At 38.8% G+C, this 144,179-nt stretch overlaps 1 protein-coding gene across 5 annotated transcripts; it reads right to left on the bottom strand.

Annotated features, from left to right (window-relative positions):
• Nucleotides 1–23,609: 23,609 nt before the first annotated feature.
• On the bottom strand, nucleotides 23,610–74,570 carry LOC101010373 (immunoglobulin superfamily member 1). 5 transcript variants are annotated; one of them, XM_009198250.4, is made up of 21 exons: nucleotides 74,471–74,570; nucleotides 39,381–39,442; nucleotides 36,762–36,898; nucleotides 36,594–36,620; nucleotides 35,925–36,206; nucleotides 35,337–35,624; nucleotides 33,134–33,418; nucleotides 32,598–32,891; nucleotides 31,812–32,090; nucleotides 31,364–31,484; nucleotides 29,414–29,484; nucleotides 29,287–29,319; nucleotides 28,605–28,895; nucleotides 28,000–28,278; nucleotides 27,048–27,335; nucleotides 26,069–26,356; nucleotides 25,586–25,873; nucleotides 25,107–25,394; nucleotides 24,707–24,985; nucleotides 24,191–24,314; nucleotides 23,610–24,039 (listed from the first exon to the last, which is right to left on the bottom strand). In XM_009198250.4, the coding sequence occupies exons 1-21, from the start codon at nucleotides 74,489–74,491 to the stop codon at nucleotides 23,904–23,906; spliced, it is 4,161 nt and encodes a 1,386-aa protein (XP_009196514.1). In that variant the 5' UTR covers nucleotides 74,492–74,570; the 3' UTR covers nucleotides 23,610–23,903. The 5 variants fall into 5 exon arrangements, with proteins under 5 accessions (XP_009196514.1, XP_009196518.1, XP_017809865.1 ...); XM_009198254.4 differs by lacking the exon at nucleotides 39,381–39,442 and having other exon boundaries at nucleotides 74,471–74,547; XM_017954376.2 differs by lacking the exon at nucleotides 74,471–74,570 and having other exon boundaries at nucleotides 25,107–25,145.
• Between the last annotated feature and the right edge of the window lie 69,609 nt (nucleotides 74,571–144,179).

Here is a 144,179-nt window from a genome sequence, read left to right as displayed (position 1 = left end):
TCAACTCGTCATTTACATCAGGTATAACTCCCAATGCAATCCCTCCCCCCTCCCCCCTCCCCATGATAGGCCCTGGTGTGTGATGTTCCCCTTCCCGAGTCCAAGTGATCTCATTGTTCAGTTCCCACCTATGAGTGAGAACATCCGGTGTTTGGTTTTCTGTTCTTGTGATAGTTTGCTAAGAATGATGGTTTCCAGCTGCATCCATGTCCCTACAAAGGACACAAACTCATCCTTTTTTATGGCTGCATAGTATTCCATGGTGTATATGTAAAGACTTGGAATCAACCCAAATGTCCATCAGTGACAGACTGGATTAAGAAAATGTGGCACATATACAACATTTCAGTTTTATTCCACACTGTCAAACTGCTCTCTAAACTACTAGTGCCAATTTACACACCTGCTGGCAGTTTCATGACAACTTGATCAACACTTGATATGGTCAGACATTTTCATTTGCCAGTCTTATGGATGAAGAAAGTTATCTCTGGTTACTTGGAAGGTTAAACGTTTTTTCCTATGTTTCTTACCCATTTGCATTTCCTGTTTGCTGGTCATTTGCTCATTCATATCCCTTGTCCATTCATTAGAATGGATTGTTTATGTTTTTGGTATTGATATGAAGGATTATACTTTTTATATTCATGTAAATGCATATGTCGATAACTATAAAATCATATATAAATTATAATAATGTTACAGAATACAATTTCATTTAACTTTGCTTGTGGTGAATACCAAGCAGAACTTAAAAATTCTCAATTCTGTCAAATTTATCTATTTTTTATGATTTCTGCATTTTGAGTCTTGCTTAAAAAGTCTTTTTCCTCTCTGAAATTATTTCTGCTATATTTTTTCTAATAACTTATAGTTTTGCTTTTTTATAGAACTCCTTAATCCATTGAGAATTTATTTTTGTTTATGTTGTGAGGTAGGGATCTCTATCTCCATCTGACTCTATGTGTCTTTACGTGTGTGTATATACATATATATGTTTATATATACATGTATATTTACATATAATACATATTTATTCACACATATTCTTACCAATCATGAAATGTCCTAACATTTACTGAAGAGTTCATCGTCTCCCCACTAATTAGAGACACTTCTTTATTAATCATATAATGAATTTCCTTTTATTTACATGGATCTGGTTTAGGATTCTATGTTCTGTTTCACTGACCTCTTTGGCTATTCCTGTGTCAATACTATATTGTCTGAATAAACTGTAAGTTTCTAACATATTTTGATATCTGATAGAATAAATCATTTTTTGGTTTCCTTTTCCAAAATTTTCTTGACTATTTTCATACAATTTCTTTTCTTGGTGAGTTTTAGAATCAGCTTCAAATTCTGTAAACATTCCTACCTAGGTTTTGATTGTAATTGAATTTAATATAAAGAATAATTTGGATAGAAATGACATTTCTATAACGGTGATTCATCCCATCCAGGAACATTATAAGTCTCTTGATTTATTAAGTTCTTCTTTTAAGACCTTCAGTAAAGTTTAGGATTTCCTTAGATAGGTCTTGAATATGCCTTCTTAGGTTTATTCAGGCTTGAATGTATTTTATTACATTTCTTCCTAAGTATTTCATTACATTTTTCCTATTGCAATTTTTTTCCTGTTACGTTTTCAGATCTGTTGCTTCATTTATTTTATTTTTTCAAGAAATATTACTTGGGTGCCCACAATATGCCAGACATTGTGTTTGGTCCTGGGGATTAAAATGCAACAAAACAGACTTTTAAAAATTTCTAGTGAGTTTTTTTTGTTTTTTTTTTGTTTTTGGCCTTTTCAAGGTAAACAGTTATATTGTCTCTTTCTTCCCAATATTTGTATTTCTTACTTTTTGTCTCACTGAATTGGCTTGAACCTCCAGTATAATGCTGAATAAAAACAAAGATAGTGGGAATCCTTTTTCATTTCTGTAGTTTAGGGGAATTTTTCTGTTCCATCATTAAATATGATTTTTTTGCTGTAGGTTTATGGTAGATATCATTCACAAATTAAGAATATGTTATTCTTTTCCAACTTTACCTAACATTAAGAAGATGCTGTTAATTAGGTCTATGTAAAACACTCATGTATATTCCTGAAGATTCAGCTGAATCTAAAGTTTCATGGAATCACTCTAGCCAATGAATTTCCAATCATTCAGCGATTGTGATTATATTAACACTTACGCAAACTGTTTTTAAGAAGTGATTTTTTAGCATGATTCTACTCATTCATGATTATTTGCATTTGTTAATCAGAGATTCAAAAGTTCTAAGAATGAAAACATGCTTGAATTGTATATATGAACTCTGAGGGACCACAGAATAAGTGTTAAAACTTTAGTGGCGAGATCAAATAAACTAAAATATAGAAACTAAACTTCAAATCAGTAAATAAGCAAAACATTGGAGAAATAACAGAGTGAAAATCCTTAAGATTAATTAATGGGAAGTATCAGATTCAAATTTGTCAGTGAGGTGTAATCAACAACGAAGAGCATAACTTGGGAAAAATGTGTTACAACTGTAAGCTCAGTCTGCTGACTGAAAACAGCAATGTTTTTTCAATACTAAAATAAGATCTGCTAGAATGGCATATGTTATGTTGAGAATAGCTACTTTCATGAAATAATTTGAGGCATCTATTTAGGTGATTATATAATTTCTATATTTTAGTATGTTAATGTAGTGAATTACATTAATAAATCCTCTCATATTAGGTCATATTTATTTCATGGAAAAAGCCTCATTGGTCATGGCTCATGATGTATTTTTTAATACACTGCTGGGTTCGAATTGCTAATATTCTATTTAGCATTCTGAGTCTATCTTCCTAAGTGAGACTGGTCCCATAGTTTTCTTTTTTCTGCTGTTTACCCAAATTTTTGGCATCACAATTGTGCTAGACTTGCAAAATGAGTTGAAAATATTTCATTGTTTTTCTGTGCTTCAGAATACTTCTGAGAGCATAAGAGTGATTTGTTCCTTGAGGATTTGATAGAATTTGTCTATTTCAATTTTTGGGCCCTTGTTTTAAGGGTAAATCTATGACTACTTTTCTGATTATTGGTCAGTTCAGATGTTCTACCGCTTCTTGGGTAAATTTTAGCAATTTGTGTTCTCCTATAAAGTAATTCATTAAGTATTGATTTTTAAAATTTTCTTGTTATAAAATTATACATAATTACATTTAATGGAATATTAAATATCTTCCACATATGTAGTTATTTTAACTACTGTTTTAAACATTGTTGGCTTATATCTTCTATCTGTTTTCCTTGATCAGACATCCCCAAAAGTTTAGCTATTTTAGTAGTCTTTTCAAATCAATTGTTTCAGGTTTTATCCATCAGCACTACCCATTTTTGTTTGTTTTGTTTTGTATTTGTCAAAATTTGTTTAATTCATGCTTTTATATTTGTGTTCACTTTTACTTTCTCTGAGTTAACCTTGTTGTTTTTCTAACATCTTGAGCTTTCTCATAAATTTATTTAGGCTATGTTTTCTTTGAGTGCCATTTTGGCCATGCTCCATAGGTTTTGCTATACAGTGCTATCACTCTTGCTCATTTCTAAATAGTTTGCTATGTTAACCTTAATGTTTTTCTTTGACCTGGAACCATTGAGAAGGAATTGTTTAATAATTATGTAGAAATTCTTTATAATTTTTTTGGTTAACCATTATTGTTAATTTCTAGTTGTGTTAATACGTGTTCAATGTATGCAGCCTTAATGTTTTATGCTTCTCTGAATTTGTTGAGATTTCCTTTGTAATTTTATACCTACTTATGTATAGTCAAATTCTGTGCGTGTCCCATATGAGTTTATAGACTAAATATTCTCTGCTTGTTGGATGCATTCACTTACATAGCTATTCTATGAAACTCATGAATTTTGTTCTCCAAATTCTCTTCATCTTTATTCTTGTTTCTACTTGACCTGTTGTCAGTTTTCTGAGAGAGAGGTGTGGAAAATTTTTCATTAATGTTGTGGGTTGCCATTTCTTCTTGTTTTTTAAATTCATATTTATTTTCTTTATTTCAAAACTGTGTTCTTATGAATAGTCTAATGACTGGTATATCTTCTTAATGGAGTGTACCAATTTGAAATATCCCTCTTGTGCCTTTAAATTTTTGTCTTTGCTTTATTTTGCCCCACATTAATATCGCTACATCTACTTTATTTTTGTTGGCATTGTCATCTGTTTTTTCTCAGTTCATTTATTTTCAAGTTTCACGTGTCATTTTGTTTAAAGTGTGTCTCTTTTAAACAGGATGTTGTTATTTATTCAATCTGAGATTATCTTTTAGTAAGGGGATTCAACCCATTCTGGTTTAATATGATTGTTGATACTTATGATTATCCCTGCCATCTTATTTTACCTTTTCTATTATTGTGATTCTTGTTGGTTTTCTCTTTTCAGTAATTCACGAGATTGGTGGTGTTTCTGTATTTTATTTTTTGTTCTCTAGTAATATTTTGGAAGGTTTACGTTATATTTCATATTCCAGTGGCAATGCTTAATTTCTTCAAATTTACTCACAGATAAATTCTCCATACATTTCTAGAATTTATGATTATTTATATACTTATCTGAAAAACATAACAACCACAGCAATATTTTACCTTCCTTTTTTCTTTTCTCTTAAACCTCACAAGTTTTCATGTTGAGATCATCTAGGATTTGGTCCATATTGTTACTATTTTTTACAATAATAATTATTTAGATTTAGTTATGGTTTTTTACTGGTTTCATTGTTTACCATTGCTTCTTTTACTCCACACAATCCCCTCGGATTCAGTTTTTATTTTGCTACAGTATATCCTCTAATAATTCACTCAAAGATGAATAATGGTTGGTGAAATATTTGTTCTTGCATGTCTGAAAAATATTTTCCTTTTGCAACAACCTTCAGCCCTCCAACTTAAATTTTAGTCTTTCTTAGTATGATATTCTCGCTTCCAAATTATTTTTTCTCATAAATTTGAAGCTAATCCATTACTATTTCCTAATATGAGTATTGCTAATGAGCAATCTGATACTAGCCTGGTTCTCTTTCCTGTGCAGGTAGCCTGCTCATTGCTTTGGAAACTTTCACAAATTTTGTTTTCTTTATCCTTAGAGTTCTCAAATTTCGCCATGGTGTGTCTTAGGTACAGATATCTTTGTATTAAAATATCTTTTTCAGTGACTGGTATGTGATTTTTATTTGAAGAGTTTGTCTTTCTTCAACTTTGAGAAATGGTTTACTATTATCAGTGTTTTAGATCAATTTCCCTTTCAATTTTTCTTTGTTCTTCTTTAATTCCTAGTTACTCTGCTTCCTTGGGTATTAGTCCTGATTCGTGAGTTTGGTGACTCCATTTTATGGTGCTAGTTTTCCCCAAATGTTTGTGAATTTTATGTTAGTGCTTACCATGGGTTTTGAGAACCTCTCTTTGCTTCTAGATGACATTTCTGTTTCTCACAGCCTGAACACTCATCAAGATTTTGAGAAAGGACAGGCCATGCTGCTGAGTGGAGTGTATAAGTAGTTCATCTTCTGGGTATGAAGGCTTCCTGTTTCTCCTAGGTGTGGCCAACCACTTGGTCTTGCTTCTGCAACCTGCCTTGCTTTTCCAGCCCAAGCATCCAAAATATTTTTTCTAGTCTGAGAAACCATCTATGCTGCCCAGTACCTGACACAGTTAGGCAGAGGAGAATGAATAAAACCACTCAGCTGCTCAAAATGGGGTACCTTAACAAATAATGATTTTCCTGTGACTTCCATATACCACCATTTTCTCCTGTCTCTGGGCTGGGAGATCATATGGAGTCATAGCCACCTTATTCAGTCATCCTCTACTGCGAATGTTTTAGGCTGTGCTTTCCTCCATTAATTTTATTCCCTTTACCTTTTGACTCAAAAGGATTCCTCAAAATGTATGACAGGCAAATATATTTCCTATTTTTAATTTCTGTTGTGAATATATTAATTTTGAATATATATTTTCTGTCATTTATAGAGATTAGGGGCTGGAGAGGAAAGCAGCCATGTGAGCCTAGTCTACCTTTAGTCACTTTCTACAGGGATAGGTCTGCTATAGTCATGCTTGCTTTCTCCTTAATTAGGGAAAAACCTGCAATACACGCCAGACATGGTAGCTCACGCCTGTAATCCCAGCACTTTAGGAGGCCAAGGTGGGTTGATCACGAGGTCAGGAGTTCGAGACCAGCCTGACCAACATGGTGAAACCCCGTCTATACTAAAAATACAAAAAAAAAAAAAAAAGTTACCTGGGTGTGGTGGCGCATGCTTGTAATCCCAGCTACTCAGGAGGCTGAGGCAGAAGAATCGCTTGAACCCACGAGGCAGAGGTTGCAGTGAGCCGAGATCATGCCACTGCACTCCAGCCTGGGTGACGGAGCTAGATTCTGTCTCAAAACAAACAAACACACACCCACACAAACGAAAAAACCCACCTCCAATACAGAAACAACTTTATGGGAAGTACTTCATACAAACTATGAAACTGTGAGCAAAGTCTAACATCCCATAAGATGATGGTTTGTGAGGAATGCCCTGGGCTCAAAGGGAGTGATTCTAATAGGCCACAAAAAAAATGAACTACAATTACTTTTAAAGTTTGCTAATGTTAAACCATGTATCCACATACAGTGAAGAATGTACTAAATTCTTCAACAACATTGTAGGCTGATTGTTTTCATAGAACATTGACTTAAGGTACCTAAGTTTCAAGCTGGGCATGGTGGCACATGCCTGTAGTCCCAGCTACTCGGGTACCTGAAGAGGGAAGATCACTTGAGGCCAGGAGTTTGAGGTTACAGGGCATTGTGATCATGCTTGTGAATAGTCACTGAACTCCAGCTTGGGTGATATACCGAGACCCCATCTCCATTAAAAATAAATAAATGTACACACAAGTAAATAAATAAATAAATAAATAGGCCTACGTTTAAAGTTTCTGCTTGAAAGAATAAAGAAAAGGTAGTTTTAAAATGGAAAGTCATAAAAATCCAAATCTTAAAAATTCATGAATTTAGATCATGTTGGAAGTAGTACTGGTCAGATAGTTTGGTGGAGATGGAGAAAGAGAGTGTTTTGCAATGTCAGAGTGGCTTCATTAAACACAAAGGGAGAAGTGATTTGCAGCTGAAAATTTCAGATTCACTATAAAATTAACATATGTGCCCGATGGGTTCTCATCTAATAAAACTGAGAGAGAGTGCTTTGTATCCTAAAGGCAAAACGACTTAATAAAATTAATCTATCGTGCTCCTAGTGCTTAGGTACTGCAAGGCTTCAATGATGCATTTTTCATTAAGTGACTGGGTAAATATAATTCTCTGTGTTAGAAAGTCTGAATCCTTATTCTAATTTATTGAAATTAGAAATAAAGAACTTACTTAGTGACTCATCAGTGTTGGGAAGACAAAGGAGAGGGCACCGTTTTATGGTGGCCCCTGTGACTAGAAGAGGGGCAGTATGAATTTTTATTGGGCTTGAACCAACAGGACTCTTCCAGGACTCATTTATTCTTCCCAGACACCTTTGTCTCAATTTTAGGGGCTAGACAAACTCCATACTACCCTCCTTTAAATATTCTAATGTGCATTGAACTCTCTGCCTTTATGTAAGGGGCAGACTGAGTCAGGAAAAAGGAGCTCGAGTCTGACCTTTGTATTTCTGTCATGTTTTACAGAGTAATCCCAGCAAGGGAAAGAACTGACTCGGGGCAGGGTCAGCCTAGCTAGTGTTATCTTTGTGTGTGTTGGAAGGACGAGAGAGGGTTAATGAGAAGGCATCTGCTTGGGTTGATGTGAAAAGAACCCTGGGACAAAGATCTCGCATCCCAAAAGTTGTACCTCACCTGCCTGCCCCTTCCACCACAGGTTTCCAACATTAGTTAGTCATTCAGTCCCTTGGAAAAATAGAAGTATCCTTTTAACATGCAAGTGCTCTCAGGAGGTATAAATTGTTCGTGTCTCACAAGTCCTCTCAAGCACTGGAGTCAAATAAGACTTATGCCCCCAATTGTCACTTATCTTAGGTAAATTCTTAACCTGTCTTAGCCTCAGCTAAGCCATCTGCCAAATGGAGATGATAATCTCTACCTCAAAGGTTGTTTTGTTAAATGAAAAGCAAATGTGAAAGTACCCAAGAAAGTGCCTGACATGCATCAGATGTGTCCTTACCTTCTGTCACTTGATCTGTATCAGTCAACTGAGGAGGTAGGTGACAAAATGGAGTGTAGAAGTGGCTCCCAAAGAATCTAGAGGAGTAGGCCCAGGCAGGAGAAGCAAAATACAGAAAGGCCAACTCTGACTCAGAATTATTTCCAGGATTGGGATTTCTGTGGGTCAAAGTGCTGAAATAACATGCAGTAACAGTTCAAGCCTGCTGTTAAGTAGCACTAGCACGATGGCTCAAAAGAGGACTTTGTGACTCAGCCTTGGTTCTCAACATAGTGGAGAAGAACTCTGGTTATCAATTATATGACACTGGGCAAGTTACTAATTTGGCTGAGCCTCAATTACCTCCTCTGTAAAATTAAGAGTATAATAGTGCTTTCCTTAGAGTTATTGTTAGGCTTAAATGTGTTACTATGCATACAGTGGCTGGCACAAAGTAAGTGCTCAGTAAATGTAACTTGTCATTAGTATCACCAGTAACTCCACTATTATTATTATTTTATCTTCCATAGTTAATAAATTATTTGTAAGTTCCAGAGCTCTTAGTCCTCGGACCAGATTTCAGATGAATTTGGGAGAAAACTAAAGATTTTTTTCTAGTGTTACCCTACTTCTTATTTCAGTCTTTTTAGGACTGGTGGCAGCCCCTCACCCTCAAGGGTTCAGTGTCTTATTTCCCTTTCTATTATTTGTCTTTTCATAAACTCTACCCTCAGAGTTTCTGGAGGGAAGACTCCAACACGAATTCTTGCTAATATATGAATGGGTGTTAACTCAAATCCTGCACCTTCCATTGAATTTACACTTTTAATAAAGGCAGTCTCTTAATTTCAGAGACCGTTAGTTATTTTATTCCCTTCAACTCCAGGGATAGATTAGCAATAAACAAATGGTTTATGTACAGATTTTATAGTCAATTTTTCATACAAACTAGTAAATGAAAAACAGCTTGTGATGGGAGAAGCTCAGACGAACTTGACCAGGGCATGTGAGGAATGACTTGGGCCCAGAGAGAGAGATTCTAATAAGCCAGGAAAATGACTTTCTTAACCCCCATTGTTCATTGACGTCAAGTCCAAAACGCACAAGCCTGGGCGCTGAGCAGGCTTGCAAGTTTACTTGTCAAACCAATTTAAGACCCTTAACATTTGGGTTTCTTTTTAGCCAGGCAAAATAGGGGAGAGGGAATTTTACAATATATATTTTAAAACGTCAAATCAGAAGGATGCTGAGATTCATCTTGGCATTTTTATTTTACCATTTGCTTCCCCAAAGTACTTTTAATCAGGTGAATGTTAAGTGTGGGGTCAGTAGAGGACGAGAAGGCATGTTGGGCACCAGAATCAACTATTAGATTTTTTTTTTTAAAGGAAAACATAATATCCAAATGCTCTTTCAAGCTACAATTCTCGGAGATACTCCAAAGAAATTAGCCCTTAATTGGCTCATGTGATCTTCTCTAAGTAGTTATCTACAAATATATCCAATAGGTCCAGAAAGTTTAGACTGCTGAGGCTGAGAAGAGGTGAGTGGGATGATGTATTTTGTGATTAAGCAGCTTGGTATATTAAAGTGTCATCGTTAGAGAATGAGTTGTAAGTGCTCTTCTCCATGTGCCCCTCTCACTCCTTGTTCCTCAGTGATCCCTCTTGTGCCCCTGGATGGTCTTTACTTCTTTCTGGCCTTCCTCTCAAAACTTGTTTTTATAGACGTGTTTGTGTGTGTGTGTGTGTGTTTGTGTGTGTGTGTCTGTGTGTGTGTGTACGCACTTGCATTTGCATTGAATCAGACAACAAAAATTCCCACTGTGATGTGAACGAATAAAAAACCCCAGTTCAACAAGATATTTGCATTTTAATAAAGAATATGAAATCTTAAAGATAGAATTTCAGGCAGTAGTAATTACGGAGTAGGGGGCTTCTTGGCCAGATGGAGCTTTATTATGTTTCTTTTTACCATGTGCCTGCAATATTTAATTAGGCTCTATTCACATCTATCTAGCCTTTTTAATCATCTGGCTTGCATAAGAGGTTATAGGTAGCAGGCAGTAGCTGATGTGAAGAGGTCCCACTGGGTTAGCAGTAGACTTAGCAAAATGTGGCACATACAGGCTATTAATTTTTTTTTAAGTAGGCTTTGTTCACCAACAGAGGAAGTTGAAACAGTACCTGGCATTCATTCCACATTCTGGCATTCTATAATAGCAAGTGCTATCATGTATCAGGTATAGTGTTAAATGTTGAGCTCCAATCATTAATAAGATAACGGTTATTTTCTTGGAAGAACTCAGAGTCCAGTGGGAAAGACAAGTAAACATTAAAAAACACAAAGTGATTGGACAACTGGCTAGCTACCTGAATAAAATATCTGGGTCCCAAGTTACTATTCACCGAAATAAATTCTAGATTGATCAACAGTTTCAATATTAAAAGACAGAAAAACTACAAGGTACTAAATGAAAACATGATGATTGCTTTTATAATCTTGCAATAAAAGAAACATTTCTAAGTAAGCATGTTAAAAAAACTGAATATATATATATATATATATGAAAAATTTGATACAGTTGAATACATAAATACTATCATTTCTGTATGGCAGTAATAAATAATTAAGCAAGTCAAAAGGCAAATGACAAACTAAGAAAAAAATTTGTATTACAAAAATGACAGCCGACTACTTTTAAAAATATACCTGAAGCATTTACAGTTCATGAAGGGAAAAGACTCTAGAGATCGGATAAGGAATCTTAACAGAAAAAGAAATATAAATACCCAATGGATATAAAAATTCTGCTCAAACTTGCTTATAATTGTTTAAAGACAAATCAAAACAATGGGTTATAATTTTCCCCTATCACATTTAAAATATGATGAAGTTTTATAGAACAATGTTTCTGAGGCTGTAGGGATGCAGTAACTCTCATGCACAGTCGAAGTAAAACTTGGAGCTATATATTTGGAGGGCAATTTGACATATTTATCAAAGTTGTAAAAGGCCATAATCTTTAACCCAACAATTCTAGTTTTAAGAATTTATCCCTAGGGCACATTTACATAAACAAGCAAATATACATTTGTAAAAAGGATGTTCATTATAACATTGTTTCTAATAGCAAACCAAAGCAAAACAAAACAAGCACAGCAGTATCAAACCAAAACAACAATAGAAAAAAAAGACAGTCTCCTCAATAGGTAAGTGAATCACGGTACATCCATCCTTTGAATAGTATGTAACAGATTAAATATGTGTGTGTGTGTGTGTGTGTGTGTGTGTGTATTCTCTGATATGGGAAGTGCTCCTAGATACATTAAATGAAAAACCAAGGTGCAGAATAGTATGATCTGATCTGTGTGACAACAAAGCATATGCAGATATTCTTGCATATGCATTAAACAATTCTGGAAAAATACACAAGAAACTGTTAACAGAGAGCTTACCTCTGGAGATTAAGACTGTGGTGGGAGGCTTTGATACGGACATATTCTACTTTTCATTTCATAATCTAGTGTACTGTTTGCATATTTTAACCATGTGCATTTATTACTATTACCGTTCTTCGTTATCACTAAATAAATATTATTTTATATGCAAGTGAAATATAATGCACACCAACTCCAATTATAACATATGTATAAATATATAGACAGAAAGCTAGACTACTACACAGGCTACTCTAACAGCATAGGAGATGGTCACCTAAGCCGAATTATGTCACCATCATGGTTGCGGGCAGGGGGAGGCTTACTAGAAGAAGGTGATATCTGCACTGCATTGTGATTGATGACTAAGAATTAGGTGAAGAAGAGAGTTGTAGGGGTTACTCCAAGAAAATACACGTTATTCTATATTCTATATGTTATTGTAGAGAACAGTAACATAAAGAAATTATTGGTTGGGAGCTGCAGTATGGTAGGGAATGTTAGGTTGGAGAGTGGGAGCAGTTGAAGTTGGAGATAGAAACAGAGACTAGAGATTTTGAAGGGCTTTGCCTGCCATGCTAACTACATTAGACTAAAGTCTCAGGGACTAGTTTTCTTGAAAATGATGGACTAAAAGATTCACACTGTGGTGTAAATAAATAAAAACAGGTATTTGCATTTTAATAAAGCACAGAATGTTCCACAGGTCCAATTTCAAGCATTGGTAATTAAGGAAGAAGTATCTCCCTCATGTCTCTCAGTTCACACATTTATGAGAGGATGACACACCTGGTTGTCTGGGTACCAGACTGTTCTACTCAGTAGGGAACTTGCCACCCTTCTGGAGGTCGGGGAGGATTCTATTTTCCAGAAGCCCCCTAGTCCATCACTGGTAATAAGAAGCTAGGGATAGAGGGTGGCTCCCATGGCAACCAGTGCCCACAGCCTTGTAAACACTTATAGCTGAGAGGGACTGGGAGGCAAACAGGTGTTCTAACCAGCTAGGTCTGCTGGTTTCTTTCTATTGCTACCACATGGTCCAGGGGAAGGTGCATAGATTCTGGAGTAAGGCAAATCTGGGTTTCATACTGGCTTTGTTACTCACTAGCTCTGTAACTCTGGGCAAGTTACTTAATCTTTCAGAATTGCAAGTCTCTTGTAGAGTTGTGTGAAATAATGTATTTTAAGCACTTAGCACAGTGCCTGATGTGTAGGGAGAAATTGATGAGTGTTAGCTTTTGTAATCATGACTATTCCCACTTCCACATGAACCCACTAACGATTGTTACAGTCTTTGTCATATTTATTAAATTATCATTATCCATTCTTGCCCATGAGTCTTCCAAGAACTTTTGTCCTCTTTCTCCAGCAGTCCACCAAATATTACTATTATTATTATTATTCCTTCTTCCCTATAACCCTGTTGATGATTATTGTTCCTGTTGTCATTATTATTATGAAGGTCGCTGATGTTATTATTTACCCTTCCCTGCGAGCCTCCTGACTCCACCTTATGACTCCTGACTCCACCTCGTGACTTCTCCAGGCCCCACCACTGGAGGGAGCAGCAGAGCTAAAGCGCTGTCCTGCCTTCCAGAGCCGCCTGGCTGGCTTTTTAGCATGTGGAGAAGAGGGCCAACAAGGCAGAAATGAATGGATTTCCAAGCTCTGCTTCCCCTCCTACCTTTCCTTCTGTGCTCGCCAAGGTCCCAGTGTCTCCTACAGTTTGGGGTTTGTGTTCTCTCATCTTTTCTTCCTTGTTGGAGTGATTGAAATAAATAAGCTCAACCAATAGGTGGTAGCAAGTCAGCTTGAGTTTCACCAGAAAGTGTAGGAGGACCTAGATATTAAGAGAAGGTGAAAGAATTCTTCAGATGTGGATGGAGTCTATGAGCTGCAGACCCAGAATTTCTGAGAAGATATGAATGCGAGATAATGAAAGTTACTTCTTTTTCCTGAGCTCTTACACTGTGCTAAGCACATAACATCCCTATTGCACTCATAAGAGTTTGACACTCATTATTCTCCTCCTGCAGATGAGAATGCCGAGGCAGGAGAAATTAAGAGATTTGTCTAAGGTCACAGGCTTGTCTGCCTCCTGGGCTAGGGACTTTAATCTCTACCTTAAGCTGCAGTTTAAAGAGAAAGAAAAAGAAAACAAACTTGAAGTTGAGCAAGCCTGGGGCAGAGACAGCTCAAGGTTATTTCTCTTCATGTTTCAATGATAACTTCAGATTGTGATTTTTAGAATTTTTCTCTTGTATTTTCCTTTTAAATGTGTTATGGCTTTGTAGCCTTTAACTTTTGTTTGCATTTAGTATCCTTTGAACTTCATTATCTGTTTTCTCTATGATTTCTAAGAGAAAAATCTGTAGAAAAAAATAATTATAGCTACCATTTATGGATTACCTTTTGCATGCTAGGCAATTTACAGACATCATAGTGAATCCTCTAACAACTCTCAGGATTGGGTCTATTATTATTCACTTCAACTTTACAAAAAGAGAGGCTGAGACTCAGCAAGTTTTCATGGCTTGTCCAAGGACATGCAGTTGATAAGTGGCTAAGTGGAAGATTCAAACCCTGGGCTCTTTCACTCCAAAGCTCATGTTCTTCCCAACACTATAAAACTGACTGCTTGTGTACCATGCTACCTCAAAAGGGTTTATGGCTTGCTTTTGGTCAGACAAGGAAGAAAGAAAAGAATCACTGTGTGTTAGCCTTGGGAGGAGGATGAGTGGGAGCTGTTTAACAGAGAGCACAGAACAATGCCCAGGGCCTATGGAAGAAAGAGGAAAATGGTGAGATGTTGGCAGAGTAAGAAGAATCCCCAGAAATTTGTGTCAACAAACCCCTCACCCCGAAGCTGTTGCCTTCAGTAGTGTGACCCTTGAACCACTGGATGGCATCTGGAACTAAGATGTGATACCAGATGGGTTATTTCCCCTCTCTCTCTGACACAACTAGGCAGACAGAAGGTTTAGAATAAAATGTTGGAACAATTTTGCGAGGTTTGAAGGACGTAAGGAGTAGGGACAAGCTCATTTCTGAAGAAGGGGAAGGTAAATGAAATCTCATGTTTTCTTTGTCTTCAGGAGGTCTCCAGGAGGGGATGAGTCACTGGAAACTCTTTTGACAGGGCCTTTAATGAAAAGCACTCAGGAACTTCTAATGCTCCCTACCAGGTCTTCCCTTATTAAGTCTCCTAATGTGTGACCAGTGTGTAAAGCAAAGGGATTTGCCCCAAGTTGACTCTCTGATGTTGTAAAATGGTCAGTAGTGTAATAATGGTGACCCTATTAGCAGACCTCAAAGTGGCCCTTTTCCATGTTGTCCCAAAGGATTGTCAGGCCTGGCGCCAGCAAGAATTGCTGCTGGGGGAGGAATCTCGCCTAGAACTTTTTTGAGACCTGCCACCATCCAGTCTGCTCTTTGTTCCTCTTTGAGCCTGGCCTCATTTGGCTGTTCTCCCTCTGGTATGCCCCTAGCTAGAGTGCCAGCCAAGCTGTTGCCCTTCACACACCCCACCCGCAGACCGATATGCTTGCTCCCTTTGCTTGGCTGCCAGGGAGAGGATTTATATCAAGATTGCTCAACTAGGAAATGCCGAGTTCCATACAATTCCAATGCTTGCTTTCTGTTACATTTTTGTTATTTCATAGTCTTGACCTTTAACCTTTATGTCGGGAAATTCTCATGGATGAGTCTACCTTTGAATGATTTGTCTTTCGGTCTCAGGTTTAATATTCTGTGTCTCGAATTATTTTAGATGCCTGGGCTAGCCTGCCTCTGCTCTCATTGACCCGCTATCAATAAACACAGGGTTTGCTTAACAGTAAGGCATATTCTGTTTTATGTGTGTACTCACTCTGATCAAAATAGAGATGTTTATAAATGGAGTTCTCTATGGAGGTCTAAGCCAAACCACAACCTGGGCATTTCTACAGTACTTTGTAAATTGTTGTGCAAGTGGTAGTGTTAGATAAAATAACACACTGGGGGAAAAGTGAGTTTTTATTGCTATAAAACTACTTTAACCTAACTTTCCTCCCACACATGTCACCCTTCTGGCCCCTCAATTATGGTAGTAGGCAGCAGTAGGAGAGCAAAAGTAACCCTAATATCACCAACATTGAAATACAGTCTCTTAAGGCGATACTCTGAGTCAACAACATTTTAACAAAAAAGATTGTCTTTACGTATAGGCCTGTAGTAGGCAGGTGGGAACCTACACTTAAGCAGTTGTATGAGACAGGATATAATTTCTGAGGTCTAGCTTTAAAAGAGTGTGCTCAATCTTGGTTGTGCATGGGAATAACCTGAGGACTTTAGGAATACTAATTCCTGGGTCCCAACCCCAGAGACTTTGATTTAGGTAATCCGGTGGGGTGGGACACAATCTGGTCATAGGGATTTTAAAGAGCTCTTTTGGTGATTATAGTATGTAGCCAAGGTCTAGAACCATTAATCTAGAGCCTTGTTGCACAAAGTATGATATGTGTGCCAATAGAATGAACATTACCTAGGAGCTTGTGAGAAATGCAGATGATCAGGCCCTGCCCCAGACCTACTGAATCACAATGTACATTTTAACAGAGTGCCCTGGTGCTTCATATGCACATTAAAGTTTGAGAGGCACTGCTCTAGAAGTGTCAGCTCTTGAAAAGCACACCCTGGAAAGAACACTAGCGTAGTCAACCAACATGCCCGCTGGCATTCTGAGTTTTCTAAAATACGACAAATAAACCCTAAGACATCAATTGCAGAGGGAGTATCTACATCAGTCTAAGAAAGATGAACTCTCCCACCACAGAAAAATGAGAGGAAAAGGTAGACAACTTAGCATGTAGCACTGTTTCTTTCTGGTCTATCTTGTAAGCTTGGATTCTTCTGCTGGTAGTCTTCACAGACTCATGGATAAGGAGAGAGGTGCCAAAAGACTAAATAAAACAATGATTTCCCCCACAAAGCAAGGAGAATCTACAAATGGTAGCCTAGTGAGTTTGACGTCGGTCCCCAGCAAACTTCTAGAATAGATTATTAAGAAGATGATTTCTGAGCCCTTAGAAAGAGACTTACTAATCACTAGAAACCAGCGTGGGTTCATTAAGAACAAGTCATGTCAGACTAAGCTCATTTCCTTTTGGATAGGCTTACAAGAGGAAGCTGCAAAAATTGTTTACCTGGGCTTCAGCAAGGATCTTAACAAACACTTCTGTGATGTCCTTTCAGACAAGGTAGAGAAATGAGGACTAGCTGAGAGTATGGATAGTTGAATGTTTAACTCGTTAAATGATCATATACAAAATGTATGGATTTAATGAATTATTGTTAACCCAGAAAGACACTTGGATCAGGTTAAGATGTTGACCAAATTTAGGACTAAGACCAAGCTTAGAGGGATATTTGTATACATTGTATAACAGAAAATAACAATGTTCATTGTTGTATCATCAGGCCTTACATTGGCATAATACTTTTCTAATTACAGAGCACTTTCACATATATTGTTTCATTTGATCTTCCCCACAACCCTGCAAAATTAGAATAGTGATTATGTCCATTTTACAGATAGGAAAACCGAAGTTGAAAGATTCAGTAATTTGTCAAGTGGACAAATACCTATAAAGATACCACATGTTCTCACTCATATGTTGGTGCTAAAAAAAAAAAAATTGAAGTCATGCGGAGATAGACAGTAGAATGGTGGTTACCAGAGGCTGGGAGGGTAGTTGGGGGTTGGGGGGATAAAGTGGAGCTGGCTAATGAATACAGAAATACAGTTAGATAGAAGGAGTAAGATCTAGTGGTTGGTAGCACAATAGGGTGACTATAATTAACAATAATTTACTGTATATTTTAAAACAACTAAAAAGGTGAAATTGGAATGTTCCTAACACAAAGAAACAGTAAGTGCTTAAGGTGATGGATATCCCAATTACTTGGATTTGATGAGTACACATGGTACGCCTGTATCAAAACATCATATGTACCCCATAAATATACACAACTGTTATGTACCCATAATTAAAAATAAAAATGCAAAAAGTTTTTTAAAATGAACATTTAAAAAACTGTGTATTTGAGGCAAATATAAAGTTTTATGTGTCAGCTTCAAAGCTAGCTGCATGAACTCAGAGTGAAGGCAAGGTTTAGCAGTAATTCTATATAGGGCATGGCAGTTTTAGTTAACTTCAAACTTAGTACTAGCCCACAGTGTTAAGTGGTTGCTCAATATGCTATTGAGTTCTCAGGGGTATATTAATGAAAGTACAGTGTCCATCACATTGGAGGTGATAGTTTCTTTGCTTCCAGAGTTAATCAGAACATCTCTAAGATACTGTTTTACTCTGATTGTTGCATTTCCAAAAAAAAAAAAAAAGATGTTTTATCTGGAAAAATGAAGATTTAAGGAAGAATTTTGTGAAGGCAGCTCTCGGGACACTAAAAAGTTTCCTGACCACTATAGTTACCTGATAATTGAAGGACAACCATTCTTTACAGTTAGTAATGCCCCTATCCCACCCCCTGCCTCTAGAAGAGTTCAAGCAGAGGCTGATCAGCCTCTTGTTTGGTATATTGTAGAAAGTTTGTGCATTGTATCATCTCTGATGGCTCTTCCAATTCTAACATTTTCCAAGTCTAGAATTCCTTCACTGTGTCTGGATAAATATGGTCAACTCCAACTTTGGGGCATCAGTTGATGAATTCCCCAAGACTGGGGTCAAAAAGGAGCAATGGCTTGAGTAATAATTCTGCAAATTAAGGAATCATTTGCTAGTTTTGACAGGTTTCTTGCCAAGTGCCACTTTTTACAGGATTTGTCTCAAGCTCAGAATTAATTTTGGCCTCTGGTGTACATTCTGCTAGCCTGTGATTCCATGTAGATCATTCTTGGACCTTTTGCATATGGTACCAAAGATGGCCTTCTGAAATAACCAGGGATTTCACCACAAAAACCATCCTTCATAGGCCAATAACTCATGATTGGCTCGAATTTCTCCACAAATTCTTACCACACCCAGTTGAAAACATGACTCTAGCCAGGATCCTGTAGAGTTAATTTACCACATAATATGATCGTTTTGGCTTAGGTTCCATTGTTTGGGGTGGGGAGGGGCTTGAGGGAATATCTTTCTTCTCCAGACCTGTTGCCACTAGTCATGTGGTTTCCTTTTCAGGGATTTCCCCAGAATGGGGAGCGTCTCATCACACTGGCTCCCTCCTCAGCTTTGGAATCACTTCATCTCTCTCAGGGAGGGAAGTTGAAAGAATTTGGTCTACAGCAGACCAGAGTGGTGTGGACTTCTGGGAGCGAAGGGGAGAGATCGAGACTAAATTTGGGAATGTATGAGTCTTCCTTCTCAATGATCCTACAGGCCAGCTTCCATGCATAAGTGGGGCCTGGACTAGATTTCCACAGGAGGGCTACAGGTTTTGTTGGACAATGATGATGAGTTAGGCCAAGGCACCTCCTTCCCTTGAGAGTTGCAAGGTCAGGATCTCAGAGAAACCTGAGACAGCATAATTTAGTGATTATAAACACAATCTTTGAAGCCAGACTGTCTTGGTCCAAATCTTGTCCCTAACACTTCCTAGCTGTGTGACCTAGGCAGTTTACTTAACTTCTATGTGCCTCCATTTCCTCTTTTGTAAGGAATGTGAATGGTGATAGCATCTATCTCATAGATTTGTTGTGAGTATTAAGATGCATAATAAATGTAAAGCACTAGAACAAGGTCTAACAAACATAAGTGTATGTGAGAGTTTGTTCAATAAAATACATAAAAGAGTAGGCTGAGAAGGTGGTCAATTTAGTAAAAATATTTATTGAATATCTACTGAGCCTCTGTTTTTTCATGTGTAATATGGGGATAATAACAGCAAGGAATCTTACACAGGGCTGCTGTTAAGAGAAAATGAGATAGTGCCTATAGATCTGACACATAGAGAGGAGCTCACTAGATGGTAACACATGACTTCTGTAAGCTGGGATCCATAAGATTAAACCCAACAAAAATAAATGTCAAGTCTACATTTTAGTTAAAAACCCAATTTCAAAATAACACATCACTTGCACAAGTAAAGGACAAGAAAGGATTGAATTGGCAAGAGCTTGTGTGAAAAAGAGCTGTGGATTTTAGTTGACCACAAGTTTCCTGTGAGCCAACAGTGTGATCTGGCTGTCCAAGGGCTGATGTAATTTTATATGACATTAATAGAAATGGTGAGTTGAGAATTCCGGCCAGTGATGGTTCCCTGTTCTCTTTACTCTGTGCTGGTCAGATTGCGGCAGATGTACAGGACTTTATCCTACTTACAATATTCTTGGATGGACAATGACAAGCTCATTGACAAACTGTCCAGAAGTAGTGACCTGGGTTGGGGGGAATTGGCAAACTCTTTCCTGAGGATGAGATGAAAATAATCTGGGGAGGGAAACACTAAGGCAATATTTGAAACAGTTCTTTCTTCTAGCGAAAATGTTTACAGAACGCACCCCACATCCAATCTGTCAGCAAATTCTGTTGGTTCTTTCCTCAAATTGTATCAATATTCTGACCATTTCTCATTGCCTCTTCTGCTACCATCCTGACCTAAGCCAGCCTGTCTTGCCAGAATTACTACAATAGTCTCCCAGCAGATCTCTCTGCTGTCACTCTGGCCCCCTCTGTCTGCTCTCCAAACAGAAGGCTGAAGGGCCCTATTTAAATATATCTCCAGTGGCTTCCTATTTCATTCAGAGCATAAATCAAAGTCCTCATAAAAGCCTACAAGGACTTTCTGGGCCTGGTTCCTATTACCTCTGTGACTTCAACTCTTACTCTCTTCCTTGCTTACTATGCTCCAGTCACACTCCTTTACTCACATTCCTCAAACCAGCCAGGCATTCTCCTGTCTCAGGGCTTCTGCATCTGCTGTTCCCTCTGATCAAAACCCACTTTGCCTAGATATTTGCACATCTTGCTCCTTCACGTCCTTCAAATTGTAATTCAAGCATTACCTTCTCAATGAGGTCTTCTCGACCACCCTTTATAAATTGTCACAATCTCCCCCACAAAACACATCTCTGTATCTCCTTTCTCTGCTTCATTTTTCATTACAGCACTTATCATCATCTAATATTCCATATACTTTATACTTTATTACTGACTATATTAATGGTTTGTTTTCCACACTAGAAGGGCAGGGATTGTTGTTTGTCTTTGTCACTATTGTATCCAATGCCCACAGCAGTGTTTGGCATACAGACAGCAGCCAATAAATATTTGTAGAATAAACAGATATATAAAATATGTCAAAGAGGTGCTCTGTTTAAGTCTGATAGGGGTGGTAGGCATGAACTCTGCCCTCTGTGGAACCTGAATAATTGAGAGTTAACTACATGAACACATTTGCACACGAATGCTGGCCAAACTCTAGAAGCACCACTGAGTGAGCACTACAGGACATGGCGGAGACAACTCCCATTTTCCAGACTTTGGAGGATTATTATGTATAAGGAGTAGATTTCATTGGGGTTGCAACTTGAATCAGAACTAGAGCCAGTGAGTATGAAGGGAATACATACAGGTAGATACGGGATCAATAGAATGATTTGAGATTCTCAGGTTGTCTGATGAAGTGGTGAACTCTCTAGCTTTGGAAGTGTGCAAGAAGAAGCTATATATCTCTCTGTTAGTCTTGCTATAAAAAAAGATTCTGAACTGGCTGGAGGATTGATTGGTTCATACCACCTTGACAATCTTTGTAGCTCTGAGATGCTGCAGCCAAAAGTCAAAAGTATGTGAGCCCAAGGATGAGGGGTAATATATGTTTGGTTTTTTTACAATTTGAGAGAGGTCTTTGGCCTTTCTTCCTGGAATCCCAGAGACGAATTTTCCTTGCAAAAGTTCATTCCATCCTAATTGCGATTCCATTTCCCAGAAATTACCTGATGCTGGGCTGATGATTAGTGGCCAGCCAGGGGTAAAGGGACTGATTCCCATGGCAACCAGGTTGAAAAAACATACCATGTGGAGAATTGTCAGCAACGAGCTACGTTTGCATTATAAATAGATATTTAATTCATTGAGATAGTTTGTGACGACTTCTGCATTATAAATAGGTACTTAATTCATATAGATAGCTCTGACAGCAAGTAGGAAAGTTAAACCCCAAGGCCACTCTTTGTCTTTAAGTATTTCAGAGTTAATTGACAACTATTTTTTTCCTTCTAGAACACGTAGAACTTGGCTGTGCGAAAGAACAGTATATGTGAGTGTTTTTAGAAAGCCAACTAACAGTCCAGGGTCACAATATTTCTCCCTATTCGTTTCTCACTGAAAAATTTTTCACAATTTTCCCTGAGTGCAAGAGTTTCTCTCTTTGAATCCCTTTGACACAGGAGACCCCAGGTTCAATGTCTCGATTTCACAAGAGTCATTTCCTGTCGTGTTTGTCTCACCGTCGCACTGCTTTTCTAACTCAGAGGCATCTCAAAATTTCAGTCCTTGGCCCTCTGCTCTTATCTTCCCTTTTCTCTTTCCCTTGGTGAAAGCTAAAGCAATCAAGTTATCACTTGCTACCTTACACAGCTGTACTAGCCTTGACAATGTACACTTTGGAACACCCAAATGTTGGAAAACAGAATCAGATCTGATCAAAGGACTTTTATCCTAAAACTGAGGACCAACTCTTTCCAGTGTTCAAAATGTACTGCTTGATTGAGGGTTAGAGATGGAGAGTATGAGGGCAAAAAGTGGTGTTCAGCAGCAAGCAACAATTAAGTTTGGCTAAACTAAAATGTAAAAGTGCTTTTGAAATGCAATTTTTACAAATACTATAATAAATTAGTATAAGCGACTAACAGAATCTCATCAAATGGAAATCAGAGTGCGACTTTGTACTTCTACATTCCAAAGAGCTTAACACAAATTAGTCTATAATACGCAGAGTGCTTCATTCTGTAAGGATTAAAGGAAATGGGATGCTTTTTTTTTTTTTTTTTTCATTAACTTGCTGGGTAAATATGCTTCCTAATGCAAACATATAGAGGAGTTGCTTTCTAAACTTTATTATAACCAGGGTTAAATAACTCACCAGGTGCTGTACCCTTGTACATTGCTCTATTGAACAGTGTTAGCTTAGAATTAAACAGTGCTGGGAGGCAAGTTTAACTTCTTTAGGGTCAGATTTGAAGGGGTCATGACCCCCTCTCAGACCTGTGGGTCAATTTTTCTGAGGTCTTTAACAAGGTTTGAGGAACTAGGTAAGCCACTCACCCCAATCCAAATGGCCGAATGGCCTACTGTGTACTGAATTCCCACTCATGGGGCAAGTGGCCTTTTAATCCAGGGGGAAAGGTCAGGGGCTGAGAATGGGAGCTAGCCCCCACCCCTACCATTTCCCCATTTGGAATCCTGGGAGGCGGCACTAGCAGGTCCCTGTTCCAAATAATCCACCTCATCTGCTTACGGGCTTCTTGAGATCCCACCATTAGATGCACATTCCTTTGGGAAAATGGGACTCTCTTTAGAGAGAGGCAAAGTATCAGATTTGATTAATTGTTCATACTTAAGAGTGAATTCGTTTACACCCTGTGATTGCTAGGTAAGGGCCACAAAGCACGCTTTTCCAGTTTCAAAGTTCTGCTGAGGGCCAATCCTGCTGTTTGAAAGTGGATGTACTATGGACCCAAACGTAACATGGTGAAATGCATGTAATGTCTGTGTTTTCCCTTCTCAGGCTCAACCGGGAGAGAGTGTTGCCATTCATTCATTCATCCAATGGAAGGGCAAAATAATACTCTGGTCAGTGAATACGTGTCAAACCAAACTGGGAAGTAGCTATTTTGGAGCCCCCCCCTCCCCACACACCCATCCTTGAACAACTTTCTCTTTTCTTGTAGCCCTGCACTCTCTTATTCTGCCATCGAGGTCAGCTCCAATACATCACTTCTAAATTGTTAGTGGAAAACAGACCAATAGAAGACCACAGCTGTAGTTTTTGCAGTTAAATAGTGAATGCTCTTTTTATTCAGAAGAATGCATTTTTTAATAGAATTTCATGCGCCAGTAAATCAGTACAGTGAGGAGTTACAGGGGTGGGGAACCTCTCTTCAGGAAACATCTCACCCTGGCAGAGCTGTCAACTCCCAGAATACCCTTTACCCAGCTCAGGTGATTAGAGACCAAGGAACAGCAGATGGGGCTGATTTGCAGGGTAACTAGTTGGATTTACAGGTCTCTGAAAGCAAGATAGAGGAGAGGAAAGCTCTTGTAAAGGAGGAGATTATTATATTGGGACTGGCAGTTCCACAGAGATTCTCCGAGAGGTTGATGAAGGAGAATTGGCGGGGGTGCCTGGTTCTCCTTCTTGGTTACACTCTTCAAGGGCAATGGTCTGGTCTCTTCCGTCTGTCTCTGAGCCTCTATGTAAAGAAAAAGACATGAGTAAGGGAGGATCCAGAACCTGAAAACAGATTGCATGTTGGGGCTCAGATACTAGGGAAGCATTTGTATGATTGCTTTTCTAGCACCACCTGGTTCACAGAAGGGGGCCATAATGAGGCATTTATTTACCTGGTTCGCAGTCGAGGCCACTTCTTCCACTCTATGGCTAGCACTACCCCCAAGGCTACAACAACCACCACGATTAGGCTACTTCGGACAATGTTCCCTACTGTGCACTCCTGAGCCACAGGCCCTGTGGTGATGAAAGAGGAGAAACCAAGGCCATGGAGATTAGTGTGTGTATGTTCCCCTTAATCTGGTATTGCCCCACACTCTGGTCTTCTTTAGGGTTCATGTGGGAGCCATGTGTTAAGACTACAGTGCAGGTGGGCAGTGGCAGAGTTTATGCTGAGGCAGAAGCAGCCCTCCTTTCCTTGGGGCCAAGAGGCCTGGAAAGAAACCCACTCACTATCTTAAAAAACATTTAAGGTCCCACCTCCTCACCATCCTTAGGAGAAAGAGGACACACTATAGGTCCCTGGTTCCAAAGCCCCTCCATTCTCCTGATTTGAGATGTCTCCATGGGGACTGTCCCTGGGATCCCAGGTGTGTCACACCAGGATCATGGAGAGATTATTCTCTTACCTGCTGCCCCCACCAGCTCCAGGGAATCACTAGGTTCTGACCAGATATCAGGGTAGGCCTGGAGGCGGTAGCTGCAGCTGTAGTTTCCAATGCCTTTTCCTTCTACATTGTTGATGACAAAGTCTCCATCCTCTGAAAACTGCTGAGGTGCTTCTTCTCCATCATGTTCTAGGACAAATTCAACACCTGGCAGGGGTCCTCGGCACTGAAGGATGATGTCCTTCCCCAGCTTGAACATGGTGCCGGGCCAGGCTGACAGAGAGGGTTTAGGGGGCTTGTCTGCAACCAACAAGGACACAGAGTTAGAATAAGTGATCCTGAACTTAGCCCTTTACCCGCTTATTGCTGACTGCTAAAAACTACAAAATCATGACTCGTACTGAAGTCTCCAGGACCTTACCAGTCACCCAGATCTCCAGGGAGTCACTGTGATTTGAAGCTGCAAAGGGAGCAGAGTCCAAATAATAAACACAGCTATAGATCCCAGAATCTTCACCTCTCACTGCTGGCATCCAGAAGTCAGCCCTGTACCCACTTGGCCTCTGTTGCTCTAAGGGCTCCTGAGTCCCCTCCTTCAACAGGACAAATGTTGAGTCTGGCAGTCCCCCTTGACACTGAAGAGTCATATTTTCGCCAGGGGACACCATGGGACCAGGCTGGGCTAATAGGCTGGGTTTGGGGAGTAAGCCTGGAAGAAATGAACTCCTGGTCAAAGAGAAGAGGTCACTTTCCAGTGCATCACCCCTGGGGTCTCTGCTCAATAAAGAGGAAAGACAATTGGTTGCCTCTCCTCGAGCTCTCCGAAAACTATCTCCCATGAACCAGTCTATTCCCTCCTTTCTCCACTTCCATGCCCACTTGACAGCCTCTTCCCCTTACCTGTGACTATGAGTTCCAGGGTGTTGCTAGGTTGTATCTTGATAGAACTGGTCCAGTCAGGGTGGTAGCAGCAGCTGTAACGCCCCATGCTAGCACCAGATATATTGGTGATGGGGAATGCCCCGTCATTACTGGTGGATCCCCAGAGCTGCATTGAAGTGGCTTCTTCTTCTTTGTGCAGAATGTATCCTACACCATGGACTGGCCCTCGGCACCACAGAGTAACATTCTGCCCCATGGGAACCACAGAACTGGGCTCAGCAAACAACCATGGCTTAGGGAATGTGTCTAGAAAGAGACCAAGGTTGTAAAGTGGTGACTATAGAAACTTATCAGTTCCTGCTTAAATTAACCCTCTATCTTTCTCCTCTTGGACACAATAGTTCCCCTCCGTGGCCTAGCCTAGACTTCTAGGAGGAATTACCCTCCCTAACCCCTACTCCAATGATCTCCATCCCAGTCCCATGTCCGCTCTGTCCTTACCAGTCACCCAGATCATAAGGGGTATACTGAGATATGACCCCCTGTTTGACATGGTTGTCTCATAGTAGATACAGCTATAGTTCCCAGAGTCCTCTGCTCCAACAGTGTGGAGAAGGAAGTCAGCTGAGTTCCCTGAGACACTCTGAAACTGTAAGGGAACCTGGGCTCCCTCTTGCAAGAGGGCGAACCTCATGCCCTGGAAAGTCCCTTGGCAGCGCAGGGTCACACTCTTCCCAGGAAACACCACGGGACCTGGCTGTGCCAGGAGAGTGGGTTTGGGGTAGAATTCTGAAATTAAAGAGACAACAGCGTGAGATAAACCCAGCCCTCACATCCTGCAAATAGGCTTTTAAAGTGTTATTGTAAGACACAATATATGTTTGTTGTCAAAAATTAGAAAATATAGAAAAAAAAAACTAATGAAGGAAACACAATTCTACCACTCAAAGATAAGTGTTTTTAATATTTCTTTGCCATTTATTCTTTATATACATTTCCATGTCCATGTAGCTATAACTGTTTACATAATTGGGACTCCACTTATGCACAGTTGTATAGTTGTATAGTATGCAGCTGACATTTCAAGGTCTTTTCCCTTTCTCTGAGAGCCGTCCAGCCCACCGATCTCTGACAGCCCAGCTAGAGAAAAAGTGGACATTGAGCCTAAAGCTCAAGGCCAAGCCATAAAAATGTGCAGAAATAGGGCAACTTGAACTGAGCTCTTGGAATTGAACTCCCCCATCTGCCTCATTTATTCCCCCAGAAATGAATTGCTTGCCTCCCCACCACCTTTGTTTCTTGTTCCTGTAATAATAACATGAACAGCTGTGCATCATGGACTGGTCACTATGGACCAGCCACTGTCCTAAGCACTTTCTCAGTGTTTTTTAGAAGAAACATTTCTTTCTCTCCCACTGACAGCCTTCCACCCACCATCCCAGGGTTGGCACCACCTCTACCTGGAGTCCCCCCTCCTAACCTGTCACCACGAGCTCCACAGGGTCGCTGGGCTCAGACCAGATAGAAAAGTCATAATATCGGCAGCTGTAATTCCCTCCATCACCAATGCCCACCGAAATGATTAGAAAGTGAGCTGCACTGGCCCCTGGACTTGCCCAGGACCTGTCACTGGATGCTATTTCACTTCCATCTTTGTAAAGAATAAAGCTCATATGCTGGTGGGGGGTGGAGCAATTGAAAGTCACTCGGGCACCAGGAGTGACCACAGGGCTGGCCCATGTCTTGAAGAAGGGCTTAGGGTACATTTCTAGAAGGCAAGAAAACAAAACAAAAAACAACAACAACAACAAAAACAAAACAAAAATAACAAAATACAACACAAAACCAAATTAAGAACAAGAAAGAGAGAAAGCAAATATAGCAAATATTGGTTCTAGGAGGCTTCTCTGCTTTCTATAGTATTTCATTCAGAAGTAAGTGCATTTAAAAAGTAAGGTAAATCCACTCTGCAGATAGACTTCTCACACAGGGACCCTTCAACCCCACCCCTCACTACCTCCACATGAATCCTCAGTGTGAGGCAATGGAGGCTAGTAAAAAGGTAGAATTTTTCTTGGGGCTCTGCTGATTCTCTGAGTCTCACTTTGCCCATTTGGACCAGGGGAAAATGGTACCTGCTTCACTCACCTTGAAGAGTTGCTCTATGGTGAAGTGAGATAATTGATGTGAAAATAATTAGAAAAATTAAATCACACTCCATGAACCAAAGCTATTAATAACGATTATGGCTATTAATATCGTGCAGCCAGAGGCCCTGGCACTCCCAGCGCCACGCCTGCCTGGCTCTAAGATTGGACACAGGCTCCCAGGACCAGCAGCAAAGTTTGCTGCAGGGAGAGGAGTGTCTGACCCAGGGCTTTGCCTTTCCCTCCACCCCGCCCCTCTTCCTCACACATTCTTTTCAGCTCTACCTTTTATGACAAGCTCCAGGGGCTCACTGGGCTCAGACCACTTGAAGGGGCGTTGTTCAGTGTGAGTGCGGCAGCTGTAATTGCCTTCGTCTTTATCCTCCATTCTTTGGATTGTAAAGACGGCTTCCCTTCCAACTGCACCAAGTTGCTGGACAGGTTCTTGCTGTCCCTCCTTATACAGAGCAAACCCCATGCCTGCCAGCCATCCTTTGCACCGGAGTTGTAGTTCCTGGCCCCGGATTGGGAGGGAAGCAGAAATGACAGGTTTGGGGAGGATGTCTGGAAAACAGAATGGGGTGGAAAAGGAGTTAGAAGTTTGCAGTTGCCCAGATGGGATACTCGGGGTCACTTTGTCAGCAAATAAAGACATTCATTCTGGGCTGGCCCTAGGCTCTTCCAGTCAGTCTCCTCACACTCTCTTTCCCATCCCGCCCCTCCCCCTGCCCCGTAACTCCCTACCATTTCAGCACCCCTCCTCTCCTACATGCAGCACAAACCCCTTGGGCTCCAGGGTCCCTGGGAGTTCGTTCCCTCACTCCCAGGAGCAGTGTTGGAGTCCCAGGGGCACTGGGAATAACTCCGGGAGACCCTCTACTTTTTCTTACCTGTCCCCAGCAGCTCAAGTGCCTCACTGGGCTCCGATACAGCCATCTCCTCCCATGAATGGCAGTGGTAGCTCCCGGTGTGGCTCTGGGTCAGGGCGCCAAGGGGAAAGGCAGCCCGGACCTGCTCTGAGGCCGGGCGAGTTGCAATCCACCCGGTCCCGTCCTTCAGCAGCACAAACTCCTTAGTTGAGCCAGAAGGGCTTCTGCACCAGAGGGTTAAGTTCTTCCACGGGGCCAGAGGAAAGTTGGTCTCTGCCCACAGCTCAGGCTTAGGGGTTGGCATGACTATTTCTAGAAACAGCAGAATTAATGAAGCCATCCTCCCGCCTCCCTTCCCCTCCCTCCTCCTTGCCCTTGAACCCCCTACCCGGATCACACTGCCCACCTCCCCTTGCAACCCAAATCCAAATCCTTTCCTTCTTTCCTTCCTTCCTCAGGTCCTGGGGAAAGGGGAAGCTGGTGTCTTATAGCTGAGCCTCAGAAAAGTGCAGAAGCTTGGAGGAAATTTTGCAGGCAGAAAGGCAAAGTTGGAGGCTGAATTTTGCCAGCAGCTTTAGCAAGTGCCCCTTCCTGGCTGTCCTTCCCTCCCAACCAGTCACTCCCTGGCCAATGACACTGACGCTCTGTAGTTATTTCGGATCTCCAGGGAGGAATGTCCCAGTCTGGAGCAGGAAAAACTCACCAGTCTCTTCTATCAATACCCCATTGCACAGTCCTGCAAAAGAAATTGCTGCCAGGACTCAGCCCCCTCCCCCACTGGGATTTCACCCCGGCCTTCTGCCCGGGCCCCTTCCCCCACTTGTGCTCACCACAGGAGAGAAGGGCCGTGACTATGAAGAGCATGGTGACCCCTTGAGCTGTTCCCAGCAACCAGGCTTCTCTAGTGAGACCAGAAAAGAGATGAGAGGAGTTGCTGGGATTAGGGGGAGGGTGGAGGAAAGGGGGCGGCAATTTATGTCATTGGCTTACTCGCTACCCAATGGGGACTGGATATGGCCAAGATAATGGGATATAATCTTTTCTGACATCAATGACTTTTCTTTTTGAGGGCCTTACCACCTACAAACCTCTTGCTCTTTCGTGACCCACATGTCCCCTCTGCCCCCTCCCCCTCCCCAGCCTATATCATATGTCAGCTCCCCATGGCCCCTGATTAGGCTGTTGCTGGAATTGAGATGTCAGATGTGAAAATGCTTTTATATTATCTGGAGCTCTCAGAATCCCCGGAGCTCAGTGTGATCGGCAGCTCTGGGTGGTGTGTGTGGGGGTGGAGGGAGAAACCATGAGTATTTCTCAGTCATCAAGTTTAACTTTGGAAGCAGTTGTTATGGCAGTATTGGTCCTCAGACCCACCTGCCTCACCTGCCTTTGTTATGGAAGGGTTGCCTAGGCAGCTGTGGTGAATTACTAGAAGACTGTCAGTGCTGAGCTAAGCTTTTCAGAGACTAGAAACTCTCCCCTCAACCAGATTATAACTAGAAATGTGCAGCAGCTTTGGGTCATGGGTCTTGTAGAATTAGATGATATTAACCCAAAATCCATTGGAAAATTTTTACTTAGAAAACACTGACCATCCTTCCTGGTGAGGAAAACGTGATTTTCAAGCTGCTTTCTCTGAAATCTGGTATCTCATCTTATTCTTTGATGCTGTGTTGCTGGGCTGGGGTGGGGCACATAAAGCTACATTTTTTTTTCTAACCACTGGCTTGGAGATTACTCTAATGAATATGGGATCCAGGTCAGGTTCCAGAAAGAAGTAGAACTTCACCCCTGCTAAAACTTTTTGAAAACTCAAAGGGTGGTGGTTTTTGCAGAAGGCTTAGGTGGCTCGCTTCTGGTTGCCCAAGTATTTTGGCCCTCAGATTCCAGCGGAAAGCACAGACACATATAATCATAATCATAATCATAATCCATTGTGCACTGAATACTCCCAGACACACTGACCACATTTGCAGGGCGGGGGGTGCAACCAGAAGCAGGGAGTAGGGGGAAGTAGACAAGGTATTCAGGAGCTAACATCCCTACTAGGTCAGAAGTGGTCATTACTCTCCTTGTTTCCGGTAGAGTAGCCTGAGCATGAGCCATGGGGATGAGAGAGGCAGATGGCCCAGAGCACACCATAGAATCAAAGGAAATGGCAGGAGAATCTGTTTGGCCTGCGAGTTTGTGAGTCAGAGGAAACAGTCTGATTCTGTTGCCCCGTCCAATGTCACATCAGATGGCCATCCAGATCAAGTCTATATTCCCAGAATGCTCTGCACAGGTGGTTGGAGGCCACAGTGTCAGAGACTGGTTACTAAGGCAACTAGGATGCATCACAAGGTTTAATAGCTCCTGAGAGCTAGGGATAAGGGTGAAAAGTTGGGATAGGAGTTGAATAACAGCCTGGAAGACAGGACAGCATGGCTTCTTACAAGAGGAAAAATCCAGAACAAGTTAATAAGGGAGACATCAATCATCTCTGAGGGAAGGATGGTCTGTGGGAGAGATTTGGGCACCCTCCGGGGGGATGTCAATGAATGAAGTTCTGATTACTCCTCCTGCCTCTGAGAACTATATATTTCTCCACCCTCTGGCTTGAGTGCTGACCCCTCTGTGAGGCGAAAGAGACAGCTGGGGTGAGAAAGTCTTGTTCCCAAAGCCCAGAAGATGGGGGTTCTATAGGGTGTGCCTCTGTGGCTTGTCTCAACTAGGGTATGACTCATTCTTCAGACTCTATTAGGTTGGGGGGGAACAGGGGGCTGGGACAAGACAGTTACCTGATTCTGAGTCTCCGACACTTCCACCTTATCCACAGCACTACCAACAGCAAGGCAACAAGCTGCACGATTAGAGACAACCTGACAGCTTCATTCAGAACGTAATTCCAGGTGAGATAGCCTGTGGCCAGAGAAGACCAGAATCAGAGGCCTTGATGGGGACAGGGGCAGGTGAATACATTCATGGGGTGAGGACAATCTGGTTACTGAGAGTGCTTATATTGGGAAGGTGAGGCAGAAGTGGCTTTCTTTTTCATGGAGAATGGGAGCCTTGAAATTATCCTGCTAACTGCCTTTGAGGAATTGTGAGACCACCCCAGGGGAAGGGTGCTGAAACCCAAGGGCTCTGATTTTCAGGCCGCTGACTCCCTTTCCCATATCTTTCTGGGCACTGATCTGGGATCCCTGGGGTATGGAGGGGCATTCCTCTGAAGAGTTATCCTCTCACCTGCTGGCCCCATCAGCTTCAGGGGCTCACTGCGATGTGACCAGATGTTAGGATGTGTCTCTACGCGATAGCTGCAACTGTAAGTCCCTGTGCCTTTCCCATCAACATTACTGATGATGAAGTCTCCGTCTACTGAGAATTTTTGGAATGTTTCTCTTTCTTCCCATTCCAGAGAAAATTCCAGTACTGGATGAGATACTCGGCACCGAAGGGTGATGGCCTTTCCTAGCTTGAACACAGTGCTTGGCCAAGCTGACAGGGAGGGTTTGGGGGGCTTATCTGAAACCAATCCAGAGACCAGAGTGAGAAGTGACCTGAAACCCAGTACCTCTCCCCCAGAAAATGTTTCTGAGCTCCCCATTTGATCTTCTCTTCCTTTCCACTTCCACTTGGTCAGTGACTTCAAGATTTGACTGTGCATTAGAATTATTTTGCCCACTCCTTGGTGATCTAAAGATTCCTGGTTCCCTACCAATCAGGAAGACCTCATACCTGTAAGCTTCCCCTGGCCTAAAGAAAAATAATTTTCCCAGGGGTTACAATGGGGCTGTGCCATACCGAGAGGTGGAGCTTGAGGAACAATCCTGGGAGACAAAGTCCCTAAAGTTTTGGAAGAAAGTTCTACACCACCTTCCGTGTGCGTGCGTGCGTGTGTGCGTGCGTATGTGTTTGTATGCGTTTTGCCCATAGCTCTCAGAGGATACAAGGCTACTAGCTCCTTCTTACAACACCACAATGATGATAAAAACAAACGGGTTGATAATAAAAACAGTTGTTTACACTTGCCTACAACCATAAGCTCCACAGTGTTGTGTGATGGCATCCTAATGGAGGTCTTCCAGGTGAGAAGATACTGGCAGCTATAGATGCCAGTATCACTGTAGGTTACATTGTTGAGGAAGAATGATGTGTTGTCATCGATGCTGGTGGCATCCAAGAACTGAACTGGTTTGTCTTCTCCTTTCTTATAGAGTGCAAGACCCACTCCATCCACTGGTCCTCGACACCGTAGGCTCACATTCTGACCCATTTGGACCACAGGACTGGGCCAAGCAAGTAGCCAGGTCTTGGGGAAAGTGTCTAGGACAAGACCCAGAATAAAAAGCACTAATGATTTCACTTCGTGCTCCCACTCCTTAGGATTCTTTTCCTTCGCTTCCTCCAAACCACCCTTGGAAAAACCTGCCTACACCCAGTTTTACAAATTCTGTTCCCTTCTCTACTGTTAGCCCTGGCCACATGATTAGGTTCTCCAGGGAGCACAGAGGGAGATTTGTATTCTTAGCCCTTAACCTAAGTTTCATGGCATACCCGTCTCTTACCAGTTACCCAGATTTTCAGGACATCACTAAGGAGTGAACCTCTATATGAAATGTCATAGTAAAAGCAGAGGTAATGTCCAGTATCTTGGATCTTCAAAGACCGGAAGAAGAAATATGCCTCGTTTTTTATTGTCTTCTTATGGTAAAAGGACTTCTCCAAGTCTTCAACCCTCATTAGGGCAAAGGTCATTCCATAGATTGGCCCTTGACACCTGAGATTCAGGCTTTCTCCAGGTGCCATGATGGGCCCAGGATGGGCTGTCAAAGTTGGTTTGGGGTAGAGTCCTACAAAGGGAAGAGACCCTAAAGTTAGAGGCAAGATGATTCTTTCCTGTTGTCTTCTGTTTTCTCTTTCTTAATTTCTTTGAACAAGAAGTGGTAGCTGAAATTTACCTTCTCTTCCCTATCCCTTCCTTGGATCTCTGCCTCTATAACATAATCATGGGTAGATTCACTTATACCCCTGTTCTCTCTCAATAATCTGTCAGCTTCACTGAGCTCTAACCATGTGTAGGGGTGTATCTCAGTGGAAGATCTACATCCACAATTCCCTGTATCTTTAGGTCCCTGAAATGCCAAATGTAGTTCTTTCAACCACCAGAAAAACCAAACCTCTGAAAATAACAATGATTTCATCTTTGCAGAGCATGAATGCCACTGAAGTATTAAGGAGAGCTTTTGAATACATTAAGCTCATTTAAGATCCTACTTCCACAACAAGACTGAAAGAAGCCAATAAAGAGGGTTTGGCCAGTAAGTCTGCAACCCAAAGAAATCTCTGTTACAGAGCTACACATTCATGTCCATGGATTGTTTCGCCAAGGAGATTGTACACGAAAGTGAGGGCAAACCTCACCTCCTACCACTCCTTCCTACCCCCACCCCAATGCCAGGCACACTTATCTATTCATTATGGAAGGATCAGCTCTGTCATATGCTCACTGAGCATTTAGTATGCATCAAGCATCATGTAGGTCTAGGTGTATATGAGAAAAGAAGACAAAGTCTCTGCTAGCAAAAAGCCCATGAACTGGTTGGTGGGGGATATTGTTGAACAGGTAACTATGGAAGTGTGTGTTAGTGGAATCTATGCTGAAAGGGCATGAGTACAACAAACATTCATACACTCAGTTCAAACAAGCAGTTTTTTTTTGTTCTTTGATCCTCAATAAAAAGCTATACTAACAAAATTAATATCTACCATTTATTGAGAACTTATATGCCAGGCACTGTACATATATATTTAGGCAAATCCTCACAACAACCCTGTGAGGTAGGCATTATTATTAAACCAATTTTGCAGATCAGGAAACTGAGGCATAGAGATAAGCATTACACAGTAGATCAGATAGATACTGTTATCCCATTTTTAGAGTAGAGGAAGCCAAAGCACAGAAAAGTGAAGTGACTTGCTCAAGATCATGCAGGGAGGCAGTGTCAGAGATGGAACTAGAAACCAGTATTACCACTTCTAAGTCTCGGGTACTTTCTGTAGCACCACAGCTTTCCCCAAGCCTATTTAGCTGGATGGAGAGACTAAAGCAAATGTGGCCAATTCCATCTAGAAACCTCCAGGCCATGGGGTGGGGGAGTTGGGACTGGGACATGTCTGGCATTTTACATTTTGGGGAAACTTCTTCTATACTTAGAGATTGGTGCTGCCTTACTAGCTCTACTGATAGGGAACCAAGGCAGTTTATAAAGCCATTTCTAAAATATGAGCTATCACATTCTTTGTCATTTGTTTTCTTTGTTTTTACTCACCAACACTAGCAATTCATTCTGTTTTCCACACATAAAAATAACAATTACAAATAAAATACATTTGCAAATTTAAGGCTCAATTTATAAGATTGCAGTGGCAGTGCCTGGCACATATTAGGTGCTCAATAAATACTGGTTGAATTGATGAATGAATGCATGATATTCAACAAGTAGAGAACAACAAAGCTGTGATGAGCTGAAGCTGCTGGCCAGTTGGCTGGGCTCCTTTACTAGTCAAATGATTGGCTCCCACACATCTGCCTTGCAGCACATGCGATTCTAATTTATATCTCAGTAAAACTTCAAACGACTCTAGCTCATTGGGCCTTGCAGGGCCTTAGAAACTGGCTGAGGAAAGTAAAATCAGAAACCCTAGCTCAACCAGCCATGATCCCTGGGACAACAATTGCCAGATGCCAGCAGCCATAGCCACACCCACCTGCTACAACCAGCTTCAGGGGGTTGCTGGGCTCTGACCACAGGGTGGGGAGCATCTGGATATGAGTGCGGCAGATGTAAACCCCTTCATCCTCAGGTGTCAGGTTGTCAATGGAGAATATAGCCATTGTCCCAGTTGGGACTTGGTAATCCACAGGCTCTGCATATCCCTCTTTAAACAGCATGAATACCAAATCCTGCAGCCAGCCATGGCAGAGGATGTTAACATTACATCCAGGAAGAGGGGGGGTCTCAGCCTGAATCCAGAAGATGGGCTTGGGCAGCTGGCCTGGAAGGATAGAATGAACTGTAATTAGGTAAAGCAAGAATAGTACTGTCTAGGGAGCAGCAGAGGAGAGCTCTACTTTAATTGAGGTTTCCCTGTATGATCCTTGTTTGTCACCCCTCCTTCTCCCATCTCTGCTCCAGAGTCTGCATGCCCCCTCTGCATTGCCCAATACAAAGTAGGCCCTTATTTACTATCTGTGGGATGCGTGCTTGCATGCATTTGAGAAACAAACCCTCCCCTGGAAGGCAAGTTTGAATCTCAGGAGCTGGAGTCGATTCTTGAGTATCGCTGTCTTCTTACCTGGTGCCTCCAACTCTAGAACTTTACTGGGCTTTGACCAGCCTGGCTCCTTCCAGTAGCAGCACCGGTAAAGACCTGCATTGGACTCAGTAAGGGCACCTATAAGGAATGAAACTTGGAAGGTCTTGTGGGAAGGGCGGATCCAGGTCATCTGTGTCTTATCCTTCAGCAACAGGAACTTGCTTGATATCCGAGAGGGGCTTCGGCACCAAAGCGTGATGTTCTCCCAAGGGGCCTGGGGGTAGTTGGACTCTATCCACAGCTCCGGTTGAGGGTCCATCACTGTTATTCCCACAGATCAAAAAGATGTGAGCAGTCCAGCCCTCTCCCTCCCATAACATGTCCCACAATGTCCCTTAAAATTAGCCCGGACCCAGATCTCTCATTTTGTCTTCCCTTGGGGACAGGAATGTGCTCCTGTGGGGCATCGTATAAGAACCCCAAGATATTTGGTCAAGGGGTCCAAATGAGTTGGAGAATAAAGTCTGATGGTTTCTTTTCTATCTGAGATAAAGCTTTTCACCATGCCATAGGAAACCAAGTCCTCTGATTCCCAATCAGCCCAATCTATCTCTGGAATGTCAAGGCATTATGTCCAGGGTCATGGAGACACGCCAGCATCTTGGATCCTTTAGGAAGGAGGTGACTGAGAGGGCAGGACTCACTTACCTATCGATGTCATACCCAGACTCATCCCTGAAAAGAGAGATTATGGTAAAGGACAGCTCCCTTGTTGTCTCCACCCTGTGCTCAAACCTCAATACTTTCCTCTCCCACCCCTAACAAGTGGGTACCTATGACAGGGTCACTTGCCCCTCACCCCTTCCTTGTACTCACGAATGCAAAAGAGCAAAACAGTGAATGTCTTCAGCATGGTGGCTCCCTCCCCTGGTCTGTCCAGGGTCATGGGGCCTCTGGTGCTGGCTGTGTGCTCTGAGTCTTGAAGAATTTTTCTCCTCAGCAGGTGGTGGTATCTAAAAGCAGAATTGTTTTTACTTAGAGGACTTGTCCTGCTCCTTAAAGTTTAGTTTAGATGGCTAAATTGCACTTGACAACCCTACATTGTACTTCCTCACAGGCATGCAGGGTATTACAAGGTCACCTGCTGCTTCCTCTCCTTGCTCCTTTCCCTCACTTCCCTATCCTCCTGCTCAAGGTCTTTGTTGGTATCAAAGATGCCAGATTTGTTGAAATATGGATTTGTCTCTGGGATCTCAGAGGCCCAGAATAGCCTGCAGAAGCTCCACAGGATGGGGGAGATGGGAGGTGCAGAGTCACCTTTTCAGTCATACACACACACACACACACACACACACATATATGAGACTCTCTCATATATACATGAGAGAGCGTCATATATATATATATATATAGAGAGAGAGTCATATATGTGTGTGTGTGTGTATATATATATAGAGAGAGAGAGAAAGAGAGAGAGAGAGAGAGAGAGACTTCCAACAACTTAAGAGAGGGGGCATTATTATCGTTCCATTTTACTGATGAACAAACTGAGGCTTAGAGAAGATATATAATTTGCCCAAAGTCAAAAGATATTACATATTAGAGCCCAAATTAAAATTCATGTTTAACTCCAAGGCCTATGGATCTAAAACAATGATTTAAACTCCCAGAGGCACCCTTCACTCCCTCTTCACCCTCCCTCACCCCTCTCACTTGATCCCTTGGATATCCTTCCCTTCCATAGAATGCTTTAGATCCAATATTACTCTCATTCTTGTCTCCTACCCCTAAAAGCTCAATATCCCAGTGTCAAGCATGTGTTAGAAAATCAAGCTGCTTGAGTTAATTTACGTAAGGTCTAAATGATTCTTTCATTGCCCTTAACTTCTAAACAGTTTTGTTGATTGCCTCTAAGGGAAATGGAATTGTTTGAATCTCAGGAAACACGGCAAAGATATTTGTGTTCAGGGAGGCTTTCCATTCTCCCCGACCAAAGTCATTATTTACCATAGGCCTTGCATATACACAAGGTAGACTCTTGAGCTTTCATGCCTCTCTCCACCTCCCCCAACAGTAACCTTTCACCAAGGGGAGGTATGTCCCAGCCACACAAACTCAAGCTAATTCTCTTCCACTAACTTTCTACTGGGAGTCTGAAGTCCTGGCTGACTCCAGCTGTTATTAAATCTTAGCTCAGAAGAGTGGGGAAGAGGCAGCTCTCAGAATAGAGAAAGGAACTGATTTTGCTTTTCCAGACTGACCTTGGACCTCAGCCTCTAACTTGCCCCAGTGCTAACACTGGGTAGGATGGAGGAGCAGGAAGAGGAGGATATTTCGTGTTCAAAGTATCTGGACTGTAGGGAACAAGTGGACAGTGAGAAATTCAAGGAAGCGTAGGTCCATTGTTCATTTTTCACTTTGTATCGAAGGATTTTCAGATTACCCACTCTGAATTTTCCTTATCTGTAAAGTGGGGGAGTAATATCGACCTAACATTATTGTTGTGTTGGGTTACAGATAATACATGTACAGTGCCAGGCACATAGTGAACATTACATTTTAAAAAGCTGCTCATTTTTTCTTCTTTTCAAAAGGGGCATCAAACTGGTGTAGAACCCTGAAGATGCCCTTTCCATCTCAGTTCCTACAGCCGCTTGCTCCCACTCCTCTCAGGGCCAGGCCAAAGCTTGGATGCCACCCTGTTGCTTTGTTACCCTGGGGCTTTGGGCCAGGAGTTTTTGGGGGAAGCCAGGTTCCACTGCCAAGGGAGAGGTTCAACCTGGGATTACACCCAGGAAATGCCATCTGAGGTTTCAGCCTTGCCACTTGGACCCCTAAACCAGGATCTTTGCCTACTGCGGGATTGAGGGGAGTCAGGGAAGCTGGGCTTTTTGGCATGGCTGACCCCTCCTCAATCACTAAGGAAATTGTACCATTTATATTCAGCCCAAATGATGAATCTTATACCGGGGGAATGTGAGAACAGCCCCAAGCCTCAGGTTAGTTGGCCACGCCCATTTTGGCCTTTCACCCCACCTCCACCCCCAACTTTGGCTGCCTAGCCATTTTACCCTTCCCTTCTACTCCACCCCAAGCACTTTCCCCACCCTTAGGCAGCGCCGCAGTGCTTTTGAGGGTGACATATCTGAAATGTCTAATGGCTCGCCCCCTGCATAGCTTTGAGGGCTCCAGGAATCAAAGGGGTTGGGCTCGGCGGGGTGCCGGGTACATGCTCCGCTGAGGGTTTGGAGGGAAGACTGAGAAGGAAAAGGGGAGATATCTACAGTGCCCAGAGATTCTCACCGAGGCGGGTGTGGGATCCGGGGAGGAAAGGAGAAAGGCAGGAATGAAGGGGGTGGGGGGACAGACTGGGGAGCAGTTTGATTTACGGCAATTAATTACAGCAAGGAGACTCTTTCGGGATTTTGTTTAGGATCTGGTGGCCAGTATTTAATCTTCAGCCACTGAACTATGCGCTCATTTGCAGGTACTTACGGTACTTGAAGGCCCGCTCCGATGTTGGAGATTCTCCAGTGAGCTCCTCCAGATGCAGCAAACTGCCCGGCATGAGAAGAGCTGTCTAAGGACAGCCTCTTCGGCTCTGAGCCCCGCCTTCCTCTCTCCCCCGCCCGCCTGCTGGCCCGCCCCAACCTCCTCCGCTCCCTGCGCCGGGCTCTGGGAGCCCACCTACACCAACTCTGCCTGGCACCTGCAGTCCTCTGACGACGGAGATTTCTACGCCCCTCCCAGCTCCCCGCCTCTCTCCGGACTCCCTGCAGAGGTTGCCGGAGCCAAATTCAGGCCCCTGCCCCCTCGCCGGTCGCTCAGAGTTTCACTGGGTCACTGTATTCTGGGGGGGAGAAGGCCAGCTCTCAAGAAGATTTGTAGATCCTTTTCTCCAGCTCCCCAATACCTCTATTGGGATCTCAGATCTTCCCCTGCCCATTCAACGCCCCATTCATGCATAAACATCGCCACCACAGTTTAAGTGCCTACTATGTGCCCCTGGGCTCTGGGATCCTATATTTCTCATCTTCAGAGCAACTCTACAAAATAAGTGTTACTCCCCTCAATTTCACAGATGAGGAAACTGAAACTCAGAGAGGGTTAAGTAACTTGGACAGCCTTCAAAGTCCATCTTGGGGTTTTAAAAGCCCAGGTTTTAGAGACATACAAATGTAGATTTTAGTCCACATTTTACATTCAATAGTTGTGTGCCCTCAAGTGAGTAAACTCTCTGCGTCCCAGGTTCCCCATCTGTAAAGTAAAAAACAAACAAACAGCAGAACCTATTTCACAAGGCCTCAATGGGATGATGTAAGTAAAACTCACAGCACAATAGGCCTAGCATATAGTAGGTGCTCAATAAATGGTAGTGGTTGCTGCTGCTACCACTACTACTACTAGTATTAATCTGTAAGCCCTTCCCCAAATGTCTTAGAACAACATGATTTTGATAATATAGACCAACCTTCCACAAATGTTAACCATGAAAGACTTTTTATAATGATAACGTATGAATAAGACACCAATCAAAGCTCCTGATATATAACATATGATGAGATTAAAATATAGCATCCAATGGGCTCACAGACTAATTGATAAGAAATATCAACATGATAGACTAATTGGCTAAAAAATAGCCAAATTTTTCTTTATATACATTTCTTTTCTTTTCTTTTCTTTTTTTAAGAGAGAGTTGCACTCTGTTACCCAGGCTGGAGTGCAGTGGTGTGATCTTGGCTCACTGCATCCTCAAACAATTCTCCTGCTTCAGCCTCCTGAGTAGCTAGGATTACAGGCGCGCACCACCACACCCAGCTAATTTTTGTATTTTTTGGTAGAGACGGCGTCCCACCATGTTGGCCAAGCTGGTCTGGAAGCCTTGGCCTCCCAAACTGCTGGGATTATAGGTGTGAGCCACCGTGCCCAGCCCTTTATGTACATTTTCTACATGCATAAAAGATTTCAAATTATCTAATGAAAAACACTTTAATTCAAGAACAAACTATGTAAAAATAAAGTAACAGCTCCTTTACTGGCCAAATTGATTATCATATCTTCATGCATCAGGTGATATCAATTGTGGCTTCCATTATAAGCTATAGATTATTGTGTAATGAATAGAATAAGCATATGAATAAAAAGATGTGTTTCTGGGTAAGTTATTTAGCCTCCAAGCCTCAGTTTTCTTATCTGTAAAATGGTGATAATAATTGCACTTACTACAATGAAGGGTTTGGGGTAGGACTGAATGGAAACTTTCCTGTAAGCCACCACATAGCGCCTAGGACACAGCAAGCAGTCATTGAATCAACACAAATGTTAAGTACTTTCTTTGTGGCAGGGATTGTTCTGGATGCTGACAGTTCAGAAAGGATGACAGTTTCTCTTCTTAAGGAGTTTGTAGTCTAAGGATAAATCATACTAGAGAAGAAGTAGGAGGCAGCCAGAGAAGGAGGAGCCTTGAGAATCAAAGAGGATTGCAGTAGAAAAGATCATCAAGTAAGTCATGGTAGTATGTGTTTGGATAATTGCAAGCACTTTGCTGTTACTGTGTGCCTAAACTAGGGCAGCGGTAGCAGAGAAGGAGGGGAGGGCAAGAGTTCCCGAAATATTGAGAAGGCAACATTAGACAAACTTGATGGTTGTTTGGAAGACAATAGTAACAGTTATTATCTGTCAGAGTGAAAACATCCATGCCAATTTTCAAAACATTTATAGTATAGAAGAGTTTCAAGAAAGTGGAGCTCGAAGGACAGAGGTGAAACACCAAGGTTCACAGGGTGTTGTGGAAAGCCTTTCTCCATAAGCAAGTCTAATGTAAGATGATGATATTTATTAAACCTAAATCTGTTTTATATATCCCAAACAGGAGAAGCCCAAGGCAAACTTGACCCCTTCCCAGTGTTATACTGATGTTGGCAAGCTCTGTATGGTTCAGGAGAACCCAGTGTTCACATCTTATCTCATCCCAGCATTCAATGACATAATGGTAGTAGCTTGAAAGTGGCCATGGTCAGAGAATTTTCACCACAGTCAGAGAATTTTCACAACCGAAGAAGCAAGTACTACAAATCAGTTTCTCCCAGCAACCTTCACATCTCTGGAGCTGTTTTTAAACATTTACTAGCAAACCACTTTTTTTTTTCCAGTTTTATTTTTTAGGACAGTGATTTTTACTGGGAAACAGGAAGGTTTCCAAACTACTCAAGGATCCTGTTAAGTTTCATACACTCTCAAGAAAGTTATGAGCATTGTGTTCCATTCTCCTGTCCCCAGCCTCACCACTCTGGTAAGCTGTCTGAGGACTGTGTCAGATCTCTGGAGAGGTCTGTACATTCAAAGTTTGATCGTGTGTTTTAGCATCCCACCCCACTCCTCAGCCAGTCCCAGGCCCCATCCCTTTCTGTAAAGGAGAAGCAGTGTGGAGTAGACCAGTGAGGAACTCAGCTGGGACTAAGCAAGTATAGTTCTGGGGTGGGGAGGAGGCCCAACCAGACAGATTAGATTCCAATAGCAAGACCTGATGAGGAGGGAGGTTAGGCTTTGGAGGTGGGGAGGACAAAGCTGGAAAGGAAAGCTCGGGCCAACTCACAGAGCTTGAATTTCAACTTATCTTTTGTCAAGCACTTTAATTATTAAGGGCACAGTTTGGGGCACTAAGTCATTTCCAGAAGCTATAACTGAGGGCATTTTCAGGAGCATGCAAGAAGCTTCCTAGAATAGATCAAATGCAAGTGATGAATTAGAACAAAAACTTATTTAATTAAAACACTCATAGTGGAGTATAAGACATTAGATAGAGGCCTGGATGATCAGTCTTCTGGGTGCTTGTCACAAAGCAAAGCAACAATGTGAATACCTAGGTGAATTTAACAAGTTTAATGGGTGGAGGGAGAAAATGAGGATTTTTGTGTGTGTGTGTTTCAATGTTAGCAGAATCACAAAGTTCCTTTTGGTTTATGTACCATCTACCAAAAAAGGTGATCTACTAGTCCACCGTCCCCAAATGGCAATTCTCTTAGCATCATAATATGCCTTTCGTTTATACGAGGAACAGTGTGCATCTGAGTACGTGGTGGGGGACGGTGTTCGGAGACAGATACCCAAAATGCAGGAGAGCTCCGAAAGTGGGCTTCAAAGTGTTTCAGTATTCCCTTTTCCTGTGTTGGATGAAGTTGGTGGCTCCAGAATGAAAGGAGATAGGCTCAGCCTCACTGCCTAGAGCAGGCAGGCACAGATTCTATGAGCAGTTTAGGCCTGATCCAGGAAGGATGCTTCCAGATACCAGTGCCAGGAAAGCCTTTTTCTGTCTCAGAGTCTGACTTGCCCCCAGTATGTCCAAATTGTAGGTATTTGTATGGTGGGGCAGGGGTGGGAGTGGGTGTGTTGGGGGGGCGGGGGAAATGCCACTTGGGAATGCACAACTGGTCTTTCTCTAATATTTATTTACTCGTAATCACTTGTCCAAAGGAAACTATAGAATTCAATAATTTGGTTCTTTCATTCCCATGTATTGTACAATTAAACAATTATATAATTAAAATTAAGTAAAGTTGGCTAAACTACAAGAGCAACACAAATTAGCAATTTAAAAACTCATCATTGCAATATTACCCACTGTTTATAATCTGTTCCTAAAAACATCAGTTTACAGGCAATTATTTAAATATACATGCGTCTCTTCCAATTCTACTTGTTTTATGATCTACGATCTGGTCAAACTTTCTAAAAGATTCATGTATCCTTGACAAAAGATGAGAAAATACTTTCTCCATAAAATTCTGCTAATTTCATATAATTGATTACTTTCAGGTCGACAATACAAATTATTTTTTTCTTAATCTATTATATTTCAATGTCTCCCTATCCAACTCACATTTAATTATTAGTTTGCTGTTTTCATTTTGTCCCTACTGTTTATCCCTTCCTCATTCTTTCCCATTATCCTTTTTGTACTTTCCTTATCCTCCTTTCCCATGCATTCTGTGTGTGTGTGTGTGTGTGTGTGTGTGTATACATACAGACAAACAATTTGGTACAACCGTAAATTTTTACTTCCTTTTCTGATAATCACCCTGGCAAAAATGCAATTAATTATAAAAATAAGATCTACACACTCTTAAGAAATGTGGCTTTGAAAGTGAATTTAGTCACTTATCACCGCGAGTATCTTCTCCCAGGGCTGCAGCTGTTTTCAACAAAACCAATAGTTTGGGAGTTTTACTGACAAATGCCTTGAAGTCATCTTGACTGCCAAAGATTTTTCTCTCATCTTGAAATAAGAAAGATAGCTTAGCTGAATGGTTCACGTGGGGCTTCAAGTCCAGGAACTTCAACTAGTAGATTTTACTCCAAATTGGTCTCTCATCCACTGTTACTAAAGTATACTCAGGTGTCAGCCCTATATTTATCTTGTTGAGAATCACTTCTTTTTTGCACAGCTTCTGAGATAATTTCTTTATCTTTCAAGTTTAAGAATTGTACAATAATATGCTTTGGACTTTTATTATGAGAGATACATTTGAGTGGGAACTTATAAATTTTTTCTGTATATAAGTCGAGATCTATGTTTAGCTCTGGGAAATTTTTATCAACAGTTTCCTTAATAATGGTTTTAAGGCTAATCTCTTCATTTTCTGCACCTTCAAGGATGCCAGATACATAAATACTGTACCACCTTGATGTGTTTTTGAGATCTATCACGTTTTCTTGCACCATGAAGAACTGTTTTCTTAGATGTTTTATCTTTTAAGACTGAAGCTCGATTTTGTCCTCATTTGTACTGATTCTCTCTTCCATGATATTTATTCAGCAATATTTCTTTCTTGGGGTTTCTTTCAATTCTTTGACCTCACTAGTTGTGCCCCACAGTCTTTGCTGAGCTTTTCCTGTGTGCTTTTAAAAATGTCCACATGGTCTTGCATCAAAGGGCCCTCACTTCGGCCCTTTCTCTGGGTTCTGCCTGCTGCTCCTCCAGGACAGCCATATCTCTTGAACTCTCTGGCTTCCTGGTTCCTCCTTAGCATCACAGTACTTATTGGTTGCTACTAAGCTTGTTTTCATCATTTTTCTCTTTCTAGATCAAGTAGGCTTCGTTTTCTTTTTGTGCTATTCTCATAGCTGAGGCTTCCATTGGCTTTGTTGGTGTTCCCGAAGTCCAGCAATTTGGTTTGGAGCACAGCTGCTCCTTCTGTCCTCTCCCCGAGAAGCTCAGGAGCTGAGGTCTTTTTATTGAAATGTATGACCTATTTTAAGCTGAAATCCTTAGAAATGCTACAGGAAATTAAGATATAATCAACTGATGTTCTCATCTTAACAGGATTAGAAGTAAGAGCTTCATAACCTTACAGATAAGATAAAGAAGTACATAAGTGTGTAAATACACAAATATAAATATGTAAGTGCACTAACTACCTGAATACATAAATATGCAAACACACAAAAGTAATATAACAGAACACACAAGTGCATACACATAGAAATAAATACGTATGTAAAATGAGTCTCATATGTTCATAATATTTAGCTTCTGCCTGACTGAGAGTTCACAGAATATGTTTGTGATTAAGCAACTAGGTACATCAGAATTATAAAGTAGGGAATGAGAAGAGTTTACCTACATATTTCAGTGTTTGTGGAAAGGGATTTTGACTTAGTGTCAGGGGGGTTGAATTTCAGTCCTGGCAGAACCACTTACTAGCTGGGTAATAGTGTGACATTTGGCAAGCTACTGAAAGTTATTTGAGTCTCCATCTCCTCATCAGTCAAATGAGTATTCAATAACTGTGAGCTAAATCTGAATATAGGACTTTCTGTTTGCCTTATCCTAATCATTACTTTTTTAAATGTATCTTTTTACAGTGGATATCTGGGATTTTGATTGGTTGGAGTGGAAATAAGACTTGATAGGGAGGGGGAACTTGAATAGGTCTCAAATGGATACCAACTCAGTTCCCAGATTCTTTTTGAACAATTAAAGAGTAAATATTCCATTTGACTATACCCAAAGTATTATAGAAAGATGGAAAAATACATTCTGTCTTCAAGATTATGAATTCATTGGAGATATATTCATATTCACAGCTAAGGATGATATAATGCAGAACACAGTAAACTTTGAAAGATGGAGCGTGAAACAAAGCATTGTCATAACATAGAGAGGAAAGCATTTAATTCCAATTTGCAGAGCTTAGAAGTTCTTCATTCAAGTTCCCCAGACTCAAGCATCTCTATCATTGAGTATGGTGAGGTCACCTTTATGGCCTCCTGCTAAAAACCATCTGCTTCACCCACCTGATGTCTCCCTGGCATCCCACCATATGATTCACATCTTTGGGAATACAGAGCAAAGAATCACAAAGTATTGTGGTACATGGTGTGTGGAGATAGTGGCAGAAAATGAGGTTGGAGACCTGGACAGTAGCCAGATCATTACAAACCATGTGTGACCTAATAGCACTTTTTAGTACAATTTCATATTTGTGCCAAATGAAAGACCAGGTCATGATCTAGGTCCAAACAGAGGGCTTTTAACCAAGCAGAAAATGACCTTGTTTAGCTCCTAATGCTCTCCCTGATGTTAGTTATGCTATCCTGGGCACAGATCCTCAGGGACAGAACTGAGAGGCCACTTTCTGAGCTGACAGTCCACCTGTTCCTCTAATTCAGTCTCCTAGTAGTTCAGGTTTCTGTTTCAAAAGAAAACAAAAACTGGAGATGGGACAGTTTACAATTAGAGTCACATGTATTAGACACCCATGTTTGAAGATGTTGACCCTTTTCAAAGCTCTGATAATTTTTAAATCAGGTTCTGTCTTAAACTTCAATGTATCCAAGCAGATAACATTTAATGGGGTTTGTAGGAAAACAGTTTAGAGGAGGAGATGGTGTGTAGGGAAAAGAAAATCGAAATTAGGTCTGGTAAATTCAAACACAAAAGGTGATTTGATCTGATTCTCATCTGAGTTCTCAGAAATACTCAGAATTCATATGGAAAATTAGTATAAGCACCTAATAGGATTAACCTACTAAAAATTAGAACAGGTACTTGGTATTTCTACATTCAAAACAACCGAAAAATACTCTTTAGTGCTCGCAGTGCTTAGGAACTGTGAGATCTTGGGAAAATGGGATTTATGTATTCCTGCATTGATTCAAAAATATTAATTGCACACCTACTTTGTTTTCTAGTTCTGGATATATATCACCAAAGAAAACAGAAAAAATCCATATATTCATCAGTAAATATTTGTACTAGGTATCTGAGTAAATACATTTTCTAATGCTTGAATATAAGGGGCTATTTTTATAACTCTACTGTTACTAAAGATACAGAACTGACTTTTGCTCCAAACTATAACAACAGAATTCTTGGATGTCATTTAGCAATGTCTGGGATTGGTTTGGGTGCAGATGACTCTAAAAAGATTTTTGAATGGCCCTATCCGATTTTCTTTCCCTTAAGCCCTTTATTCAGAATCAAATGAGAAAGTAAGGCAGGAATGGTAGGAGTGTAGAAGAAAGCCCTTAGCATGTTTAAAAGGGGGTAGAGGAAAAGGCCATTTGACATTAAATATCCTTTTGATTAACTATGTGACCTTTACCTACAGAAAATTTCTTCTTAGTGTTTTTAGCAAGATCTTCAGAAACTTAGGATGGCATAATCCAGTTGAGAAATTACAGTGCCAAGGAAATCTACACTACAATTGTTGTTAGGCACCACGATGTTAAAAATACATATTAACTAATGGAAATAGTGCTGGACACTAATTAAAGTATCCAAATGACTTTTCATTATTAATAACCCTGGATTTCAACAAGGAGCACTTGCTGTGGAAGTTCTGTGACTATCCTGGGCACAGCATGACAATATTTTAAAAATATGTACACCATGAAAGAATCCCACTTGAAATAGCTGTAAGATGGCACCAAAAAATTACCAAGTGGAACTTAGCATAGACTTAAAATGAGGTGGAAATTTATTCTTATGACTTCTATCTAAACTAAAAAGTAGTTTAAATTTTATACATTTTGAAAAATATATGGCAGACTTAATACCATACCCTTTCTTGAATTTCAAATGGTTAACTCCAATGCTCATTTATTTAGCCAACCTTTATTAAATGCCCATTATAAACAAGGAACACTTAAATATTTGGTGGAATAAGATGGGCAAAGAATGGATGGAAGAATGGATAAAAGAATGCGAAACCCTCTATGCATACATTAGCAGCTAAAATATTAACAAAATATTTTCACTGCCCTTCTAGTAACTAAAAGACTAGAAGTGGAGCAAAGACATGTAAGCAGATAAAAATTAAAATGTGCTGAAGTTTGATAAGAAAAGTGGAGAGAAAGTGACATGGAAGTTTAGCAAAGAGCAATATTCTCATCTGAGGGGATCAGCGAAAGCCTTGTGGGTGATGTCACATATGAACATATGATTGGATTCATCTGGCAGCTGTAAATACTACATGGTTAGTTCTCTGACAGTAGAGACTTATTCATCTGTGTATCTCCTGTGCCTAATACAGAAATAATGCTAATAATAGTTAGTACTTATTAAGTGCTCACTGTTTGCCAAGCATCATGTTGAGCATCTTACAAACATTGTCACATTTTCTTTCACAACACTCCAGAGCAGTGCTTATAACAATAGCAGTAGCAGCAGCAGGGGCAGCAGCAGCAATAAGAGCAAACAACATTTGTTGAATGCTAACTATGAGCCAGGCACCAGTTTAAGAACTTCCTGTAGCTATTAGCATCCATTTCTTACAGATGAGATAACTGAGGCTCAAAGAGGTTAAGCAACTTGCCCAAGATAATACAGAGGTAGACAAGGGCAGTGGCTCACAACTGTAATCCCAGCAGTTTGGGAGGCCAAGGCAGGAGAATTGCTTGAGTCCAGGAGTTCAAGATCAGCTTGGGCAACATAGCGAAACCCCATCTCTACAAAAAATACAAAAATGAGCCGGGCGTGGTGGTGTGCGCCTATAGTCCCAGCTATTCATGAGGCTGAGGTGGGAGGATGGCTTGAGTAGTGAGCTGTGTTCACACCACTGCACTCCAGCGTGAGAGACAGAGCAAGACCCTGTCTCAGAAAAAGGAAAAAGTTAGTCAGAGGTAGAGCTGTAATTTGAGCCCAGGTCATCTAATTCTAAAACCCATGTTATTGTGGCTCAATACCTGTTACTTAGAATAAGTAAATGAAAATGAAAAGAAGAAGAAATAGAGATAGTGTGAAGATAGAAACTACTGAATCTGCAAACTGTTGGGGGAGAAAGAGTAAGACTAAGAGCAAGACTGAAAGAGAGAGAGAGTGAGAAACTGTCACTGTATTTTCAGTCTAAGCTAAGAAATGTAAAGATTTTTCTCCTGTAAAAGATAAGCTCTCATATACTGGATTTTAAAAATTATTTTATAAAGTATTTGAGAAATGTTAAGATTTTAAAAAATATCTAGAGTAATATCCCATAAAGGTTACCTAGAAAAAACTTCAAAGAAGACACACAAAATGTACATGTTGGTTATTTTCTATGTAGTGAAGAATTATTGGTGATGTTCTTTTTTCTTCATCCCTGTATTTTATATTGCGACAACAAATAACTTATGATTAAAAAGCAAACTTTGAGAAGTTGGGTAACAATTTAGGGCAGAATTTTTAAATCATCAAAATTATTTGTTGTTAAGAAATACACAATAGGCCAGCACAGTGGCTCATGCCTGTAATCCCAGCACTTTGGGAGGCTGAGGCAGGCAGATCACTTAGGTCCAGGAGTTCAAGACCAGCCTGGCCAACATGGCGAAATTCCATCTGTACTAAAAATACAAAAATTAGCCTGGCATGGTGGCATGCACCTGTAGTCCCAGCTACTCGGAAGGCTAAGGCAGGAGGATCACTTGAACCCAGGAGGCTGAAGCTGCAGTGAGTGGAGATGGCACCAGTACACTCCAGTCTGGGTGACAGAGACAGGCTCTGTCTCAAAAAAAGAAAAACAAAACAAAAAACAAACAACAAACAAACAAAAAAGAAATACACATTTAAATATTTAGAAATTTATGTTAAAATGGGAAAAAATGCACTGGTTTGAATAGGTAAAGCAAAGCAGCAGAAAGAAAATGTATACCTATACAGTGTGTGTAAGTGAAGAGTTTATAGTTCATATGATGAGTTAAATTTCATATATACATAATTTTAGAAATAATTTTTTAAAATCACCAGAATAATAAAGTCTTTACTCTTCCTGTAGCACTTATTTCTGTTGATTTTCCTTCTTTTAGCACCAATGCTGCCTACCTGTCTTTCCTAAAGTTGCCATTTGCACCAAAAGAAACCTATTCCTAGTTTACATAACTGACCACGTTACTGATAATATCATTTGAAGAGTTCGCTTCTGCCCAACTTCTTAAATATCATCTTGAAATGATCACGTCTTAATGTAATTACACTATTTTTACTGAGCTGACTAGCTGTTTAGTTGAATTGACTTGGATATTTGGTTAAATGGAAAGTTGGTAGGGGACTTTTGAAGAGTCAGGTAAAGAGAATTGGACAAATGGGAGGCTAATTGCCAAAAAAAGGCTCAATTGTGGGCCTCATATGAAAATACAGATTGCCATGGGAACCAAGGAAAAAGACGAGGAAGAAGATAGTTATGAGGCATTTTTTGAAATTGCTTTTAGTTCTGCTGTCCAATTTTCATTAGGTCAGATCTGATGGCTGTTATTATTTTTATTATAATTCTTTGTCTATTTGTCTATTTGCACAATATTATTTTTATTATAATTCTTTGTCTATTTGCACCATTGTTTCTTTTCCCGCAAAGTGCTCATAGATCCATTTTGCTCATTTACTTTCACAACAATGCTATTATATAGAGTCTGGGTACATGGGACCAATACTTATTTTCTTAGCTAGCTTAGTGTACAGCACCTAATTGCAGAAAAACAATCTGTTCAGAGGTAATAGTGCTTTTGGACTGAATGTTGATACGTCATATATAATATAGCCATTATAATTGGTAATGGACATAACAGCCTTATGATACTTTTGAAAGATGTTGTGAATAGTATTCTTAGCAGCTATAAAAGACTAGGCATACATTGAGGAGAAATGGAAATATACTACTTATGTATCTAGATTGAGAAAGTTTTCTTTAAATTTGTGTTCCCTCAGAGTTTAGGGAGAGTAATAAAAGCAAACAACAATCTAAATTTTCTTTTAAAATGAGAAGACCATTCTGTGATTTTATAAATCTGTCACCTTATAACTTGAGGCCATCTGCTAGAAATCATTCATATGGAAAACATCAACAGAGAGGTTTTTCTAAGACTCATGTTTATCACAAGGTAATAAGTCTAGATTGAATTTTTAATGTAATTTTAATTTCAGCTCTAAATAATTTGTTTCTTTTTCAACATTAAAAACACAAAAAGTACACATAAACACCAAGTAAGGTCTAAAAATTTCCTGAAATACATTAACCACCCCATTTATATAACGAATATCTTGTTTGTTTGTGACCGTCTCAACATTAAGCTAGATAAGTAGATGCAAAAATGAAGAGAGTTTGATTTGTGACGCTGTCCATTGCCCAGCAACGAGGGATTATGATTGTTTTTGCAGCATTGCACCATTTTAGGAGGCTGGGGACAGTCTAGGCATATGCCACTTTTTTTCCACCTTGGTTGAAACAAACAGCAAAATGAAAAAATTTAATGTATTATTTATCAACAGGTTAAATTGGAGAGCATTTACATTTTAAAGATGAATTATGAAAATCTAAATGTCCTTGAATGCTTAATTATCTGTGCCTTCATTCTGGAAAATTAATTATCAAAATGAAAACAGAACAAAATGGTACATTTACATGACTACAAAATTGATGAGAGTTATTTTCAAAAATCTCTGAAATAAGCTTAATAATGCATCAAAAATAATGTTTAAATGTTCACAAATATGGAATATAAATGTAAAACCCTGCATTTTGGTCCCCAAATCACCAGATGCACAAGCAGAGGATGAGATGTGACTAAGTAACAATAGGTGTAAAAAAGATTTAGGGGTTTTTAGGGACTGTAAGCCCAATATTATTCAGTTGTGTGTTGTGGTTGCATAGAAAACTAAATTCATCTTCATCTGCATTAGTAGAAAGATAGAGTCGGAAACAAGGGAGTGATAGTGCATCCCAGCTCTGTGCTTGGCAGACCTGTACTTGAAGTATTCAATGAAAACAGCAGGATGGGGGGAACATATGGGTAGCAGCCAGAAGCTACAAGGCATCTAGAAGGGAGAGAGCAGGTTGCCTAAGAGTCTGGAAACCATGCTGGTGAGGGGCTGCTGAGAGATTTGGGCTTATTTACCCTGGAAACGTCTCCACTCCCTAACCTTTTCTTTTCTCTCTCGCCCCTATTTCCCATCTTCTCCATTTCTTTCTCCTATCCCTCCTCCCTAAATAGTTCCCTCTCTAAAGCTATTTACCAAATTTGGCTTTTTGAAACTGGTATTATTTCCATGCATACCCTAAACACCACACTTCCTGCAGCCCTTTTTTCTTTCTCCCTGGTTCTTCTGCCTCGTCAATCACAGCCATCAGGACTGAACCACAGCAAGTCCCTTCCCCCTTTTAGAAAGGGTTTCATATCCCTGGGAAAGGAAATGGAATATGAATTAACTAACACAGACCCTTAAGCTGAGGCCTTGTAAAAAATGGCCTAGGTACAAAAGAAGCAATTCTAATAAAGCAATAAAATGAACTTCTTTAGTCCTGCTAATACTCGCTGGCATTAGACATGGGAATTTGAGCACAGCTCCTCATGGGTGGGCTGAAAGTGCACCTGTAACACTAATCTAGGATGCTTAAATATCAGGTTCCCATTTACCAAGAAAAAAAAGAGGGGAGAGTTTGTTAATACAAAAGCTTGAACATATAACATCACCGCCTGAATGATTAAACCTGTTTCAGAGGACTGAAATCCTAATGACACCAATTTGTCAAAACATAAGAGTTTTAATGGGGGGCAGGAAGGGTAGGCAGTGGTATGCAACGTAGGAATCAACAACTGCGTGCTTTAAAACAAAACATAAAAGCTCTATCTGGCTGAAATTCTCAGAATCACTATGGGAAATTAGGTGTAATTGACTGATGTGATATCATGTAATAGAAATAGGACTGAGTGCTCAGTATCTTCACAGTTAAAACAAATAAATAAAATGAGTTGGCAGTGCATAAAATGCGTATGGTGTGTAACAGTTCGTGTAAATTGGCTACATCCTTGATTTAAACATTTTTGTAAATATAAATTTCTATGCTAGAAAGTTACAGATGGAAGGGAAGATGAAACAATAAGATAGAAAGAGCAGTTAAAAAGAGAAGGGAAGGACAGATGGAAAAGAGAGGGAGGGGAGAAGGGGACAAAAGAAAAAGAAGAGGGGAAAGGAGGTACAAAAATAGAGTAAAAATAAATTTAAATGGGAAAATAAGGAAACAGGAGAGAGGGAGGTAAGACGCAAATATTTGAGTGACTACAACATCTCCATTTTCATAAAAATCATCAAAGTGAGAAACTACAGGGTTGTTTTTCGAATTTTGATCACAACAAATCCTTGTAATAGTGCTGATGGATTAAACTGGGTGAAAAGGGAGAGAAGTGTGAGTCCTGGTGAGTTCTTGGTTCAGTCATCTCTTCCAGGACCCATTCATCATTTGCCAGGTACACTTGCTCTGAAATGCTCACAGCAACTTTATTACAATAGCCTTAAACTGGAAACATCTCAAATGCCCATCAACTGACGAAAGAATAAATTGTATTACATTCAAACTACAGAATACTACTCAGCAAGAGAGAGAGAGAGAGAGAGAGAGAGGAAAAGAGAGAGAGAGAGAGAACAAACTACTGATACATACAAGGACTTCAATGACCCTGAAAGAAATACTATGTTAAGTGAAGGGAGCCAGATCCAAAAGCTTATATATTGTATAATTCCATGTATATGGCATTCTAAAAACGGGGAACTATAGGTAGGAGAACACACTGTGATTGCCACTGGTCAGGGTTAGAAGTACACAATTTCTGCAAAGGGAAATGAGGAAACTTTTGGAAGAGAAGGAAATATTCTTTTTCTTGATTGTGGTGATGGTTATATGTCTATGTATGTTTGTCACAACTCAGAACTGTATGCTTACAATTAGTGAATTCTAAATTATACATTGATAATGTTAATAGAAACAAATAAGCAAGCAAAAACAAATGTCCTAGGTCAATATACTCCTAGTGATGTTGCCCTTACTTCTTTCCCCTCTCCAGGGTGTGTGTAGAAAGAAGATATCTAGGGGCCCAAAGCAGAGATTAGAGATTTAAGGATGCTTGTTCACAGAATTCTTCATTGCCTTATCAATCAAGTTGAGATTTCTTACTCTACCATTCAAGGTTCTCCATAATCTACCCCACTCTGCCTCTCCAACCTTGACTGCCAACATTCTTACATATATCTTCTTGACTATTGTCAGGCAGTTCTGCTCATTTCATACAGCATGCCCTTTCTGCCTACTTTCCTAGAATACACATACTATGTTTATTTCAATCCATTTGCCTTGGTCGATGCTGTTTTCCCTCCATGTTCTGGCATGTCTTAAGCCTTATTCATTCAACAATTTATTGAATGCCTACTACGTGCTAAGTAAAGTGTTAGTAACTGAATATACATTAAAAAATCTGTCTAAACAAATCTGCTAAAGTCTCTGCCTTCACACAACTCACAGGCAATTAAGCAAGTTATTACACTGTAGTTTGGAAAGGGCCATATGATAGCAGAAAATACAGTATATTAATACTATGGAGGAAAAGAAGCCATGCAGACTTGGAAAGATAATCAGGACTTGATTCTCAAAGGAAATAGCATCTAAGAAGAGACTTGAAAGATACTTTGGGATGCTCTGGGCACAATCGGGAGAGTACTCCATGCAGAAAGAGCTACAAGGCAGAAAGTTCTGGAGGTAATTGAGAGTATGGGAAGAAATTTCAACATTTAAGATAATTTAAGTACATCAGGAACATGGAAGATAAAACAAGCAAGAGAATGATGGTGGATAGAGAGACTTGAGCCAGGTTACAAATGGCTTTTAACATCATATCAAGGAGTGTGAAATGGAAGAGTGGTATCCTCATGTTGGAGTTGAGAAAGATTATTCAATCTACAGTGTGGAGAATGGATAGAACAAGGAGAGGCAGGGAGACAAGTTAGTAGATTGGGCATTTTTCTAAGCAACATTGACTGCAGTGGTGGCAGTTGTAATAGAAAATATATATTTAAGATATGGGAGTAAAATTGGCATTATCTATCCACAGATTTGATAGTTTCAGTAGAAGAAATAAGGTGGTATCAAGGATGACTCTCACGCTTCTGTTTGGAAACTTGATGCATAGTGGTGCCATTCACTAAGATGGGGACACGAGAAAGAGAAGCAGATGACATATACAAATTCACGCTTGGACATATCAGCTCATGTTTTGTACCCTTGACCACTGTTGTTCACATCAACCTCCTCTATGGGAAATCCTAGAGCCCGGTCCATTCCCTTGAGCCTTTGTGTTTGTGTAGACTCCTGAAGGAAAATGGAAATCCTTGGGGACAGGGTTTCTGTCTGAGACTTCTATCACTTCACAGGCCCTATCCAGTGCTAAGCATAGAATGAGTTGTCAAAAACACTTACTAATCAATTGAGCTCTGTCACGGAGCAATAAAATGTGATGGGCTTGTGTCATGCCCACTATTGAAGATGGTTAGTGATAAACAATAGTTTCAGTACAAAAACCAAAGAAACATAGCAGGGAAGGTTTAAGAACTGCCTCAGTTTACCCAATTAGAACACTGAATTTCATATTAAATCCAACAGAATTACTTAATATTTAAATAAGAACTGTTGATAGATTATTTTGTAAAAGAGACAATCCTCTAGTGATCTTAAGAATCATACCCTTTGAGAATCTTCAAATTGGAAGAATTCTGCAAGGTTTTCTAGTCCAACCCCCAGTTGTTACTAGAATTCCTTCTATAACATACTTGCCTGTGGTCATCTAGCTGGTACTTATATACCATTAATGAAAGAGAACTCATTATGTTCAAACTCAGCCCATTCCATCTTCAGATAGCTCTGACTGAGTGTTCTTGTTTATAATTAACCTAATTATGTCTCCAAAATGAAAATGTTTGATTTATGTATTATTCACATGTTTCAATGCAGAGCTTATAGCCCTTTTAGTTTTCCATTCTTTAGATCAACTCTTATCAGTTTCTTCAACCATTCCTTATATGGTATAGTTTTGCATTCCTTACACCCTGGTCACACATCTGGGTATGTGGCAGTTTATTTATAACTTTCATATATTCTGGCCCCAGAAATGAGCAAAGTACTGTATTCCAGGCATCATCTTGCAAGGACAGAGAGCAGCAGAGTTATTGCCTCCCTCATTTTGGAAACGTTTCTCCTGTAAATATAATCTAAACAGAGAGCAGCTTTTTTATCTATTGTTTTATCTATTATTGTGGGTACCTATTGAATGAGTGTTAACTTCAAACTGTCTTTTACATATAGTGCTACCAAGCTATGATCTGTGGGAACCAAGTAAAAATCTCAAAGTGCAGTTTAAGTGCCCTCTCTTTCCTTTTAATTTGTCAAATTTTAAAGTGAAAATTAATAGATTACATCTCTCCTCACTGAGGTTCATTTGCCTTTTTCTGTTGGGTGCATGAAGATTTTATATAACAGTGATTCTTATATCATATTCATCTTGGAGTTTGCTATGGAGTGAAAACTTTTGTCCCACTAAAATTCATAGGCTGAAGCTCCCAATGTGACTGTATTTTGAGATAGGGCCATTATGGGAGGTAATTAAGATTAAATGAGGTCATAAGGGTGGGGTCCTGATCCAATAAGAATTGCATTCTTTTTTTAAAATTTTTTTTAATTTTTAATTTTTTATTATTATTACACTTTAAGTTCTAGGGTACATGTGCATAACGTGCAGGTTTGTTACATATGTATACTTGTGCCATGTTGCTGTGCTGCACCCCTCAACTCGTCAGCACCCATCAACTCGTCATTTACATCAGGTATAACTCCCAGTGCAATCCCTCCCCTCTCCCGCCTCCCCATGATAGGCCCCGGTGTGTGATGTTCCCCTTCCTGAGTCCAAGTGATCTCATTGTTCAGTTCCCACCTATGAGTGAGAACATGCAGTGTTTGGTTTTCTGTTCTTGTAATAGTTTGCTAAGAATGATGGTTTCCAGCTGCATCCACGTCCCTATAAAGGACACAAACTCATCCCTTTTTATGGCTGCATAGTATTCCATGGTGCATACGTGCCACATTTTCTTAATCCAGTCTGTCACTGATGGACATTTGGGTTGATTCCAAGTCTTTGCTATTGTGAATAGTGCTGCAATAAACATACGTGTGCATGTGTCTTTATAGCAGCATAATTTATAATCCTTTGGGTATATCCCCAGTAATGGGATGGCTGGGTCATATGGTACATCTAGTTCTAGATCCTTGAGGAATCGCCATACTGTTTTCCATAATGGTTGAACTAGTTTACAATCCCATCAACAGTGTAAAAGTGTTCCTATTTCTCCACATCTTCTCCAGCACCTGTTGTTTCCTGACTTTTTAATGATCGCCATTCTAACTGGTGTGAGATGGTATCTCATTGTGGTTTTGATTTGCATTTCTCTGATGGCCAGTGATGATGAGCATTTTTTCATGTGTCTGTTGGCTGTATGAATGTCTTCTTTTGAGAAATGTCTGTTCATATCCTTTGCCCACTTTTTGATGGGGTTGTTTGTTTTTTTCTTGTAAATTTGTTTGAGTTCTTTGTAGGTAATAGGAACAGCTCCAGTCTCCAACTCCCAGCGCGAGCGACACAGAAGACCGGTGATTTCTGCATTTTCAACTGAGGTACTGGGTTAATCTCACTAGGGAGTGCCGGACAATCGGTGCTGGTCAGTTGCTGCAGCCCGACCAGCGAGAGCTGAAGCAGGGCGAGGCATCGCCTCACCTGGGAAGCACAAGGGGAAAGGGAATCCCTTTTCCTAGCCAGGGGAACTGAGACACACAACACCTGGAAAATTGGGTAACTCCCACCCCAATACTGCGCTTTAAGCAAACAGGCACACCAGGAGATTATATCCCACACCTGGCCGGGAGGCTCCCATGCCCACGGAGCCTCCCTCATTGCTAGCACAGCAGTCTGCGATCTCATGGCAAGGCAGCAGCGAAGAATTGCATTCTTATAAGAAGAGACACACTCTCTCACCCTGCAACGGTAAAGACATCGTGAAAAGGCAGCTGTCTGCAAGCCAGGAAGAGAGCCCTTGCCAGAAACTGACCATGACAGCACCTTGATCTTAGACTTCTAGTCTCCAGAATTGTGAGAAAACAAATTCCTGTTGTTTAAGCCATCTAGTCTCTGGTATTTTGTTATGGCAGCCTGAGCAGATGAATACAGAGCACCAGCCTAGCACAGGGCATGACATGTTATCAGAGTTTAATGGAAGTCTGGCTATTTAAGTGAAAGATGGACATTGTCTACAAACAGTAAAAAGTGAAAATTACTTTACTCATACTTACTGTGCCTTGACTTTGGCATCTGCAGTAATATGGGGCCCTGTTATTGGTCATATGAAAGCCAGTTTGGGATCCTGAAATCATACTCAAAAGATTTCACTGACTACCTTGCTTCACCTTTGAAGTACAATTTCACTGGATATAGAATTATATATTGGTAGAAATGTCTTTAAACAGTCCAAAGATTTCACTTCACTCTCTTCTCACTTGTATGGATTCTGACAAGTCTACTATAAGCCTTACATTTTCTTTCTCTATAGATAGAGTGATTTGCCTCTCCCCACTTTATCTTCACTCAAGACTTTCTCTTTGCATTTGATTTTTGCAGTCTGAATCAAAATGCCCAGGGGTATGTGTGTGTGTGTGTGTGTGTGTGTGTGTGTGTGTGTGTGTGTGTGCCCGTGTGTTCAATATTTATCTTTCTTGGTGTTCTCTGAACTTACTGGATTTGTAGTTTGGTATCTGTCACTAATTTGTGATGTTATTGGCCGTTTAATGCTTCAAAAATGTCTTATGCTATCTTCTCTCTTTCTTCTCTTTCTGGGATTCTAACCATCTATTTGTTACCTCCTTTGATATTATCTTATAGTTATTGTATATTTTGTTCTTTTTCTCCCTTCCTCCTGTCAGAGCCACTGAAAGGATTTTCTTAATTCTTATTATGAGAATATTGTGCAGTTCCTGGAGGAAAAGCCCACAAAAGTGTGGAGAGCCCCTCTATAATTTTCCCCCTCATAAACTTCTCACTCTCACACTAGCTCACATTTAATCTCCAGTAATTTTTCATAATTACTAGAGAGTTAATTAAGTAGTCATACTGCTTATGGCTTCCAGCAGGTCTTCATTAGATAGGCAGATATGAATGTGCCTGTCTCTCCAGCTTTTGAGATGTTGGGTTGTTCTGCCATCTCAATTCTCTGAGGCTAAGGAAAGCAATCAGTTTTCTACTCACCATCCAGCGTTTTTTTATTTTAAGGATGAGAATGGCAACTTTCAAGCTCCTTACATGTTAGGGGTGAAAGTAGAAGTCCCCTTTATTTTTTTAATTAAGAGAAAAAAGTTTTTAATATTTGCTAAGATCTCTACCCTTTTCAGTCATCTTAATTTATTCCAAAATATCTGAGTTTCTAACTGGTATTTCTATTCTGCCCAAAGAAATTCCCTCACTAGTTATTATAGTGTAGGTCTGCTGGTGACTAATGTTATTATGGTACTGATGTATGGAAATATTTTCTATTTTGCTTTCATTCTTGAGAACTGTTTTTGCTCAATGTAGAATTCTTGGATGAGTGTTTGCTTCTGTGTTTTAGTTCTTTAAGATGTCATTCATTCAACTGTCTTCTGCTCTCCATAGCTTCTTATTAGAAGTCCATGAACATTTGAATTGTTGCTCAACTGTATGTAAACTGTCATTTTTCTCTGGTGACTTTCAAAATATTTCTTCATAAAAAGCACCCAAATTTGAAAGGAAAAAGTAAAACTATCTCTAGTTACAGAAAATGTAATCTCATATACAGAAAATATAAAAAGGAAATATTAAAAATCTGCCAAAAGCTATTAGAGCTAATAAACAAATTAAGATTAACACATGCAAGCTCAACACATAAAATTTGCTGTATTTCTATATGCTTTCATCGAACACTATGAAAAATAAATTAAGGAAACTTTCTATTTACAATATAACAAAAAGAATAAAGTACTTTGAAGTAAATTTAACTGGGTAATTTATAAAAGATGTAATAAACTGGGTAATTTATAAGGTCTTGTGCTAAGGAAGTACAAGATTTATATAGTGAGAACTACAAAACTGTTTAAAAATTAAAGAAAAATTTTAAATACATGGAAAGACATCCTGTGTTCATGGATTGGAAAACAATATTTAAAGATGACTGCTATGGTTTGTGTGTGTCCCCTAGAATTCATGTGTTGGAAATTTGGTCCCCAGTGTGATGATGTTGGAAGGTTGAGCCTTTAAGGGGTGATTAGTTTGTGAAGAGGGAATAACGTTGCTCTCGTGGGTCTGGTTTAATTCTCACAGGAATCGGTGAATTCCTGCTGTCACAGGATTGGATTAGTTACAGCAAGAGCAGGTTGTTATAAAGTGAGGCTGTCTCTTGTGTTTTGTTTCTTTTGCAGGCACCCACTTCCCCTTTCAGTGCTCTGTCATGTTATGATGCAGTAGGATGCCCTCACCAAAAGCCAACCAGATATGGTCACTTGACATCAGACTTCCTACCCTTCAGAACCATGAGAACCATGAGAACCATGAGCCAAAATAAAATTCTTTTTAAAAAATAATTGCCTCATCTCAGGTATTCTGTCATAGTAACAAAAAATGGATTAAAACAATGAAAATACTATTCAAAGTGATCAACAGACACAACATAATCCCTATCACAATCACAGTGACCTTTTTTTTCTTACAGAAAATGAAAAATGCATCCTAAAATTGATAAAAAATCTCAAGGAATACTGAACAGCCTAAACAATTTTAAAATAGAAGAAAAAAAGTTAGCTAACACTTTTTGGTTTTAAAACCCTCCTCAAAGCTATAGTAATCAAAACAACATAAATCTAAGGACATACATAGATAATGGAATAGAATTGAGGCTCCAAAACTATATGCATACACTTATGGCCAATTGATTTTCAGCAGATGTGCCAAGACTATTGAATGAGGGAAAGAGTAGTTTCATCAACAAATGGTGCTGGGACAACTGGATATACGTATGCAGTAGAACGAAGTTGGACCCTTTCCTTACACTATATACAAAAAAAAAAAAAATGGATTGGAAGAGTCAATATTATCAAGATAGCAATTCTACCTCAACTGATATATAGGTTTAATGCAACTCTTACCAAGATCCCAAGAGACCGTTTTGTAGATATTGTCTAATTGATGGTAAAATTTATATGGAAATGAAAGGACCTAGAAAATTCAAAGCTATTTCAAAAAAAGAACAAAGTCAGGGTCTTACATAACCCAATATCGAAACTTACTACTAAGCCATAGTAATCAAGAGAGTGTGTTGTTGGCACAAGGACAGGCATTTAGACCAATGGAAGCAAATTAAATTTTCAGATACAAATTCTCACATTTACCTCTTCAACAAAGATCCCAAGACAATTTGTCAAGGAAAAGGGTAGCCTTTTCAATAACGCATCTTGTGACAATTATATACCCTAATACAAACAAAATGAAAAAAAAAAAACCACAAAACCTTACATACTTACCTCATATCATACAAAAAAATTAACTCAAAGGCATACCAGACCTAAATTTAAGAGCTAAAACTACAACATTTTTAGAATGAAGCATAAGAGAAAATCTTTCTATTTTGGGGTAAGGCAATGCTTTCTTTGATACAACACCAAAGACATGGAAAAAATAATTGTGAATTTGCATTTTGTCAAAATTGGCATTTCAACACCAAAAAACACTATTAAGAAAATGAAAAAACAAACCAGAACTGGAGGAAAATATTTGCAAATCATATATCCACTAAATCATTTTATCCAGAATTTATGAAAACTGTAATATCTCAAAAATAAGAATACAAACAACACAACTGACCACTTAAAGATTTAAATAGATTTAAAAAGATTTAAAAAGATTTAAATTCACTGAAGAAAATAACCAAATGGCTAGTAAGCACATAAAAAGATACTAAATATCATTAATCGTTATGGAAATGCAAATTAAAACCATGATAAAATACCAATATACACCCTCTGGAATGTCTACCATCAAAAAAAACCCAGACTATACCACTTGTTGGCATAGATCTGGAAGACAGTATGGAAGTTTCTGTAAAGTTTACTGTAGAGGTATCATGTGACTGAACAATTCCACTCATAAGAATCTACCACAGAGAAATAAAAACATACGTTCAGACAAAGATATATACAGCAATGTTCATAACAACATTGTTCATAATAGCTCCAAATTGGCAATATGGCAAGTGCCTATCAACTGGTGAATGGACAAAAGCAATGTAGTTTATCCATACACGAAAAAGCTTTTTGGCAACTTAAAAACAAGCCGCTGATATGTACTGCAATGGGGATAAACCTCAATAACATTATGCGAAATGACAGAACCAAGACACAAAAGCTGCAGATATATTATTCCATTCAACTAAAATATTTAATAAAAAGGTGAAATTTTTACAAACAGAAGGCAGCTGATCAGTAGCTATCTAGAGCTTTGGGTAAGCGCTAAGATTAACATTAAACAAACACAAGAATACGTCTTAGAGAGATGAAAATACTTTAAAACTGAACAGTAGTGATGGCAGGATAACTCTGTAAATCTAATAAAATAATTGAATTGTTACACTTACAATGGGTGAATTTTATAGTATGTAAATTAGATCTCAATAAAATTGTAAAAAGAAAAACAAGAGGATATTATGAATAAATTTATACCAACAAATTCAGCAGATTCCCTCAAAATAGAACTTACCAAAAACTAACTGAAAATGAAATGATATAAGAAAAACTAAATATCTCTAAAAGTGTTTTAAAAATTGAACTATCGAAAACTTGTCTATGGAGAAAATCCAGGCCCAGAGGGTTTTTACTGTGAATCCTATCAAAACATTAAAGAATGATATTTATACACTTTCACATAATAGAGGAAGAACACATACATCCAAACATTTTATGAAGGAAACATAACTTGAATACCAAGCTGCAAAGACATTACAAGTAAATGAAAATAACAGATACATATCTGTTATAAATATACATACAAAACTCTTTAACAAAATCTTATCAAATCAAAGCCAGCAAAATATACAGGATAATATATCATGACAGGTATGGTTTATCCTGAAAATGTTAGGTTCATTTAACATTTGAAAATCAACCATTTATTCACTACACTGAGAACAAAGAAGAAAACTATATAATCTCAATGAATGAAGGCAGACACTTGACAATAGTTAACACCAATTCATTATAAATAGAAATAGAAGGAAACTTCCTCAATTTTATAAATTGGGTATCTATAATGAACCTACAGCTAACATCCTACTCATTGGTGAAATATAGAATACTTTGCCATTAATATTGGGAACAAGGCAAAGATACTTGCGCTCATGACTACAGTTCAACACTGCCTTGGAGGTTCTATTTCAATAAAGCAAGATAAAATATACAGGTCATAAACATTGAGAAGGAAGATACAAAATTGTCTTTATTTGCAGATGATATGATTATTTACCTAGAAAATCCTAAGCCAATATACAAAGTATCAATAGAACTAGTAGACGAATTTCACAATATTACAAGGTCACTACACACACACACACACACACACACAAAATTGATTTTTAAATTAAACTCTTTATCTTGAGATAATAGCAGATGTGAATGAAAGTTTAGGAAATAAAATGGGAAAATTCAATGTATACCCCACCAACTTTTCCAAATGGTAACATCTTTCAAATCTATAGAACAATGTCAAAATCAGAAGACTGACGTTGACGCAAAACAGTTCCATCTCCACAAGAATCAATCATTTTGCCCTTTTATAGTCATGCTCACTTTCATCCTAAATTTCCCATTCTTCATCCCTGGCAACCACTCATTGTTCTCCATTACTATAATTCTACCATTTCAAGAGTGTTATATAAATGGAATCATACAATATGAGGCTTTTCATGATTGGCTTATTTCACTCAGCATAATTCCCTGGATATTCATCCAAATAGTTACACGTATCAATAATGTGTTCTTTTTATTGCTGAGTAGTATTCCATGGTATAAAGGTACCATGAATTGTTTATCCATTCATTCATTAAAGAACATTCGGGTTGTTTCCATTTTTGGGATGTTATAAATAAAGCTTCCACATGTTGGGCATCACTAATGTGAAAATCGGAAATCTGAATTTCTCCAAAATCTGAAACTTTTCGAACACCAACATGATGTCACAAGTGGAAAACTCCGCATCTGACAACTTTGCTTCCTGACTGTTCAATGTACACAGACTTTGTTTCATGTACAAAATTATTTAAAATATTACATAAAATTATGTTTAGCGTATGTGTATAAGGTGCATATGAAACAGAAATAAATTTTCATAAAGATATCTCATTATGTATATACAAATATTTCAAAATCTGAAAAATATGAAATCTGAAAAACTTCTGGTCTCAAGCATTTTGGATAATAAATACTCAACCTGTACATTCATGTTTAAGTTTTTGTGTGAGGATAACTTTTTGTTTATCTGTGATAAATGCCCCAAAATGCAATTGGGGGTTGTATGATAGTTGCATGCTTCGTTTTAGAAGAAATTGCTTGTTTGCCATAGTTGCTAGGCCCTTTGACATCCCCCTTACCAATGTAAGAGTCATGGGGTTGCTCTGCATTCTCATCACCACTTTGAGTTGTCACTATTTTTTATTCGGGCCATTCTGATAGGTGTGAAATGGTTTGCATTTGTGTCTCTCTAATGATTAACATAGGATTAACATAGGTTAACATCTTTAAAAGTGTTTATTTGCCATCTCCATATTCTCTTTGGTGAAATATGTGTTAATGTCTTTTGCACATTTTATAATTAGATGGATTTTTTACTATCATATTTCGGGTTTTTGTTTTTACTTCTAGGTGCTAGTTCTTCCTTAGATGTATATGTGGTTTGCAAATGGTTTCTCTCAGACTGTACCTTGTTTTTTTCATCCCCTTAACAATGATTTTTGCAGAGGGAATTTCAAAATGTTGATGATGTCCGATTTATCCATTTTTCTTCTATGGATCATGTTTTTGGTGTCAATTTTGAGAACAATTTTTCTAACTCTAGATCCTGAAGATTTTCCCCTATGTTTTTTTCTAGAAGTTTTTTATCTTTATATTTAATGTTTATATCAATGATCTATTTTTAGTTAATTTTTGTACGAGATGTGAGGTTTAGATGCAGGCTTTTTTTTTTTTTTTCTTTAGCTATGGATGTCCAGTTGTGCCAATACCACTTATTGGAAAGGGTATTCTTCCTTCTTTTGAACTACCTTCATACCTTTGTCAAAAATCAGTTGGCATATTTACATAGGTCTATTTCTGGGTTCTCCATTTTGTTCCATTGACCTATTTGCGTATCCCCCTTGCAAGGATACAATATTACCAGATAAAAAAAAGCTATATTTTTATCTTGTACCCCCAAAATCTTTGGAAAATGAAATTAAAAAGCAATTCTATTTACAATAGCCTCAAAGTAATTTAATAAAGATATGCAAGTCCTCTACACCAAAAAGGACAAATATTCTTAAGAAAAATCAAAGAAGTGCGAAATAAATGGGGTAGATACATCATATTCATCGTTTAGGGAATTCTGTTGAGAAATCCTTTCCCCCAAACTTATCTATATGTTCAACACAATCGCAATCAAAATATCAGCAGCTTTATTAATAAAAAATTTAAAGTTGATTGTAACATTAATATGAAAATTCAAAAGACTTAGAAAAACCAAAGCAATGTTGAGAAAGAACATAGTTGAAAGACATACATCACTTGATGTAAACAATTAATATTAAGGTAATTAATCAAGACAGTGTGAAACTCATCTAAGGAATGACAACTATATTATTAGAATAGGACACTCCAGAAAAAGTAGACCAAAACCTGTATAGTCATGTGATTTGTGACAAAAGTGTGAAAGCAATCCAGTGGGGAAAGGAATGTTTTTATTTTGTTTTGCCTTGATTTGCTTTTTTAACAGATGATTCTGGCATAACTACATATTTATATGGAAAACAATGAATCCCAAACCTTTTGTAACAGCATGGATAAAAATTCCATGTGTAAAAACAACCAATCTCAAACCTTTTGTCATAACATACACCAAAATTAATTCTAGATGAATCATAGGCCTAAATGTAAATGCAAAATCATGAAGCTTTAAGAGAAAACATAAAAGAATATTTTTTATTATGTACGTAGGCAGGAGTTTCTTATACAAATCACAAAAAACAATAACAATATAAAATTGATAAGACAGAGTCCATCAAAGTTAAAAGCTGCTGATCAAAAATATCATTCGGAATGGAAAGGTCACATACTGGGAGAAAATATTTGTAAAATTTATAGCTGACAAAAGACCCCTACTATTCAGGATACAAAAAGAACTTCTACAATTCAACAAAGAAAGGGGGAAAAATTAAAACGTACAAAAGTTGTACAGGCAGTTTGGAAAACAACTTGGCAGTTTCTTAGAAAGATAAACATAGAGTTACCATACAATCCAGCAATCCCACTTCTTGGCGTTTCCCAGGAGAATTGAAAATATGTGCACACACAAAAAAACTGTACATTACAGGTTAAAGTGGCCTTATTCATTATTTCCCCAATCTAGAAACAGACTAAATGTCTTTCAATGGTGAATGGATAAATGAACTGAATATTGCTCAGCAATCAAAAGGAACAAATAATTGATTCATGCAGCAATATGAATGAATCTTAAACGCATATTGCCAAGTGAAAGCAGCAATACTACAAAGACTACATATTGTACGAATCTATTTATATGATATTCTGTAAAAGGCAAAACTATAGGGACAGAAAACAGATCTGTGATTTACAGGAGTTGGGGGTGGGACAGGAATTGATTACTAAGAAACCACACAGGAACTTTCAGTGTGATGGAAACGCTCTGTGTGGTACTGTGGTTGTGGATACATGACTATGCATTTGTCAAAGCCCATGGTACTGTGCACCATGGAGAATGACCTGTTGTATGCAGATTTTAAAAAGCCATCCAAGATGGGCCAGGCATGGTGTCTCACGCCTGTAATCCCAGCACTCTGGGAGACTGAGGCGGGTGGATCACCTGAGGTCAGGAGTTCGAGACCAGCCTGGCCAACATGGTGAAACCCTGTCTCTACTAAAGATACAAATATTAGCCAAGAGTGGTGGTGGGTGCCTGTAATCCCAGCTACTGGGGAGGCTGAGGCAGGAGAATCGCTTGAATCCAGGAGGTGGAGGTTGCAGTGAGCTGAGATTGCTCCATTGCCCTCCAGCTCAGGCCAACGAACAGCGAGACTCCATTTAAAAAAAAAAAAAAATGTCATTCAAGATGACTGGAGAACCCAGAATGGAATAAAGACTATGGCAAATGTATATAACTCTATTATAAATATGATATATCTTAATTGGAGAAGGTGGAGAGGGAAGAAGCTGACAATAACTTTGGGAAACTGGTTTGTCTTGATACTATTTTAAAGATAAAAACAAAAGTAACTACCTAAACACTGTAATCTAGTTAATAAACATATTTTTTATTGGTATGATTTAGCAATTCTGAAACTACACTATATGTATACTAGGGTCGAAAAAACTAAGCAAGTGTATTATAAATGGTAAGAGTCAAGTTCCTCTATCAGAGAAAGAAGTAACAAATAAGCAATGAAAGTGTATTAGCCTTTTATTGCTGCTACAACAAATTACATTAACTTAGTGGCTTCAAATAATGCATTTTGTTTATAGTTCTATAGGGCTAGAATTCCAACATGGTTCTAAATGGGCTAAAATTAAAGTGTCAGCACATTGCATTCCATTCTGGCAGCTTTAAGGGATAATCTGTTTCCATGCCTTTCCCTGATTTTAGAGGTCACTCATATCCATTGACTTATGGCACCCTTTCTTTCTCTTCAAAGTCAGCAAAGTTTTATCTCTCTGTGTCTTTCTTGCATAGTAGCTGACTCCCTCTTTGGCCCTCGTCATCTACCATTAAGGATGCCCTTGTGATACATTGGGTCCATCCAGACAACCCAGAATAATCTCCATATTTTATGGTCAGCTGATTAGAAACAATTCCACCTGTAATCTTAATTTCTTTTTGCAAGGTAAGGTAACACATTCACAGGTTTCAGGGATTAGGATGTGAACATCTTTTGAGGACCATTATTCTGCCTACTACTGGAGGAATAATAGAATAAACCCTGTATTATTGGATTAAAGTCAGAGATAGTAGTGTAAAATCATGTTTGTTTTAATATATACACAAGTAGATACAAAATAAAGTATAGATATGTGTATATATACATAGATTTCCTAGCTCTTGGCACATGGAAGTAGTAACACCTCAGCAGTAGCAAGCAAACTTAGGCCCAGATCTTGGTTTCTAAATACTGTCCTCTAATAAAAGCACTTAGGGTTTCTCGGAGAAATGATTTTAGGACTGAAGCAGGGAATATACAAAAGAGGCATGGATTAACTTACAGTGGCTGAAAGTGCTCAAAATGACAACTACAACCAAAGGGATAAGACGATGTCAAAAGGTTACAGTGCCCAAGCTGAAAGAGTCCTCAATGGTCAAACCTGAACAAATTGGAACAACAAACTAAATAATGATAGTATTGTATTTTAAACCAAAGGATAAATGAGTCCATACTGATATACATAAAAAATTGAATAAATAAATGGGGGAAGAAAAGATGATTCTCACTTATAGAAGAATTCCAGTTAATAATGGTAAGAGAAATGAAAGAAATAGAAAATCATCATTAGAATAGCAACATAATAATCTGTAGGCAAGCTCTATTAATAAATGCTAAAATTAGTGGGTGAAATTTTAAGGAGAAATAAGATATTTCCATTTCCCTCCCAAATAGTATGTATTTCTGTGGTTTTAAAAGGTGTGTTAATAAACTCTTTTGTACTTCTTCTAGGAGGTGGAGTTAAATTCTTCTCTGTATAAGCGTAGGCTAGACTTAGTGACTTGCTTCTAATGGAAAGAGTATGAACTGTTACTGAGTATGTATTATTTATGTACTGAACATATATATGTGTGTGTGTATATATGTATGTATGTGTGTGTATGTGTGTGTATATATATATCACTGTGAAGAGTAGTTTCAAGTAAAAACACCTGTAAAACACTACCTTGACCAAGTGGCCAAGGTTAACATCACGAGTGAAAAATCTTATTTCCTGGTACTATATGCTGAGAAGGGCACTTCTACTTCTGTGATATTCTTCTTCTTAACATACAACCCTGGTCTAATCTTGAGAAAACATAAAAGTTAAATTGAGGGACATTCCATAAAATTATTGACCAATACTCTTCAAAAGAGTCAAATTTGTGAAAGCAAAGGAAAGACTGATGACAGTCACAGATTGGAGGAGACTAAGGAGCAATGATAAAAACAATGTGGCATCCTGGATTTGATACTGGGACAAAAAAAAGTCAATTCATGGAAAAACTGGTAGAATCCTAATAAAGTCTGTAGTTAAGAGTCATGTGCCAAGGTTAATTTTTAGTAAAAGTAAGCATCGTGGTTATGTAATATGTTAACATTAGGGGAAACTGGGCGAAATTAGACTGAAACTCTCTGTAGTATTCTTACAATTCTTCTGTAAGTCTAAACTTACCTCAAATATTTTTAAGGGGGAAAAATGTGAACATACATTTTCACAAAGGCAAATACACGAATGGCCAGTACACACACAAAAAGTACTCGATATCATTTATTATCAGAGAAAAGCAAATTAAAACCACAACAAGATATCAATACACACCCACTTGAACACTGAAAATAAAGAAAACTGTCAACACTAAGTGTGGGCAAGGATGTGGAGCAATCAAAATTTTCCTACACTGTGGGAGTATAAAATGGCACAACAACTTTGAAAAATGTTCTGGCATTTCTTATAATACCAAATTATGACGAAGTAATTGCATGCCTTTATATTTAGTAAATAAAAAAATGTCAAAATAAAAAGTTGCACAGAAACATTCACAGAGGATTTCATCATAATGGCAAAAACTGGAAAGCAGTCTAAATGTCTATCAATATGAGAATAGATAAACAAATTTTGGTCTATTCATAAAATAATTGAATACTATGCACAATACTAAGGAACAAACTAAGACTACTTAGAATATTATGGATGAATCTCAAAAACATTATTTTCTGTGAAAGAAACCTTATTTATAAACATACTTACTCTCTTATTATCATATGAGGTTTCAGAACAGATAAGACTGATGTACTGTGGGAAAAAAATCAGAACATGTTTGCCTCTGGGGATATGGGGCAAGAATTGACTGGGTTGGGGAACGAGAGGACTCTGGGATGATAGTAACAATCTATATTTTGAAAGGTATTTAGGACACACATATATGCATTTGTCTAAACTCTGCAAATGTGGATTTAATGCTTTTGCATTTTATTGTAAGTAAATTTTACATCAAAAGAAAATCTATAAGCAACGATTTAATTCTAGTTAATTATACAAATTATCAAAGATTTAGTGAGAAGTATATTGATGTTTGCAATTCACTCTGAAATGCACCAAAAAATAAAATGGATTCATGGATGGAGAGAAGGACGGTTGGAATGATAAATAATTGATAAAACAACTGCAGTAAAACGTTAATGGTAGAATTGAGGTTGTATACTTATAGTTGTTTATTTTAAGTTATTTTCAACTTTTTTCCTGAAAGTTATTAAGATCTTTGTTTAAAAATTGGAAATAACATACTTACAAATTAACCATTTTAATTGAATCATATCCATGGAGTATGAAAGAACGATTTTTTTAAAAAGCAGAGTATGTTTTGGAAAAATTTGTATTAAAACAGATTAAAATTTTTTTATGTGGCACTTAAAAGCTGATCAAGATTGAATCAAGAAAACAGATAAGCCATGATGTATTTACTAGCTGGGTGCCAAAGCCTTGGTGGTGGAGTGACTGATGGGGAGAGGGCTTAAAGGTGGTAGAAACTTAAATAGTAGCTGTAGGCATTATGGCTATTAGACAACATTCAATTGTCACCAAACTACTGCTATGTACAGGCCATTTGACCTATCTTGAGGAAGAAATGCCTTCTTGGGCTAAAAACTGAATGGGTAGGATCAGTGAGAGTGCTGAACTAGAAACAGATATTCAAGAGGCAGGAGTAGGACTAGAGCAGCAAACAAGACAGAAATGGCTGTAGTTGGTTGCTATCACCATCAGCATCTCTACACTGTGTCTCAGAGTCCTAAGAAGGCCATCAGAAGCATTGGGGTATATTTTGGTTGTCACAACGCTTGGGAGATGCTATTGACACTAAGTGGATGGAGACCAGTGATGCTAGCTGTCCTGAATGTCTGGAATAATCGCATATAATGAAGAGCTGTTCTCCTACACAGCTTTCAAATATTCCAGTGAGCTTTAATAATGTAAGTGAGAAAATGGTTTATAGTTATCTGAATTTTGTCTTAACAGTAGCTTTTATCCTACTGTTTCCTGTATCTCTCTCTGCCTTGCATGTTTTCTCATCTTTAATGTGATGCCTCCCAATCTTTCTACTTTTCTTAAATATGAATTTACTCAGTATAAGTTGGTGCAATCATGTATTTCATTATGTTGTCTGATAGAGTCGTGCCCTTGCATTTATATACTGAAATACATATCATTTTATTGTAAATTACTTTCCTTTCGTTCCTCATTTATATTTCAGTTAGGTTACTGTACTGATTTTTTTGAAATTATGTATGTAGATAGGTTATATTATCTATGTACTTCATTTAAGGATAGTGAAGAGGGAGTCACAAAATATTTGTTATTAAGAGGGAGTATTAGGTCTCACAGGAATGAGAACCACTGATCTAGAGCTAAGAATGAAAGATAAATATGGATAATAAGTGAGACTTGAGGTTGTTGAAATCCTGACTCATTATTACCATAGTAGGAGGAACAAATCTTCAGTACGAGTGAGCCACTGGAGCAGAAAGTTTCTGCCTGAGAAAAATCATTACCAGTGTGTGTCAGGCCCTTTTCATCAGTGTGTCATTTTATCTTCACAACAATCCTGTAATATATGTTCTATTATTATCCCCATTTTTCAGATGATAATTGGACCTCAGAAAGATGAAGTCAGTTTCCCAAGTTCTCTTAGTCTCTGAGTGGCAGAGCCTAGAGTGGAACTCAAGTCTGTCTGATACCGAAGCCCTATGCTTTCTATTATCCTACTCAGCCTCTACAAAAGCAAGCTAGGGAAGAAAGTGCCAGATGTTCCCTTCCCTCTACAGAAGCAGCAGTCTGTGAGGATCCATGAGTGCTAATCTTTCAGCATGTATGGAGTGCTTCAAGCTGTGCTAGGAAATCAGAAAAAAAGTAACACAGAAGTCCCTTGCCCTCAATGAATTTCTTGTCTAACTGGATATATAAGATGTATAGGTATAGTGTTAACTTAGAGGATGAAGAGAAAATGGTGATAGCTGAAGAAACAGCAAGGAAAGTGTGTGTGTGTGTGTGTGTGTGTGTGTGTCCGATTGTGTCTCATGTATGTCTAAAGGAAACCTCCACAAATATTTACTGAGTGCCTACCATGCGCATGGCAAAAAGCAGAGAAAGAAATTGAACGCATGGTGAAATGCTGGGACATCAAACCAGTCTTTGGGATGGTGGGAGGGGAAGAGACCAGGGCACAGAGGAAAGGACATGTCTGCTTGTCAGAGGCCAGGGCCCACAGGAGAAGGGGCCTACAACATGAAAGAAATTTGAAAGGCCAGCTAGGGAGGCATTAGCCAGACCTGCTGTGCAAAATCCAGGATGAGGTTATTCTTTTCCATTGAGTAAGAGTCGAGAGCGGAGGAGGTAAGTTGAGAGGCCATGGAGACCAGAAAAGGTTTGGGACATGCTGTGGGCATGAATACAACCAAAGAATCAACAATAAATGAATAAAAGATTGTGGAGCTGCCTGCAGGGCTCCGGGGAAGTTAAGCTGCTGGGATTTATGCATTGGTTGATTATCCACTTTGTGCGCCACCCATAGTAAATATTCAACCCCAGGCAGCCGCCTCTGCACCTTCCCCACTCTTGGCCTGCTAGCCAATGTTCTGTCTCATTTATTTCTAACTTGTGAGCAATCTAAGCAACAGATTATAAAGACAGAGCATACACACATAGGGTTTGCTGTTATAATCAAAATTTACAACAAAATTAATCTGACACATATTTAATGATATGCATAATTGTTATTGTGCTGGGTGGCAATTAGGCATAAATTGTAAACAGTTCACATAAATGCCTGTAATTAGAATTACTTCCACACAGTTAAACCAAATTCTTAGTTTCTTTCCTGAGTTTGTCAGCCCTTGTATATCCCTCATCTGCATCCACGTCAGCAGTGCACATACTGAGTTGGTGTGAATCATCGCCTTCTTCAAGCACTTGTTACAATTAGAGAACAAAATCTGGGGTCTTTTTGCTCAACAGTTCCCTCTGGCTGCTACCCACAGAGCCCTCTCACCTTAAGTGGCCATGAACAGCCAGCCCTCTCTCGTGGTATCCTCTGCCTACTCAGGGGGTGCTGCCTGTCCTCTCCAGAGGGATTTCAGGTGGGTACAGTGAGGAAAACCCTGGGTAGTGATGGCAACACAGGGGAGAAAATGAGCTGTGAATTTCTGGGGGCAGGTGGATCACAGGGTAAGAAAATGACCGAATTCAGCATATAACCCTCTTCCCCCTGTTCCTGATCCTATGAAATGACTAATACAGTCATCTTCACGAATGTTTTTCAAGGGATACATTCTCACTTAAAAGAAAACGCCATTTCATCCTAACCCTCAAAACATCCCTCCCTCCATTCCAATGAGGCTGTTTCCTGAAACGCCTTTAAACTCCAGATAGGTGCTGCTTTTACTTCGCCATTAAAAATAAATAATTTTTAAAATCCCGAGGGAGCCAGCATATCAATAGGAATACATACCTAAACTTTAGAGTCAGATAGATCTAGACGCCACAACTTGCTAGCAGTACAATTTTGGTATTTACCCTTTCTAAACCTCAATTTCCTCATCTGTAAAATGGTGATTATAATAGTGTCTATCTCATACAGCCATTGTGAAGATTTTATAAGATCACGTATATAAAACATTAGTACACAGCCTGGAGCATAGTAAAATTTCATTAACTGTTGGATGCATTTATTACTATTGTAGCAATTGTTGCTTTTACCTTTAGCCTTAGGTTCCTCATTATTTTGATGGTCCCTGCATTTGTTTTCTTCTGTAGGAAGCAGAACTGCAGGAAATGTATGAAACGCTAGTGCTGAAATCTGGATGGTGAAGCCACCAATGACCTTAAATCAAATGGAACAACACAGATGGCTCAGACTCTCATCTATATTCGTATTTGTTAGAGGAAGGTTGATGCTGACCTGGAACATGGCAAGCCCTGGCATTAAGAGGAAACGGAAGCCAGGTCAGATGAAAATGATCATTAGAAACATTCATTTCATCACAAAAATGTATCAACAGAACCTCAGTGCCTTACCGATATAAGTGATTTAGGCAAGATATTTTAGAAGGGAAGAGAGAACACGTGAGTTAACGTGTGCAACAGCATGACAAGGGCACTAATGGAGGAGTATCCTTAATACAGTGGTAACACCCAGGATGGAGGAAGTACTCCATTCTGCTTGGGTGGTTCAGGGAAGCTTCTCTTTAGAGAAGCAAGTTTCGAAGTGAGTGTAGAAATACACTAAATTGTATAACACTCTTTTAAGCCAGTGTTTGTCAAGAGGCATTTTCTCATACAGCTGAATTTTCTGAACTTACCTTGTGCCTCCTCAAATGACATGGTTTTCGTGGCCACTATCCCGCTTACCATTCCTCCATAACAAGCCCCAAAATTAGTGGAATAAAACAATTGAATTATGCTCATGGATTTTATGGCTCAGGAATTTGGTCAGGTCATAGTGAGAATGGCTTATCTCTATCTCACAATGTCGGGGACCACAATTTGGAAAATTTTATGACTGGAGGGGACTTGACAGCCAGGAAGTGGGATCATCTAGAGGCGTCTGTGCTTGCATATTGAGCAGTTGATGCTGGTTCTTGCTGTTGCCCTCTGTTAGTGTCCTGGTCATGCTCTATTGGTCAAAGCACCACAATCCTTCTATATTAAAAAGAAGTGCACATAGATTCCACTTCTCAAGGGAAGAATATCAAAGAATTTGAAAATATGATATAGACCCTGCATGCCTTAGATGGGTATCACTTCTGTCTCCTTAGAGACTGTCAACTGGAACACCTCTACACAATTTCTCCATGTGACTTGGTCTTCAAAACATGGTGACTTCAGGGCAATTTGACTTCTTACATGGTACCTCGGTGCTCCAAAAGCAAGTTTACAGCAGACAAGGCAAAAGCTTCCTCATTTGGTATGACCCAGTCTTGGAAGTCACTCCCACCATTCTGAGTCCTACCATTATGCCTAGGAGATCCTTTGTTGGTACTCTTGTCATGCTCTATTGGTTTAAGCAGTCAGTAGAGCAACTCTCTTTGATATTCAAAAGGAAAGAATATTGATCCCACCTATTGATGGGAGGAATATTTTAAAATTTGTGGATATGCTTTAAATTCTCCTTAGTCACCCATTTACCAGACCACAACCATTGAATATCCACCCATTGACTAACCAGGAGGTAAGAATGCCAAAGGCATTTGTTCATTCATTTATTCATTAAGTATGCATTGAGTACTTACATGGGACAGGCACAGATGTTCTGTGAGACAGACATGTAAAACATAAACATACAAATAATTACATAATCACTACTTTGCTAGGTGCTAAGAAAAATAATGAAATATTGAAATAGAGCCTAACTAGGTGGGGATGATGGTGTTGGCAGGGAAGTAAATTCAGAGGAGGTGGCCAGGAAATCTCTATCAGGTGTCAAATTTAAGGAGAGAGCAGAAGCATAAGAAGGCGCCAACTACATCAAGTTTTGAGGAAGAATATGCTAAGCAGAGGGAATAGTATATGCAAACATTCTAAGGCACAAAAGAATTTACAAATTCAAGAAACTGAAAGAGTGTCTCAAAGTAGCCCAAACACAGAGAGAGAATAATTGTACATGACGAAGTTGGAGTGGTATACAGGCGTCAAATTCTTAGCAGTTTAATAGGTCCATTCCCCCTTAGCCTGCCTTTTACTACTATTAAGCACCCCTTCATTTACCTTCACATGACTTGTTGTTACAAGAATTTCGGTAAGAAAAGCATAAGAATTAAATAAAGAGAAGGAAATGCGGCTCTTGCAGAAAGAGCAAGATGCATCTGGTCTGGTCATATTGTTTGGGCTGCCATTAAAAGCCAGATACTAGACCAAAGTGTTCAACGTTTCCACAGAGCTGCTCAGTAAACTAACATATGAAAGACTTTAGTGCCCAACTTGTGTCTTGCTTGCCAAAGATGAAGGTAAACTGATACCCTGGCAAAACCAAGAAATTTCAGAAGCCTGGCCTCTGTTTTTCTAGCCTCTACTTTCAGCCCACTTCACAGTTATTCAGATACCTCCCTGGTCCATACTTCTTTACTGTATCAAAACAGGAAAGGACCCAATGACATCCAATGATTATAATGATGATAACCACTAAAATAATAATTAATGTGTATCAAGTATCTCCTAAGTGCTAAGAATTTTACATGCATTATCTCTTTTAATCTTCATTTAACATCTTTGTGAAGTAATACAATACTAGTATTTCCATTTTGCACATAAGAAATTTGAAACTCAGGGAGGCTAAGTTATTTGCCTAAAGTCACAGAGCGAAGACTCACAAACCACTCTGTCTGAGTGGTGAACCCACATTTTTAAGTACTATTGAATATTGTAACTCTTCCAGATAGTGAAATATACAGTCAGGTACCTAGAAATTTGGCATATGCAGTGCCCCTACAGGTGAATATTTTCCTGAATTTTTCACCTGTATCCTGATGCTTGGCTTCATCTAGGCCAAACTGAACTGTAGCTTGTACAAAACTATCTACCCCTTCTCAAGGCATTGCTTTTATACTCTAATTTAGGTTTTTCTCGAATGAGTTTTTATTTGCATTCTGGTTTAAGAATCAAGTCCTTAAACTTACACAAACCACCACTTTGATCTACAATATCCTTGGAGAGCATGGCATGTAATCAGCCTCATTAAGTACTTTGAATTAAGTGATATGCAGAGAACAGCTTGCCTTTAATAGATCTCCTTACCTGATCTCAATGGGGCCCTGTCTCAGGTATTAAACAGGAGAAACCCAATTAGTTCTAGTTGTTGCTCTCCATGGATGTGTTGCCTTCTCATTGGCAGATGGCAGCTGGTGTTGTGAAGGAAGCAATGACTCTTAAATTTTCCAGGTGGAGATAGCCCTCCCTCTTCTTCTTCATGACACTTCTTTTTTTCCCCCAATACTTCATACAATCCACATATTTCCAAGACCTATAACTCCAGAGTTTGAAATATGAGTATTAGAAATTGATGATCTCCTCAACAGAAGCCAGTTGTTTTCCCGGACCACTTGATAATACCTTTGTTTGGCTTAGTTGAACAAACATTTATTGGGTGCAGGCTCTGTATCTGAGACCATGTTGGTGTTCCAGTGGTTAGACAGGAGAGTTTTGAAGTTAAATTCACATGATTCTTATTCTTTTTGTGCCCAGAAGAGTACTAACCAGTAAGTGTTTTTGCTTAAATTGATATTTAACATACTTATATGTTACATTTATATTTAACAAATATTTCAAGTGAATGAATGGATGAATGATTTAGGTCCCCTTTCCAAGGGTACAAGATAATGCTGCTTCCTGACACTAAGAGGAAATTCTCAAGATTCTCCACCCATCACCAGAAATTCTGCTTTAAAATTTGCTCCAAGACAAATATCAAACTTCTAGAACTGGAACTATCCTTAAGACATTACGTAGTTCAGCCTCTGCTTCAGGCAGGTGAACAACTACTCTACATGTAGGATAAACGTCAGCATGAATTCATTATTAGGTGAAGAGGCAGACATAAATTCAAAAATTTACTGTACAATGTAATTGGCATAAAATATAAATATGTACAAAGTGCTTTAATAGCATAGGAAAAAATAGGGCCTAATTTTAGAGGGATGTTGAAGGATCAGGGAGTGCTTCACTGAGTGTGTGACACTTTGATATTTGACATTTGATATTTGAAGGGTGAAAAGGAGTTAACACGAGAAAATGAGGCAGAGGTAAAAGTAGAAACAGCATGTGTAAAGTCATGGAGTCACAAAGAATATGAGACCCTTATTCTGTTCCTAATTGTGGGTCATTGTGGCAGAGGTTGATTAAATGCCAAAGGAATGCAGTCATGTTTTCCTGATAGGAAGCTCACTATGGTGATAATGTAAGGAAGAGCCCAGAAAGCCATTCTTAGTTCATGCTAGCCCCTTGCTAGCCTTTATGATTGCTATGGAGGGAAAAGCATCAGAGACACAGCTCGCACTTTCCCCCCTTGGGTTTTTCATTCTAGAAATGGAAACACACCAAGTTGTTGGAAATTGTTATGCTCAGTGGATGTTGAGCTATGCTGTGTTGGATGATAGCGGAAGTGTTAAGTCAAACATCTATGCTATACACTTTTTTTTGGCATTTAGGGCACTATGAGGGAAGTAATAGAAGCAGTAAGTGACAAGATCTTTGCCCTCAGAGCTAATAACTTGCCTGTGAAAGAAAAGAAGCTTCCCAAGTGTCTAGAAGTGCTTCCACACTGGTATATAAATATGGGTTGTTGAACATTTCTGCTTTTTGTACAATTTGCAATAATTTGTTAAACTTTGATTACTTTTCAATAGGTAGTTTATTTACATAATTCCCACCTCAAAAGGTACACCTCCCCTCTATTTAGTTTCTCTACCAAAAGGCACCCAATATCACCAAATTCATATATATCTTTCTAGAACAGTTTATGAATCTGTAATTAAGTTTTAAATATTTTTCTTTTGCTGTTTTTGCACAACTGGAGCCACACTGTGCACATTGCACTAATCTTGTTTTTTGCACTTACAATAGATTATGGAGATCTTTCCGTATCAGCACATGAAGAGCTGATTTGTTCTTTTTTGTTTGTTTATGGATGTATAATATTCCATTGTGTGAATGTGCTTTAATTTATTGAACTAGTTAGGTTGCTTTTAATCTTTTGTTCTTAAAAATAATCTTAAAAAACTAATTTAATCTCAGGTCATTTTTTATCTCAAGAAATTTTCATCAAGACTTTAGGTGAAGAAAGGAGAGAGACTAGGATTTAAATTACATTCTTTTATTGCATTACTTTTTTTCCCTTCTTCTCACCTCACATCAACCCATGTTCCCCTATTGAAAGTTATCTGCAGTAATGTCTTCCATGAACCAAGAAAGCCATTTGGGCACTCCAAGATTGTGGGTTCCCCTCATTTAGTGGAAAGATCATGGGTTTGATGTTAGGCAAACCTTGGGATCAAATTCAAATTCTGGTTTCACTACTTTCTAGCTGGATGGTCTTTAGCAAGTGAGTTAATCTTTGCATCTCAGTTATAACATCTGTAAAATGGGGATAACAGTAGGTACCTCACAGTGTTGCTGTGAAGATTTAACATGACAATCCATGCAAAGGACTTAGCATAGTGTCTGGCACCTATGAAATGTTCGACGAATGAACATTTAACACACTTCTTATTCACTAATGTGGAGAAAGTTGATGGAACAAATGAAAACTCATCAATTTCACAGTAACGATTCTTGACACTATAGAAAGATTTCCACTTTTTTTGAGGTTTTTCAGAAGGTGCCAAAAGCCACTAAAAATTTCAAACTTTTTTTGGACCAGTTATATATTCCTCATTGCACCAATTTTCTCAGAACTACCTTCCCATCCTTGTTCCTTAAGGTGTAAATGATACGGTTGAGGGCAGGGGTAAGCACTGCATACAGAAGAGAAAGTAACTTCAATAAGTCTTCACACTGAGGTCCTGATGGGAAGCCATAAACAATGCCCAATGTCCTATAGAGACTAACCACAGTCAGATGGGAGGAACAGGTGGAGAAAGCCCTCTGTTTTCATGTAGAAGAAGAAATCCTCAGAACGGCAGTGATGATGTGAACATAAGAAGCCTGGGTCAGCAGGAAGGGGCCAAGGGCAAATAAAGAGGTGCATATAAAAGTGGTCATCTCAGCTACTTTAGTGTCATTGCAAGCCAGTTTCATGATGGGCTTCAAAACACAGAAGTGATGGATCACATTGGTGGAACAGAATGTTAAGCGAAAAATGAGGACCGTGAGGAAAGTGAATGCCAGAAATCCAGCCGCCTGTGAGGCACCAGCTAGCTGTAAGCAACTCCAGTGGTCCATGATGCTGAAGTATTGCATTGGGTTACAGATGACTATATAGCAATCTTAAGACATTACAGCCAGGAAGAAGCATTCTGTAGCCACCAACGCAGCAAAAAGTAAAATTGGGAAGCACAGGCTGGAAAGAAAAAAGGCATATGAGCTGATGGCAATGTCCTCAGCCTCATGGGCTCAATGGTACTGGTGCAGCCAATCTCTAGGAGGAAGTGACCAAGAAAGAAAAACATGGGCGTATGAAGGAAATGATTAGCTGACACCACAGTTAGGATCACAATGTCGCCCATTAAAGTCACCACATACATGGCCAGAAATATCCCAAAAAGAAGAAACTGAAGGCCATGGAGATCCCCAAAACCCAAAAGGATAATTTCTGAAATTTGAATCATATTTTCTTCTTCAGTTCCAGCCATGATTTGAATCTAAAAAAATAAATATTTGAAGAATAACCATTGATCTGATACTTTTTTTTAGGAAAAAAATCAAACTGCTTAGAAGTGTCATACATACCAAGCATAATTGGCTTCTTTCTGGAAGTTTAGGATTCTTGCACTTAATTAATAAATTTGACCCCAGTCCTCCAGGAGCCATTTGGAAAGTTAATCCATGACTTCAATTATCCCATCGTATTTAGAATGTATAGACTCTTAAAACTGTAACTATGACACATAAATATGTACATTTTTTCCAACACTTATTTTGGAAAATGCTCGATCCTTTCAGATCTTAACTGGTTGTTCCTATTGCTGTGCTGGTGTTATCATCAACAATGAATATTCCTAATTAGCTGTATGTAAATTTCATAAGAGCAATGATTAAATCTGTTTCTTGTTTTAGAAATTCTATGCCAATTGAATTATATTTTTATTTGTGGTAAAATTATAGTGTTTTATTTCATCATAACAAAGGATGTCTAATCCTTAAACTTGTTTGATAGTAAGTTCATTAAACATTAGCAGAGGAGGCACAATAGAGCAAGGGTGAACTACTGATGGTGAGCAGATGGAAAAAGACATGCTTAAATTCAAATCCCAGCTTTGCCACTTACTGGCTGTGTGTCCTGGAGAAAGTAACATCACTTCTCTGAAAGTTGGTATCCTCATCTATAGAATAGTATATTAATTCGATGTAACACGTTTTGCACAATTACTGGTACATATTAGGTACTTAATACATTCATTCCTACATTCAACAAATATTTACTAAATGCTTACTGTGTGCCAACTCTTAGATAGATGCTTAGAATAAAATAGTTTAAAAGTCAGTACTTTTTTTTTTAACACATCAGGAATATCCTCTACATTTCATGGAGTTAGCATTTCAGTGGGAGAGAAAGAAGAAAGGCTAAAAACAAGGAAAGAGACCCATAAAAAATTGTTAATTGTTTACTATGAATGTAAACAGACAAGGACCCAAAATAGAAAATATGCTCTGTGTGTGCATGTGTGTGTGCGTGAGTGTGTGTGTGCGTGTGTGTGTGTGCGTGTGTGTGTGTGTGTGTGTTTGGGAGAGGGGTATTTTGGTCAGAGTGGCCAAGAAAAGCCTAAAAATTTGAGACCTAAAAAAATGGGAAGGAGATAACAATGCAAGAGTTAGAAATGGGGGTGAGGGAGAACATTCTAGGCAGAGGGTATAAGCCATGAGCATGGAAACATTGAGTGTTAGAAAAACTAACATAAACTAAAAACGACCAGGATATTGTGGAGAGACAGAGGAGAGAGAGGGAGAGAGAGAGACAGACAGAGACAGAGAGAGAGAGAGAGAGAGAGAGAGAGAGAGAGAGAAGATAGAAAAAATAGGAAGGGCCAGATCATTCAGGTTCTTGGAGATCATGCTAAAGAATTTAGATTTTTTAAAAGACTGTAGGAATCCCCTGGAGGGTGTTAAGTGGTAGTGATGAAATTTACAACAGAAAATCATGTTTCCTGCTGTCTGATAAATGAATTACAGGGAGAACTTCATGGACCGAGTAAGACAATTGAAAGACTACTTCAGTGGACCAGATAAGGGGTAATAGTAAACCTGAATAATGTTGTTGCAGAAGAGATAGAAAAAAGAGAGGTTCAAGATATATTTGGGAGGTAGAAATGTCAGGAATTACTGACATATCAGATATGAAGAGTAATGAAAACTGACTATCAGAGATGACTCATGGGTTTCTGGTTTGAGTAAGTGGTGCCACTTATTTGGATCGGGAGATTATATAAAAAGAAAATTTAAGGGAAACACAAATTCAATTTGTATTAAGTTTCAGGTGTCCATGAAAATTCTGAGTAAAGGTAAGAAACAGACAACTATAGATTATAGCCCGGAAGACAGGGCTGGACTGGGGTATAAATTTCGGACGTATCTGAATATAGATAACATTGAAATCCATGGGAATGGAGATATTATAGATAAAGCAGAATGTGCTGCACTAAGCTTTAAGAGTCTCTCTCCCTTAGGTCTAACAGAATAGGAGAAGGCAGGAAAGGAGATTGAAAAGGAGGAGTCAGTGAGATAGGATGAAAACCAGGAGGAAATAAAATAACAGAATCTATGCTTCAAGAGAATTGTTGACTGTGTTAATAAAAGCTGTTGTGAAATTAAGATGAAGACAAAAAATAGTCTTTTACATTTAGTTACAAGAATAATGGATTTAGTAGAGTGATGAGTGATGGAGACTGAAGGGGAGCAGAGAAATTGGGTGATAACTCTAGAGAGATGAGCATTAACCCTACCTTTTGTATGCTGATGAAAATGATCCAGCATAGAGGGGATATTGATGATGCAAATGAAAATAAGAAATAAATTTTTAGAGCAAAATCTTTTAGACAGTGAGAGAGGATGGGATACAGAACTCAAGTCAAGGCATTCACCTTTGGTAAAAGCAGAAACACTTCATCGTTTTAACAGGAGGAAAGCCAGAGAAATCAGATGCCATTGTAGTTAAGTTGCCGCATTTAATCTTAGGAAGATGACTGAGTTTGCTTCTATGGCTTCTGTTTTCTCAATGAAGTATGAAAAGAGGTCATGATATAAGAGTGAGTGGTGGGGAGGGCATGTTGGGGGTTTGAAGGTAGAGGGAAAACTAAAGTATTCATATCTGGAAGTAAGAAGGCTTTACTACTTAGAACAAATACTATGATTTCCAGGTAATACTGAGAGGCAATTTGATCACGGAAATCATGAATTTAAGAAGGTGAAACCAGATTGCTTTCTTGAGTGATCTTCTTTGGCAGTGTTTAGCTAACAGGGTAGAGTAAGCAGATATAGTTGATTTAAAATCAAGTTTGGGATTTGCCAAGTTAAAACAGTGGAAGAAAAGGAGGACAAGAAAATTGAGAGATATTTGCACAAAAAAAGTAGTAATGAAAGACTACATGATAAATGTGAGGTCTTTCCCACTTCCACTGATTATGAAGTCATAGGATATTAAAGACGGAAAGGACTTTTAAAGTTTCATTTGATAAACGCTTAAGTTTTATAACTGAAAAAGAAGACTCAGAGAGGTAAAGTGTCTTTCTTAGAATCTCACATCCAGCCAGTAACAGCAAGAACTGACACCCAAGTCTCATTTTCCAGTTTTTACTCCTTCCGTTATAACATGCTCTTATATTTTTATTCACTTTTCATCTCCTTTCAGTGCCCTGAACAAGGATCTTAATGTATACTACATAAGTCTGTGAAGGAAGACTTACCTCCCTTTTAGTAATTACATGTCTGGAGCATAGTACTTTTCAAATAACTTTCAGATCCATTATTATTTCTAATTTTCCAAACTATCTTGTAAGGTATTTGAGAGTAGGTCTTTGATTTGTCTCGCTGAATTTACAGATGAGAAATCTGATAATGATGATTACTACAGCAGCATATTGTACTTGTATTTCAATTATAATTTTTTTCTTCTGGAGATAAAAAGTTAATCTTATGCATGTTGATATAAATTTGAATTTACAAGATGCTAATTATATTATGAGCCAGGAGTTTTTGTCAGGTAACTGGATAATAGGAGCCATATGGAGATTGCCATAATCTGAACTGAACAACAAATGAAAGAAATTGAGGTAGATTTCCATGATGGAGATGTAACAAAAAACAAACTTGCTTTAGGAAAAAGGGATTTGGAGGGCAGAATGAAATAAACTGTTTCAGAGCCATGGTGGGTATTTAGCAAAAGTAGAACCTTCTTAGGAGAAGAAGAGAGAGAATATTCCATGCAGAGGGAATAATGTTCAAAAAGGTCTGGTAACTTGAGGACCACGTCAGTCATTGATTTTGGAGTGTTTGGACAAAATGAGTAGGGGACTAAGGACAGGAAAGGGAGGGAAACTCATATTCTTTTTGGAGAAAAAAAAGCCAGAAAAATTTTCCAAAATTGTGTCATAGAAGTGGGAGAAACAGAGAGTGATGTCACAGAGTCCAAGGGAGAAGTGGAGTCATCGGAATTGTTAATAAAGAAGGTGCCATGAATATTGGAGAGCTGGGGGCAAGAATCTCAACTGAAGTGAGGTTGGTGTTGGGGGGATAAAGGGAAAAATAACAAATGTGGGGTATAATTTCCAGAAGATGATTGATGAAGTAAAGGAGGCAGAGAGAGCACCAAAAAGCTAAGGGTAGAAGAGAGGACAGAGGGTATTTTTATTCTTGCGTTTTGGCTCTTAATGAAGAAGAAACTTGACCAAGGTTCTACGCAAAGAGTCTAGGTCCAGAGAGAAGGAAATATGAAATACATGCAAGAGGATGAATGATGAAGCAAAGGGGATCTCTGAGGAGGTTGGAGGAGACGGGATGGGGAAATACACAAGTGGAGGCGTTATCTTCAGGCAGAAAAGAAAGGTCATCATTTAGGACAAAGGAAAGACAGTAAACATGGGTGTGGAGATTGATTATGAAGATAATTACCTCATCATTTTCCTTCCACTTGAGTTTGGAGACTTAATGAGCCCATGGTAGAGATGTTCACTTTGCTTCCTTAGAGCCTGACTTCTTATTCCAGTGATATGTGTGAAGCCCAAAATACTTAGCCTCCCCAAACTATTGCTTGAAGCTTTCAGCAGCCTCTGGAGGCCCTGGCCAAGATGGATCGTGGCTCTGACCCATGTGACATGTCAGATACTCCAAAGTCCAATTTCACGCCATTAGTCAGCAGTCACTGAATGGACATTCAGGATGTCATGAGAACCCAACATCGATCTCTCACTTAAAAAGCAAAGCTCCCCTGGGAGCCAAACTTAAAGATAATTGGTTTTCTAGTGGAGTCCAAAGTGAGTTGCTAAGACAAGTAGCTGGTTTGCTGTACCACTACTGTGTCGTTTGACCTGAAATATATCCAGCAACAGCATGACAGATTATCTTATTATATATCGTTTACGAAGATCACTCATGACCTTAAGAATCATAGCTTCCCAATCTTTCTTTTCATACCTGCACAATTATTATTTTCTCTCTGACTTCCCTGGAACTCAAAAGGCTTCTACAAGAAAGAACTAAGAGTATGTGACCCGAAGGCTCGTTTAGTTTTCACATGGTAGTGGCCGAAGCAATTTTAGCCCCTACAGCGCCTCCTTTGGGTTTAGAAGGAGCATAATGCTTGCCACCTTATTTATCTTTTAAACACTCCAACAACCTTCTGTAAAGCAGGGACTGGCACATACAGTTCAAACAAGAAATCCAATTATCTTTAAGTTTGTCTCCCAGGGGAGCTTTGCTTTTTAATTGAGAGATCGATGTCAGGTTCTCATGACATCCTGAACGTCCATTCAGTGACTGCTGACTAATGGTGTGAAATTAGATATTGGAGTATCTGACATGTCACATGGGTCAGAGCCAGGATCTCTCTAGGCCCGGGCCCCCAGAGGCTGCCGAAAGTTCTGAGCTATAGTTTGGGAAGGGTACAATGTGAGAAGTACTGAAACTAGTGACAAAAGAATCTAGGTTCTAGACCTACATCTCCCACTGCCTGTGCAATTTGGTGTCACATATCTTCACTTAGTCCCAGTTTTTCTTGCTGTGAATGGGGGCAATAACCCCTGCCTTGCTGACCTCACAAGGTTATTATAGGACTCAAATGAGATGCTGTATGGGAAACCACTTTATTAACTACAAAGCTTCGTGTTCCATGCTAGGAACATACTTGATGAACATGAGAATGATGTTGCTGACATCCACAGAAGTTGAGGATAGCTTTGTCTTAGGGTTCAAAGAGGCCTGGACTCCTAGAACTGGAAGTAGAGCTCTTACTTTTTTACATCATTAAATGTACCCTAAAACATCCAAATCCCCTTCTGTCAAAGCCTTCAGTCAACCTTAAGTGAATTCCATATCTAATTAAAAGCACAACTGTTATAGTTTGATTTTTATAATCAAATTAAAAGTCTTCTTACACAAGCTGTCAGAGGCAGTTTTCCAAATAGTTACCTTGTCATTTTTCCATCCTTGGTAGACAGATTGCATCTGGTCTCATGGGTAAGTTTCCTCAGTGCTGGTTTTATATGCTTTCACTGCTTTCCAGGCTGTACAGAAAGAGTTGGTTGGGGAGTGGAATCTTTCCTTAGAGCTCTTAGCGAGGCTTCTCTTTCTTTGATGGCTGTGTGAGCATCCTATAAAACAGTACTTGCACAGATATGACTATTATCTCTGTTATCTCAGAACATCACCATTGTCACCATTCAGTTATAGCATTCACACATAATATCAGGTCACTCCACTAGGTCAGGCTCAATGTCTACTGGAAGTGACAGACATCTAAATGAGTAATCAAATTGCAACATCATAAGTGCAACAATGGGACTGTTTATAACATGTAGATGTAGCACAGAGAAAGGAATTTCCAGATCAGTTTGCAGGGAGGTAGTGCCAGTGAAGACCTATTGGAGAGGACCTGCCATTGGCATTGTTTTTGTTTATTTTCCCAAACAATTTCCCATTTATTATTTTATTAATCTTTATGATGCCTTGGGTTTTGAAGGATGAATAGAAGTATGTTAAAACAACTAGGAAACAGAAAGAGTTTCAATCAGAAAGAATAGCATGTGCCAGTAAGAGGCAGGAGGGAAAACTAGAGAAATAGGCAGGCACCAGATGATTAGGAGCTGTGTACACCATCCTAAGAGCGTGGACTTTATCATAAGGTCAGTGAAGAGACATTAAAGGGTTTCAAATAGGGAAGTGGAATAGTCATGTTTGTGTTTTATTTTTTATTTTAATTTTTAATTTAAAAATTTTTGTGGGTACACAGTAAGTGTATACATTTATAAGGTGCATGAGATGTTTTGATACAGACATGCAATATAAAATAATCACATCATGGGGAATGGGGTATCCATCACCTCAAACATTTATCCTTTGTGTTACAAATTATCCAATTACACTCTTTTGGTTATTTTTAAATGTACAATTAAGTTATTATTGACTATAGTCACCCTGTTATGCTATCAAGTAATAGGTCTTATTCTTCCTACTTTTTAAACCCATTAACCGTCCCCACCTCTCCCCAGCCCCCCACTACCCTTCTCAGCCTCTGCTAACTATCCTTCTACTTCTATGTCCGTGAGTTCCATTGTTTGATTTTTAGATCCTACAAAAAAGTGAGAATATGTGATGTTTGTCTTTCTGTGCCTGGCTTATTTCACTTAACATAACGATCTCCAGTTCCATCTGTGTTGTTGCAAATGACAGGATCTCATTCTTTTTTCTGGCTGAATACTACTCCATTGTGTATATGCACCACATTTTCTTTATCCGTTCATCTGTTGATGGACACAGGTTACTTCAGAATCTTGGCTATTATAAACAGTGCTGCAACAAACATAGGCATGCAGATATTTCTTTGACAACCTGATTTCCTTTCTTTTGGAAATTACTCAAAAAGCTAAAAATAGAGCTACTATATTATCCAGCAAGCCCATTGCTAGGTATATTTTGTTTTAGAAAGCTATATACTTTTGGTGGCTATGCAAATAACTTATATGTAAAGGAAAAAATTTGAGGCAGGCAGTTCAGTAAGAAGGTTGTGGCTTCAATCTAAGAAAGAATGGTGGCTATTGGGAAGGGAAAGGAGGTAATAGCTTCAGATGGTAGTTATATCATTGTCATTGTCACTAAGACCATCTTCTCCTTTCATTACAATCAACTTTATCAAATGTAATTTCTGGAAGAAAATAGTTTTACTGAGTATCCCCTAATGTACAGATGGATCATAACCCCGAAATTCATGTGTAATTTGGTTATTCTATGTCAACTCACATTTCCCATAGAAACAACAGCAATCCCAAATCCCTGGCCATCCCAGAGAAACCCATAGAAAGCACAAGGTGCTTGAAAAGGGTTGTGTTTGCAGTAAAATATAGTTGTTCTGTAGTAACATTTGTTATCTGAATGCATAGATGAACAAATTAAGGAATAAACACATGGGAATAGTTTACTAGCACAGGCAAAGCTCTGTACTAGATACAGTGGGAAATACAAAGATGTCTCAGATATAACTCTTAACCTTGAAGGAAATGAGAAAATATTTCAGCTCATCAGTCCCTCAAAGTGACACCTCCTGCCTAATTGTCAGCTTGCTGGTCATTAAACCTCAAAATGAACTTTGATTAAAAGAAAATCCAATAAATGTCATGTAATCTTCCATATGCAAATAATACTAACCTAAAGATCACACAAGGTGTTGTCTTTGATTTTAAGCTCATGACTTTTTAAAAAACTAAGTTTAATGCACAATGCGTAATTTGCACATGGTGAATAATTAATACAGTATAACTAAGCCTCCCTCCAATCCCAGACCTCCAGTCTCTCTCTCTAAAGGCAAGTACTAAAAACAGTTTGTTGTGGATGCTTTAAGAAATTTTGTATGCTTTTACCAACATTTATATACATTTATATTTTTCCATATTTACACAAAAGTGATCGTACTTTTTCACTTAATATATTTTATGGACCTTTTTCATCTAATATATCTTGGCGATTTTTCTGTATCTGCACATAAAGATCAACCTCATACATTTTAGCAATTGCATAGTCTTCTAGCATATGGATGAGCCATTATTTATTTATTTTTAGTTCAGAGCTTGTTTTCTGAGAAATAAAACATTATAGATATAGTAAAATTTCCTTTCGCCCCCAATCCCGTATCTTCTGAGCTCTGGGGGCAACCACTACCTTAAAAGATGGTATGAGTCCTCTATGTTCATGTGTTTTATCCTTCTATTACATATGACAGTATCCATAAACAATAGGTGGCAATATTACATCTGTTTTAAATTTTGCACAAATGAAATCATAGTTTTTCGCAACTTGCTTTGTTTTTCTATTTCACATTTTGTTTTTAGACCTAGCCCTGTTGATACATACAGTTCTCATTCATTCATTGTTGATTTACCTTGCTCCTCATTATACTGAATACTGGTGGTTTGTTTGTTTTTCCTTATAGCTTACTTGCTAAAAATAAGAGTCTTACAAGTGTAATTATTTTTCTCAGATCCTTGCTTTGAGGTTGCACTGGATAGACTAATAGAAGTGTGGGAGATTCTTATAAATTGAAAGAGAAAATAAATTGAAAACATAAAAAAATTTTGGGGGTAGAAAATTATAGACTTTTTTATGTTAACATATTTTAGCCAGTACAAGTGTTGTAAGGAATGTCCTTGAACCTGCTCCCAGCATTTCTTTAAGGTACCTAGGAGTTAAATTGCTGGCTCAGAGTATATACATATTTTCAGTTTCACTAAGCACTGCCAAATTATCTAAAGTGGATGTATAAACTCACATTCCCACAAGCAGTATATAACAATTTCTGTTCCCTCACATTCTTGTTGGCATGTGGTATTAGCAGATGTTTTTTATTTGGAGCAATCTGATGGCTATGGAATAGTATCACTATGCTAATTTAATTTGCATTTCTTTGATTATTTGTGAAGATAAGCATGTTTTTATCTAGTACTAGCCATTCAGATTTTCTCTTCTGTGCATTGTTCATTGATGTATTGCCCACTGTTAATTTAGATTGGTTGTTTTTTACCAAACGGAGTACTTTATGTCGTCCGTGTTGATTTGTTATATATTGGTTATATATTTGTTATATATTTGTTATAAGTGTCTTCTCTAAGTCTGGCATGTGTCTATTATCTTCATCTTATAATACAGAAAGACAGAGGCTTTATTTCCCTATCAATATGCTGAAATTGATCAGTAATTTACAATTTGTGCTTTTTGTGTCTTATTCAAGAAAGTCTTTCCTACACCGAGATCATATTATTCTAAGTATCTTTTAAATTTTAAAAGTTGTTTTTAACATTCAGTTTTTAAATCCATCTGAAATTGATTTCTATATGTGATGTAGCATAGAAATCTAACTGTATTTTTTTCTGATTTGAATAAACAATCATTCCTATCCCGTTTATTGAATAAGCCATCGTTTTCGCTCATGATTTGCAATGCCAGTTCTGTCATATACCAAGGCTTCTTATATTCTCTGATTTGTGTCTAGGTCTTTCTTTTCTCCCACTGATCTGTTTGTCTCTCTCTGCATAAGTACTATACAGTTTCAATTACTATAGTTTTCTAAGTCTTGATAGCTGTAGGACAAGTCGTTCCTACTTGTTCTTCTTCATAATTGTCATGAATATTCTTGGTCCTTCAATTACTCATATGAATTTTAGGATCAGCTTGTTAAACCTCATTTGAAATTATGTCTGGAATTGCATTAAATTTATAGATTAGTTTTTGGGACATTGGACATCTTTGAATATCCTTATATTTGAAAATGGTAGGCTGGGCACGGTGGCTCACGCCTATAATTCCAGCACTTTCGGAGGCCGAGGCAGGCAGATCACCTGAGGTCAGGAGTTTGAGACCAGCCTGACCAACATGGAGAAACCTTGTCTCTACTAAAAATACAAAAGTAGTCGGGCATGGTGGCACAAGCCTGTAATCCCAGTTACTTGGGAGGCTGAGGCAGGAGAATCGCTTGAACCTGGGAGACGCAGGTTGCGGTGAGCTCATATCGCGTCATTGCACTCCAGCCTGGGCAACAAGAGCGAAACTCCATCAAGAAAAAGAAAGAAAGAAAGGAAAGAAAGGAAAGAGAAGGAAGGAAGGAAGGAAAGGGAAAGGGAAAGAAAGGAAAGGAAGAAGGAAGGGAAGGAAAGGAAAGAAGGAAGGAAGAGAAAAGAAAAGAAAATAGTATATATCTCCCTTAATTAAGGTCTTCTTTAATGTCCTTCAGTAATGCATACAATATTTTCCATAAATACTATGGGCATCGTTTGTTAGACTTATGTACTTAATAGTGCTGCTTGTTATTGTGAATGGGAACTTTATTTTAACTAGCTTTATTGAGGTATACTTTACGAACAATTGATTTTATGAGTATTGGCAAAGGTATACAACTGTGTAGTAGTCATTACGATCAAGATGCAGAACATTTCCACCACTCCAGAAAGTTCCCCTATTCTCCTTGAAGTTAGTCTCATTTCCCACTGAGTCCTTGGCAGTCACTTTTATGTTTCCTGTCAAAATAGTTTGCCCTTTTCTAGAATTTCATATAAATTAAGCTATATGGCATATAATCCTTTGTGCCTGTTGTCTTTGGTGCAGCACAATGTTTTTGAGATCTGTTTGTATCAGCAGTTTCTTTTTGTATTGCTGCGTAGTATTCTATTGTATGGATGTACCCAAGCTTGTTGATCCGTTGCTAGTTCATGGTTGTTTGCAGATTTTGGCTATAATGAATAAAGTTACTATAAACATTCACATACCAAGTCTGTGAGTGGACATGCTTTCATATCTCTTGGGTAAATTCCTGAGAGTGGGATTGTTGGGTTATATAGTAAGTGTATGTTTAACTTTATGCGAAATTGTCAATCACTTTTACAAAATGACTGCACCACTTTGCATTCCCACAGCAGAGTATGCAAATTCTTGCAGTTTTCCCTTATCCTGAACAACACTTGATATTATAGGCTATTTATTTTATTTTTAGCTAGTGAATAGTAACTTTCTAAAAAGTTATGTTTTCTAATTGCTTTTCTACTGTTTAAGAATATTATTGATTTTTAAAATGTATCTTCCATGCATCAATATTGATGAACTTTCTTAACAGTTAAAATAGTTTTTCTGAAAACTCTTTTTAACTTTCTTTATAGTCAACCAAATTATTCATAAATAATGACACTCTCTTCCTTTCCAGTGCCTAAATCTATTTCTGTTTCTTGTCTTAATGAATTGACAATGATCTCATGGATACAATGTTACATACTAGTTTTGAGAGTAGATATCTCATCTTATGACTCTAATGAGAATGCTTTTTAAGTTTCTACATTAATTATAATGTTTATTGCAAGTATTTCATATATATCCTTTGTCAGATTAAATGCTTCCCTCTATTTTTGATTTGTTTACACTTTTTTACAACACAGAAGTGTTGAATTTTATTTATTCATTTTTTCTGTGTCTATTGAGGTTAGTATGCATTGCTTTCTCTTTAATTAGCTTAAGTAGTGACTTGTAATAAATTTTCTAATGTTAGACTATCCTTTAATTCCTGGAATCAAGCTCATTTGATCATACTGCATTTTTTTTGTAGGTTTGCTGAGTTCAAGTCACTAATATTTTAATTAGGACTTTTTAAGACTTTTTACGAAGAATGATATTGGTGTATAATTTTTCTTGTTTCTAACAAGTTTATCTGGTTTTGGTATCAAGATTTCGCTAGCCTCATAAAAAAGGCTGGGCACCTTTTCCTTTTTTTCTGTTCTCATACCAGTCGGTATGATTATTATTAAAAAGTCAAAAATTACAGATTTTGGTGAGGTTGCAGAGAAAAGGGAATACTTACAGGAATGTAAATTAGTTTGGCCCCTGTAGAAAATAGTCTGGAGATTTCTCAAAGAACCAAAAATAGAATTACCATTCAACACAGTAATTCAACTACTGGGTATATTCCCAAAGGAAAATAAATTATTCTACCCAAAATACACCTGCATTCACATTTATCACAGTAGTATTCACAAAAGTAAAGACATGGAATCAACCTAGGTGCCCATCACTGATGGATGGAATAAAGAAAATGTGGTACCTATACACCATGGAATACTATGTGGTCATTAAAAAAGAATGAAATCATGTCCCTTGCAGCAACATGGATGCAGCTAGAGGCTATTATCCTAAGATAATTAACACAAAAAGGGAAAATTAAATTCTGCATGTTCTCACTTATAAGTGGGAGCTAAACATTGGGTAGACACAAACATAAAGATGGGAACAAGAGACACTGGGGATTCCAAAAGTCAGGAGGGAGGAAGGAGGGGAAGGGTTGAAAAACTACATGTTGGGTACTATGTTCACTACTTGGGTGATGGGATCAATAGAAGTTCAAACCTCAGCATCACATTTAATATACCCATGTAACAAACCTGCACATGTACCCTCTGAACGTAAACTTTTTTTTAAAAAAATTAAATTTAAGAAAAAGAAAAAAAATTATGCTTCCACCTGATAAAGCATTTTTATTTTTGTTATTGTTTCCTATTTTATTAACTTCTGTGTTGGTATTTATTTCCTTTCTTTAACTTTCTTCTGGTTGGCTTCCTGGTTATTATTCTAACTTCTTGAGTTGAATGTTTAGCATATAAATATTCAGTTATGTTGTTTCATATTTCATGGATCATATTTTCTTATAAATATGACATTAGTTGCACCCTACAATGCAGTATATGTCATTAAGTAATACTTGCTTATAATTTCCATTACCTTTTCTTTATTTTATTTAGAAGAGTTTTTGTCCAAATTTATGGAGGTTTTTAGATTAAAAATTATTTTTGATATTTTCATTAATTTATATCTTATTAAAGTCTGATTAAAATGTTATTAATATGATAGTGAAGTAGCTTCAAGTACATATTCACAGTACTTGCAAAGTCATCATTCTTATTATGAACAGCATATATTGAATGCCAACTTGTTTCCAGGTAACTAAGGTGGTTACACAGGTCTGAGACACGTTGATCCTTCACTCAAGGCATAAAGTCTAGTAAAGGAGGCAAAATAAGATTTAAGAAAAGTAAAATAGAATAAAGCATGATAGGAGTATAGAATGATTGCATGGTCCTAAAGTTCCAAGAAAAGAGTGTTTACAATGTTCATAAGGCAGCAGTGTGGAGGATAAATAAATAAGGGACAAGTCTGGAGGCAGTGAGACTAGTTAGGAGGCTACTGCATAGTCCAGGCAAGTGATAAAATAGAGAAAAGCCTCCTCTTGGACAGGGGAATTCCTAACAAGGAAGACAGCAGCAGGAAGCAAGATCCTCCAGTAGTGGGGCTAAATGTACCCTACCCACCTAAGTCTGGCTGCCTTTACACTTGAAGCTACTTCACTTAGACACACTTGCTTAGATTCTGCCCAAACGTACCCTGGGATGAGTTTTGAGTCAGGAAGTAATTTCCTGATGGCCCCTGTGACCAAAGGCTCAAATTTGCTGGTCATCTGGTCAATCTGAAAAGTCTGGACTGTAGACAGAGAACAGGGTAAAGTTATGGGTCTTGGTCTGTAAAACATGTTACTCTAAGCAGTCATACAGTCAAAGCCATCTTGGGTCAAATTAGGGAAACTAGGGACCAATTAAGATCTTTTTCACAAATGGTTGTAAATAGTGAGATCTATAAAGAAAGTTACTGTAGATATCAGCCCTAGGCAACCATCTCTTCATTTTCTCAGTATCTTTTACTTCTAAATATGCCTTCCGCCCTGCTCTAGACAAACCAGGCCTCTATGCATCTAAATCCTTCTATCTCAGCCTATGATCTCTATTTCCCCTTTTTCCCAGCCTCACAGTTTAAATCCAGGAGGTGCTTGTTGGTTGGCACTTCAGTAATCCAGGAGGGGATACACCAGAGTGGAAAGAACATGAGCTCTTTAGACAAACAGATCTGGATTCAAATCCTGTATTCACCATTCACTAGCTGTGTGACCTTGAATGAGCTACTTAACCCTTCCTAACTACAGCATTCTCATTGGCAAAGATGGAAGCAATAATAGCAACTACCTCGCAGAGTTCCTGGGAGGATTAAATGAGATAACTGATTTAGCATTTAGCACATAAAAAGCATTAAACCCGCGTTAAATTAAATAAAAGGTCATAGTTCAGCTTTCTTACGGGTGGGATCTTCACTCTTCCCTAAATGGGTTGGAAGTTGACAAAAGGTGGTGACCACAACTTCCTTCTTCCTGATCCCTCTTCAACTTCGCATCTGGTGTAGGGTTTTGTATACAATAAGTGTTCAATTTATTTTGTGGCCTGATAGGGCATGATCTAAAGCCACATGTAGGAACCAACTATGGGAAAAGGAGTGGGTCTTAGAAGGCTGAATTTATTATAATTTGAGAGTCTGGACTGTTAATTCTCATGATTAAAAAGAGACCAGGATGATTGTCGGGGATACAGATACACGAAACATACTATAGGCAAATTTCTCAGAGGGAAAAATGTGGAAATCATGGACTCTAAGAGTATAGAGAGTGGGTGGCATCTTGCCTTATACTGAAACAGGGATATGTAATATAAAGGGAGTTACAGAGTCAAATAGTCCTGAACTGAAATCCAAATTCTACTGCAGAGAAGTTGTGCGACCTTGGGCAAATCACCAAATCTTTCAAGTCTCAGTTTCCCCATCTCTAATGTGAAGATAATAACTCCTGACTTCTAGAGTTGTGAAGAAAATTCGATGCATGACCAGTTTTAAATTCCTAGAATAATGTCTGAGACACATTTGGCTACCAAAATACATCACCTCCATCTCTTTCCCTTCCCTTCCCCTCCTTCACTGTTTTGGACAGCGTGGGGACCTGGGCATGGGGAAGGAGAGGAATTGTAAACCTTCATGAGGAAGTCCCAAATGCTTTCTTCACATCCTTGTTCCTCAGACTTTGGACCATGGGGTTGAGCATGGGAATAGCCACTGTGTAAAACGGAGATCATCATATCTCTGTCTGGTGAGACTTAGAGGATAGGTGTAGGTGAAGGAACACTGTGGTTCCATAGCACAGGCTGACTGCTGTCAGGTGGAAAGCACAGGTGTTTGCCTCAAACCGAGGGGATTCTCATAATTAAATGGAGACAAGGATGATTGTCAGGGACACTGATACATTAAAGCTACTAGAGGCAAAGGTAAGAAGTTGAAGGCCTTGCATGTCAGAGCAGGAGAGTTTTTAAAGCCTCGGTGGGGGAAGAAATCAGAGAAGTAAAGAATTACGGCACAGACTTACAGAAGATCAGATGAAAGATTGTGCTACTGAGGAGCACCATGTTCATAGCCGGTGCCCACCAGCTGCAAGCAGAGCTTTGGGGACATGGTGATATGGTAGAGCAGAGGATTGCAGATGGCCTCTTAGTGGTAATAGACCATGGAGGCCAGGAGGAAGAACTCAGTGTCAGCAAAGATTTTAAAAGCAGCTTAACTGGGCCATGCAGCCAGAGAAGAAGATGACTTGGCAATCAGAAAAGAACCCCATTGATATTTTTGGGACTGTTACTGAAGAATAACAGAAGTCAACAGAGGACTGGTTGCTGAGGAAGAAATATATGGGGGTGAGGAACAGGGGACTGACCGCAATGAAAGCAAGAAGGCCCAGGTTTCCCATCACCATGACTATACAGATGGGGAGGAAGAGGGCAGAGAAGGTGGGATGAAGCTAAGGATCATCCGTCAAGTCCATGAGGAAGAATTCACAATGTATCACAATGGTGAGACACATAGAGTTCAAATCTTTAAAAAGAGACCTATGGGGATTGGGCCTTGCTTTCCAGGCCATGACACGTCTTATGTGTTTATTATGGCAAATGCTGTCTCTGGCTCACTCTTCTCTTGCCACCCTCCAGCCTATCAGCTACAAGGTTTAAAAGCATGAGGATGAACTTTGGAGTCAGAAGAATGGATCAGAATCTCACCTTTGCCACTTACTATCTGCAACCTAGGGCTGCTACCTTAACCTCTCTGAGTCTTCTCTGTAAACAGGAATAAAACACCTATTTTGTAAGACCAGTTGTGAGGATTGAAGGTGGTGGTGGGTATATGTAAAATGTCTAGCATGGCATGAGAAGAAGAGCAGGTTACTCAATGAGTCCTAATTATCTTTTCTTTCCACACTCTCCTTCTTCCCAACATTGAACCTGTCCTCAGCTAATGCCCCACCTGAACATAAAGTCAAGGACACAGATATTACACATAGGAAAGACCCTAGAAACTTCTTAGTCTTTTCATCATCTTATTTCATATTGGTTGGCAGGGAGCAGGGGGTAGGTTGAGGGGCAATATCAAACACTATAGTACAGAAGTAAAAGGACAAGCTCTAAGGTCAGCCATATGTGGGTTAGAATCCATTTCTAACTTACTAGCTGTGTGACCTTGAGCAAATGACAACTGTGTGAGTTTCAGTTTCCTCATCTGTAAGATGAGAGTACCAAGTATTTCCTATTTCATTAATTTACTGTGAAGATGAAATGAGATAATTTGTGTAAAGCACTTAGCAAAGTAGCTGGAAAAAAAATTGCCCACAGTTGCCCAGGTGGATTTGTGGAGTGCCAGAATTGCAACTCAGGTGCCCTGTCTACAGTATTCTTCCCACTAGGGATCACAGCCTCCGACTTCTCTTCTTTTAGAAATATGGAACCTTTGTCTTCACCAGAACACAGGGGGCTGTTTCACCCATGGTTTCCTAAGAAACAGCAATCATGAATTCTGCTTAAGGTCATGTCTACTCTTTCTCTTAATCAAGGAGAACGCCAATGTCTGACTGTACTTTATTTTAATGTTGTTTTTTTCTGTTAGAAGGTGGGATAGTGAAGGACACACTATAGCATTGCGAAAAGGTTTTATATCATTGAATTTAGAGTCAGAACACCTAAGTTTGAGTTCTGATATATACTATTTGAGCTGAATAGTGCTTAGTAAATTCTATCTGAGTCATAGGACCTTCATCTGTAAAATAAGAATAACACTTGCCCTCTAATCTCACAGGTTTGCTGCAAAGATCCAATGAAAGTCTCCAGAAAAATGCTTTGTAAACTATAAATATAGTCAGAGCAGATACTCAGAGGGTATTACTGAGAACCAAATCACCTTTAGAAAACTTTCGATGACAATTGTTAAATTACTGCTCTTGAGCCCTCTCCTTCCTGGCTGCTTCCCTGGTACCTGCCAGCCCACTTTGAATTTCATAACACTGGCCTCCATCTTCTGGTCTCCTGGTCAGACTGTGGAAGATAAAATTAGATTTGCCTCTGGAAAGTCTACCCAGAATTTCCAGAATTGGGTGCCCCTGCCCCTCTGAGTCTGTGATTGCCTGTTTTTGGTTGGCGTTCTATTACAGTGACCTTTATGGCTGCCTTTGGAAAGTGAAATTTCCACAGAGTATAATAATACTGGTTGTTAAAAACTTACATTTTATCCTGAACGTAGAAATTGCTACCATTAATAAAGTACCTAATAGGTGCCACACATTATATTGGGCAATTGCCATAAATCATTTTATTTAATCATCTTAACAGCCTTAAGAAGTAATTACTATTATCACTACCATCTTTCAAACCAGGCAACTGAGACTTAGAAAATTCTAGTGCCTTACTCAAGGGCTCATAGCTGGGTGCATGGCAGAACTGACATTCAAGCAGACATCTGCAATATTCCAATACTATTGTTTTACCATGTTTGTTTTTCTAAACATAGTGTCACACACTTAAGGATTATGAAGGTTTTTTCAAAGGATTTACAAATTTATCCTTTCTTTTTATCATGCTAATCTTGGACATAACCAAGTGGTTTCTATTAATTTTACAGATGATCAATCTAAGCTACAGAAAGTTAGATACGTTGTCCGTGGGCATACATACATTCACTCATTCAACAGATATTCATTGGGTCTCTGGTGTGTGTCAGGCAGTGCAACAAGCACTAGGAGTAAAGGAGTAAACAAGACTGATGAAGTCTTTATTCTCTTGGACTTTACAATCTAAAGGAAGAGATAGACAACAAACAAATAAATAAATGCTTTTACATCTCAATAAAATTGCAAAGAAAGTAAAACAAGCTAATGGACTAGAGAGAGCTCAGGGTTTCGAGGAGTAGCATTAGGTAGAGTGGCAGGGAAAGACTCTCTGAGGAGGTGACATTAAAAGTTGAAATCTGAATGGTGAGGAACTAGCCATAAAAAGATCCAGAGTACACACAAATGCTTAGTGACAAAGTCAGGGATAGAGCTCAGGTCTCCTAAATTCTACACGGGGCCATTCTTCCCAATTGGAAGTGTGGCCAAAGTAAAAGTTGACTAGGGATGATTGAATATGTGTGACATTCAAACTCTTGTCTGCAAGCATTCCTTTCCTTTATCACCCACCTTCCTTCTTTGATTGTCTCTAGAAGTTATGAGTATTCACTAGCCACTTCCTTGTTTCTGTACTCATCCAAAATGCTTCAGGCCAGCTTCAGTAGTTGGGCTTTTCCCAGATGTTCCCTTGGCAGGCACAGAAAAGTCCATGTGCCACAACAGTAAAGCTTCTGGAACTAAGCTCCAACGTATAATCCTTCCCCATTTCCCCCTCCGGGCTTGGCCATTTCCCTGTAACTGGCAGAATCATTAATGTAGCAAAGTTTCTGCCTTCTTGACTAGTCTACTGGGATGCCCAGAAAAGTAAGCCCAGGGGCTGAGCAGCTGTGACGTCCAACATGGCTGGAGCATTAAGCAGAGCCATCCCCAATGGAGTGTTTTCACTGACTCATACTGAGAGTATGGGGATCTGTAGTCACCACTGAGATGTTTTAGGAACAGCTGGAAGAATAAAATTGAGTATGAGATATATTGTGATATAAACTTTTTTATCTAAAATGCCTTCTTAGTCATATTAAAAAGTCTCAGCCATAATTAAAATACCAGTTCTCTTCCCAAACATTGGAATTCGAGGATTTATGTGCAAAATGGCCAGTAAAGAAGATCTCCTAAGAATATATTTCATTTCATGACCTCTCATATCACCTTGTTTATGCAACTCTTTATAAACTATAAATTACTTTTAAGCATCAAAGAATTATTTAATTAGTTTTTATGAGGTCAGTAAAGTTCTTCAGTGCCACTCAGTGTTTTAATAAATATTCTTGTACTTCGGGTGTATGTGGCTGCCAGTTGCCTTGTACCATTTTTGTTTTCTCTCAAATCAGATTTGAGTTGTGCCAAGACTTATTTCTATGCATTTGTTTTATTTTGTCCATTCAATAAATGTTTATCAAGCATCTCTCATGAACTTGTTATTATTCTAGGAGCCAGGGATACAAAATCAAAAGTAAATTAATTTGTATCTCCTATATACACTTCATTTCCACTCCCCAGTAGACGCCTGCATGCAAACACACGTGCATGAGTACACACACACACACACACAACACATACACACAAAGTCTTTCGTTTGAAAGGCAAAAGTAGCTTCACTCTCCTTTAGTGCTAGGTCATTAGCAGCTTTTGTAGAAAATATCAAGTTATTATGCATTTTAAGGGTTCGAGCTATTGATTTTAAGGCAAGAAAATTGCTTAACAAGTGGACTTTATAAACATCTCTCTTGTGGACCAATTCATTTAATTCTATTGCTTGGCTATGCAGAATTTTGTAGCCATTTTAAGTAGAGAAATTATTCTTTTTCTCAAGTTAAATGTAGTACATTAGGTGATATTTGAAGCAGTTTATGGGCTTCTGCTGTGGCATGATGGGCTGACTTTATGTATTGAAGAACTCTGTCCCCAAATTTAATTATCTTGAGACATCACCAACACGTAGGATAAAATGAGCCATTTTGTTCATTGCATCTGCAGCCTTTGCTGAAATGGAGGTTATGGGATAACAACTTAAAGGCTAACTCATTAATGCTCAGGGATGAATGAAGTAATGTGTCAGCAGACCAAATTGGTGCCCAAATGTTTTCATCTAGAGGCCCGTATCTCTTTCCCACATTGTGATATATTAATGGGGATGTCTTTATCCGTTGTCGCTGCCTGTAGACATTTGAATAACGTAGAATTAATACCTTCTGGGCACTCAGGCCTGTGCACTATCAATTTTTCAAACTCCAAAGGTCTCTCAGTGGCTAGAAGCAAAATTCTGATAGTGCCATAAAGTGCCTAATTTATAAAGATTCAAACCATGGCATCAGTGCAGTCCCTGCTTTTTTCTCATAGGTGTTTTCTACTGAGCACTGCACCATTCCTAACTATTTGGTGGGGGTAGTGGAGTAAATTCGTCCTCCAAATTGTGAAGCCTGTGGATTTATGCATAGTTGAAACCATTTCCGTTCTAGCAATGTCTAAGTGGGTGACCTTTCTGACGTTAATTTGTTTCTCCATCTGTGCCATGCATTTTGAGAGGACGTGAGGAATAGGCTTGATGATACCCAAATGCATTTCCCCCTATTTTGTATTGCTGTGCTGATGGCTTGAAGGAGGAGTTACCTATACTGGGGACAGATCCTAGGGATGTCCTTTCACCAGTGTGCACTGAATGAGGCCAGAAAATTCATCTTCATGGAGCCTGGAACATGGAAGGTTTTACTGTCCTCCTTGAAATGAATGTTCTCTCTTAGTTATGATGTCATCTGGCCATTTGCCGTCCCAAATTAAATTTTCTCCTATTCGTCCCTAGCTCCTGAATGTGTTTTGTGTAGCTTGGAGGTTACAATTTCATGTTACATATTTTTAAAAGATTTATTGAACCAGTCAGTAGAAGGAATTGTACTAAATTTAATCACAAAATTTCATGTTATTCTTACAACAACCCTATGAGATAGATACAATTTTATTTCTATTTTACAGATGAAGAAAGTGAACCAGATAAAGTAAATAATTTTCCCAGGATCAAATGGGTGATATGTAACTAAGCCAGGAATGATTATCAAAGTCCTTCTGACTGTACAACATATGCTATTTCTGCCATAGCACACTGAAATCATCTTTTAAGAAAATGTATTTGCCAACCTACTCAGCACTTTTCTTTAAAATGGATGATTCTCAACACCGGGTGCACATTAAACTCGCCTAAGAGCTTAAGAACATACTGTACTCAGGTTCTATTTTCAGATTCTGCTGTCTGGTGTGGGGCATGGGCATCCATATTTGTAAAAAGTTTCCCAGGTGACTCTAATAAATTACCAAATTGAAAACTGAATTTAGAGTTTGGGGTAATGAGTTCCTTTTCCTGTTTCCTGTTCAGAAGGAGCATATTTAGCCCTAGTTGCCTAATTCCTCACAGGGTCTGAGCAAGAATTTGTAGCTTTTACTCAATAAAACAGTCAGGGAGTGGTCTTTTCACAATGGTTAGCGACTGTTGTCTTTGCATTCTCACAAGTGCCTCCTTATCTATAGAATCTTGGCCATCACTGAAATGGATTGAAATGGTGACCTGCAACATAGGACAAACTCATGGAATCTTATGAGGTAAAAGATATTTCAGGAGTGACTGTAGGCACCATCTTCATCCCTTCCCCACAAAGAGATTAGGAGAGATACATGCTCTATCATAATTTTCAAAGATATGTGGTACCTTCATTGAGCGGTACTTTCTGTTTCTTTTATATAACAAACTTTCATCAAATGTATATGTACCAGGCACTGTTAGTTGTTCTTGGCTGAGGTGATATTTCCCTTATAAAGGATGTTTGGAATTGTGTGGAAATTTTTTTGATTGCCAAACTGATCAGAAAAACTATTATTAAACCACAGCTGTCCAGGGATGCTAAATGTTCCATAGTGCTCAGGACTGTCTTGAGCAATTCTTATAATAAGAATCATCTCACTCCACATGCCAATAGCACCTTTATTGAGAAACAATAATAGATAATCTGGATCTGGAGTTCAACATGTTGTTCCTTCAAGGACAGTGGCTACCATCACCATTATCCTGCTCCTGCTGAGGCTTTTGGAAAGACTTTTCAGTCAGTTTTTCAGTCAGCAACTATCATGTCCTTACTGTACATTGAAGACTTAACAGGCACTATGTAAAAGGAAAAAAAAAAGACAGCTTCCTTTAACTTCAGAGAGCTTACAATCTAAGTGGCAAGACAAAATATACACTTACGAATAAGATGAAGAACATTTCCCAAACAACACACCAACTAGTATATATACCAAGCCAAAAGTGGGTGGCATAATGAAAAGAACATAATATTCAGAGTTCAACAGAACTTAGATCAAATATTGGTCTCAAAGTTTTATTTTTGTCCTATCTTAGGCATGGTACTCAACACCTCTGAGTGGCAGTTTTCTAATCTGTAAAATGAGATATTTACCTTGTAGCATTTAAATAAGTATTACAAATAATGCATGTAATTATCTGGTACAGCACTGGTAACATAGAAAGTACTCAGTAAACAACATTTTCTGTTAAGATCATAATATAATAAAGTGTATTTGACTGAACAACATCATCAGCTAAGTGGAACTAATTGATATTTGTAGAGCACGCCATCCAACAATAGAGGGATAAATTTACCAAAATAGGCTATATCTGAGATCATACACCAAACCATAACACACTTGAAAATAATTGAAATTACATATAGTGTCTGACCATAACTGACTTAAACTAAAAAGCAATAAGAAAAAGATAGCAAAAAAAATCTTTAATCACTTGGAAATTAAACAACATCCTCTTAAACAATCCATGAATCAAAGAAGAAATCTCAAAGGGAATTAGAAAATATTTGGAATGGGTAAAAAAGAAAATATACCATATCAAGAAACATAAGATAACAAGCGTTGGCAAAGATGTGGTGAAACTGAAACCCTTGTACAATGCTGCTGTGGATGCAAAATGGTGCAGCCACTCTAAAAAACAGTATGGAGGTTTTTCAAAGAATTAAAAATATAACTACTATATGATCTAGCAATCCCACAACTGGGTGCAAATCCAAAGGAAATGAAATGAAATCAATATGTCCAAGAGATCTGCCCTGTCATGTTCATTGCAGCACTATTCACAATAGCCAAGTTAGATTTCATGCAATAGTAATAAAAGTCCCAGCAGGTTTTTTGTTGCTATCGTTGCTGTAGACAACAGGAATTTCTAAAACTCTAAATTATAAAATTTATATGAAAGGAAAAGAAAAATAAAATAGCTAAAACAATTTTGGAAAAAAAAAACAAAGTTGAAGGACTCGTACTACTCATTTTTAAGACTTACTATAAAGGTACAGTAATGAATACAATGTGCACTGACAGAAATAAACACATCAATGGAAAAGAATGGAGAGTTCAGAAATAGACCCACACAAATATGGGCATTTAATCTTTGAAAAAGGTGTGAAAGCAATTCATTGGGGAAAGAGTAGTCTTTTCCACAAATAGAACAAGTAGTCATTCATAAGCAAAAAATCATAAAGGAACCTTGACTTTAACCTCACACTTACACAAAGATTAATTAAAAATGGCGCATACGTATAAATATCAAAGCTAAATCTTTAAAACTTTTGGACAACGTAGGTGAAAACCCATTAAACCTGCATTTAGATGAAAAATTCTTAGAAAGAAAATCAAAAGCACATAACTTAAAACCAAAAAAGTAGATAAATAATTCTTTATTAAAATTAAAACCTTTTTCTTTCTCAAGGGCATTGTCATGAAAATAAAAAGGCAAGCTAAAGACTGGGAAAAAATATTTGCCATTCATATATCCAACAAAGGATTTTTATTTAGAGTATGTAGATAACTATGAAAACTCAACAGTAAAAACATCAAATTACAGAATGGGCAAAAGGCACGAACAGACATTTCACTGAAGAGGGTACACAGATGGCAAATACATGCAGGAAAAGATGTTCAACATCATTAGCCATTAGCTGAATGCAAATTAAAACCAAGATAAGGTAACATTATGCAACTATTAGAATGTCTTAAAAATACTGGAGTACAAGTGCTGGTGAGGATGTGGAGCAACTGGAATTCTTGTACATCGCTGCTGGGAATACAAAATGGTACAGCCACTCTGGAAGATAGATTGGTAGTTCCTTGTTATGTTAAACATGCAATTAACCATATGACCAAGTCATTGAATTCTCAGTCATTTTTCCTAGAGCAATAAAAACATATATTGAGAATAACCTGGACATAATTGTTAATAGCAGCTTTGTTCATAACAGTGAAAAACTGGAAACAATCTAAATATCCTTCAAAGAGTGAGCGGTTAAACAGACTGTGGTACAACCATACATTGGAAAATACTCAGCAAAAAAACGTTTATGCCTTGGAGGCGCTTAAAGCCTCAGACAAATGCACATAAATGTAAAAAGTATACAGATAACAAAATAAGGTATTTGACTAATTCAAGGAAAGTCAAGGTGATTCTACTGCCATGTTGTGGATGAGGACTTCTAGTGGTGGAATGGAAGGGCTTGGGAAATAGAGAAACATGATTCAGGGAGGCGGTCATTGGACATTTACTGAGTGCCTTCTGAGCTATGAAGTGCACTAACACAGCAATGGGGACCAGTACGCTTAAGATTTATTATACAACAAGGAAATTATACAACAAGGAATTTATATGGTAAGTAATTGCAATAGGAAATCAGGTCCCAGTCATGCAGGGCTTATAGATAAAGTGCATTCATAACAAGTTGGGTGTAAAGAAAATAGCCTGCCATATATAAAATCGTATTTTCTCACTGACTGCCATTACAACTGGAGAGAGGTAGGATTTTTATTTCACACCAGCTAGCATAAGCATTACATTCCAGGCTGCAAATTCCATGCTGACTTTGTTGCTACATGTAAGGTTTAAGTCTCTCATAATCTCTGTCAGAAGCAAGTTAAATGGTCAATCAAGCCACTTTAAATTTCAAGTTCTTTTAAAGCACCATAGGATGATATACCACCAAGCTAATTCTCATTTAATAGGAATCTCCCTGATCTCAGGTCACAAATATATAGTGGAAAAGGCACATGCTCTGGAAATATACATAGGATCCCAGCGGTAGCTCCACCATCATACCATTTGTGTGACCTTGAGATTTAACCTCTGTGAGCCTCAGTTTCCTCTACGATGGACTTTGTTTCATAGTATCATGATATATAAAAAATCAGTTATGTCACTGAAGAAAATGGTGCAAGTTTGTACCTACGCAAGTCATGCAGAGATTTCTGAGATTCAGCAAAAACAATAAAGTAAGCCCAATTTGCATATTGACATTTTAATAACCAAGATTTGAACATACCTCTTATTATCAAGTAAGTCTTCCATTGCTAGTAGTGTATTAAATTTAATGCTTATAAAATGCATAAAGAATCTGCGTTAAGGGAATATGTGCACGTTTACTTTTGATGAACTAGTCAGTGATATCTCAGATGGTTTCATGAACATTTTCATCTGAACAGAAAATAAAAAGCAACGAGTGGAATTCTGAAAAAAATCTTATCAATACTTTGTTTTTCAGACCTTTTGATTAGTTATGGGATGACAATGATCTTAAGATGATGGAGTGGCAGCAGATGGTTGCACAGCACAGGCTTACCAAATTCACATTGGAGTTAGAGAAATCAGGGAGTATAAAGTTGGGAGTCGTGTTTCAGAAAAGGACAAGTTGACCCGGAAAGTAATGTCACCGAAGTGAGCACAAGTGGGAATTGAAGAAGGAGAGGTGGAACAGAAGAGCTGGGGGGAATGCTGAGGTGAAGGCTCTAAGATACAGTTTTTCTCAAACAATTGCCAATCGAGTCTCTTAAACTGGTGAAAGGGTGGAATAAAGGGTCATAAGTGGCAACATCATCGTCATAGGCCATTATGGCCAAGGGAAAGAACTCTGTGATACACAAGATGCTGAAGAAGTTAATCTGTGCTTCAAGACTCCAGAAAGAGAAGGGTAGCACTGTACTTTAAAAGCATTTTACTGGGACTCTGAGCATGGAAAAAGTGAATAGCAGAAATCTAGGCAAGACGGACAGAAAATTGAGACTGATCCCAATGAGAATGACCATGCCCAAATTTCCCATCATAGTGTTAGTATATGGGAGGATTAACAGCCTGAAGAGAGGCGGTTAAGCTAAAGATAATGCTGAGAGGAATCAGTCATCCCTTGAAGGCACTTTTCTGCTACACTTGGATTTCTGTCCCATGATTTCCAAAAGGCATCTGGGAGAGAACTCCCAAGTCACAGACTCAGAGATCCAGGCAGAAATCTAATTTGAGAGATATTCAGGAGCAGTACCTTGTGTTTAGATTGGTGAGGGTCTCAATTTATGATTGTCAATCATAATTCTAATGTTTCTGTTCAACTTCAGTGATCTCTTACGGCATAAGAATGTTTTGAAATCCACATTTATTTACATTATGGTTTATTTTTAATTCCTTCTGGGAAGGGCTGGCCATAAAATTATGGGAGAGGACAGTGAAATTGAGTGAAACTAGGAGAAGACTGCAGAGCCCAGGAGGCTGTAAAGAGACCAGATATACTGCATCCTCACTCTTGCCTTTCTTCTTTGCTGTAACTTCTGTCTTGACATAGATAGCAGGAAAGGGGTCAGATCTGGAGCCCAATCTTGCCGTGGCTTTCATGTAATAATCCAAACCCAAAATTTAAGGACCCTCAAAACCAAAGTTTCCCAGTTCTAAATCACAGATCTCACTGTGCCATTTCCTTATCAACAGAATTCAACGTCTCCCCACTCTTACAGGATCAAGTATCAATTTCACAGCGTGACATTCAAGGCTCTCCTTCCACAACCCTTTCCAAATTATTTCCAGCCTTGATACTTACTGCCCATATTTAGAAACCTAGAGTGGGGATTTCAAGCAGTAAGAATTGTATTTGCTCTGGCTGAGGGAGTGCAATGATTAAGGTCTGAGGGGTAAGAAACTCCACCATCCTGACTCTGTGTACCTATCCCTGGGGTGAATGTTGGGGAGCAGAGCCTGGTGTGAGAAGAGAAGACCAGGATTCTAACCCATATTACAATCTTCTGTTGATCAGACTGGGACATTGGGCCAATGATGGTGCCACAATGGGTCTGCCCAGTTGTATGTGAGGTTTTCCTAATCCAAGTACTAAGGAAGTTCCAACATCTTACTCTGAGTCAATTCCAGCCTCTGTTCTTTTATGCACACCAATTCACTCATCTGTGTTTTCCTTTTCTTTCCTCTCAGCAGTTCAAGCTTCTCCTCCTTTAAGTTACAGTCAGAATGCTGTCCTTCAGAGGAAGCTTCTCTGATCGATGCTATCTCAGTATCCATTCTCTCCTTTCTTTGTTGTTTTTGGAGTTTATTAATGATTATGTTAATTGTATCATGTTAATCATGTATGCTGCTATCATGAATGACTGAATTCAGGCCCTTAACTAGATCCCAAGCCTCTTAAGGCAATTGTTCATTGCCTTTTTATTCTTCTCTTCATCCAGTTCTAGTCTCAAAATTTTATTCTCCTTTGGCATGCACAACTCCATTTCCTGTAGGAGGTTCTACTTCTTTCATTACCCTTTCTCAGTCTTTTTCTGGCTCCTCTTCTACTCAGTCTTCAATTGTTGGGGTTCTTTTATTGACTCGTTTGTACATTAATTTAATTTATAATTGCATTTGTTGTATACCTACTACGTGTCATAATGCAGTCTGTGCATGTTGTCCATGACTGCCTTCCCTTCCCTTCCCTGCTTTTCCCTTCCAATCCCCTTTTCTCCCCTTTGTTTTTCTCCAGTCTTCTCTTCTCCCCTCATCTCTTCTCTCTTCTCCATGCTTCCTAAAACAGACTTAGTATTCTCTTTTAGTTTCAACCAAGAGCTGATAATTTCAAAACTCTTACTTTTACGAAATGTTCCTTTTCAACTTCAGTACCGTTTCTAGCTGTACTGGACATTCTCTCTTGGATATTATAGAATCATCTCAAGATCAGTGTATTCCAAGCCAAATAGCATCTACCTCCTTCATCCTGGTCTTCCTTCTGGATCTCCACTTTCATTAACTGTCAAATATTTTACCAATCTGACATCATAATTGACTTCCTTATGTTTAACCCATATGTCTAATCAGTTACAAAGTCTTACTTACTCAGCCTTCCAAAAAGTTCTCACGTTTGTTTATCCCCATGCTTGCATATCTCTACTGTTATTGCCTTACTTCTGTCCTTCATTTTCTCTCATATGAGCTACTACAATCCCCACTTTAATGATCTTTCTTCCCAGCTCCCCTCAGTTTATCCTCCACCTGCTTCTAGAGTTATCTTGTTAAGAAGATTTGACCATGCCATTCCTCTGCTTTAGAAATGTTTATAATTCTCCACTGTATACAGTGCAAAGTCCACCCAATTTGGCATAGCACTGTCAGGCCAACAAACTCTGGTCCCAAATCAATTTTCCAGATGTGCTTCCCATCATTCTCTCCATGTGTCCTATACTTCAGCTCCAGTTAAAATACAGTTCTTTACCACATAAGCATGTAACATAATGTGAAGACTCCTATTTTAACCCTAACTGCATTGTTTCAAGGTATTTATAAGCATCTTGAGGGCAAGGACTGTGTATTATTCATCTTTGTAGCTCTGGTGCTTGCCATAAGTAGATCTCAATAAATATTACATAAACTCATAAAGGAATGATGACCTGGATTCATGGTTTTATCTTCTTACATATTTTTATTGACACATAATAGATTTACATATAGAGTTTCAATTTCATTTCTGCCATTCCTTAGCAATGTGACTTTTGTCCAGTTCTAAGCCTTAGTTTCTTCATCTGTAAACTGGGCCTAGCAATAATTGCAACCTAGCCCTATAGATTTTGAAGGGAATTTTCATGTTCCTTTTCTGTCTTGCCTTCTCAAGCTTCTCAGGGCCCTACCCTGACTTTGGCAGACAGTGGCAAAAGCAGTGAGAAGAGGGCTGTGGGGCCAAGCTCTGAGCAGCAGCTGCAGTGGGCCTGCCTCACAGCTGCTGACCAGGCTTTTGGGAATTTTGCACTGTTAACCCTTTGGGTCTAGTTCTTGAGAACCCTATGAATTATTCAGCCTTTAACTCAGCTTCTTGTTTTCTGGGTAATAAACACAGATTATTTACCTATGCACCTGCTTCCCCCTTTCTGAGCAATCCTTCTCATGCAGACAAGTAATTAGACACAACAATCTCTACCATGTCTAAAATTGGATGACTTCTTAAACTTTCCCCATCTTGTTGACTCACTTGTCAGTAAGTTCTCCTCTTTCAGTGAATGCGATGTTCCAGGTATGGCTTGATCTGTGTAACAAACTGTTAGACTCAACTCTCTATTGTTTTGGACATTCAGAGTCTATTGCTGATAGCTCAACTTGTATAGCTTTATTTAGTAACTGTGTCACGCCCTTGCCTTACACCAGGCTCAGCGTAAGTGAAAAACCCCAGGGCATTTTCACACCGATTGCTGGCATGACAAACCAACCTTTATATGTGCAGTTGATGTTCTAAGCCTTTAAGCAAGACTAAGAAATTGCTCATTTCCGCTCATCATACCAGTATGCTGATATTCTTTAGAATGATGATTCTATTATCCACCTTTTCCATTCCCATCCATGTGTCCCTCTCTTTTCATACCCAGCTTTGGGTCATCGGCCCATTTGCTCATTTGTCCTTGTCCTCATCCACATAATCTGTATTTCCAAACTTTTTTTATTGTGGGAAAATACATATAACTTAAAATTTACCATTTTAAACTATACAGTTCAGTGGCATTATCAACATTTTATGTTGAAAATTTTCAAACCTATGGAGAAGTGCAATCATGCCCATATACCTTCTACCTAGAGTCACTCTTTATAAACATTTTACCAAGTTGCTTTCTTGCTTTCTCTCCCCTCACCTCTCTCTCTACATCTATATCTATCTATATCTATATCTATATCTATATCTATATCTATTCCTATTTACTGGAGGTGTGACCTTTAAAAATATATGGCTCTTGTATACATCAATGGATTCTAGGAAGGAGACATGAAATCACACTTAGCAGTATCCAAGTGAGTGGAGCAAGGGAAACAGAACAAAAAAACACACCGGTGGTAAGTGGTTAATGCTTATTGGTTATCAATCTAGTAGAAAGTTTTTATTGAGTACCTACTACAGTTATAAGCCCAACACTGATAAATTATGAAATATAGTCCCGGTCTTTATGAAGCTAATGATGTGTTTGGGGAAGGTAACAATTGATTTTTTTAACATGTCACCACCTTTTTGTCTGCTTACCTCTAGCCTTGCCCTTTCTGGAACTTCAACGCATCATTCATAGTATCATCAAAGTTATCTGTTGAAAACTCTACACTCATTTTCTTTTTCTTTTCCTTTTTTTTTTTTTTTCTTTGAGATGGAGTCTTACTCTGTTGCCCAGGCTGGAGTGCAGTGGTGCATTCTTGGCTTACTACAACCTCTGCCGACTGAGTTCAAGCAATCCTTCCACCTCAGCCTCCCAAGTAGCTGGGAGTCCAGGCGCACACCACCACGCCCGGCTAATTTTGTATTTTTAGTAGAGACGGGGTTTCACCATGTTGGCCAGGCTGGTCTCGAATTCCTGACCTCAGGTGATCCACCCGCCACAGCCTCCCAAAGTGCTGGGATTACAGGTGTGAGCCACGGTGCCTCAGTTTTTTTAACCCTGGATACACCTTAAGAATGCCATAGAACAATTTTAAAAAGCCAAAATTTTGCTTTAACACAGATTGGTTATGTAAGAGTCTCATGGGTAGGCCCTGAACATCATATTTCTAAGGATCCCCAGGTAATTCTGATGCATGGTGAGGGCTGACAACCACTGCCGTGGACTGATTATGCCTCTCTCTTTTTTGAAACTTACTCTCTCGTCATTCCCTCTATCCACACCCCTTAGCAAAGCTACAGTGACTTCCATAAACTGGTCTGGACTTCATCTCCTAACACTCCTTCCATAACTCTTCATAATCTTGCTATATCCAGTGCTGCTTCACTACTTTGTACATTTTCATATCTTATATCTTCTCTATGGAATATCCTTATCTTCCTTATCTGCCTATCAAAATATTATACATCCTTTAAAATTTGAATAACACATCCTTCAGGAAGTTTTCCTGAACTTACTGTTTCTTTAGCTTGTAAACATTTTTATTATTATGCTTATCACACAAAATGAATCATAAACATCTGTTTATGCATCTCTCCCCTACTCAATCGTGAAGTCTTTGAGGGCTGGGAATGTACCTTATTTACCTCTGTATCCCCAAAACTTAGCCAACAAAACTGCAAACAGCAGATGCCCAATACATATTTGTGGACTAAGTTGATTAATTAATTTTTAAAAAATGTTTTAGCATTTCTAAGACAAAAAAATGGGCAAGAAAGAAAAAGGCAGATTCAAAAGAAGAGGTCTGTCAGTTGAATACTCGGTGAGATATCTGTCCTTGGGAAGAAGGGATTTTGTCTGGAGAAAACTAGGCTGTGCTAAGAAGAATAACTAATTCTATACAGACAGGCAGCCAAGAACAGGCTGTGGCCAAAGTGTTGATGGATGACAGCTGGAAGTATGGCTTGTGAACCAACTAAAAATGACACATCAATCTGAGCTGCAAAATAAATCATTGGGACTCCAAAGGCTTTTGTTCACTTTAAAATCTCACTCTACATGAACATTTAATAAGAACACTTCAAATTGTTATGGCACTTTATTACTTTACACTTTACACATTCACATACATAATCCCATTTAAACTTCCCAACACCTGTTATAAGGACAACATTATCAAACCAATTTTAGGATGGAAAACTGAGGCTCTAAAAATTTCATTGATTAACCCAAAGTCACACAGATGATAGCTGGTAGAGGCAGAGCATGAATAGATTTTGAGATAAGAAAAGGAGAAGGAATAAGAAAGCCACAAAAAAGTGAGCAAAAAAAAATTCTGCAATATGCACGTTAAATTTCATTCTGGGCTTTATTAACTACAAGTTTTTGTTGTTCTTTTCTCAATAATAGTAAAGGGGTTGAATCAGAGAAGGGGGTGCTCCTAGGTTAAGAGTTGGTTATCCGTAATATACCAGGTATGGTGCAAGTCACTTTACATATCCATAATAGCCCTATATGGTAGATACTGTTATCCACAGTTTCAACATGTAGAAATTGAGATGCAGAAGATTTAATCAATTTGCCCAAAGGTCTGTAAGAGTTGGAAAAAAATTTGCATTCTGTTCTTTTTGACTCTAAAACCAGTGTTATTTGTATAACAACATATATTTAATTCCTGTGTTGTGTTAGTTACATGTAAGAAAAATGTTGTAATGAAGGTATTATTTGGAATGTCTAATATCTTTTTATGAAAGTAAGACAGAGGCCGGGCGCGGTGGCTCAAGCCGCAATCCCAGCACTTTGGGAGGCGAGGCGGGATCGAGGTCAGGAATCGAGACCATCCCTATGTAGCTAACACGGTGAAACCCTGTCTCTACTAAAAATACCACAAAAACTAGCGAGCAGTGGAGCCTGTAGTCAACTTCTCAGGAGCTATGAGGCAGGAGAATGGTGAACCAGGGAGGCGGGCTTGCAGTGAGCTAGAGAGATCCGGCCACTGCACTCCAGCCTGACTGACAGAAGCCCGAGACTCAAGTCTCAAAAAAAAAAAAAAAAAAGAAAGACAGACAGACAGAAAGTCAGAGAAAGAAAAAAAAACAGTGTTTCTGAATAAGGTTGGAAGTAAGTGTAATTAGCTTGGAAGAAAGGCATGACTTGAGTCTTAAGAGATGGGTAAAATTTGAAGCACCAACTAGGCAAGGGAGGGCATTCTTGAAAGGGGTAAGAACATGGAGAAAGGCACTGAGGAGAGCGGCATCTGCTGGAGAGTCAGAAAAGAACCCAAGAACTGTGGGTGTGGGAGTTTGCCACCATCGAAGAAGTGCAAAATGTCGCTTCACTGTTGGAGGGAACATATTCTTACCCTTAAGATTTTCCGGGTTTGGAAGAAGTTACATTCTTGGATCACGAAAATCAACTGAGGCTCTGGTACAAAGTGAATTGCTGATTGCTGAGATGTGTTATGAGGGAGCAAGCCACCAGTTATCATCAGCTCCCTGCGAGTCCACTGTCCCCAACAGTGATAACTGGAAATAGATCTTGAGATAAGAACAAAGAGAAGAAATGAGAGATACAGCAAGCTTTAAAAAGACCCCAAATAGGTATCTTTTATAGATTAGGTTTTTATTGAAGAAAGAGTAGTCCATGCAATTCATACAGAGTACAAAGGGTATAAAAAAGCCAGGTCTACTTCTGTGCATACAAACATATGTACATATATGCATCTTTCCTTATTAAAGGGAGTAAACTACACCATTGTGAGTCTTACTTTTAAAATTTCAATTAAGTAGGAAATGAATTTCATTTCAGACAACAAGTCGTTTTGTTTTTATTTGACAATATTATTTCAATATATGAATATACACTAAAGTTTTTATCCTATCTCTTATACATTTGCCTTAGTCCCATTTTCACTAACACAAATAATACTACAATGTACACCCTTATACTTGTATACATTTACATACTGTGCAAGTATTTTCATAATATACATTTCGATGGAATTACTTAGTCAAGGATAAATACATTTTCATATTACTAGGTATTACCAAAATCGTGCCCCTCAAAGAGGTTGCACCACTTATAATCCATCTACAAGTTGTAAAATGCCCATCTCTCTATCCCCACCAATACTAGGAAGGCATTATCAAGCTTGATAACAATATAATGAAGGAAATGATGTTTCATTATTGTTTGAATTTGCATTGCTTTCAATCATCAATTGAGGTTAAGCCTCTTCTTCTGTGTGTTTATTAACTTATATGGCTGTTTTTTTCAATTGAAATGTCCATTTATAGCCTTTACTCACTTTTTCTATTCATGATTTTGCTTTTTCTATTGATTTGCAAGAGATTGCACATATTAAATAACTTAGTCCACCCCTAGGTGAGATAAATTGAGATGTTTCCACAATTGCTTTTTGACAGCATTTATTATATTTTCTACACATGAAAAGGGTTTTTAAAAATTATCATTAGCTAGGGTTATCAAATTTTTCTTTTTACTTCCTGGATTTTTGCATCTTTATAGAAAAATCATTTGCTAAGACTACATACGTGTTCCATGCTTTCTCTTGGTATCTTTGTCCAGCGTTTTCCATGAACCTTTATATTTCTAGAACTTATTTTGGGCAAATAATTGGGTAATCTCTATTCTATGGCATTAATTTCTTCTCATTTGGAACCAGGCTGTTTAATCAGTATAGGTTTATAATACCTTTTAATCGTGGTGAGTAAAAGTTTCTCCCAACACCTCTTCCCACCTCCCCCACTGACTTTTCATTTTCTAAAATGGTCCTGGCTAGTCTCACACTAAATTTATATATATATATATATATATATATATAAAATACATACATAATTTTATATGATAGAGGACACATTGATAGCAGGTGATGGTATCTGTGGTTACCAAGGTGAGGAAGGTCTCCAGAACCTCCATTAGAGGCACTTTTGCACACACACACACACACACACACACACACACACACCTACAAAACATTATACAAATAATGTATTTTGAAAGTATATTAATAGTTTGAGGTGAAATCCTAGGAATACACAATGGATCGAGAATAAGGTTGCTGATTTAGCAAATAAAAATACAGGATGTCAGTTAAATGTGAATTTCAGATAAATAATTTTGGGGTATGAGTACATCTCAATTGTTTCAAAGGGGCATGCTTATGTAAAGACTATTTGTTGTTTATCTAGAATTTTGTTTTACTAGGTGTCCTCTGTTATAGGCAGCCTAGCAAGAGGAAAATGAAGAGTAGCTTAAAAAGTACAAAGGAAAATTGTGTGTGCAATGATGAATTAACATTTATGAATGGTCGATTGGGAAGCCCTTAATACAGGCACTTAGACATTGAAACCAACAGAGAAATTACAATTCTGGGATGTGAATTAAATGAGCTTGTTTTGTCTTCCCAGCTTGGTTTGAAAAATGAAACCTCAATAAATGCAAAGAGCTCAATTGATTGAAGGCTTTTGGCTTTCTGGCTCCAAATTTAAAAAAGAAAAATCAGTTTAATAGAAATTAGGTAAGATTCTGTTATATTTATTGCCATACTATGAAGACTTTCGATATATAGATTTTCTTTTTAAGATTAGTGTTTCAAGTTTAAATTATCGGAGAAAATTCCCCAAATTGATTTTTCATTTTTGGTTGGTGGGAAAATGTCATTGCCAATAATCACTTCAGATAATAGGGTCAAGTAGAATCCTTTATGATTTATTGTCTTTTATTTTAAGTGACCGTGGATCTGAAATTAAAGGCGTTCTCTAGTATTCATGAATATTTGCTTAACTAATTAACTTTCCTAAAATTAATACTTTTGGGCGAAATACCGTGCTTGCTCCTGTGGCATAAGGAAAGCTTTAGCTCTGGGTTGAAGTCTGAATTCAAGTTCCAGATCTTTGTAGCTCCATGCTGTAAATGTGTGTGCGTGGCTCAATGTCTTTGACTCCTAGTTAGTTCATCCATAAAATGGGCATAGCAATTCTTACTTCATAGGGTTGTTGTGAGAATTAAAGAGGAGATATACAGATATAAATTGCATGGTACTTTATAGGTATTTAATCATTATCAATTTATTTGTAGATGCCACATATTGAAAGAGTATATACATTTGCAAAATCATTTTCATTGATGCTTTTTCTAGGGTGAAATTTTGTGTGCATTTGAGTTCTTTTTAAAAGGCTGATGAGGTCTCTATTTCTATAAATATGAGAGAATGTTAGATAAATATAATATTGATATAGTATTGTAGTATGCTCAGTGTGAAACAAAAGAACCCAAAATATACAACATGTATCAATAGGGTTCCTTATGGAAATTTACTGAATTGTAATAATAATGTTTGCCTTTCACTGTTGGAAAGAATAAGATGCAAATAAAAGTCCTTTTAACTTCTGATAGGGATAAGAACCAAGCAGTCTTGGAGGTTTAGAGTGCATTTTATTCTATGGTGCACCCCTTTGAAATAAGCCTGTTCTTGTACATCAATTCACAGATGGAGGGTGTATGGTTTCCATATGTTTTCCATGGAAATTTGTCAAAGAGTTTGTTATATGCTGTTGGAATGTGTTTAGATGTGGGAAAAAAGCCCGGCTTTAGGATTTTGGACGGAGTGTTGATAATCTGTAGAAGGCTGCTGGTGAGAGTCCATGATATCAAGAAACAATCAGGCAACTAGAGACAGGGTTTGAATGTTCCACTTAAGTCATCCCTTGTCCTTTTCTCCTTTTATGGGCTCTCTCCTCCTAATAATTGGTAGGAAGTTAGAAGACCTGGGTTCTAGTCATTAGTGTCTGTGAGTTCTGGAGCAAGTCATTTCAGTTTGCTGGACCTCATTTCCTGATCTGTCAACTGAGTTTGTGGGAGGAGATATAGCTATCTCCAAGCCTGGTGTGAAGTAATGTGAGAACAGACTTGAGTGTTCTTTGAAAAAGCAAGCAGTGCTATATGCAAATGCAAGTGTAGAGATTATTATTTATCATCATTTACAGTGAAAGCAAGGATAATGTGATGGACGTGATATTCCCTCTGGTCTAGATAGGGGAGAGTGGGGATGATGGCCTTGGGAGCCATCCAAACCTGGGATTTCTCAGGAAACAGAAAACAGCAAACTCTTCCTTCAACACCTCTTCTCCCACTTTTATCCAGTCCAGTTTTCATGGCCCAGACCCAGTCAAAGGAACTCTCTTTTTTGCTAGTGTTTCTCCTTAAGGAGGTACAGTTGTCACTGCATACTAGCCTTTGCTTTTTAAAGCTCTGTTGAGAGGAACGTGAGGAAGTTTAAAACCCGCGAATAATATGGAGAAGATGAATGTGCTTTTACATTTAATTTTAAAATAAAAACTCTACTTCATAATTAAAGGAGACATCTTAGGAGGAAACTTAGGATCCGAGGAAAGAGTCGTGTCATCAGTCAAATGAAAAGCTTGGGCCATCAGATTATTTTAAGATCCCTTCCAGCTTTGACATTTTAACTGAGAGTTCTTGTGACAAAGTGCAGCTATCTTTCCAATACAGTATTCCCCCACTACTCCCAGCATCTCAGTGTATTTCATTTTCTGCCTTTCAACCTGGCCTGTCTCAGTTGCCCTGGCGCACTACCTTCCAGGTGCAAGCTCTATCCCCTTCTCCTTCACCTAGATAAACCCTATCAAGCCTCCTTTGACACTGGAGTTACCAATGGTGAAAGGGGTGAGTATTGACACAGCAATATGCTAGGCTTTATGTATTTTAACCTCCATAAGCCTTTGAAATGAACTTTAGTCTTCCCTATGTTTATAGGAAGGAAACTGAAATCATACAGTTTAGGAGCACTGCTGAGAGAGATGCACAGCTAATTTTAAAGTTAGGATTTAATTAAAATCTGTCCAGACTCCATAGTTGGGCTGTCAAGTTCCAAGATTCACCTCATGGGCAAGACCTTCCCTCTCCTCAGACAGCAGTCTTCAAACCAGACACACATTTATTTCCTATGTTGTGATGAGACTTACTTGATTCCATTATCTTCTTTTCCCAACTCCTGTTTTACTGATTCCTCAGATAAAGGATCTGCTTAAATTCAAGTCTGTATACTCAGTGGTTAGTTCTCTGACTTGCACACAGTAGGAGCTTAATAAATATTTGTTGATGGTAGACATCAGATTAATTTGCTGTTCAAAACCTGTGTTGGCAGGCATTAAATATGTTTCCAGGTGGAAGAAAACTGTAGCTAAGGTAATTTGAGCTAGAACCATTATTTACTTCTGTTGCTAAGGAAGTCAGTTACCCTGGATACTAATTAACTGCAGCTATTGTGGAAATTAAGCCAGCAGCCCCAGCAGGTTCAGAGAGCTGATGGAGGAGGGAATCTAGAAGGTGTGAAGTAAGAAAGTATATTTTCTGATTTGAAGTAAAATGATAGGGAGGGGGTAGCTTGTACACTTTCAACACCATCACACCTCTATTGGAGCTATATCTCTTCCTTGAGTAGGGCAAGAGGTTGTTCCCTATAAAAATTAGCTCAAACAGTTGAGGCAAAGTGAATAGACTGCTGTGAAACGGACTGCTTCAGGCTTTGTTATTATTGAGGGATGATAAGCATCTGGGGGGCTTTGGCCAAAGAAGTAGCTCAAGGCTGAGTGAAAAGTACTGAAGAGACTCTCAGCCTTGCGAGTTAAGATTCAGTTGAAATGATGTGAAGGGGAAATAAAGAGATCAATAAAAAGAAAGTATGAACTACATAGAGATTGCTCGTTGCATTAAAAATTATCCTCTGCTGTCTAAATTGGAGTTCAACAGTTTTAATAAAAGGGATTTTATTTATGATTTAGAAAAAAAGTCTAGACAGTGTACTTGTTATTTGCAACACTTAGCCAGAGCTCAAACAGGATCAAATTGCTCCTTGATTTGGTTCCACCTAGTGATAGTGTACCTAGAATTGCAGTTTTTTTTTCTGAGAGAAAATGAAAAGCATGGCGTTTACAAGTAGTCCTGCAGCACTGAAGTCATGACATTACTGCCAACAGCTGACACCAGCTTCGTGTGAGAAAACCCTGGGCTAGAACACTGACGCGTGTCTGGGGAAGAGGAATAAGTGCTTTGCAGATTGGCTAATGACAATAATAAAACTTCTGAATAACAGCAGGAGGTGAGAGCACAAGCCTGGGAAGCATATAAAATAATATTTAGAGACGGGGCAGGTGGGATTAACTCTCCCTGCTGACTCATGCTGTTGAAAAAGATGTTGTATACGAACTCAAAACCTCCTTGAAGGCCATGAAAAGGGTGAGGAAGAAAATCTGAGGGTTCTGACCAGAGAAGTCCAAGAGGACACAATAAAATTCAGCAACATATGGTACCCTTGTCTTTTCATGCAATAATTCTTTTTTTTTTTAATTTATTTATTATTATTATGCACTGTAAGTTGTAGGGTACATGTGTGCATAATGTGCGGGTTTGTTACACATATGTATACATGCAATAATTCCACAGGGAGATTATACAACTTCACTGCTTGGAAGCGTACTAGAAATCTTCTTGACTTTAGACTCACATATCAAATGCCTAGTGAGTTGGCATCCAGGCATCCCAGGCCTTAGAAAGCAACCTGGGTAGGCCAAAAATACAGGTCTACGGGTCCTGGTAGATCCCAATCAGGGCTGCCCTGCACTGGGAATTAGTATGGCACCTCAAGTACTTAGCAGAGATATGGAGGCAAGTGCTGGGCCTAAAATGTTCTGTGGTAAATCCAAATGTGATTCCAGATAAAAGTTTGATGGCATCTTGCTTGGGCAGTTTCACCAAAGCTCACTGGCACATTTATGGGGCTGTTGCACCAATATTTGGGTAACAAAACCTAAAATACTCCCCAATTCACAAGTCTTTTATTCTATCATGGGTAGATGCATCTCCACTTGGACACAGATGTTTACCCATCAATTCCCCCCACCTCCACGTCACTCTCCTTTGCCCCACAATTTCCTGCTCATGCCCCTGGAGCTCCCTCCAGGCTGTCTCTGGGATAGCCAGCCAGGCACCTGTAGCTGGTGCTGTGTCCCAAGTTTTTTGTCAAGGAACCAAGCTTCTAGTGACTACCTTAGATTTCCAAATTTTAGGTTCCTCCCTTGGTTGCCAAGTTAGAGAATGAAGGAGTAGGCTTGGGAATCTGTATCTGTGGAAATCCCTACAGTGCCATTTAGATTCAGCATATTGAATAAGACCCCAGGCTGGTTTTGTCCCAGCATTTCCATTTTGCCACTTCCTCTAAAGTTTCCCAGTGTTGTCTTTTCAATTTGATTTTCTACTCCTTTTGAATTCATATGGCTTTTAAATGAAATTGTTTGGGAGGCTGGTGGGCTGATCACCTGAGGTCAGTGAGACCAACTTGGCCAACATGAATGAAACCCAATACTCTACTAAAAATACAAAATTAGCTGGGCATAGTGATGCAGCCTGTAATCCCAGCCTTCTCTGCAGGCTGAGGCAGGAAGAAATGTGACCCAGGAGGCAAAGGTTGCAGCAGGTGGCTGGGAGACAGACTGAGAAATCCCATCTAAGCAAACAAACAAACAAACAAACCAAGAATCGTGTGCTTTTTAAAGGGCTCCTCAAAACCAATCAGTACAAGTAGTTTACCCCTGGAGCAGGAATCCCCTTCTGTACTGGGCATGCTTATCTAATACCTGCCTGGCCAGCCCACTCCCCCACTCTTTATATAATATAGAACCCACCACCAGGCTGTTTCCTTTATCACCTTTCTCAGAACCCTAGTAGCCAGAAAAATCTCTCTTCCATCTCACTGATCCAAATCTTCCCATGTTGCAGCTGAAACCACCTGGGGGGGATTGGTAACATTAAACAAGCACTGTTTCAAAACATTTTTAAAAGTTTTCTGTTTAGTATCACTTGCTTTGAAAGTGATGCTCTCTCTTTTCAGAAAACCGTTTGTAGAGATTCTTTTGCTAAAGCAGTTTGTAGTTGCTCCCCTGGGTGTGTGTGTGTCTTCTAATGAGGCAGTCTCAGAATCCAACAAAAGCCTAAACAAAATGCTAAATCCATGCAAAGCATCCCTGAACAGGCTAGATATATTGGTGGTCAGCTGTGGAGGGCAGCGGAAACTGAAATCAATCTGCTTTGCTTCTGGCTTTACCAGCGACCTTAAATTGCTCTTCTCTGTTGCTAGTTGCTTTAAAAGGCACCTTCTGTTGAAGGGAAAGTGTTTGTGCATGTAAGTCCAAAGCCCTATCTAGTATGGACCCTGGAATCAAAATTCATTTCAAAGGGAGGAAGCCAGAGGAGAGGCTGTGGATGAAATAATTCTCCCTTTTACCTTGCAAAAGTCATCAGGCAGAGACCACTTGATGGTATCAAATAATGGTCATTCATCAGAGTTGAATTGAAACTCTTGAGGCGGAAAGGACTCAGAAAAAGGAAAGGGATGGTGACTGCCATGTTTCATAACTCCAGTGGGTGCTTTTGGAGGGACATGGAGAGGCTCAAAGTTTGTTTCCCTGGTAGCAAATGAAACAGGTGGCAAAGAGGAGGTCTAGCAAACAGGTTGAAACTAGAGTAGGGCATGAATTTACTCTGGATAAGCATTAGGTAGCATTGAGGGTGCAGGTGTCTGGAGCTCCAGTTCTGCAGGGTCAAGGCAAAGAAATCCAGCAGAAGACAGAAAAACCCAGCTCCAGTCCCAGGTACCCGATATATGTGCTAAAGAAGGAGGGATGTGATAGGAAGTTAATATAGGGACTGGGACCCCGCCACCATAAGACCAAATTATAATGAGGGACTAGAGAAAGCAAGTCTGGAGTGGAGAAACTGGCCAGACTTTAGATGTGGGATTTAGTTGTCCTAGCTGGGAGGAGCAGGAAAAGGTCCAGGTATTGGTTGGGAGCTCATGGGACTGATGCTGCTTGCTTGTCTCAATCCTATTGTACTTCTTACAATAAAGCTTTAAAAACCTGGAATTTTCAATTTTTTTGACTTGTGAAATGCAAACCTTGACTCCAGAACATAGCTAGACAATATAATCAAACCAATTTACCAGATAGAAATTGAGAAAATTGTTGAAGACAAATTCTCCCCTAAAACACCAGGCCCAAATTGTTTATTGAGGAGCGGAGGTGGATTGGAAGCATTTAGTAGAAAGGATACAAAATTCAGTTAGAGATCTATTGTACAGCATGATAACTATATAGCCATGTAATCTTTTGATTCTTTGAAAATCACTGGGACCAGAGTAGATTTTGAGTGTTCTCACCACAAAATAATGATAAGTATGTGAGGGTAGTATATATACATTAATTAGCTCAATTTAGTCATTCCCACAATTTATACATGTTTCAAAACATATGTGTATATAACAAATATGTATAGTTTTATTTTCCAATTAAAATTAACCAAAGGAAACATAAATTATGTAAGTAGAAAGGCAGAAATTGATAAATCTATGTAACACATGTGGAATTAAAAATGTATAAAGGCCTAAAACAGGGAGTCCCTTCAGCGAAAGGGCCCTTAGGGATGTTTCATTAACAAACTAACATGTGGTATTTGTGGTTATTGATTCAACAACAGCAAAATATTCGGCATTTCAAGGTATTTTGGTTGGTTCCCATGTCCCCTTGACATATACCCACTTTGTAGGGATTTTTTCAAAGCGCCTGGCACTACTGACACTGCAAGATGTAAAGCAGTGAGAACATATTTACGGAGAATACTAAAAGAAACCATTGACAAATCCAAGGTCCACTTAGATTTCCCCATTTGCTTCTAAAAGTTTTATAGTTTCAGCTCTTACATTTAGGTCTTTGGTTTAGAACTTTAGGTTAATGTTTGTATGAGATTAAAGTTAAGGATCAAACCTCATTCTGTACGGATGACAGTTTTTTCCAGCACTTTTTGTTGAAGACGAATTGTTCTTCCATTCAATGATCGCGGAAACCCTTGCCAAATATCAATTGATATAGATGTGAGTGTTTATTTCTGTGCTCTCAATTCTTTTCCAGTAGGTGCATATTTCTATCCTTGGGCCACCACACTCTTTTGATTACTGTAACTTTAAGTAAGTTGTAAAATCAACAGGAGTATGAATGTTCCAGCTTTGTTTTCTTTCTCAAGATTGTTTTTGGCTATTTTGTCATACACTTACAATCCCATATTAATTTTAGAATCAGCTTCTCCATTTCTGCCACACGCACAAAAAAACCAACAATAATAACAGGCCATTGAAGGATTAGATTTGAGATGGCATTAAAAATATAATGTTTTAGGTAGTATTGTTATCTTAACAATATGTAGTCAACCAATTCTTGAACCAGATTGTCTCATGTATTTGAGTCTTCCTTTAGTTTATTTCAGCAGCAGTGTTATGTAGTTTTCGGCAGAGTCTTGTGTTTCTTGGTTAAATTTATTCCTAAGTATTTTATTCTTTTTGTTTTTATGTAAAATGAAATTGTTTTCTTAATTTCCTCTTTGAATCATTCAACACTAGTGTATAGAAATATGCTGGAAATCATGCATTTGTTGCAGTTATTACTGAGAACAATTTTAAGTTATTAGGAGTGATGACTTGGCTCTTTAAATGTGGGCTGAAACTACAGGTCTTCAATTCATTAGTTTTCAAAGGAACAAAGTACTTTATTATTTCATCTGTTTCCAGAGCATAGAAGATGGCTTTGGTACTAAAAGTGGGCTAGACTGTACAGTTACCAATTATTAGCACTAGTAAAAGGGTACCAAATTAGATGTTGAAATGGAACCCATCAACTGGTAAAGAAAAATACACCAAGAAATTAGGTTTCTAGAAAGTCAAAGAGATTTCAATATTAGGAAATCCATTAACACAATTAAACATAGAAAAAAATTATAATCATTTCTAAACAACAGTGAATTTGCGGTAAATGGTCATGCTTGATTAGTAAAATGGAAGTTGTACTAATAGGACACAACTGAGAAAGATTAAGAAAAGAAACAGAAGAGTGAGGAGAATACAGCATCCTGCTAAATGTACATCACTAGAAGTATTGCTACAATTAAGGTCTGAAATAAGGCTTCGCCAGGAATACAGGCCTGAGTTTGGACAGGAGTAGTTGCCAAATAAACAAAGGTTGAGGGACATCATACAAAATAGAAAGACATATTATCTTTAAACTGTCAAGATCATGAGAGTCAAGGAAGACTGAGGAAATGTTCTAGACTTTATGAGGACTAAAAATACATGAAACTAAATGCAACATGTGACTCTGAATTGGATCCTGGACCACAGAATGAGAGACATGCATGGTTGGGATGCTTGGCAAAAATTTGAATAAAAGTCTTTGGGTTGGGTCATAGTGCTGTATCAATGTTTATTGCTGATTTGGATATTTCTATTTGGGCTATGAAAGATAATGTCCTTTGGGAAGCTTACACTGGCATATTTTGGGGTGGTTTGGGGATAATGTCTAGGCATATGATCCTTGGTTTTAAAGAATATTTTCAAAGAGAGAGAGTAGTATGGTTTCATTGTTTGTTTGTTGTTTTAAAAAACAGTAGTACCTCATTTAAAGAGTTGTGTGTGTTTGTGTGTGTGTGTGTGTGGAGAGAGAGAGAAGGGGAGAAAGAGAGCAAATATGCTAAAATGCTGGCATTTGTCTAATATAAGTAAAGTAATATGAGTTTTTATTTTGTTTTTCATTTTGACAAGGTTTTAATATTTCAAAATAAATTATATAAAAGCTTACACCACACAATGTTGTAATTTAGACTAAGAAGAAAATCATTGAAATAAATATACTGTAGAAAAAATGAGATTATTATAAATATTTTTCTAACAGACAAGGTGATTATCATTTTAATATTAAAGTTTTAATATCATTCAAAATTAATCCAAATAAGCTGAATGCAGTGGCTAATGTGATACCAAACTCAGGACCTCATCTCTTAAAAATATTAAAAAGTGGTTGGGTGCCTGTAGTCTCAGCTACTTTGGAGGCTGAGGCGGAGGACTCAGGCTTAGAGGAGTTCAAGGCTGCAGTGAGATGCTTATTTCAATGCCACTACACTCCAACCTGGGTGACAGAATGAAACCTTGTCTAAATAACCGAAAAATAAAAAAATTAGTAAATGTATAATTTCATTTGGATATGAAGCAACATATATATTTAGTTCTTTCTTTTTTGAGGCAGGATCTCCTCTCATCAACCAAGCTGGGCACAGTGGTGCAATCCTAGCCTCATTGTGCCAGCCTACTCGACTCAAAGTGATTCTCCCACTATCCTGAGTAGCTGGGACCATGCACACTACAATTGGCTAAATTTTTATTTTTGTAGAGATAGGGTCTTGCTATTTTGCTTTTAGGCTGGTGTATTTAGTCCTCTAAAGGACAGCAGAAATCAGATGGATGGCATAAAGATAAAAATTTAAAATGCAAGCATTACTTTCTGCAAATACATCTTTTAGATATCATGAAAGACATTACATTTACAGTACGCTGTAAACACAAAATGAACTCGAGATAAAGCTACTGAGAAATGTACAGGGCTCACGTGAAAAATATTTAAAACATCAGGTTGTGTTATAAAACTGTTTAGAAGTAAATGGAAGGATATACTTAAAATTTAATTATAATATTAAGTGATCCTATTAAAACAGGTAACATTTTTAAAGAATTAATCAAACATTCTCTGGAAAAAACATGAGAGAACACAACCAAGACCTTTCTACAAAAAACTAATAATCAAATGATAATGAAATACAGCATTTCATGTAATAGGAACAAAAGGTAAACAAATCCTAATGACACTGGTCATGAATGTGGGATAAAATAGAGGTCAAAAAGAGACCCAAGTCATGTTAAATTTGGAATATATGAGAAAAGATGGCACTTAAGTAAAATAAGAAAAATAATAGATGGTTTTTATCAACAAATGTTGCAGAGACAAATGGATTTTGCACAATGGAAAAAAATAAAGGTGGCTCCCAATCCTCCTCCTTACTCCAAATAAATTTAGCAAGAGGATCTAAAGGTGTGAGCTGAAAATGAAAACAAAGAATTACTAGAAGCCAACATGGGGCTATCTGTCTTCAATTCCAAGTGGAGAACTTTCTGAGTATGATACAAACCCAAAGGCTTTAGAGACAGGTAAATTAATTGTTAAAATATGTATGAATAACTGGAAAAGTGGATATATTGTTTCCCTACTTCTCTTGCAAAGTACAAGATAAAATCCTAGATTATATGAAAGAGCAGAAGACAGAAGGTGAAGAAAAGAAAAGAGCGGACAAGTTGGGCATGGGACCATTGAAATGGCATGTGGTGAGTTCATGGGTATTCGTTTTGCTTCTTATTTCCAATCCAGGTAACAAAGACAATGTAAATATACGTCATAGGGGCACTACCAAAACAAGAAGTGATAAGAGAAAAGCCTATTCTCTCTGGCTCAAACAGAAAACTTTTAGACAATAAGCACTCTCTGGCCACATACCACAGAAAATGTTTGACCCATTCCCTCCTGCCAGCAAAGGCCAAGTGAAATTTTAGTTTGCACCTTCCCCCACACTAAAACAAGGTGTCCTGACATCCCTTGTCAGAGTGATATCATAGGCCAGTGGGGCTGGAACTTCCACCACAGTTGGCAGTAATGAGACACTAATAATAGTGTGTGGCCCACATAGGGGGCGTAAGAGGAGGATCTCTTCTGCATACTACCCTGTGTGTCCAGTGAGGCCAAATGAAAACCCTGAACTTCCACTTCTTCAGATGTCAGGAAATTCCAGACAAACATAAAAATTTAAATAAAATCAAGACTATCACCAACAACTGAAATATCAGAACAACGAAAAATTATACCAAGAACTAGAAAGATCTCAACTTACCAAAAAGACAATCAAATCAACAGATATGTGAGTGTTGGCCGATGCATAATAATTATCTTATAGGGACTTATCGTATGCATTATAATAATGTTTCAACAGAAAATTTCAAACATGAGAACAAATAAAAAAGGGTCGGAAGAGTCATCAAAGGAATAGAAACTCAACAAAATTAAGAGATATAAGAGCACATGGAAATATTAGAACTAAGACAATACAGTAACCCTGATTTTAAAAGGGAGGCATAATTAATGGGGAGCTCAACCATGGGAATAGACAGGACTAGGGGAAGAATCAGTAAACTTGAATGTAGAACAATAGAAATTACTCTCTTTGAATAACCAGGGAAAATAGAGTCCAGGGACGCTGTACTATAAAAAATAAAAAAATAAAAAAAATAAAAACTAGCGTTACAGTAATTAGAATCTTAGAAAGTGGAGAAGCGGGACAGAGTTTTGGGAGTAAAAGGAAAAAAGATTGAATATATAATGGCCAAGAAAATTTCCAATTTAGGTGATCATGTGGCTGATACCTGTAATTCCAGCAAATTGGGAGACTTAGCAGGAGGATCAATTGAGGCCTGGGTTTGAGATGAGCCTGATCAACATGAAGTAAGACCCCATCACTTTCTTTAAATTCTCAGAAGTATAGCAAAAATTTTAAAAGAATTTCCCAAATGTGGCAGAAGATACGAACCAACAGATTCAAGAAGTTGAGCAAACCCGAGCAAGATAAATTCAAAGGTGCACATCATAATTAAACTTCCAGAAAACCTTCATTAGAAAAATTCAAAGCACTAAGAAAATGACACATTATCTATAGGGGAATGCAATTAGAACCAAAGGGAGTTCTTCATTAGAAACCATGGAAGGTGCAAAGAAACAATATTTTTTCAAGTGCTGAAAGAAAGAAATGTCAACTCAATAATCTATATATAGTAAAAACATCATTCAAGAAGAAAGATAAATCAATCACGTTCTCAAATGAAGAAAATCTAAGAGGTTTTTATTTATTTATTATTTTATTTTATTTATTTTTTAGCAGACCTACCCTAAAGAATGAAGCTAAAGAAGTTCTCTAAAAAAGAATAGAACTGATTTTTAACATCTTGGAATATCAGGAGGAAGAACAAAAGAGAATATGGATAAATACAATTGAACACTCTCTAATGTGTTTTGTGGGAGAAAGCATAATACAATTATATATTATATGGAGAGGATAAAAATATGTGAGAGGTAAATTTTCTATACATCTTGAACAGATTAAAAATACTGGCACAAGTATAATTACATAAGTTATGTGTATATAAATGTAATAACTAATGTAGGGAGGAAGATATACAAAGAGATACTCAAGAACTACTATAGATACAATTGATCTTAGCCAAAAAAAGAGGCCCAAAAAGAAGTGATAAAAATACTACAGATAAATAAAATTGAATTCTAAAAAGAGTAAAAACTTAAATATAAACCTACAAAGTGGGAAAAGAAAATAGAGAAACAAAACACACAGAGAACAAACAGAAAACCAACATTAAAATAGAAAGTAATTCACGCCCTAGAAACAATGGTACATTCAACATAAATGGTAAAGATACACCAATTAAAGAGTTTTGCTAGTGTGTGCAACATTTTGTTGAGATGGAGTCAGCACTCTGTCACCCAGACAGATTGGTGGGCTGGTCTCAGCTCACCCAGCCTCTCTGCCTCCTGGGTTCAAGTGATTCTGCAGTCTCCTGAGCAGCTGGGTTACAGGGCGCACTGGTTGTGTTTCTTTGGATTTTTTAGTAGAGGTGGGGTTTCACCATGTTGGGCAAGCTGGTCACCGAACTCCTAGCCTCAGGTTATCCACCTTCCTCAGCCTCCCAAAGTACTAGTGGTTTAAAAATCCTCAATTACATGCTGTTTAAAGACTTTCCTTCTCTTGAAGTATGTCGCAGGTTGCAAACAAAAGGACAGAAAATATTAAGCCATGCAAGATTAACCAAATAAATCAGGAGGCTATGTTGTACTAGCCTCAGAGCAAAGAAAGTACAGTGACAGAGGGACATTTACATAATGATAAAAGAGAGTCAATTCACAAGAGAAAAATGTAACAATAATACGTCTATATACACCAAAGTTGGAGAACAGAGATACAAATATGTGCAACAAAACTATAGAGATAGAAAGGAGAAAATAGTCAAGTCCCAATTATATCTGGAGATTTCACCACCTGCCAGTAATTGATAGAGCAAGCAGGCAGAAAATCAGTAAAAATATAGATGATCTGAGGCGGTACTATCAATTTTATCAGTGACATTTATAGGCTACTAACAGCGGCAGGTGCACAGTGACAAGCATTCATGAACATTCACAAGATAGACCGTCTCCTGGACCACAAAACAAATATCAACAAATTTTTAAAATTGAAATCATACAGTATATGTACACAGTGAGATATGGAAGAAATAAGAGAAAATTTTGAAACAGATTGGAAACTAAACAACATCTTTCTAAGTAATTCATCAGCCAAAAGCCTCGAGGAAGTAAATAGTACACTGAACTAAATGAAATGAAAATACAGCATATCAAATTTTGGGATGCAGCTAATGCAGTGATAAACAGATTTACAGCAGTAATTTTTTATTTTAATAAAAGAGAATAGCCTCAATCAATAGTGAAACTCCCACCTCAAGAAACAGAAAAAGGCCAGGAATAGTCAAATGACAAGATGGAAATAATAAAGGTAAGAGCAAGTCAATAGAGTTGACAACAGAAAAACAATACAGAAATCAATAAACAAAATTTCTTCTTGAAAACTTTAGAAGACCTCTTCATAGAAAAAAAGAAACTCTACTATATAATCAACGTTTAAAATGTCTCTAAAACTTTTTGGCAGGGGGCATCTGCAGCATATATTACAGACTAAGTTTCTTAACATATGGAAAGTCAGTCAGTAAGAAAAACATTGGCAACCTATTAAAACAATGGGCAAAAAGAAAATGAGCAACAGTTCACAGAATTACTGAACATATCTTCATCTCAAATGTTAAGATTAGAGATTTCATAATTTATTAATTTGAAATGTCTCTAAAAATATGAAAAAAATACCCTCATGTATTGATGCGGAGGTGTAAACTCTGCAGAATCGCAAATTAAGCAACTCCAGTTTGATGAATTTATACTACAAGATATACCTCGCGCGGCTGTCGCACTAGAAAGGATATTTATTGCATATTAGCAGATGGACTCACCATGGTAAGCCATCAATAGGAGACTGAATTCAATTATTGTGCATTTATACTATGAAATATCAGTCATTGGCAAAACTATTTGGTGGGAATTGGATTGGCTTATGTTCTAAATCCTTGCCACTCAATCAAGATGTGGAGTCCTGACTGTTTACTACCATTTTAAAATGTTTTCTTACATAGATGTGGTATTTAAACATAATTTAGAATTTTACCTTGTATCACTTAAAGAAGCAGAGAGAGTTTGTTTAGGGTAGAACTTTGCTTCTAGCGGCTATTCATTATTTCCTTCTGGTTAGAAGTATCAGTCCCAGAGGGGCACGTTCTATGGCTCCTAAAATGACACTACTTACTGCTTGACACTGGTCGGGGCGTTGACTGATTATTTTCTTAAATAACAGCCTTTTTTGAGAAATATCACATATTTAGATCAACCCACAATGTTTACATTGTACAAGTGAATGGTTTTAGTATATTAGCAGAGTTGTGCAGCCATTACCACAATCAATGTTAACATGTTTTTGTGCATCCTTTAAATCCTTATATCCTTTGCTTAGTCACTCAATCTCTTTACTAATGCATGGCAACAACTAATACACCTTCTCTCTCTATGGGTTTGTGGGCATTTCATAGGATTCTACATACAATGTGGTATTTTGTGTCTGGCTTCTTTTACTTAGCATAATGATTTCAAGGTTTATTCATATTTGTAGCACATAGCAGATTACTTCATTTTATTGCCAAATAATATTCCATTGTATGGATGTGCCACATTTTGTTTATCCATTCATCGGTTGATGGTTTGGGGTGAACTTTGCTTTCTCTGGTTACTATGAATAGCCAATTGCTATGAGCATTTATGAACAAGTTTATGTATATATCTATGTACTGAATTGTTTGGTGCACTAGGGTAGGTACTTGGTCCCACATGGAAATTCTGTTGAACTTTTTGAAGAGGGACAGCCAGGCTATTTCAGTAGTTGAACCATTTTACATTCTCACCAGCAATGTGTGGGGATTCTGTTTTCTCAACTCCTTGCCTTACTTATTTATTATAATGTTTGATTATAACCATGTGCATTGAGTGTAATGTCTCATGCATATATTTTGGATATTTATAAGAGCCTTATCAGACATATGATATTCAGGTTTTCCTTACATTTTGTTGAAGTTTTAGAACTATTTTGTGAGTTATACAAGGTTACTTTTAAGGAAATATAATTATTTATTTGATAATTGTGCATATAAAAGTTGAAGTGAGAGCATAAGGGTTAGAATTGCAGTCTGAATTCATATATATATCTGGATGTCCAATTTGGTTAACAAACTTAACAGACTTTCCTGTAAAATCATGAAAGTAATTTTGTGTAAGTAGCCATCCTTCTGGCATGTTTGTCCAACCACAGTCTTAAGGTATTGATATTGGAAATCCAGTCATAGTGACTCAATTCACATTGCCATTGATTGCTAACAGTGATGATCTTGACAATTCTTTTCCCTTAATAGATTTACTCGAGCCAAAATCTGTACCATGAAATTCACCGAACGCCTATACACCCATTTGGCATGTGGTTTTCACCCATTGTACCTTCCATTTAACATGGTGCCGTATTGTTTTACAGTTATACTTGTTTAAGTTTTGAACGTTTTATCCCAAAGAAATTTTATCATCAGGTTGTGAATTCTCTCACCATACAGCCCCTGGCAAAACACTAATTTACTTTCTGTCTTTATAGATTTACCTATTCTGAACCTTGTTTCGCGCTAGTGGGGTGTAATGTCACAGCCACTTTTCTATGGCTTTTCCATTTGGTATGGCGTTTTCCAGGACAATCTATAGGATGTCGATTACTTCATTCCTAGATATGGTTTGGATTTATTGTCCTTACCCAAATCTCATGTTGAATATAATCTCAGTATTTGGGAGGTTTTGTTGGGTTCTGGTGGATTAGAGGTTGGTTCTCCATGCCGTTTCATGGCGGTAAGTGAATGAGTTCTCACTTGAGATCTGGTTGTTTAGGGGTGCAGCACCTCCGCTTAGCTCTCTCTTCCTCCTGCTTCTGCCCGTGTAGGGCGATGCTGCTTCCCCTTCACTTTTACCTATGATTTACAGTTTTACTGGAAGCCTCCCAATACATGCTTCCTGGCAGCTGTGGAACTTTAAACATTTTTCTTTATAAATTACTCCAGTCTCAGGTAAGTTCTGGCAGTGCAAGAATGGACTCATACATACCATGTAAAATGGTATGTTCCTTTTATGATTGGAATAATATTCCATTGTATGTGGATGGCGCACGATGAGTTTATCCATTCATTCATTGGTGGACTGAATAACCATATTTGAGTTAACAACTTTAGCTAGTATAAATGTGTTTCGTGGTATAATTTTAGTGACGCATGTTTCCATTTTTCTTGGCTATATATATACCGATACTATAGATCACATTTTAACCATGTTTAACCTTTTGAGGGACTGTCTGTTTTTATAGAGTGGATATACCATTTTGCATTTCCACAATGGAAATTAACTTTCCAGTTTATCCACATTCTTGCTAATAAACTGATTCTTAATGGAGATGACAGGGACCTAGAAACCAAAGAGGATCATGAGAAAGGAAGTTGGGGGTCAGGTCAGGAACAAGGAAACAGACAAAGAGAGTTAGGAGGCTCATGGTTCATGACAAAAGCTTCCAGTGGTTTAGATATTAAGCCTGCCTAGATTCAGAGCCCCTGCTGTCCCACTGTATATTTCCTATAAGAAACTTTAAAAGAAAATGGAAATGAGGGAAAAGTAGGGGTTGAAGAGGATGGGCATGATGGTTGAAAGCTACAAAATTACGCTTTCTCTGTTATTTGATGAGAAATAACAAAGTCCCAACTTTAGGCACTGAACATTGGAAATCTATATCTGATCCTTAGAGGGATGGCTCTTCCTTTACCCGATTGGATCATGTTTCATCTGCCACCACCTTGCCATTTATCACTTTAATCACATTCAAAGTGGCGATATCTCATTCCCAAGGTTCTGCATCCCCTGTTTTAGCCTTTCCCACTTGGGCTCTATGGTTTTGAAGATATCTTTATTGGTTCTTCTGGAGCCCTGAGACCAGGACGCACTCAGTGGATAGAATTATAGGTGATGTTTGTGTCTTGTAGTGGATGAGTGCCACACTTGGTTGGAATAGATTCAATTCTACTATCCACCTAGCCTTTTCCTTAAAATGGGTTTAAAGCCTCCCAAAGCCGTCTCCTGTTAGTGGTCATTATTTATCCTTATTGCGATCAACCATTGTTCGTGGTGCTGCTGACATCTCCCCATGCATGTAAGTTCTACTAGTGTGACAATTTTTTTCATTATGGGGTGCATATGAAATCTTATTGAGTCTCACAATAGAGAAAAGAAGCACGTGGTGCCTTTGGGGGTTTTATATAGAGGAGCTGAGACTATCTTGCTGTGATCAGAGGCTGAATTTAAAGATAGGAAGTGAGCGTTGTTTGGACGACGAAAGGCCGGACCATGAATATACTGGAGGTAGGTGGAAGAGAGAGAGATTGGGTGGTTGGGTTTCCCAGCACTTGAACAACAATCAAGTACAAAGGGAGACAGTCATCTATCAGATGGTTTTGGTTGTAATTTAACGTAACATGACACAACACTGTTTGTCTAATTTTATTAATTCCCAGAAGCAATATGTGGTTCTTAAAAGTAATTAAAGAGTAAATTAAAGTAGTATGTTAATTAAACATGGCTTTAAATGAATTTTAGATGATGTGAATTAGTTTGTGCCTTAGGATGGCTTTACCAAATTGCCTATTCTATTTTGTGACAACTCAGAGTGTGGGAACTGAAATCTTCGCAGCTTGAAAGAGGGGGCCGGTAAGAATATAGCATCAGGTCCCTGAGTTTGTGTACTAGAAGTTTGTCCTAGTTGTCTGTTTGGTATGTGAGGGAATTCCAGTGTTATATGGTGCAAAGTTCGACTAGAGATGAATAATCCTCCTCAGATTTACCTTTCTTTTATCTCTCTTTCTTTTGGGCTGCTCCTTCTCCTCTGCTATCATCATGCAAGTAAGGCAACTGGATGGCCAGTGGTTCCACTCCATTTTACCTGTCCTGCTTAGATTTCTCTACTTTCGGTTCCCTGGCCAGGTCCTGTCTAATAACCTATTTTCCAAGCACCAAGAGTCATCAGTTTCAATTATCTTTACAGTCTGTTCCTTGGCTCCCACTACTGATCACTTCTTCTGTGATATTCCTCCTTTGGTCCAGGATTGGTCTGCTTTCATCCCTCCTCTAGCGGCTTGGAAGCCTGTAGTTCCTGCTGTACACCATATCCAAATCCCATTATTCTTAACATCGTCATTTGGCCCTCTGCTCCAGATCACGCACATGTCTTCTACCCCTCTCACCTCCCACCTGGCTGCTATCAGCCTGTGCTATAGATTTAGGGTGTTTTGCCTGATTCATGGGCCCCATCAGCAGGTGGACACTACTGGGCTGAGATGGGCCTGGTTTCAGTGCCTATGCCAAGGTAGTGCATATTCACTGCTGATAAAGAGGACAAATGTCTGGTAAAAATGTTTCAGAATTCCAGGTGCTCTTATCTGCAGAGACTGTTGAGTCTGTGTTTACACTTGAAGGTTGATCATAGAAATATGCTAGTAGCCATGTTTGGCCTATGTTTTTTATTTCTGCATTTTAATAAAATGAGTCAAATTCCATTATTATTATTTCATTCTTGTTTGAGCATATTGATAGAGAAGCTGTTATCAGCTATGTGTTCTTCCTATCAGTCTTTTCAAAGTTCTTTGTTAACAATTAATCATCAGGGTTTATCCATATTTGTTTATTACAGTCATTAAAGGAAAATGCCTATTGATATGCATATTTTTCCCATTATATTTTAGAGCAGGGTAAAAGCAGTATGCATTCATATTTATTTATGACGCTGCTATGGTGTTTTTAGGAAGACTAAAGGTTTTAAAGTACTAGGTGGTTATTATACAAGTGCCGAGTTGATCAATTTAGCATGTTTCCCTTCTTCTCATTGTACCCATTTCTCCAGCCGTAGATAATGTGAATTCTTCTTTTATAGTCAGGAAAATGTTTTGGAATGATTGGTTAGAAAATAGGGGTCCAACCAGCATGTGGTGAAGGGTGATTCTTACTGAAGAGAAATTAACACCTTTATTGTTATGAATTGAGGTTACTTTTAAAAGTGGGAACCTATCTCTAAAATTAAAATGGTGTGGAAACTTACTGAGTTTGAAAGATCATTTTACATATATCACTTCTCAAATAAAATAATTCATTTTGCATTTCTTCAGTGCTTAAACATTTTTCTCTTCTGGGCCTCTATTTTATGATCCCCAAGATAAAGGGCCATGTCTCCTACCTTCCTTCCCCAGGTATCTCCAATAACCCCTCCCCATTCTCTCTCTTTCCTGTACTGCTATATACACCCAAGAATAAGTCCAGTGCACGATGTCCTGCCAGAAAATGTTGTTGATGGACTTGGTTATTTCTGTTTTCTACTAAATCTCATCCTAGTCATGTTTTCAGAATTATACAACATGGCTCCTTACTCCCTCAAGCCTGGTATCTCTCCCTGCTGCTTTTGCTTGGTGCCCTGGATTTTGAGACTCCACCCTTAGATTTTCACTATGCAGTGTAGGGGTAGTCCTCAGCTAATGATTTCGCTCAGGGCCCTTGCAAAGGGATGCCAGGTTTACACCCAGCCATTCCCTTGTGGGGGAGGCTTGACCAACAAGACATTTTCTGGGCCAATCTTAGACATTTCACTCCACAGGTCAGATGCATGGGCTGGTTGCCTCCAGGGTCCCAGTAGGCGGGGGTGCTGACTCGAGACCAAAGATCTGGGATGTCCTTGCCTTGGACAGAAGCTAGGGGACCACACAGCCAGCTGACTCTGCTGCCACCTTTGGGGTTATAGCATCCTGCCACTGGGCCCTCCAAACTGTCCTTTCCCCAAAGAGGCCTGCTCATTTGCTCAGGCCCCTGGATCTAGCCTGGGGACTGTGCATGAGATGCTCATCAGAGGGCCAGGGACAGGAATGCTCTGAACACCACCCCAGAGCAGCAGTGCCAGGGATGGTCACCCAGCCCAGGGCGGCTGGAGCATGGCCCCACCCCACCAACCAGGGGAGGCTTGACTGAGCCCACCCTGAGTGTGTGCTGGGACAGAGGAGCCTTACCCAGATGAGAGAGCTCTCTGAGCCGAGACAAACTGCCTACACTGTCACCAGCAGAAGTTAGTATTTTATCCTTTTACTTGGGGGACAGAGTTGCTGACATATCTCATGGGGTCCCTTGTCCACCCTCCCTCATCCATCCTCATCCTCTCACTTCAAGAGGCCTTGTTGCCCTAAAGGCCTGGATTAGGCTCACTGGTTAAAATGCTTGTTCCTGACTCCAAGTCCCTGGTGGGGCACTTGTCTGGCAGAACTGAGGTGAGAGACCCCAGGGATTCACTTATAGCTGTTATCAGTGAGCAAAATGACCAAGACCTGTTGCGAGATATGGGATATCCCTTTCCCTGAGAACCTGTTGGCGGCAGAAATGGTGTGTTTGTCCTGAGGAGGCTGGTGCTTGAGACCTAGCATAGAGGCCAAACACTGACTTGGATGGTGCCAGGGCCTGAAGGAAAACTCTCTACCAGAGAAACCTGACTGAGTTCACTTTGTTTGTACAGATCCAGTGGGTTCCCCTTGGCCCTGAGAGGCCACTGGAGCCTGAGAGAGAGGCCACTGGAGACCAGAAGTCTGGTTATAAGCTGTAGAAGCTGGAGTAAGCTGAGACATGGAGTCTGCAGCAGATCCAGAGTAAATATAAACCACAATTACCTGCATTGGAATTAAAAAAATGTTGAATCTGGCAAGCTATGGGTGATGTACAGAAGCGTTATTAAATTATTATTAAGAACATCTGGGTGCTATTCTAATACAATGTGAATGCATCATTAGCATTTTAATACAACAAATTTGAGTGATGATATTTATTATTCCCTATTTTACAAACCAAAGAAAACTGGGGTAAGGGGTTGGCCCGGCATGGCATTGCAGAGTTTGGAAGTAAGGGAAATGGGTTTCGAAGTCTGGCAGTCTGGCAGAGCCGCCTCCCCACCACTACACTGCCTGATAAAGAGATAAAAAGAACCCCTCTTTGAGCAGGGCTGGCTTCATGGCTGTGATTAGGGGGAAATTGTACAGACCTTGAGCTTGGGTGTATGCACACCCAGGTTTATGTCACTGTCTTGAATTTTTTGACCAGTTTGAATATTAGTGTAAGTGAGTAAAATCAATGGGACAATCAGTATTCATGTGGGTTTGGGAATATCTAATTAACACTGAGTCCACTTTCACCTCTCCACTTCCCTGGGAGTGGGTTTTAGCTGTCTTTCAGCTTCTTCCCTTAGTACCCAGTACCCAGTAAGCATCCCCATTCTCTATCCTGCTGCAGTAATAGCTGCAGCCCCCTCACACAGGGGACTGAGCCCAGAGCACAAGGAAGAGATTGGGGTCCTTACACACATGCCCTGCAAAATCACAGTTGGACATGGTGGCAGCGATACGGCCCCAAGTGAGCAGTGCGCCAGCCGGTGCATTTGGCAGGTTATCTAGCAGAACTATTGCCCACTCCAATCCAGACACCTGGTGCATACGGCACGAAGTTTGTGCTCTTTGGGAGGTGATTTGCCTGACAACAGTGGAGTTGGGCAGCCTGCCCATAGAGATGGGATATACCTGGTTTCACTTCCTCCATGCTATGAACGAAACCCGCGATGCACCTATCTGTGCAGAAGCTGATGGGAGAATCAGTATAGGTGATTAGCGCGGCCGTGCTGGGCGGTCACCGCCCACTTATGAAGTTCTGCTTGCTCCTACAAATATCCCGCAATACTTACCTGTGTACAGGTGTGGCGTGTAGCGAAGGCAAGCGTGGCGGTTTGAGAGAGACTGCAGAAGAGAGAAAAAAGCTTTATATTTGATTACCTTTAGCCTTTATCTTTCTGTTTTTGATTATGGAGCTTCACATTTACATTTTGCACTGGGCCTACAAATTCTGTAGCTAGTCCTTACCTGTGAGGATATATGTACCCAGAATTTTGGTAATATAAGGTCCACCACTTCCCATATACAGTGGTGAAGGCTGATGAGGTTGTAGTTGTCTCTGGTATTTTAGGGCTACGGAGGGTGGGGAACACTTTGGCCCAAAAGAGATAGGCAGCTAAGTCAATGTCTGCAGTTCAATCAGGCCCATTTTGTTCACCCTCCCAGCTGTGTTAAGCACCACACAACATGAAAGGGCTGTAATGGGTCATTTCCCAGATTTTCATTGAGTCAGAAACCTGAATGCTAAATTTCACCTCTACCGCAGCTCACTGGGTATAAGAATGCTGCCTTTCGTTGGGGATGCTGCTGTTTTCTCATTTGTGTGAAAAAAGCAGATTTGATTACTCTAGTGTTTTCAAACTTCCTCCTTGAGTTTCTGTAGAGGTGCCTCAGGGATGGAGAGAGGTGAATTGCCCCAGGCATAGATTTTATAGTTTATTCAATAGTATCACACTTTCCATGTTTGTAAATTTTTTGTTCCATATTCAAATTCTTTAAAAAAGTGGTCCCAATGGCAAGGTGAAATCCATGTTCTGAACCATATGGGTCTTTTCACCTCTAACTTCTGATTCAGGGACAAATGTGGAACTACAAAGGGAAAAAAATGCATTTTCAGGAAAAGAATCGCACGTCCTTGAGCCAGGCCAGAGAAGATAATCCCAGGAGGACTGAAGGAGGTTGGCCTGGGTGGTACTGAGCCGCTAGAGAAGGTAAAAAGCAATGAACAAAAAAGAGGTTTTGATTCCCTTATTTTTGGTGATGAGTCAAGCAGAAGCATCACCAAACCAGGACCAGCCTTACAGAGGCTGTTGTCAGGGAGGTAGATGTTCACGCACCTCCACTGCATGACTGCGTGGCACTGGTAGAAAATGGATGAATGAGGAAGGTTAGCGTTCAATTTCCTGCTGTCTTTTTTGAACCATTGCAGTGTAGGCCCTAATGTGTGGGACCTAGGTGGGAGACAAAAATAAAATAATAATATTAAAAAGAACGATATCCATAGGGACAATCTAGGCAGACAAACAAGATTTCAGAAAAATTGCACAAAAAAGAATTTCATTCTAAGAGGCGGCATGTAAAATGCCTAAAAGGGCTGGTACAATTGGGAAAACGGAATATGCGCTCTTTCCTTTGAAATCAGGAAAAGCTGAAAAGAAGATGGAATTTAGGTTTGGTTTAAAAAAATGAATAGAACTTGGGATAAAACAGACATGGAAGTTTACATGTATTTAGGAATTTATCTGGCCGAAAGAGATGGCAATTTAAGCAGTTTGGGAGGGTGAAGAGGCTGATGTGAGTGGTTACATTCAGCCTCTGGTGGTTGTTGCTGAAGTGAATTTGCAAAATCAGGATGAATTGGGGAGGAGAAGGGTTAAAGGACCATTTAAGCTAATGCAGGCAAAGGTGTGTAGTGATAGTGGAGCTTATCTGAGGAGGAGTGAAACAACATTTGAAATTTGACTGGAATGCCATGAGTGGAAGGAAAAGAATTATTAAAGGGGTTGTCAGGTTTAGAGCCTCCACTGGATGGTGCCAATTCACCCATCTTGGACAAGAGAAGGCGTGGGTTTGAAGGGTTCAATTTTTGATATATTAAATTTGGAAGTGCTGAGGCGTGGTGAGACAGCTGGTATGGGATATATAAGGATCTAAAATCTAAGGGAACTGGGTTTCACACTTGAAAACACCAAGTAAACTACTGCCAACCTCATTTTTGGGTTTAGGGTTTTTGGAATATGGCTACTAAAGAGGCTGGATTTCTGGGAGTAGTAGAGAGGCCGAGAGAAAATGTGCGGGACAAGAATCCCTAGTTATGGAGGCCTGAATTAGGCACTAACTGGGTATAGATAAATGCTACTTTCTGCTTTCCTTGCAGCTTGACAAATTTGATTATTTCTCTCAACTGGTTGTTTGATTTTTGAGAAGTTCACCTTCTCTTTACTTTGTTTGGTTTTCATGGCCTTAAAGGTTTTGTATTATTCATATATATAGGACTGTAGGACTTTGAGAATATCTTGTTGCTCAATGTATTTACACAAAATAGCAATATCAGAATTTCATGCAACCTTACAAATTCTGAGAATGGGTTAGCCATGGACTAATGAATTAATTGGGGTTTTACATTTACACTTGCATTGTATGTTAGAAGTCTATTCAAAAGGCCTTGTGAGCAGCCCTGGTCCATACAATTTTGAAAATTATAGCTGCAATTCAGGCCTGGAGTTCCTACTAACCAATGATTGTTGTTCTTTTACAAAGGTTACAAGCTCCATTGGTGAAATTTGTCCATTTGGCTCATGTCCTATTTCAAAGATTTACCCTATAAATCTCAATAATTGCACATGAGAATTCATGTGTAGCACATTTTACAGCCTCACAGTGCAGTGGTGGGTAGAGCATTTGGAATAGAAGCATTGCAAAGTGTCCTGAATCACTGACAGATATGTACTGAACTTAATTCAGTCTTTGGGCCACTAAGTGGAAATCCTCAATGTAAGGACATACATGGTACAGCAAAGTTATTTTACGGCATCCAATTGCCATCCATGTTCTCTTTGGCATGGGGTCGGTGGACACTGTGTTATCTTAGAATTATTTTAACTCATGACTAGGGTTATCACACAGGCTTACCACCCCAACTGACATATTTATACCCACATACATATTTCCCTCTAAATATTTCTTATCAGAGAATTGTTTGTAGAAATATGTTTTGGGCATGTGATTCCTTCTTGCTGACATCTAGACAACTACTTTTAAAATTTGAGAGTAATTCAGTTTTCTACTTAACAAGACTTCATTTGCAGGCAAGAGGAAAACACTATAGATAGGCTCATAGACAAGTCTTCACGGTTTGTTTGTTTTGGAACATTCAATGGAGATAAGGACCGTATGTCAGTGTTTCATGAATGCTTTCGCCCTCATTTCTCAAACTATAGGAATTAGAAGGGACTTAACATGGGATCACCGTTGTATAAAATACTGAGACCGTCTGGGTTTCTGTCCTTGATGATCATGTCGAGAGGTGGGCAAGTAGGGCATGATTGTTCCATAGTGCAGGCTAACAGCAATCAAATTAGGGCACAGGTGGAGAAGACTTTCTGTTTTCTACCGAAGCTAAAGAATTCCCTAGGATGAGTCACATGAGGGTGGGCATGCTTAGGAGACAAGGAGCACCACAGTGTGACCAGGGTGGAATTACAGCACAAGATCAGGGGTGATCCAAGGATCTAGGCAAGCCAGTACCAACAGCTGAAAGGAATGTGTCACAGAAGAAGGCAGGGGACACATGGTTGACAAGGTGGGTTGTGTGATGGAAGTTGTCACGGTAACCCACCCACCAAGGTAGCATCCTGCTGCAAAAGTAATGGCTTCTTGACATGGTAGTGTGGTAGAGACAGTGGGTGACAGATGGCAGTAGAAGCGGTCATAGGCCATGATGTTAAAGGTGCATTCATCAGAGGCAAGATTATAAACAAATACATTTGAGTTATACAGGAAAAGGAAAAGAAACATACTGTGGCAAGTGGTTTGCTGAATTGTGGGGTGTAATGGAAGAGAAACAGACATCAGAGGACTAGAGAGGAGAAGAAAAAGTACATGGGGTATGGAGAAGTAGGGGCTGACTCTGATCAGAACCACAAGGCCTAGATTCTCAATACAGTAATGATGTAAGCAATAAGAAGAAAGACTCAAATATGGGACTAAAGCTGAGGAAGTTACCTGTCATGCCCGAGGAAAGGATGGAAGTAACTCTGTAGATTAATTTTCCACTGGCACAAGCTGAAAGAATTATCCTTGAGTAGTTAAAAAGTTTAGACATGGCTGCTTGAAAATAAGAAAACTGGATGATATGGATAAAATAATACCACAAAACACACAAATCTAAAATTCTCAACCCTGCCTCTATACATTCTTACTTTTTTAAATAATTTTCTCAAAATATTATCATAAATTTTTTTCTAGGTATAACGTGAGAAATCATGAATGCTGAAAAGGAAAAGGGGAGGGTAGGAAGGATAAGGTACAGAAATAAAGATTAAAGGGAAAAAGTAAAGTCTAAGTGCGAAAGGTGCTTGATATGTTGTGAGAGAATGTGAATAAGTGGGAGAGAAAATAGGTGTCACCAAGGATACTCTTTTTGAACAGAGTTCACAAACTCTTAGAAAAAAAAAAATCCATGCTATGGTGCCATCACTGTCTCCCCTTTTCCAAATAATGCCCAAGGAGGTGTGGTAGAATAATGGGACAAAAAATGTTAACTCATTCTATCTTCGTTTCCCTGTAGAGTGACTGGCGGCATTGACACAGACAACAGAAGTCACAATACTCTCACTATTCTTGACCAGTGAGCTCTTTCAAGATGTTTATCATCATTTCACTTGTAGTGTGCAGAAACCCACATGCTCTAAATGACCAAGAAACTGAGCTCAAGTTTGAAGGCATACTTGTATGCTGTGAAGAGAAACCAAAAAGAGTAACCCCAAATTATGTAGCTCCTGGCTGATCTTCGCCTACTTTGGTTCTCTAACCATGCTTGGGGCAAAGGTAATGCAGTTGCAGAAACTGACTGTGACTTCTACAAAGGACTTATTGAGCAGACATGTCAGGCAAGGACCAGATTGCACAACAGTTGGAGTTGAGTGCCGCTGGAGCTGGTGCGTGCCTGATCACTCTCTCCTATAGTGATAGATTGTAGCATGGTGCTGGCTTGCTGCCTCCTTAAATGCCCTGATGAAGTGCCAGACAAGAGAAGGGATAGGTCCACACCTCCATTT

The sequence above is a fragment of the Papio anubis genome, unplaced genomic scaffold, assembly GCF_008728515.1.
Source record: "Papio anubis isolate 15944 unplaced genomic scaffold, Panubis1.0 scaffold80, whole genome shotgun sequence".
Taxonomy (NCBI): Eukaryota; Metazoa; Chordata; class Mammalia; order Primates; family Cercopithecidae; genus Papio; species Papio anubis.
This window is presented reverse-complemented; position numbering and strand designations above follow the sequence as displayed.

Excerpts from the sequence above, each read along its gene's own strand:
- LOC101010373 (XM_009198250.4), bottom strand. The coding sequence starts at position 74,491 with ATGAGGAACCTAAGGCTAAAG. Across the intron at positions 33,419-35,336 it reads CCTGAAGCTGGTTGTAGCAG|GACTCTACCCCAAACCAACT; the intron begins GTGGGTGTGGCT and ends TTCCCTTTGTAG. Across the intron at positions 31,485-31,811 it reads GAAGCTGATGGGGCCAGCAG|GCTATCTCACCTGGAATTAC; the intron begins GTGAGAGGATAA and ends CTCTGGCCACAG.